The sequence below is a fragment of the Varanus komodoensis genome, unplaced genomic scaffold (genome assembly GCF_004798865.1).
Source record: "Varanus komodoensis strain SLA01 unplaced genomic scaffold, ASM479886v1 scaffold10, whole genome shotgun sequence".
NCBI lineage: Eukaryota > Metazoa > Chordata > Lepidosauria > Squamata > Varanidae > Varanus > Varanus komodoensis.
In genome coordinates, this window is record NW_025335269.1 from 30821035 (window position 1) to 30965213 (window position 144179).

General features: G+C 42.6%; 3 protein-coding genes and 1 long non-coding RNA gene across 6 annotated transcripts; 3 read left to right on the plus strand and 1 right to left on the minus strand.

Moving 5' to 3' along the window:
• Nucleotides 1-3307: 3307 nt before the first annotated feature.
• Nucleotides 3308-13231, plus strand: LOC123017067. The gene is made up of 3 exons (XR_006413532.1): nt 3308-3413; nt 5284-5358; nt 13158-13231. It is a non-coding gene; the product is annotated as an uncharacterized LOC123017067 (long non-coding RNA).
• A 111-nt stretch (nt 13232-13342) lies between these two features.
• On the plus strand, nt 13343-28115 carry PDIA6 (protein disulfide isomerase family A member 6). The gene is made up of 14 exons (XM_044419153.1): nt 13343-13349; nt 13565-13708; nt 16213-16354; nt 19390-19447; nt 20312-20438; nt 21234-21337; nt 21967-22103; nt 22780-22894; nt 23303-23443; nt 25036-25120; nt 25217-25289; nt 25624-25782; nt 26195-26291; nt 27638-28115. Exons 1-14 carry the CDS (start codon nt 13343-13345, stop codon nt 27710-27712), a joined length of 1464 nt encoding a protein of 487 aa, XP_044275088.1. The 3' UTR covers nt 27713-28115.
• Nucleotides 28116-29243: 1128 nt separating this feature from the next.
• ATP6V1C2 (ATPase H+ transporting V1 subunit C2) lies at nt 29244-46098 on the minus strand. The gene is made up of 12 exons (XM_044418208.1): nt 45970-46098; nt 44333-44400; nt 41032-41117; nt 37123-37217; nt 36070-36161; nt 34628-34726; nt 33843-33911; nt 32185-32277; nt 31481-31574; nt 30314-30411; nt 29829-29958; nt 29244-29692 (listed from the first exon to the last, which is right to left on the minus strand). The coding sequence occupies exons 1-12, from the start codon at nt 46096-46098 to the stop codon at nt 29597-29599; spliced, it is 1149 nt and encodes a 382-aa protein (XP_044274143.1). The 3' UTR covers nt 29244-29596.
• Nucleotides 44325-116182, plus strand: NOL10 (nucleolar protein 10). Of its 3 annotated transcripts, XM_044418175.1 has the most exons (22): nt 44325-44423; nt 45285-45374; nt 55911-55956; nt 57661-57759; nt 59920-59997; nt 61152-61189; nt 62632-62768; nt 63908-63973; nt 64608-64668; nt 66207-66292; nt 66482-66560; nt 68906-69055; nt 76292-76358; nt 79307-79359; nt 90087-90213; nt 94184-94263; nt 94348-94446; nt 95929-96018; nt 103358-103531; nt 105304-105551; nt 110094-110196; nt 111952-116182. In XM_044418175.1, the coding sequence occupies exons 2-22, from the start codon at nt 45294-45296 to the stop codon at nt 112069-112071; spliced, it is 2082 nt and encodes a 693-aa protein (XP_044274110.1). In that variant the 5' UTR covers nt 44325-44423; nt 45285-45293; the 3' UTR covers nt 112072-116182. The 3 variants fall into 3 exon arrangements, with proteins under 3 accessions (XP_044274110.1, XP_044274120.1, XP_044274129.1); XM_044418185.1 differs by lacking the exons at nt 44325-44423; nt 45285-45374 and adding an exon at nt 54766-54896; XM_044418194.1 differs by lacking the exons at nt 44325-44423; nt 45285-45374; nt 55911-55956; nt 57661-57759; nt 61152-61189.
• The last annotated feature ends 27997 nt before the right edge of the window (nt 116183-144179 follow it).

Here is a 144179-nt window from a genome sequence, read left to right on the forward strand (position 1 = left end):
CTCCGTGGCAGACTCCATCTTGCCTCCTCTTTCCAGCAACTCCCTGCACAAATCTCAATTCCTTTTCACTCCCTCCTTCCTTTTACTTCCATTTCTTATTTTTATTTCCTTCACACCTGTGTGCAAACTAGCTGATAGGCAATCACAGGTAGACCCCAAGTTACAGCCAAGTTCCATTTCTGAGAACATCCTTAAGTTGGATTTGAATACAAGTCGGATCAGGTGTATAAAAAGCATATAAAACACTTAAGAAATACCCTAAAACATTTTAAACACAATACAGCATTTTAATAATAACAATACAGTAATATGTATTTCAGTAATGACAGGTACTGGAGAGAGAGAGAATGTATGTATTAAGTATACAAGATATTTCAAATAAATAAATAAATAATATACAGTACAGTTCTCAAAACAGTCTTAGAAAGAGAAAAAACAGTAGAAATTATTAAAGATAAACACTTCTTGAGCTAACATTAAGCCTGACATTAACTGGATGATGATGGAGATGGGCTGGTGTTGGAGAGGATGGACCTGGTGCTGAAGAGTCACAGTTTGTGCTGCTGGGTCAGGGCGGTTACTACTGGAGTTGCCTTCTAGTTCTGATTTCACTGCTCACCGGTGCCACTTTTTCCCTCCTCCTTCCCTCACTCTCTATTTTTCCCTTCCTTCCTCCTTCCTTCCTCCTTCCTTCCTCTCCTCGCTGCCCAGTGCCCACAAATGCCCGCTTGCCGTTCAAGGATGAGATGGGACTTCCAGGTTTGCTCATTCGTAATTACAGGTTGTTCATAACCTGGGCATTCATAACCCAGGGACTACCTACATATTTTCTCATAATGGATAGCTCTAAGTGTGTACTTGTGCAAGATGGACCACCTCTGAAAAAAATGACTCAATTGCACATTTTGATTCATAAAAAATAAAAACCTGGGAACAAGTGATATCCCTCCAAGGGTCAAAGGATAGATGCCGGTCAGGTTGCAAAAAAAACAGTGGCATGGGCATTTTTGTTGCGGTTCCTGAGCAGCTCTGCAGCCAATCAGAGCAACCCATGATGAAATCAGTCTCTTGGGTTCATACAATGTGACACCCATCATGAGAAGCACAACCCTACAACAAGCTATGAATTCTCTACTTGCCTTGTTCTCGAAAAACAGGCCACTGCATAGAAGATGCTTCAGATGGAATGATATGTGAACTCACCATGGCTGGCTGGCTGGCTGCCTATGGCAGGTTGTCGTGTCATGCAGGCCCAGACAGTGTTTGAGTGAGATCACAGCCATCTAGGACATCTCCTGTCCTGTACAACTGGGATGAGCAAGGTGAAGTCCTCCACATGTTTTGGGCCACAACTCCCACCAGCCCTAGCCACCACTGTCTAGGTAAAAATATCTGGAAGGCCATATGTCACCCACACCTGCTGTACAATTAATTCCCCAATAGAATTGGAAATGGCGTAAGATGCTGATGAATAAAAGTGTCCATGACACTTTGTGCCAGCCTGCCTATGCTCTGGTTCATCCATTTGTCAGGCGCCTTCAGAATATGGTGGAGAAGTAAGCTCGGCCCTCTTCCCATTCATCATGCAGCAAATGACACTTAGGAACTGGTTGCTCCATATGAACAATTATAGAGAGGCCCAGGTAGCATAATTAGGAGCCTCAAAAAGAAGTGGGAAAAGTTGTACAAAATAGAATATAAGGTGAGGTTCTATGCATTATTTCTTTCTCTCATTTGTGTACTTAAGTATAAAGGTAACATACTATATATCAACAAATTAGACCAATCCCATCATCATGTTCATTATGCCTTAGGGCATTTACTCCTAGAGAAACATGGAAGAGTTACCTAGGGACTTTGAGTAGGCCCAGACAGTCTCTCCAGGCTTTTCAAGAGAGTTCCATTGAATGCTTCTGCTTCACTTCTGTCATTTGGCAGTGGCATCCAGACTATTGTGAAACAGACACACAGCAACTCCACATTTAACATTGTAGCAGAGAAAAGGAGTGTTCACTGTAAGACACCCGGAGGCCTATTGTGAAAAGCAAGAAAGAAATACTGTGAGGGAACAATCCAGTGCCTGGCAGACACTGGCTGGGGGTGACCTCATGTCATGGAAAACAGTCCTATGAATGTCCATGGTGTGCAGATGTTTGCCCAAATTTACCAGCCAGAGGACTGTGTGGTTCCCTGTCAATACTGCTCTGTGTGGGCCGAAGCAGTCCTTTCTTGACCGGTCTGCTGAGTTTCCAAGTTTGTTCCTCCCCCTTCCCCCTCTGGAGTGTATCTGCATCACTGTAACATTTCCTAACCACCCCAACCCTCAAAGGAATTTTTATTGAGTCAAACACTTTTGCCACAATTCCCCCCTTCTCCCTCTGTGCATTTACCTACTTTTCCCTTGCTCCCAAAAGTAAACAGAGAGATAGGCACTTCACTCAGTCAATGGGAATAAAACAGGTGATGATGCATGTGTTGCTAGGGAGCTGAGAGGAGCAGAGAATGGACAGCTGAGCAACCACTTCCGAAACTGCTTTTTCTATGAGACTCTTACCATATCTCCATACCAACAATGGTAATAAAATGGAAACCCCAGGCCCAAATGACTGTAGAAGCCACAGTGAAGCATGGAAACCTTAGAACAGATCATCAGTCTCTCAGAACACTAAAGGTACCATGCAGAAATGCCCCAACTGGGTCCTGATGACAGGACCAAGTAATAAGGGAAAGAAATCGCCATGGCTTCTCATAACATGAGCCTGGCCACTGGCTGGATGGTCATAGGAAAAGGTAGAGTGCCTGCTGTAACCTCAGAAAAGGTTGAGGCTGTGACTATGACTTCAAAGAAGTCTTCCAGCAGGGACTTTGCCTTCAGAGGGGTTCCTCTCCACCCTCTCAGCTAGCAGAGTTGTTTTCGCACCAAGTGAGGACCAAAGATGGAAGACCATTTTTGAGACAGGCACTATGGGGCCATTCTGAACAGAGGGAAGATGGGTGAGGCACCACTGGCTTCTCCCAAAGTCAGGTCATGAACTGATCCCTTCTTCCTCAGGAAGAGCAAGAAAACATTCAGATGGTTGAAACTGGCTATCCACATGTTCTTGAAGGTGAGGGGAGAATGCCTGCAATTCTCACCTCTTGTGCTCGTCCCTTGCTGGACTGGATACCCATAACCTTCTGCGTTTGGAAGGTTACAGGCAGCCACATAAGACAGGACCCTAAGTAAACAAGCCCATGTGGGCATCTTTCACTTTCCACCTGCTCCATGGCTAAATTAAGTAAATGGAGTAAAGGAATGGTGTTAACTCATCTCTCCCCAGCACCCCGTCCAGCAGCTGTTTTAACCAGGACAAGGATGCTTGGAGTTCAGACGTCTCATCACTTTCACTTTGGGCCTTACATGGGCAGGAGTGGTAAGTGCAAAAAGAAGGGATTCATCACACATTTTTACCTATCCAGGAAGGTATTGAGAGAGGTGAGGGATGGTTGTGTGAAGTAGTACAAGAATTGCAGTCAAAGAGAATAGCCAGGAGCATTGCTGTACTCGAGTTATAAACTTTATTCCAGAGGCCCAACTTAAAAGGATTGTGTAATAATCCATTTGCAGTGGGTGACACAATACCCTGAACAGGTTGGGATGAGGAAAATTCTTGCACAAAATTGTAATGTGAAGTGTGGTTCAACTCCAAAGCATTTATTTAGAGGTTCATTAAACAGTTTTTGGCCCATGGCATCCCAAGGGGAAGGCTTTAATGCCACTTGCCAAACGCGGTTGGTTTCTTCTTGGCACCTTTCATCCTGAGGGAATTTCACAGCCTATACAAACAATTTTTTTCAGGTGACTGAGGAAAGGCTAGAATCCTTTTAAAATATCATCAGAGGATGACATTTTAGTCAAGGACAGAAAGACAAACCTTTCCCTGAAAACATCAGGGGGCCTTAAAAGTTCACCACAGTGGCTCTCTTTCCCCAACAGTGCGGCTTTTAAAGAGAAATAAGAACATAAGAGCTAGCCCTGTCATGCTAAGGATCCATCTAATCCGGTGCCCTGTTCACAAGGTGGTGACTAGCTGCCCCCAGAAACCCTGTAAGCAGAGCATGAGGGCAAGAATGCATTCCCACCATGTTCCTCGCCAATTGGTGTACTTAGGCATACTGCCTCTCATACTGGAGGTGGCTATTAGGACTAGTAGCCATTGATAGGCTGATTCTCCCTGAATGTATCTACAGCTGTCCAAACTGGTGACCAAAACTACATTTTCTGAAAGCAAATTCCATAGTTTAGCTATGAGCTATGTATGGATATACTTCTTTTTACCAGTCCTGAATTGCCCACCAATCACCTTCATCGGATCACCCAGGGTTCTAGTATTATGAGAGAGGGAGAAATACCTCCATTTTCTCCATACCACATATTATTTACATCTCTGTCTTCTTTCTCCCTTACTTACTTTTTAAACTAAGCTAAGAAATCCCAGCTACTGTAACCTTTTGTCCTAGGGGAATTATTCCAGTCCCATATTCATTTTTGTTGCCTTTTCCTGCACTTTTAAAACTCTACAATATTCTTTTTAGGTGTAGTGACCGTGTATATCATAGGCATGTATAAAGGGAGTATGATACTGGAGGTTTTATTTTCAATTCCATTTCTAATTGTGCCTAACACAGAGTTTAAATTTTTAAACAGCTGCATAAGGGAATGACATTTTCATTGAGCTGTCCACTATCCAATCCTAAGATATCTCTCTTGTCAGCGACAGCAAGATCAGATCTCTATCCCAATGTACATTTGCTTAAATTTAAGTCCAAACTGGGAGAATAGGCATTTTGATGCCTATTCTTCCAGTTTGTAGAAATCCTTTTGGGTCTCCTCTTTGTTTTAATCACCCTAATAATGTTATATCATCAACAGACTTGGACAATTTGCTGCTTATTCATACATGGTAATTTGAAAAGCATTGGTCCCAATACAGTTCCCTGTGAGACCCACTGTTTTCATCCCTCCATTGGGGTAATCTACCATTTATTCTTACTCTCTGCTTTACTTTCTTTAACCTTTCATTTCCTTTTATTCCTTGACTGCTAAGTTTGCTCAGGGTTTTTGATGACAGACTTTGTCAAAAGCCTTTTGGGAATCTAAGTAAACATTGGGTACCAGATTATCCTGTCCACGGTTTTATTGATGCATTCAAAGAACTCTAAAGGCCACTGAGGCAGGACTTAACTTTGCAGAAGCATGAAAAATATTCTTTGTATGCTTTCTAATTTAATATTTTCTAATAGTTTCAGCCACTTTACTCAGCACCAGACATTGGTGTGTGAATGCATGGATGACCACTCAAAGAAGGACAGTTACAGGTAAGCAGCCTGTCTTTCTTCTTGGAACCCCTTTTAAAAAGTGGTGTTACATTGGCCATTCTCCAGCTGTATGTGCTAGAGGCTGACTAGAGGGACATATTACATGTTTTTCTTAGGAGATCAGCAATTTCATATTCAAGTTCTTTAAGAATTCTATGCTGGATATCATCTGGGTCTGGTGATCAACTTTCAGTTTGTCAATATGTTTGAGAACATCTTTTGTCACCACTATTTGTCTCAGTTCCTTAGACCCCTTTCCGAAATACATCAGTTCAGGCATAGGTATCTGTTCTACATTTTCAGCAGTAAAAACAGATGTAAATAATTCATTCTGTTTCTCTGCAATCTCCTTCCCTTCCTTTAGTACACCTTTAACTCAATTATAATTCAGTGATGCAACTCCCCCCCAGCTGGTTTCCTGCTTCAGATATATTTAAAGAATTACTTATGGTTGGTCATGATATTGTTAGCAATACGCTCCTGAAAATGTTTTCCCCACTCTTGTATTGACTGCTTGTACTCAGAAATTATTCCCATTAAGTTTCACAGGACAGGGTGTATGCCAAATATTTACAGGATTCCCTAAAAGAAATTTAATAGGATCACTTCTTTTTCACTCTCTTGGATAAATAAAGCAAGACTTTTGTTATCACTTTTGGATTTTGCATTTCTTCCTGCTGCCCCCAATCTAAAACCATATTGATTATACTCTGTACAAGAGATCCACCTTCTTGAAACTGTGTGGGCTGGAAAAGGTCATTGCTTACTTCTGCCGTATCTGATGATCCACCCTAAGTCTAGTTGATTGGGTTCAGAAATTGTTATGAATTCGAGAATGCCTCCTTTCAGTCCAGTATTGTTCTTTTAGTCTACAGATAAATTCAGTGCACAAAATGATTGTCCTGCAGTGGTTCAGACACTTTGATCTAGTCAAGTCTTGTGAAATCTCTGCCCCATACCCCCAAGGTGAGCTGGTAATACAGCTAACTCATTTTGTCCTTAACAACCATTCCTTCTTTTATTGGCAAAGGGATTATTGTCAAGACTGGCAGCCCAGCCATGCCCCTATCTGGACAGGATGCAGCATTCAGATTGATAATGAAAACCAGAAGGTCTGAACATATAACACGAATTCTGTCCCTCTTGTACTGGTTGTGTATATGTTTCTATGCACAATTCAAGGTGCTGGTTTATAAAGCCTGACATGACTCAGGATTGCAATTCCTGATGGCGTGCCTCTCCCAGCATGAACCTACCCATATACTACATTCATTATCTATGGCCCTCTTCCAGGTGCCTCTTACAAGGAAGGCTCAGAGGGTGTCAACAAGGGAAAGGGTCTCCTCTGTGGTGGCCCCCCAATTTAGAAATCTCCCCAGTGAGCCCTGTCTGGTATGAACATTGTTATCTTTTAGGCACCAAGTCAGTTGGTCTACTCTTCTCAGGAATTTGGCAGCATATGATTAGGATTTATTTTTTATTTCTTTATTTTAATCATGTCTCGAATTTTCCTGTTAACTTTTAGAGAGAGAATGAGAGAATCTTTGTAAGCCACCTAGAGGACTGCCTAAGGAGTGGTATAGAAGTGGAATGAATGAATGAAAGAATGAAGACGAAAATACATGGCTGGAAAGTTTGTGTGTCAGGTTTTGAAACACACACAGTTCTAATACTATTTTGCTCTTTTACTTTATTTATTCAACATATTGATGACCCACTTTCATATATTTTGTTATTGTATGCTGCCTTTCAATTCTATTCCCAAGGTGAACCAAAATAATAACATGATGATAAAAATGTCAGATCATAAAATATCATTGTTAAAAGGCCACACTATCAAAAAACCATATGAATCAGCTCCCTGTGCCCTTTGTTGTCAGCCAGGCACACGGCAGGCTGAATCAGAGTCCTTATTTCTGTTATTACTGTTTGACTAGCTCTTAAATCAACGCAAACACCACCACCTGCTGGTTGTTTTGGTGCCTTGCATAGATCTTCTGCAAAAGGCACACTACAATAAAACATCCCCCTCCATGTAACTTTTCTACAGAAAAACCCCTCTGTTTTCACAGCACTATTTACATCTTCAGACTTATTGGGTACAGAACCATGAGTGTGAGCATGGCCCTTCCCCACTCTTGGAGGCCCAGCCGCCTCCTCAGAGAAGCCTGCGGCACGGTTCTTTCCAGCAGGAAGAGGGAGGGTTGGAGTTTAGCCTTCAGAGTCCCTGCTTTGTGGTTGCAGGCCTCAGAGCTGAGGCTCCGTACCATCCTATACCCTCCCCCACGAGAGTGCTTGTTTTGGAACAGGGTCGGCTGATGGAGTTCCCATGGCCAACCTGCCACGTCCCAGAAATTACCGTTTCCACTCATTTCAGCCCTTGCTCTAGAGGTACTGAACGTCTGCCATACAAGAGATGGGTGCAGCCTGCACAACAGAACTGGCAGGGCTGTCCATTATCATGGTCGCCATCCTGATCACAACACTGCATATATGTTCTGCCCCACTGCCTCTTGTGAGGAACCCAAGGCAGCTTACATAGCCCTCCTCCACTCCATTCCCTCCTCATGACAACAACCCTGTGAGGTTGGGTGTAGAGTAAGCGCCTGGCCAAAAGTCACCCAGTGAGCATCATGGCCATGCGAGGACTACAACCCGGATCACCCAGGTCCCCGTACACAGAGCTTTTTTTGTCATAGAACGCACCAGAATGGAGTTCCGGCACCTTTTTTTTTTATGGATTTTCCAAGTTTTAAAAGTAACTTTTGAAAATTTGATGTTTGGTCCACGTGGATTTGAATCGCCCTGTCGAGCATAGCAGGTTGGTGGCGAATTCATTAAAAAGGTGCATGCGGGCTGCTTGTGTGTCGAGTCCGATGCATGCGTGCTTTGTCCGCGCTGGTTGTGATCGTGCTGCTCAGCTTGTGGTGATGCTCGGCTTGTGCTTGGTCATGTGGTCGCGCGCTGAGTGCTTACTGCGGGCGGCAACCGTTATGTTTCGTTACACAACTGACGTGTGTGGGTGTGTTTACAGTGACTGACTATGTGTGAAAGGTAAATTTCTTTATTTTAAAAAACCATTGGTGAGTTGAAAATCTTTTTTTAATTTCTAGTGTAAAAATGTGAGCCCAAATTTAAAAATGAAAAAAATTACTAATTACCTCTCAGCCACTGGTCCTGCTAATAAAAAGGCCAGAATATTAACAGATACGACGACAGAACACATAGATACTAACAGCAGGGAAAGGAGTCAAGATTTGTTGGATGAGAATTGGACAAAACTTTGAAATTTACTATGAACATTTGCCTTAAATACAATACCATATTTTTTGCTCTATAAGATGCACTTTTTTCCCCTCAAAAGTAAGGGGAAATGTCTGTGCGTCTTATAGAGCGAATGTGTGTGTGCCCAACGCCCGGGACACTGCTGGCCCGCCTGCACCACGTGGCACCACCTGGCCGGCACGTGCTCAGTGCGTCCTGCTCCGCCCCCCCCCCTCCAGCGCAGGTGAGAGCTATGCTGCTCAGGGGGAGGCGTGCGGAGGAGGAGGAGCCGCAGGCTTTAACCTGCCAGCCGCACAGAGAGACGGTGTGCTCACCCCCACCGCCCGGGAACTGCTCACCCCCACCGCCTGGGAAGACCTGCCGCCGCCGCACCACCCAGAAGACCGCCAGCACGCTGCTGGCCCCACGTGGCACCACATGGCCGGCATGCGCTCGGCGCACCCTGCTCTGCCCCCCTCCTCCGGCGCAGGTGAGAGCTCTTAATCACAGGTCAGTGTGTGTTTTCAAATGGCAACCCGTCTTTTAATGAAGCCCATGGGGAAGTGATGGGGAATGTGCCTGTGATTATCAGGAAGTTTTCCATGGATCCCTCCTTTAAAAACTAGGTGCGTCTTATGGTCAGGTGCGTCTTATAGAGCAAAAAATACGGTAAATTAAATTAATGTTAACTGAATATATAATTTTTTAAATAAAAGATTAACAAGATGTGAATTCCGGCACCTTTTTTCTTACAAAAAACGCACTACCCATATGCATATATGTGTGTGTATATATATGTGTGTGTAGTTTACATATATGTGGAACCATGGCGGGGTGAGCCCCATGTGCTGTCAGCAGAACGGGATACTGCCCTGAAGGTGTTTCCAGGCAGTGGCCAGCAAACATAAGGCTAGGGAGGCAGGAGAATGGGGTCAGTGCCTTGCACTGATGCCTTTCAGCATTCCAACCTCCTCTCCCCATCCACCAACCTGCCCTGTTCTAGAAATAAGCCTTCTTGGGGAGAGTGGGGGCAAGGATTACATGGCGCCCCAGCTCAAGGTCCGGTGACCTGGGGACTGAGCCTCTGAAGGCAGAGCCCCCAACCTCGCTCAGCCACCACTCCAAGGATACAACTGGGCCTTGAGGAGGGGGAAAGGGGGTCTGCTGGGGAAAGAGCTTGGCCCAGTGGCTTATGCCATTTCCTGTCGGCACTTCCATTCTCCTCCCTGGCCATCTAGATGAAACGCATGGTGTGAGGTGCTGCAGCAGTGGAGGTCACTGTGCCTTACTCCATGCGCTGGATGCGCATGAGCCCTCAGATTCTTGGACTGCGCTCTCAGCGATCTCCAGAAACAGCTTTCATAATACTACAAAGCCAAATCAACAAGTCTGGGGGTCCATTCCACTTGGTGGGTGTGGCCACTTCCTATTTGCGGCACTGTATGTTTCCAGTATGGGGTCCTCCATTAAAAGTGAAACAAATATTCATATTCAATATATGCATATTCAAATACATATTCAAGCTGTGGCTGAGGCTTGTTATGTTGTGTCGTTGGAGCCTAGCAAGGGTGGGTTGTGACTATGGATAACAAATCACCCACAACCCTAAAAGGGCCCAGGGGTTGTAGATGATTTGTTAACCATGCCAACAACCCCCCTCCTAAAGTTTACATGATACAAGAAACTTTTGTTGTGGCTTGAATATACAAAACGGTTGCTTGCAGGCACTCTAAACCCCAGGGATTAATTAACCCGCTATGGCATTTTCCAATTCATGAACTGGCCCACTAAGTCCTGTTACAAACTTCAGTGCCAACTTGGTGTATGGAATTACAGGTGGAGAAAAAAATCATTCATAGCTCTGGAAATTCCAAGCTGCTGAAGGAAAATGAGTCTCATTATACTGCATTCAGAAATGCCTCTTCATGCTCATGTGCTTTCATATTAGGAATTACAGGGACAGTACCACTCACTGGGTAAAAATAAGCCATGCTGCCGCTTGGTCCGAATACTGTCCTGATGAAGAGCTTCTCATCAGTCAGTATGATGGAACTAGTGTCAGTGTTCTCCAGATCCAGCATCCTGATATTAGTGATTTCACCAATGGCACATTATTATCTGTTTGCACTGAAACAACCTTGAGATGTATTTTCTCTGAGCTGATGATATGCCATCTGGCTTTTCTATGTTCCTTAGGAATGTTAATGTAGACTGTGCAGAAATGGCATTTGTCATTTAGTACAATGCTTTAAAGACGAGATATGTCTGATAAACACTGGAAAGGGCACATTACGACCAATCAAAATGAAATGAGTTCTGCACATTCAAACGAGTGCCAAGAAAAAAAAAAGTAGTTCAGAAGAATTGAATCAAATGCATAAAGTGCTAGGCTGGTGGCTTACCAAAGGCTTAAAATAGAATAAAAGTGTGTATGGTTCTCTCTTCCTCTCTCTCTCTCTCTCTCTCACACACACAAACACATCATGTGTGTTAATTGGCATGCCAGTTGCAGTTTCAACAACAGTTTTCTAACTGGCCATTTGTAGTAATTATTATTATAGGCAAAATTCTTTATTTCTACTTTTCATTTTTGTCTGACTCTACCACACTCCTCTCTGTGCATGTGTGTGTTCATGTATATTTATATATGCATCTCAGGATATTGTTTCATGCACTGGATGACGTGGACATTAATCCACAAACACTTACATGCAGGGGTAGGCAACTTCCAGGGATTCCCCTTGACCAACCAGGAGGCTGCACATTCCTGCTGCTGCCAAATTTTCCACAGCAGTGGCAACCCTTCCCCAGCCCTGCAATTTTGAAAGAAAAAACGGAATATGGAGAACTTGTGGCTTTTTCAGGGTGTCATGGTTGGAAAAGGGATTGGTATATTGTAGCAGAGGTAAGCAGAAGTTTTACCACTAACAAACACAATGCTGTTTTAGTGGTAAAATACCATGTGGTTTAACCTAGAACAGTGATTTAGAATTAAGAAACAACCTGTAGTATATAGTTTCTTATGTTTTACTGTTTTTGACTATGGCCTTCATTTTTCTAAAATCCTTCTAAACCATGTTGGCAGAATGCTAGAATTTGGTGACCTTTTGCAGCTCAACAGGCTAAAAACAAATAAATTGGAATTTGGCCCCACACAATGTGCAATGTATTTTAATGCTGCACTCGAGATTAAAATTAATGTTAACTACCTTTGTTAAATTCCAAAAATTATCGCTAAGTTTGGTTCCATTTTAAAACTAGGCTCAAAAATAATCTATTTATTATTTGATGTTATAGTTCTATTATGCTGCTGTTCTATGGTCCCTGGGATGTTTCAGGGGCTATTTGAGGTATCTGTATGCCCATGGACACTGTTTTTGGTGCTACCAGGCTGCCTGCCTCTCCTAGTTTTTATTTTATGTCTTAATCATTGCAATCTTGTGGCTGTTAGACAGAGTCTAGCTGGCCAGAGTATTCTTTGGAGAACAAGCTACGAGGTTGAAAAAGGGCTCTGATCTTGTAGCTGGGTCTCTGAGTGCAGAACAGCCAGTGCAGAAAGAACCACTTCAGCTGTGTCTGCAAGGTCACAAGAGAAACTTTGGAGAGGGGTTTCAGGGGGCTGCAGGAAGAGAGGAGGAGACAGGCACCTCAGGCACTTTCCCTTGCACTCTGATGGGGAAACATTGAGACAGCTGAAGTGTTTTACAAAGGGGATGGAGCGTGCAGGCTCTGCATAATCATCCAATGTCAGAGGGTTATGGGTATCTGATAAGCTTGCACACTAAACATCTTTAAATTAAAAAAAAATAAAGAAAACACCAATTTAGGCTCAAATAGCTCAGACCATACCTGTACTTTGTCTAGATTTTGAGCAAGTTGTTTTTCTTTTAGAAGCATCAGTTCACCCTCTTGGAAATGGGTGTTTTATGAACAGACATGGCCAATTTGATGAATGAGCAGCCATTTGATGAATGGGCAAGCTGACATTTTGTGACATGTTCTACAACACTTTCTCAAAGTTCCAAATGTGCCAATGCCCGAAGAGGTTGGAAACCCTGGGCTATAGGAATTTTCAGATCTGAGGGGAGAAACAGCAGTCTGCCTTTGGAGAGAGAAATGCCCCACTGGCAGCTTTCCCAGTCTTTACCTTTGCTGTTGGATACAGGGAAAAGAGGCAAGTCAGGGTAAGCTGTGTGTACACACAGACATGTGTGTACACATACATACACCTGTGTGTGCAATAGAAATTGCTCTTTCTGCACTGCTAGCAGCAGCAGAGGAACAATCTGTGTAACTTCCATGTGAATGAAGAGTACAAACAAGTGAAATTGGGAAGGAAGGAGAGATTTGGTAGTGGTGGTGGGGATGCCAAGGCAACCTTTGAGGAGAGCAATACAGGCTTCAGAGGGCCACAGGCTGTGTAACCCTGTAAACAAAGATTTATGTGGAAAAACAAGCAGAGCCAGTTTTCAGTAGCATATTAATGAGAGCACACCCCATAGCTTTGGATATAACTGTTATGCATTACTCTTTAGAAGCATTGGAGACGATGCACTTACAGAAACGCCTAAGCCATAGGGGAGCTCAAGTCACCTAACGCCTCCAACCAATAAGGTAGGCATAAAAGTACTGTAGATTTATACATGCACCATCAATATTTCCAGGCATCTAAGAAAGATTGTATGATCCTGCGCCAGACCCCGGTCCTCTTCCTATCGCTATGACTCGTCAGTCCGAGCCTGAAGCGCAGGCGTAAGCAGTCCCGGAAGCAGAATATCATTCCGCGCCGACTCCTCCCCTCACATCTAAGTGCTTCTCGCAGTCCCTTGGCCCGGATGAAAACTGACTCCTCCCTTTCGAACGCTCGCACGCCCGTTCCGGCTCTGATCCGTCCGGCTGCCATTGGTTATGCAAAGGAGAGAACGAGGAGTGCACCAATGAGCGGTGGCCACGGCTAGATTCGCCGAGGCATTTGGTTCTGTTGGCGGAGGGCAGGGTAGAACGGCGAGCGTCGGGGTGAAGGCGAGGAGTCGGAGGTCCCAAGGGTGCAACATGGGCGCGTTTGGCAGAAGAGCTGTTCTCCTTGGTACGTGGGGAGGGATGCTGTTGGTGGAGGAGAACAAGGCTCGTCTGTTACTAAATTGCAGGAGCAGAGCGGGTTGCTGAGGCGGGCATCGTTGCAGGTGATGGTGGGGCACTGAGGAGCTCAGGCCGATGGGGTCGGGTTCGCCCTATTTTCTAGACTGGGTGTACAATCCCGCGATCAAATGTTCAAATTTAGTTCTGGAACATGGCGGAGGTTGGGAAGCTTCCCCCTTTCTCCCCTTTTTGGAAGTGTTGCTGCATGTGGGATTAAGATGGGCGCATTTTAATACAGAAGTAATACCTGTTCCTCATTTCCTTTGCCGGCTGTGGCCGATGGAAATTGTGGTACTCAAATGTGGAGGGTCGCACGTTCTTCACTCAAGTTTTAAAAGAAAGAGACTATTTTAGCCTAGCTTTCCCTAACATTGTGTCCCTCTGGTGTATTGGAATACAATTTCCTGCATCTTCTCTAACTAGCTATGCTAGCTGGCACTATCGGGAGTTGTATCAGGCTGCTCTCATTTGGTGCTAACAGACCAGAGAGAAGCCTTATCAGAGGCATGAAGAGAAGGGCTCTGCTTCTAGATTTAATTTTTTTAAGTTCATTCCATCCTTCCTCCCAAAGAACTAAGCGTGATGTGCGGGGTTCTCTCCCCTTTCCGGTTGGATTTGTCCATGTGACCGTCTTTTATGACAGGCTCAGTGAAATTGAAAGCCAGGCAGTCAGCTTCATTGCTGATGGGGAATTTGAATCTGGGCCTAGAACATCATTAAGCTTTACACCCCACTGTTTCTTTCAGTCAGTGCTGCAATCCCTTCGTATTCTGGAACTGGAGGGCATCAAATGAAGTGAAATAGTGGGAGATTCAGGATAGAGAAAAGGAAGACCTTCTTCATGCGCCATGTAGTTAACCTGTGGAATTTCCTTCCACAAGATGTAGCTGTGGTCACCAACCTTTTATAAAACTAGCTATGGCTCCTGCACACACTGTTACATCCAGATCATAGGTAGTGTCTCTCTGAATACTGGTTGTTGGGGGCTACAAATGAGACGGGGCTGTTACCTTGTGTCATGCGTGTGAGCTTTTCATGGGCCTCTGGGTAGCCCCTGGGGTACAGCATGCTGACCTAGATAGGCACCTGTACATACACAACAGGGCTTATCTGCCGTTCTTACTTAGACTTTCTGGAAATAAAACCTGTTGAACTCAATGGAACTTGAAAACAAACCGAAGGTGATGAACTTTCACATTTGGTGCTAGTTGTCTTAAATCACTGGGAGTGGTTTCTTCTAGACCTACTAAATCAGCCACATCTTTTTAGAAGGGGGAAAGGGGTGGAAATACTTTTAACCCTAACCCTTTCTTTTCACACATGAATCATGCCCTTTTTAATCCAAAGTAGATATTGCAAGACCATGAAAAGGTATCTTAATTGTTTGGCAGATGAGTTGTAGATAGTTAACAACATGTTCAAACATGCATCAAATGTAAGGTCTCTAGCAGGAAAAGATAACTGTTCTTTCTAAAATGGCCCTTGCGTTGTTGGAATGTGTCATTAATGCAGCTTGCTGGTGGCCAATCCTATTAATTAGATTTTTCAGGAATTCTGTTCATGGAATCATCTAAATAGATGTGTTATAAAGGTGATCTTTCCAACAAAGTACTTTTATACAAATCACTTGGTATGGGTATAACATGCAGGGAATTTTCCAGGGAGTTTCCCAAACTTGCCTTAAAATAACTGCTGATAGTCTGGATGCTTTGGCTGCAACAGACTTCCTTGGGTTCATCCTTTGGAAAAACCAGCCTTTAGTATCCTAAAGGGGTTCAAGTGCTGACTGCTCTTGAATTTGACTTTTTCATCACTGTAGAGAGATTTATTGAAGACAGCAGTCATTTTAATTAAATAGAGCATCTGAGTCAAATCCTTTGGCTGGTTAACAGTCATTTTAAAATACTAGCAAAGTGTAGCATTAAAATACCATGCAACATGATAAAGCATACAAATTGTCACACTCAACACTGGAAACAGGTGACTTTTGCATTGGGTGTGACACTGATCAGACACACATGTATGCCAATTTTGAATTGAAAACGCATGGCTGAAGGAGTTTATTCTCTAGCAAGTGTGTTAAGGATTGCAGCTGTGGTTGGAGTGAATCCAGTCTGTGAGGTAGACTAGGATGAAAGTCTGTGATTGACCCAAAGCCACCCAGTGTTCATGGCTGAGTGGGAACTAGATTCCAGGTTCCCCAAGTCCCAGTTCAATTTTAACTGCAACACCGCACTGGCAGGTTTATGCTTTGAGTTCTGGGGAAAGATACTAATGGCCAAGATGTGTGTGTTACACATGCCCCTTTCAGCAGTTCTTGTCCTGTTTGGGTTGGTGGATGTTAATCAGTTTTTTCTCACTTTACCTCTTGATTCAGGTTTTCTTGGCCATAATGTAGCAAAAGTTGCTGATTGTCTTTTGAAATATCTTTAATTTTGCTTTGCATTCCAGGAACCATAAGTTGCACACTCTTCTTAGCTGTTAACAGCTTGTATTCTTCCAGTGATGATGTTATAGAGCTCACACCAACAAACTTCAACAGGGAGGTCATTCAGAGCGACAGCTTATGGCTTGTAGAGTTCTATGCTCCATGGTAAGCCTTAATAGACCAGTATTGTTTGGGCAATAATTACTACTACTGTACAGTCTGTTTGCCACCTTTTCTGAAGAGGTATTAGGTAGCCAACATCCTATAACACTTGCCTGTATCTTGGGACAAAATATCTACCTGCAGTGGTTGAAGTTATCATTAACAATGTGGTGAGGCAGGTGTGTGTGTCAGAGCCTGCTTCCATTTGTTTTCCAAAAATTTGATATATAGCAGTGGTGGTGAACCTATGGCACACATGCCACACCGGGCACGCAGACCCCTCTTTGTTGGCACATGAGCCAAATTTCTCCAGCTGTCAGATAACAGTGCACATAGCGGTCATGTGCACGCTCGGAAAGGAGTAACGGTGCCAGGTGATGATGTCACAAGCCACGACTCAGCTTTCGCATGGCCAATCAGTGCACTGCCAAGGAGATATGTGTGTGTGTATAGATATATATTTGCTTGGACTGGCTGAGTTTTAATACATTCATTTTTATTAACACAAGACTTTAGCTTTGAGTTTTCATATGAAAAATTGAAATTTAATATCAAAGATTTAGCAAAGAGATGTTCTAATTAAGAGACTGAGATTCTTTTTAATGTGGTACTGTCCCCCTGGCATATTTGAGCCAAGGTTTGAACAATTATCAGCGTGCATGCAACAGCAAAGACCACATTAATTGTGCAAAAGCACGCCAAATGCAAACTTTTACCTTTCAATAAAAAGCAGTTTGTGTATTGAAAACTCTGTTATTGTGTTTTTCTTTTAAGACACAAGATAATGTATGAGTTTTTTTTTTCTAAACTAAAACCACAGTATTCAGGTTTTATTGCAGTGTTGGCACTTTGTGATAAATAAGTGAGTTTTGGGTTGCAGTTTGGACACTTGGTCTCTAAAAGGTTCACATCGCATATATAGCATCAAGCCTATGGCTGCCAAGGGACATGGCATTCTCATTTGCAGGGCTCTATAAGTGGGCAAGTTTCTCTTTTCACACATCCCTATGTATTCTTTGTGCATATAGGTGGAAGTGTCTGCTAATTTTTTATTTGTTTGTTACATTTCTATCTACCTTCCTTCCAAGGGGGCCAAGGTAATGTGTATGATCCTGCTTATCTTTATCCTCACTAGAACCCTGTGGATATGACTAAGAGTCATAACTGGTCCAGAGTTATCCAGTGAGCTTCATGGCCAAGTTTCCCCAGTCATGGTCCTGAGCACTACTCCACTGTTTTGCATTCATTTATTAAATCATGCCCAAATCAGTAGAATTTAAGAACCCACTGTATTTAGGTCCTTTTAAGGTACGCTTATTTAGCTTGGTTTAGTGGTCCTTTAAAGTAATTTAAATGTTGACAAATGAGGTAGCCCGCTTCTTAAAATACATATTATTTATGGGTATGTGATAGGTACATGTTTACTTCAGTTTGCCTTTTTGTTTGCGTTTTGCAAATTCACACCCTTTCAAAGGCAAGGAGGAAATAGTTGGAGGCTAATATTACTTGGGGGCTGTATCAAAATTTGGGGTTTTTGGCATGTGCAAAAAACAATTTAAAAGGTGTGGCTTTTTTCGCAGGGTTTGACAAAAATGAAAGTAATACAAGTCTTGACTTGGTTCGCATGTAATGACAAGTAGGTTGCTGAATTGTAGGTGGTGGTTAGGTGCAGACATTGCAGTGTGTCTTAACTGTGACCTGCTTTGCACAACGTGACAGTTCACTAAGACTTAATTTACCCATGGGGATGTTGCATCATTTATAGTACTTGTGGGAGATCTCCTTGCTGTAAGTTGTCATACTGTATAAACCCAAGTAATAAGAGTTTTTTGAGAATTTTCTAACCCTCAAATAGCTATAAAACAACCCATGGGTTATTTAACCCCTCCTGCCTGGGTTCTCATGACATATGACAAGCCATGGAAAGTCAGGCATCTTTGTGCAGCAAGCAAAACTAGTGCTTGTGGGCTGCTGGCATGGCATAACAATCACCAAGGATAAATTAGGCCATGCACTAATACTAATACAGGCAACCCATACAAAGAACCCATGGTTTATTGTTTGGTTGTGAGCATTGGATTTTTCATGGTTAGCAACCCATGGTTAAATCATCGTTCAGGGATTTTCACCTAGCATTGACCTGTGATTCAACAACATGCCATAGTCAGCTTTGCTCAGAATTGTTGCTGTGTGTGAACCAGGTTTATGCCTCCGTCCATGACTTCAGAAGCATAGTGAGAGACTTTGTCTCTACTCTGAATTGCTCACAGAACATCTTTCCCCAAGTTGATTCTTCCTTAGCTTCTCCAGTCTTCTAGATGTTTTGGATCACAGCTCTTAGCATTCCTGATTACTATCTGTGTTGGCTGGGTCTGAGTGGAGTTGAAGACCAAAACATTTGGAAGGCAGTGGGTTGGGTTGGAAAGACAACCCAAAGGGGTTGGGTTAATTTCTTCTCTCCCTCTCAGGTTCTCTGTGATTTGTAAAGAATTTGTCTGAAAGGGAACCATCTATACACAAGGTCCGGGATTGGGAAAGTTTTAACAGTGGCCTGGACTGCTAACTTACACTCAGCCTAAGCCAGATGCATATTTTTAGGTGATCATGGATGATGCCATGTTTCTTCCTGACATAGAATCTGTCAGGAATACAGGGGATGCTGTACCAATATTAAAAAGCTGTGACAGAGTTGCATCAGTTTCATGTCTGTCAGTTATGCACCTTTTGCAAAGCCCAGTGCCGCTGTTGTGCGGAATTTATGGGATCAGGACGGACTTTGGCATACGGCCCTTCCATTTCCACAATTGAATGAACTTGGAAGGCTCTGCTAAAAACTTAAACAGGTATCAAACTATATGACATAATAGAGATCTAAAACAGAACCAGTGGTCAATCTTAAAATCTAATCGCATTCTATTAGCTTGTAGCCTTCTAGAGTGCAAAAAAGTCATATGCTGAGTACTCAAATGTTTCTAACTTCATAGAGAGGGATGTGCTTTGGAGTAAACCACATGCTTTCTCTTTCCTCTGCCTCTCAGGTGCGGCCACTGTCAAAGACTAACCCCTGAGTGGAAGAAAGCTGCAACAGCACTGAAAGTGAGTGATGCACTTGCCCAGCACTGTCTGCACTGACTGGCAGAAGTCCTCCAGGGTTTCAGGCTGGGGCCTTTCCCAGCCCTACCTGGAGACATTGTGGATTAGACATGGGACCCATGGCATGATGCGAAGCATTGCTCTGCTGCTAAACTGTTGCCTGTCTCTGTCTCGCTGGCTGTCGTTGGCTGCTTTGGTTGCAGATTTTTATTTGTCTTGAAGCTTGCCATTTCAAAATTTTGAAGTCCTAAGTGCAAATAGAATATCCAAGATGTCCCATTTGATACATAAGCTGTTAGTGTCTAGAATTGTGCTCTGTCTCATGCTCAGAATAGGTTGCACCATTTCATTAGATCAATTAAATTGTTTTTAAAATATTTCATTTAAAAATTGTTCCTACCAGAAAACCTGAGTATATTGTGAAAAACATGGGGAGTTAAGAAAAGTTTTACACACATGCAAATGAATACACATTTAATTGATGACTCAAATGAATGTTGATTGAGTACGATTTCTTTAATAAACCTTTATTATAGAATATTTTCAAATCTTAACCCTGTGCAAGCAACCACTTCAGATAGGTTAGGCTGAGAGTGACTTGTTGCTCTGTGGAAAGATGGGATATTAACAAGGATGGCCATCTCATACATCTTTATGAGTTGGCTGTCACAGCAAATGTGAGATTTTCTAGGGTGTGATTTAAAGAGAACGAATATCCTCATACCTTACTAATTTTCAATCTCACTAAGGCCAAGTTTAATGTGCATATGTTATCTCAACCAAACATCCTACATGGAAACCTCCTCCTTCAAGTTTGATTTGTTTTGTTCCTTATTGTAACTAAAGGGAGGTTTTCCTTTCTTGCAGGGTGTTGTAAAAGTAGGAGCAGTTGATGCAGATAAACATCAGTCCCTAGGTGGCCAGTATGGCGTCAAAGGATTTCCCACTATCAAAATATTTGGTGCCAACAAGAACAAAGCGGAAGATTATCAGGGTACGTTCTTTTCTCATATACAGTGTAATAGCCCGATTTGTTATGAAAAAGACAACAGTTGTAATCATTTTTGTGCATATTGAAATAGCCAAAGTTTGTCTTGCTAGCTGGTCTCTAGTGCAGAGAGCAAGCCCACAGTGTCACAACTATGAGACAGATTGGTTGCCTTTGTGGTAGCATTAATGAATGTGGAAGCACATGCTCTGGAGGCAGATGGGTTTCTCAAGTGCAGGGTTTCTAAATTTAGACTCAAACTCCAGTGCTACCAATTACTCCATTAATCCTTTTGGTAGATAACATTTCTCCTGCGCAGAGAAGCTGCTTGACTGTTTCTTTTGCTGCTGTTGAAGGTTCCTAGCCTACTTCAAGAAGTCTCCAACTTTTTTGAATCAGTAGGCACATTTGGATTTTTGACTGTGTCGGGTGTGCTCACCCAATGGCTGCCATGACATTTAGCTATAAATGAAGTGGCCAGTCACAAAACAGTCGTTTCCCAGAAGGGATGCTGGAGGAACTAAAAGGAAACTTGACTGAGAACTTGTGTCAAGGCAGAGGTAGATCTAAACGCTAAAATAACCAAAATAAAGATGGTGCTGTAGGGCAACATGCTGTCGTCCCAGTTAAAATAATAATTCTAGAAGTCTTAAAGAAATAAATAGCATTAAGAAGGGTAAGGAGCTCGGTGGGTGCCAGGAGAGGCACCTGGAAGCAGCTTGCTGCCCAGAGACAGCACTTGGAAGACCCCAGATGCTGACACATGGTGAGCCTTAATTCTGTCTTTCTCTTGCACCGCAGGGGCCAGGACGAGTGACGCCATTGTTGACGCAGCGTTGGGCGCTCTCCGGTCGCTAGTAAAAGATCGCCTTGGTGGCAGAGGGGGCTACAGCTCTGGCAAGCAGGTACTTCCAGCCAGTCATCGCCTACTGCTTTTTGCAGAGACCCAGTTTCATAAACATGTTTTCAGGCAGGGGTTTTGCCACAAAGATACTAGAAGTTAAATGGAGAATACTTGTGGGTGGGGCAGGGAGGAAATGGGATGTTAATGATAAGTTTAAAGAAAGTTTAACAGTTGGAAATAAAATGCAGATGAAGTGGAAAGAGTATGTTTTCTGCTTTAAAACTCTTCAACAGCACATGGGGCATACCTTTCAGATGCTGAGAAATCGTAGGTGGAATTGTCATTTGCGTGTGAGGAACTGATGGCTTTGTATTGTAGCAAAATGTCGAGGAGGGCACAGCAAGGGCAGAATAGTCTCACAGTGCTCTTCTGGTTAATTTTGCCATCATGGCTTGCAAGGCAAAATGTTTTCCAGAACTTACCTAACAATGGATTAGAAAGTAAAAACTGGGCAGTGGGTAAACGGGGCTCGACGTGCTCAGCTGTGTAGATTGATGTGCTGTGGGCACATGCACACACCTCTTACCGCTAATAATCAGGTCTCTATTTACATACGCCAAGTAACCTTTGCTGGATTGTGGTAAGAGAACTAAAACTTGGGGTGTTTTGTGTTTGTGATTTGAACTACAGAGCAGCCGTGAAAGTGGAGGTTCAGGCAAAAAGGATGTGATCGAGTTGACGGACGACACCTTTGATAGCAGTGTTTTGAATAGCGATGACATCTGGCTGGTAGAATTTTACGCCCCTTGGTGTGGACATTGCAAAAAGTACGTAAATGCCCCTGAATTGAAGGTGGAATTACTTTGTGTGCAACCAGGAAACAGACATTTGAAGTTATATTTTGGGCAAAGGAAATCAACTGTGTAGTCCTATACACATGTCTACTCAGAAGCAAGCCCTGTTCAGTTCATTGCAGCTTCTAGTGGAAGCTGATTCTAGAAGCTTGAGGCACTGCTGAGATGGTGGACTACACCAACCCTCCTTGTCAACGGGCAAGTAGGAAGGGCCACTGATGACTGTCTCAGCACTTTGGATAGGCTGGTATGGGAGAAGGTCATCCCTCTCATTGTTGATCATACACTGGTCTGAAGTAAAACCTGCTGTAAATCTAATAGCACGTAAACGATCAAGTTCTGTTTTCACAGTAGTAGTTTAAAATAAATTTAAAAAAAATCTTAGGTAGCTACACTGCCCTTATAGGCATGATTATTCAGAAGTGAATCCCATCATGGCACTGTTTATCTTCAAGTAAATGCCACAGGATTGCCGACTTGGTCATCTAAGAACCTACCAGTCTAAAATGATTTCTTCGTCATACCCACCCTTAACTTAAGCTCACTGTCATTGCTCAGTCATTTTCTGCAGTCGTGTTTTTTGTTAGTTTGTTTGATTGATTTGGATGGGCCTTTAAAGTGCATTCTAACAAAACTTTGCTTCCAACAGTTTAGAGCCAGAATGGGCATCAGCAGCAACAGAGGTGAAGGAACAAACCAAGGGCAAAGTTAAATTAGCTGCTGTAGATGCTACATCGAACCAGGTGCTAGCAAGCCGATACGGGGTGAGTAGATGCAATAAACAGTAATAGCAGCGTTGGACATGTAGTGTTTTCATTTCATCCAGAGGGTTCTTTCTAATGTCAAATAGGTTTTCTCTCGGTGAACATTTTAAGCACTGATTCGTGCATCTTAACTTACTGCATCTCGAAATTGACACACAGTGAGGACACACCCTGTTTCCATGTCCTGCATTAGGACATGTTTTCTTAACAAAGGGACATGTGTGCCACAGTGCCCATGTTTGCATGGCACTTCCACAATTTAGAAGACCTGGGGTCTGCAAAAGTTCAATTTCTTGCAATGCACTTAAGCTCTTCAGTTTAATTGTAAAGCTGCACACTGAATAGATGATGGTTCCTTCTGATCAGTCTGTCAGTCTGATTTGCTCCCATCTGAAACCTTCATTCCAGATCCGTGGATTCCCTACCATAAAGATCTTCCAGAAGGGAGAAGATCCTGTTGATTTTGATGGTGGAAGGACAAAATCAGATATAGTGGCTCGTGCTTTGGACCTATTCTCGGAGAATGCACCAGCACCTGAACTCCTAGAGGTATCCTTGTCCTGAAAAGCTAAACACATTCTTTCTGAGCTTCCTTTTTATCATTTAGCAGCAAAATGTTCCACTCAGTGTGCCACTCAGCCATGCCTTCTTTCAGAATATTCTCTCCCCTCCCCCTAGTTCCCCAACAGGTATGTAGCAGTCTTTGGACACTGAGCATGCTCAGTATTAGCTGTCTTGTGAGACTTTGCTCTCAGCTACATTTTTCCCTGTGATTTTTTTTTCTGTCTCTGTAAACCTTGGGACTTTCTTGGGCATGCTGATACCACCCTCTTCTTTTTCAGTAGTCCCGTTTTGCCTACAGAGCCATTAGAACTGAGCATCTGAACTGGCTATTTGTACATAGGGTAGTTCTTTGAAGAAAATCCTGGTGAAAAGTTAAGGGTGGCATCTCAGTGGATTTCTGTATTTGGACCTGGGATAGAAAATTGCATACTGCCTTCATATATTTCATGGCACTTGGCAATAAACCAACGGTACATGTACACTTTACTATATCCAGCATTGCCCCTGTAGCAGCAGGGCCCACTGCTGGTGGAAGAGGCAGCTTGTGCTTCCTAGAGCAGCTGCGGAAATGAGCCGGAAAGCTACTTTCTGGAATGGGACAACAAAGTTTCTTTGTGGCACAACATCAGTGGAAATGCACAGGCAGCATTGGATGCTGCCCTGCTCTTGTCATGTGGGTTGTGTTAACTAGGGATGTGTGGAGAATCTGTTTTAGGATGGGGTTCCATCAGATTCCTTGGGCTTGGCTTCCCGGACTCCAGTGCCCCCGAGTCCGAGTTCCTGGCAAGTTCTCCCAATGTTTGGGGGTCGCCTGCCAGGAATTGAGCCCCGTGTGCTGTGCAGGCGGTGCCTCCTTCCAGGCCTGGCACTTTCGCCAATCGGTCATGAGGGATGGCACCTGGTGTGCCCACTCGCAGCATCCCTGTTCTGCGTCCTGCAGCTGCTCTCTGGGCAGCTGCGCCTGACAGGGAAGGTTGATGGCTGCACAGCCGCCGGTCCATGGGGGTCCACGGACTTCCTCTTGGCTTGGCTCACTTTGCTGGACCAATCTGAGCACAAAGGGAGGTCAGCAGATGCCAGAGGGACAGATTTGAAAAGGATTCGTCCCAGCCCTACTATTCACATATTTGGTTTGTGTAGTAAGCAACAAAGCTTGCTGTTAAAAGGCTTTGTAACAAATTTTTCCTTGAGATGTCAAGGTGTTCTCCTTCTGACACATGCTTCTGTCGACATGTCAGAAGCACATCATGTGACTTAATTTTAACAGAAGTTGTGCATGGACTTTTTCAGAAATGGGTATTCTGCCAGCGCCTAGAACTGCTTTAACCCCTGGCTACTTGGCTTGAGGCTGACCTAGGCACTCATTATGTTGGAGCAGCTAGAGGCAAGTAGTAGCCAGAATTGCTCTGACAAGCATGCTTGCCAAGCTCCTCTCTGGCACTGCAGCAGATGAGCCAGTTGCACTAGGAAAGAACAGGCAAAGGCAGGGCAAGCTTTTGGGAAGAGTGAAATGGCAGCTTGCTGCTGTAATCTTTCAGTGATTAGTTCTGCAGTAATGAGGCATTTATTTCTCTCAGATTATTAGTGAAGATGTCCTGAAGCAAACTTGTGATGCTCACCAGCTCTGTATCATTTCTGTCTTGCCCCACATTCTTGACACAGGTAAGCAAGAAGACTAAATTTTCCCATTTATGGTCTGTCTCTAATGCTGGCATCACCCATGTTCCTTTCATTATGTATTCTCCATCTATCAAACAGGAGCTGCAGGTAGAAATTCCTACTTGGAAGTCATGTTGAAAATGGCAGACAAGTACAAAAAGAAGATGTGGGGGTAAGGACAGGTTATTTTATACTATAAAAAGGCAGATCTTTGCAGAAGATCACTTCTCTGATGCTTTTTTTTCCCACTTGTACTATGCAGAATAATGTGTCCCAATAAATGTAGAAATGCAAATATGGAGACAACAGTACTGCTACTATGGACCAGTATAGATTTAACACTAGCTTGACTGTTGACTAAGGGACACATTGTGTGCTTTGGAAATCCGCACTATTTTCTTTCCTCGTTGACATGAATAGACATGGGGAAATGCAGGAGCTCCCAAACTTGTTTGTACACCGATCTTCATGTGCAGTTGCTATGAGCTCTTTCTCTTTTTTCAAAGATGGCTGTGGACAGAGGCTGGAGCACAGTCTGATCTGGAATCTTCTTTGGGAATTGGAGGATTTGGGTACCCAGCCATGGCAGCAGTGAATGCACGAAAGATGAAGTTTGCACTGCTGAAAGGATCCTTCAGTGAGCAAGGAATCAATGAATTCCTGAGGTATATCCCCACATCTATGCGCTCTGCACCAAGGCAATTCTGATGGTCTGTCTGGAATTTCCCACCAGTTAGTTTCATGAGTGACCATGAGTTCCAGTATTATGAGAGAGGGAGAGCCATCTCCCCCATGCACTGAGTTTGACCGAAGTTGCCTGTTAGCAGTAGGGGCCAAAAGCACAACCAAACTGTACCTGGAGATAATTCTTGGGATTGCTTTATTTTTGTGTTTGTTAGGGCTCCTTTGCATTGAGTAAATCTTTCAAACGTGTCACATAACTTATTTTTCCATCACAAATGAAACAGGTGGACTATAAATGACTAGTTGAATAGCGAACTCAGTCCTGCTAGGTTACCATGGGCAGACAGTTTGCTGGTTATGAAGAAAATATGAATTTGAATCTTCTGTTTTTAGGGAACTTTCCGTCGGTCGTGGATCTACAGCACCAGTAGGTGGAGGGGCTTTTGCAAAGATTAACACCATAGAGCCATGGGATGGCAAAGATGGTGAGGTAAGGGGCACCGTTTTGATCTCTACATATGTGAGCATAAGTCATTTACATGCATACATTTTCATTTAGAGCTCATCGGGTGCTTAACAGATCTTGTCATCCGGAGAGGAACACTTCACATTAGCAATTCTGATTGGGGGGGGGGGTCTCTTCTCAGTCTGTTTAAATGTTGTAAAACTGTTAAATGTGTTTATTTCCATAAAGGATAGACAACTTGGTTTTTCAACCTTATTTACGATTTCTAGAATATTGACCCATCTGCTTTTTCTGTCATCTTCCTCATCTCTGAAAAACTTAGGCTCCAAGCTAAGTTGCATGTGCTGGGTTTTTGGTTCTTGTTTTAAAGCTTTGGACATGTTTCGCTTTGGTCTCTCTTGTTGCCACCTTTTTCCTCTATTCTATTGGAGCCCATCTAACTCTTTTGTGGTGCAGGCTGGTCTACATATTTTTCCTTCCTGTGTTCATGCAAGCTGCTCATCAGGCTTTTGACTCAGTCTGCTCTTTCTCCATGTACACTCCTGGCCTACTTTGCCTTCACATAGTCAGTAGTTCCTCTTTTTCTTTTCTTTTTCTCATTCGTGTTATATTGGCCAAATTGTAGTACTGTTTTTTTTTTTTTTGGGGGGGGTGGTTTGCTATTCAATGTGTAGTTTGACTACTTCCCTCTTTCTGTATGATACATCAACTAATTGTAATTCTACTAAATCTATAAAAAACTGTACAAAACATTTAAGGAAATCTCTAATCATGCTGCTAACTATAAATTGGTTCCTTTTACTTTCTGTTATTTTTATAAAGTGACCAAAAAGCCCTGCCACTATCAAAGCTTGTAGTCAAAATTTCAGTGAGTTCAGAACTAGATGGTGTATGCTTTTTAGTATGAAGTGAAAATATACTACCCAAGTTGCATAGGTAAATCCTAACTTGGGAGCAAATTCACTTAAGTAGTGGTGTTAGATGTATGCCGTTTATATTACTATGGATTCATCAAGGGTGTGAGGCTGGTAGATGGTAGAAAAATTGTCAGAAATGCACCACAGAAGAATTAGGTCTTCATTCTAGAATGAAGAGGTGACTGGTAACAGTGGCTCACTGAAATGTGGCTGGTCAATTTGTTGTCCTCCAGATATTTTAGACTTAATTCCCATCATTCCTTGTGATTGGTCATGCTGTCAAGGGCTGATGGGAATTGTGAACCTTGACTGTTCTTGTGACCGCTAACTTTTGAACCTAACATCCTAGCTGAAGTGCATTCTGAACTTGATCCGAAGAAATGTGTGGAAACATCAATTAATGCATCTGAATAAATACCTATTTAATTCATGCTCTGTTTAATTGTCTTATAGCTTCCAGCTGAAGAAGATATTGATCTCAGTGACATAGATCTTGATGACTGGGATAATGAGAAGGATGAATTGTGAGAACTTGAAGATCTTGTTTCTTGAGAGACTTTGGGTAGCAGCCTGATGGAACGTTGCTTTGCATCGCATGGACATACCAGGGCCTTTTTGCTGAGAGAGAGAAGCCAGCAGTCAGCTGCTGGAAATGCTGTAGTGTGTCTCTCAAGAAAAAAAAACCTCTAAAATTCTATGAATTTTTTTGTATTGAGTGAAACTGATTGTATCCTGTCCAACAGATACTCTGAGGATGACACTGATCTTTCATTGAAATATTCCTATTTTGGCTTTGTCCGGCTGGTATGTGGTGGTTGACAGTGACTTGAGGCTTTTACTGTAACTAGTTTTAAAATGCGACCTTTTCCCTCTCCCAAAAGCGAGTTGCTCGAGCCTTCGTTTCAATGAAAGAATAAAACCGTATTTTTGACACTGTGTCAGTGTTGTACAATGAAAAGCTCCCCACCTTTTGGCAAACCAGTGCAGTGTTTCAGGTCTCCGTTTGCAGGGGATGCTTAGTAGCATGGAGAACTTCCATGCTTAGGTCACTGAGTGTGCAGTCCTTTATTAGAGAAGATACTTCTCAACCCTTCCTTTTGGAACATGTGGACTTCACAGAAGTCCACGTTGCTCGAAGGAGTGCCCCCGGCAGCTGTACTCGTGATGTGACAGAGCCAATTTGGAATGGGAATCTTGGACTGATGGAGTCCCATGCTGCTCTGCAAAAGGGGTTGAGTCGCACACTAGCGGAACAGTGTGACTTCTGAGGATTCTCCTAGTCTGGTATTCCCGTGGTCTCTGATGATGTTCCCATGGTTCCATATTGGTTTTGGTTCAGCTGCTGTACAGAGGGACATCTCTTGTCATTTCCATGCAGCATGTGTCACGGTTTCTTTGGAGGGAAGGTGTGAAAATACCCCGTGTATCAGTATTAAATGAATACCACCTAAACAGAAATAAGATTCACTCTTTCCAGAGAGAACTACCTTGTCTAGCATTATTTTAGCCAATTCCCTACTCAATTCACTTTTTTGTAAGCTACCCTTGGAGAAAGGTTTATAAACTAGTTATAACCGAACATGTTGCTGTTTTCCATACTACTTTTTATGGTTGTTACTTATTTCAGTTGCAATCTATTTTTAAAAGCACGGGGAATCAATTTTAAGGCACACAATTACACTAAACTGCCTCAAAGATACACTTCTAGCAAACTGGCAACATGATTTCCAGTGCTGTTCATTGCTGGCTGTGTACCCACCCCAGCCATTTCTCCAGACATTTGATTGACTGGGGATATTAATAGTCTTAGCTGCATCAGTTCTCATCAATATATCTGTCTGGATTTCACTAAATTGAAATAACTTAGTGAAACGCATAATTTGAGCAGATCAGGACTAGCAGTTCAGAGCCCTGGTGCACATCTCCAGGTCTGTGGCCTACTGCTCAGTTTAGAGTGCATACCTGCTACATTGAATGAATCTGTTACAGTTAACAGATCCACCACTTAAGAGTACTTGATCATCTTGAGGACCAGATCTTTCTTGATTTTATTTAATATCCTGGTTGAGAAATTTTGTAACTTACATAAAAAATAAATACAACTGTAACACAATTGCCTTGTCAAGCATGTTTTCTAACATGATCAGAAAAGGCTTCCAGAATTTTAACACTTAAAATGGAAGAGGGCAAAATTACTGTAGAAGCATAATGGGGTGAAGCTGCTATTGACACTTGCTTAAAATACTTGCTCCTCCAACACAGAAAGGGACTCTCTTCCCATTGTGTGGTGTCTTAGTATGGTGTTTTGAAGAAATAGCTTGGAGTGGAAGTGTTGTGTGTCGGTTTCATTGTTCATGCACAATCAGATACTAGAATACTGGAGGACTAGCTTTGTGGCCAGTCAGGCATTGCTTAGCTGCAGTCAAGAAGGCTGAGGTCAATCTTGTAGTAGACGTAAGGGTAGTAGTCTTGATTGCTCAGTTGTAAGCCAGGAATGTCCACAGAAGCCTGGAAAAGGTTAGAAAAGCATGACTAAAGTAGGTATTCATTATGTTGCTTAGGACCTGGGAATCTGGAAAAGGGCAATAATTTATTGAGTACTAGTTAAAACAAGGCATTTGTCTTCCATAAACCGAACACTTACATCCATTATACTGGCTGCTGCTACTTCATCCAGATGTTTGAAGACTGTATTAAGGACGTCCCGCAACCTCTTTGCAGATTTCTTGTTGGGCTGAAGTAGCATCGCCTGGAAATTCACTGGCAGACCATACCTTTTTGAAATTTAAGGCAATGGGATAAGATGTCAGCCAATTACTGGTCCCTTCTATATTGTTCTGTACATCTGTGAAATACCTGATGATATTCTGAATGCAGTTAAATACTAATTTCCAAATAATTTCCTTTTTCTGCTCTGCAGCAAACTCCCTGTTCCAGTGCAGAAAGTTTGTAACCTGAAGAGTCTATTTTTTTCTGAAGTCATAACCAGCATCAGACATTTCCTATTTGCCCTGCTTTTAAAAATCAGGCTCCCTTCCTTATATTGATTTTTAGAGTATATAGCAGGTAAGTTAGTTATGTGATTGTATCTTTTTCTCAAGAAAATTAATCCTTTATTTACTCACTTACCGGAGGACAGATTCTGAGAAAACTCTAAGAGCCTTTATGTGAATCCAAGCCACAAATGCTTCACTAAAGTTCACCTTTAGCCAGCGTAATAGCGGGCCCTTTAATAAGAAAAAAGGTACACTGCTTTTGTTTGGAAACATAAATACTGTAACTTATATAGGAATTGCATAAAATATTTGCTACATGCTATTAATCCTGCCCCATCCCAGATCCCTAGCCCTGTTGCACAGTTAACTAGCTTGGCCTGGATAAGTGGCAGAAGGCAAAGCATCAGTCCAAAGCAGAAAATGATTATTTAGTGGGTGATGGTTATTATATAACCATGATAGCTGCCATTTGAATTTTCTGCGTAGGCCATCAACATTTTTCATGCAGCCTCAATCTCAAGGACCCAATATCCTATCTTCGTATAGATAAAACTTTATTGTTTTACTTTTCAGAATGGCAGGGGGAGTGGGGAGATAGGCATGTTCTCTCCTCCAGCTTTGCAGCGCACTGCCTTAAAGGAAAACCTCCGTCAGATAAAGGAAGTGTTGCTTTGGAGGGCAGAATAATCTTGCTGCTGCTTGAGTTTAAAAGCAGCAAGTACACTGCTTGAAAGTACACAGACTTGAAAGTAGCACCAGGGGAGCATTTAATCAGGTGTTATTTGTCATTTTTGTCGCACCTTCTGTTATGGAATTCAAGGTGGCTAGATGTTCCCAGTTATAACTCACCAGCCCCAGACCTGCCTAGCTTCAGCACGGTGCCTGCCGTGTGTGCATTAAGGCCATGCCACGTGAGAACAGTTCCAGCACAGCCAAAATAGATTTAACATGGTGGGGGAATGGGACTGTCCTCTGTGGCCAATGATACCCCAAAAACTAGCCAGCAAATATACGTGATATGTTTAAAATACTCTGCGATGCACATTCTTTCAATATAATACCAAAATTATATCATGTGTCTAATCAGTTCATGCACAATTATTTCACTAAAAGTAGGATCCTGAAATGCTTTCGGGGTATTCAGTTGGCCTGACATTTAGCCCTGCATGACACGGCCGTGTTGAACAAGACTTGAGGTGATTCACTTTCCCTCTTCAATAGTCAGTCTTCACCCTTCCTAAGCTGTAGATCTGGAATCCAGTATTCTGTTGAGAGGTATGCAGTGCTGTAGCGTACTTACATACTGCTGCTTCTTATCAGACGCTAGCTTCCTCATTTCCTCTTTTTCACATTTCAGTTCTTTCTCATCAAAATAAAATTCCCGCACCATGAACCTTAAAGCAAATGAAAAGGTGCATTTATTTTACCTGTGCATTTAGAATGATTTTGTGTGCATGCATTTACAGCTAACACAGATTCAAAGCTTTCTCGGGAGGCAAAAACTAGTACATTGGTCTGATTTATCATGGTGGGGGAATGGAACTTTAAAGCTTTCAAGGAACTCTTGCAGATATTTCTATTCATGAGCCTCAACACTGGTTATACATTACCCATTTGTGTAATGGGAATATATTTGGCTAGAATATTTGGTTTATAAAGGGTACTGTTCCTGTTTCTGTCCCTATCTATCTATCTATTTATTTATTTAAAACATTTCTATGCCGCCCCATTCGCCGAAGCCTCGGGGCGGCTCACAACATAAAATATAAAACATTCAAATATACATACAAATTAACAATATAAAATAACAATATAAAATTGTTATTATCAAGTTGCACATAAGCACAATGTGCCTGGAAATTCTTTTCAAGAGGTTTAAATGTACAGCTTTTCAGAATAGAGCGCTCTTCTTCATGCAGAATTCAGGAGCAATAATGTAATAATGCAGACAAGTTCCTAGTTTTTGCTCTGCTAAATACCACACTAATAGAAAATGAACAGTACTTGTTCTGCCTTGCTTTGGCTTTAAAATCATCCATCACTTTCCGGAATAGCGTTACAGTGAAGAGTCCTCCCTCTGCATCTTCAGCAATCATCCTGAAGGAATGAAATACATTTTTGAAAAGAATTATCTCATCTTTCTATAGCAGTTGTCCAAGGCAATTAATGATAAAACATAAAATTTACAAAGGGATAATGAGCCAAGCGGCTGGTTGCCAGATCGGATCGATTTCTCGACTGTCCCTTCAACACAGCCTGGTACAGCAGTGTTATGTGTGTTCCGTTACAGCATGCCTAGTTCAGCTTTCTTCAACCCCCAATACAACTGCACTTTTGCTTCTTAACTAACAGAAAAGCACCTTGCTTTTAAAGATATGCATACCAGAAATCAGGGTCTACTACTTCCTCCCCACCATGTTCTCTGCTCTTTGAAACAACAGAGCTGCCTCACCCAAACAATTACCTTCCAGATGTATTGGACTACAATACCTATCCCCAGCCAACCACTGGAGTCCCTGGCACATCTGGAGAGGGCACCAGGGTTGGAGAGGCAGTTGCTGTACAGAAGGGATGTGTAAACTCTTTTTTTCCGTCCAGGGGTCAAATTTCAAACTGGAAAAGATCTCTTGGGGTTGCAGTCTGTTTATGGGAAAAACCAAAGGCAGAGTAGGTGGGACTAAGATAATGATATTCTGGCCTACACTGAAGCAAGCAAGAAAGGCCTCAGGAGGTTATAGTAGGATACTTCTACTTAGAAGTAAGCAGGACAGAATAACTTAGTTTCTTCTCATGCCCTTTCTCTCTTCAGGGAAAAGCTGCTATCTCCAGCCAGCAGCTGATAAGAAATAAGAGCAGTTTGCTATTGGACAAAGGAAAACTTTTCAGAACCCAGCAGCCAACTCGTCCCCTCAGCGGAAATACTGGGAAAATTGCTGATGGGAGTCGAGCAGTTGAAAGGTAAAGGGGGGAGAGGGGAGTTTCCACTGGCAAAGCCTTCATAGGGTGGGTTAAAGAGCCCCACAGGCTAACAGTTTCTCATCCCTGCACCATTACAGTGGTCAGAGCATCAGGAATGATGGGATCCCGTCATTTTAGAAGTCAGGTCAATGGTGCAAATTCGTCAATATAGCATTAGGCCCTGAGGAAAAAATTACAATATGGGGCTGCATACAAATATGGTAAATAAATGAATAGCTCTTTCTAAGCAAGGAGAATTTTCTAACAGAGCATCAACTAAAAGACACTCTTCTTCCAATTTCCTGAAGGAACAGGAGCCCTGCCACCCAACCAAACTGAATGTCCTGTCCACAAATAAACCAGGCTTCCAGTGTTCCATGTCATTCAGATCAGGAACATACCAAGCTGAGAAATTTCATATTTCGTTAACCGAAACAAATTGGAAAATGCAGGTGCCAAATGCTTGGAGTAAGTCCTCTGTTCCATAACCTTACTCTAAATCCAGGTTCAAGTCCTACAGGTCCTAAATCTATGCTTCGCTATCAGGAAGCTTCAGTGCTCTTGAAGCTTTCATTGCCATACCTTCCACAGGGATGAGGAAGGGAAAGAGTCACTGGGCAGTTCATCCTCTATCAAGAATTATGAGAATGAGGCTTAAGTTGCAACGGATCAGAGAAAAGGGCCAGCTGAGCCATCTCACTTACTTCGTAGAGCGAGGAACTACCATGTCGGAGAGCGATTCGTATGTTTTTTGCCATTGCACGTAGCTTGACCTGAAACCAGGAAGGTGGAACACAAACATTTAGGTGTGCAGAGAAACCACAGCTAGTACAGCGCTTTGTGACCTCTGCTTCTTTTTATACAGTCCATTGGGTCTTAACAGCTTCCTGCTGAATGCCAGGCAGATACACGGGGAAAGAGCTGTCAGCCAGGACTTGATCCTGCATGAGTATGCTGACGTGGCTTGCATCAACAAAACCAAGCAGGAGCAGTGGGGAGAGCTGCTGCTTTCGCTATTGTGTCCATCAGCATCAGTCTTTAAAAGGGAAGGAAGAGGGGAGTTGGTGTACTCTAGCTTTATTTTCATAAGACTGTGCAGCTTGTATGTTGCCACTTTACACAGGTACAGCAGAATATACTTCTTGCTCGGAAAACATGCATCTTGTTTCTAATGTATGTCTGGGGTCTCTCTCATTCACAATTTGCATGCAAAATGCATGCATTAGTTACGTCAACTGGTGCAGTGGCCTACAAACCACAAGGTCCCTGCTTCAAAGCTTGTTTTTGCCATGAACGCGCCAGCTGGCCGGTAAACTACTTTCTCTCAACTTCATATCTGCAAAATGAGGGTAAGTGGGGCATCCCTGCAGGGCTGTTGGGAGGATCCCTGAAATAATGTGTGTGAAGTGCTTAAATTCCTCTAAACTGTTCTGTGAATGCTGAATGATATGATTAAGTTCATCCACAGGAAGGTCAAAGTTATTCTTACTTGGGGACAAAAACGAGTAGAGTGATGAGATACTCAGAATTCAACACAAAGTCTTCTTTGTTTACTATATCAGTTAAAGTACGTGTCAGAAGATTTCCCCTAAAAGAAAAGACAAAAAACCGCCCAGCATTAGGAGGCATAAGTATTATCACTGCTGAAAGCTTATAAAAGCTGATTAGTGGCAGTGGTTAAACTTGTAGTAATTCTAGAATTGTATGCATCTGGAGATACATTTTCAGGATATGGTTGGCCTGCCATGCCCCCACCAAAACAAACTTACAGTTGCTTGGTATATGCTTGGAACAATTTGAACCAAGACCAGTTCCCCAAGCATTTATATTTATTTCCCCTCTTCAGTGTTTCTGCAAAATAGACACTTATTTAACCTGAGTTCATATAGTTTTAAAGTATTGCATACATGTATCTCAGGGACGGGAAACCTCTGGCCCATGGGCCAAATCCAGTCCAGGGAATTTCTCCCAGTTTGCTGGGGCTCCCTAGCCCTGCTCCCTCCCCAGCCTGGATTTTCCTGGGGGGCAGTGGAGAGAGGAGCTGCTGTTTCCAGTGATCAGAGGTCACTGGAGATCCCCCTTAGCGCACCACTTGTCATCTCAGTTGGGAGGGCAAACAATATGCTGTGTGCCCTGCAGTCTCTCATGTTCCCCACTGAAGACGTGGTTCAGGCAAGGTGCCAGATGGACCATTCCTCCCTCCAGCACTTTGTTTGCAGCAGCTTTCCAGCATTTGGGCTTGCTGTGGCTGCAGAAAGCCTCACTCCAAGTCCCTGACAGAAGCACTGGCTGGAGGAGCTCCAGCTGATGCTGTAGCTGGGATGAGACAAAAGCACAGTACATGCCCCCCTTCCCTACTGTCAGCTGGTCCCCCACCAAATCAAGTTCCCCTCCCTGATTTTTACTTTCCCACCAACAGATTCACAAAGGGTTTGATCCTATGGCCTCCTAATCCCAGCAGGGGGCCAAAGGATTAGTCAAAGATCAGCTTTGAGGTTCTCCTAAGGCTAAGCCTGCACCCACTCCCCAAAAAAAAAGGAAAAAAAAGGCTAGTATAGAAAGAACCATACTGTCAGAAAAGTAGTATGCTGGAAAGTGGAGGGGCTGGGACCAACAGCTTATGCTGGTTCCTATTGGCTCCCTAGCCTCCTTTCCTCCCCTCCTTAATCTCCATGGTTGTTGTCTAGACAAATGATACAGCACAAGGCATGGGCAGCGGACTTACTTGCATCTGTAGTTAGGGGCACTGGATTGTGCTCTAAGGAACTTACCTAGTCCACATGAAACATAAATAAAACATCACTTGTCTCTAGGACTATATTTCACTGCAAATGACATGTTAGATCATAACATCAAATAAATATCACAACCCATATAAAATGTAATTCACCACTACTAATATACAGTCTTATTTTTTATATATATACATACACGTTTTTTCTTTCCAGGTTCTGGAGATTTCCTTTGATGTTGTTGTACACAGCTGCTCGGTTTTTCATGTCTGTTTCTATTTGTGTAATTTGCTAAATATTAAAAGGAGATGTGAGGGAGAGAAATCCAGCTGAGCCATGTAAATGCTGCATATGTTTATAAAGTCAGAAGTTTTATGTAACAGCACAAAAACAAAACTCTATAATAAATTTGGATTGTATTGCTATATTTACCAGATCAGAGGACCAAACTAGTTGTGAAGTTAAATGAACATTTGCATTTCATGTGTAGGTTTTTAAAAATGCAAATATTACCAGAAGGGTAAATGTGACAATTACCATGGTCACAGTAGGTGTGAAGGAGGAATTGCAGTCCTGGAAGAAACGGCTCTTTTGAAGCTGGCATTTCATGGCTGGTGCCAATGGGAAACTTCCTCTCAGCACAAATACCAGTTTCAAATGAGCTATTTTCCTCAGGGCTGCAGCAGGAGAGGAAAGTGTTAATAACCTTCACATTAAAGGTAAATGTGCATTTAAAATCCTGTGTAGCTGAGCTCAGAGTTTGATGTTCATTGTGTATGTTTGTACAACCAACCTTGAATGTCCACAGGGAGAACTATTAGAGCTTAACTGTTATAGGTTGCCTTAGAATATTTGGACCTAAAAGATCTCAAAGGAATTCATATATTAGACAAGGCAACTTGTGCTCCCCAAGATGGCCTACAACTTCCTCAAAATTGGCTATGCCAGTTGGAAGATGCAGGCCAAAACATCTGGATGCCCACAATTTGCCTGTGTTATCACATGGTAGTTTCCCTCAGATACAAAGAAAATCTATACTGGGAGGAGACTGATTACACTGCTGTGAAAAACACCCATCTCTTTAGGCCTGGGATTATTTTCTTTGACTTTAATATGAAACTCAAAATACTCAAAGTTCTTCCTGCAAAAGTAATCCACAAAACTCCCACTGCCTCTATCACACTTCATTATTATCAGTCCTGAGAACTGGTCTTTGTGAAGGTGAATTTTCATGAAAGTGAAATTATATTACCTTTGCTAATGCTTCTGAAATGTTCTTAAGTGGCTGTTTTATGGGATACTTTGCCATGTCCCATTCGAACCTTGTCAGGTAACTAATCAGGTCAACTAGAAAGATATGGGGAAATCCAGTCAACAGCATATTTAGACAGATAAACAGCTTTAATAAACACTGTTCTCTAGTCAGGGATAAATTCAGTACAATGGCATGCATCTGACCTTTGCTTTTACAATGAATACCATGCTTTTATTATTATAGGTAATCTCATAAGAGAATTATTTCAATGTTCCAATTTCTGCTCACCTGAGCATTCTTAAATTGGTCAGAGGATCTATTCAAACCAAACTTGTGCATGTATATACAGAGGGCATTCCAAAAGAGCAGTGTTTTTAAAGGAATTTTGTAAGATTTGCCTCTCAAGGCTGCTGTCTCATCATGTATGACTTTCAAAGTAGAATTTGTTGTATTATTTAGATGTACAAGGTATGTCTACTTGATGTATCTGTATATGCCCCATTTTTTACTTTGTAAGCTGTGTTGTTGGGAGATTTGCCTTGAATGGGTTCCTCCCGAGAGGAAATAAGGCAGGATCTAAATGCCATGATAATGGTGGTGATGATAATGGTGGCCTAGAAATAGTTTAAATAAAGGTGTAATCCTATGCATGTTCAGACAGGAAAAATGCCTCCAACTCCCAGCCCATACAGCCAGATTCCCTTCATCCACACACACATACACACACACAGAACCCAAAAGCTGCTCCACAGGGTTGGTGGACCCCTGGAATAGCATTGGTTGGGGTGTGTGGGCTGCAGCAGGGTGAGGACGAACGCCAAACATCAAGCATATGTCCTGTGCATGGGGTGCTATGGATTTCTTCCAAGTATGGTATGAACTGAAGGCACATAAAGCATCTACCATGTTGAAGCTAAGCAGGTCGGGGGCTGGCCAGAGCTTGAAGGGGAGACCACCTGGGAACGGCATGGATCCTCCTTGAGATCCACAACAGGAGAAAGGTGGGATATAAATTAAATAAATAAATGGTTTGAGAACAACCCCCTACTTGAGTGGAGGCGGAGTACTAGGCTAAAGAACATTCCCAGATGCTAGTACGGGTGCAAGTGACATTGTGTACTTCATTGACTCAATATTGTGCACACAGAAAAGCCCCTAAGTGAAACCCTCCTCAGGGTGGAGGGATGAGGTATGATCAAGACCAGCTATCCCATCATGTCTAGCATGTACAGTATAAAGCCAGCTGATCTTAGCAAAGAAAAATAAAGGAATGTCTAGTGTTTAAGTCTGCTTTTAGCTGTGACTCTGCTGAGAGAAATTTATCTTCCTCTGATAGCCACAGGCTGCACTTCAGCATCTTCTCTCATGACATCAGACTTGATCCTTTCAGTATCTGAATTCAGTTCTTGAGACTGGCAAGTCTCAGAAAGTCTCCCTCCACTGTCTCATATTTCACAAATGTGGAAAGTGTACCGTGCACAGAAAGAGCTGGGTGTAAAAAGCTAGGGAGCCAACAGATGCCCTCTTTACCACTCTTACATAAAGGATATAAGCAACTGCCGATATATTTACTTTAGGAGAGAAAAAATACGTACAAGAAAAACAGGAGTCCCTATGAACTTACTAATCGTGCCCATGCTCTGAAAGTCCGCACATCCACATTCCCAAGTTGAGCAAGCTGCCCTGTGCAGACACATTGGCATTTGCAAGGTCCCACTGCCAGCCCCATCCCTCCCCCTGAACATTTTTGCAATGAGGAATGAATCTGACTGGTAAATGCACAAGGGTTTTTTTTAAAAATACAAAAGGCAAGCAGAAGCATTGCAATAGTTAGAAAAACTGGGTTCACCTCATGGGAGTCAAAACTATAGCTCTTCCTGCTTATATGTGCATTCAAACTAGTGTTTGGGATAAGTCTAAATGATATTTCAGGGGTATCTTACAGCCCAGAGCATCTGATTGTCAAGAGATTCAGGATCCTTGAATTAGCCCCAGGCTGTGCAAAAGCACAATTAATCTTGTGAAGGGGGACCCCTAAAGGATGGAGATCCCTAGAAGAATCCCAAAGAGCATATTCAGTGGGGCACAGAATGCCGGGGACAGAGGACCTGACCAGTAGCACTTGACACTGCAGCATTTTGTTGCAGGCTCCAGTGGTCTTTTTTTGTTGGCTTTATTATCTTCCCAAGCTTCAATAATAAATGTGCACTTCCTTACTGAATATGAAATGTAACGTGCCAATACTCACAATTCCCTCCAACCCCAGAATTTGCGTTGGTGGTTCCATTGCACACCTGAGGCTTTATTCCTCACAAGGCCTGTCCCATTCAGTTCTACACATGCCTCTGTACTAAAATAGCTGCTGCTTATGCCAAAATTAATGGTAGATACCTAACATTGCTCTCAGTTGGAAGTCCCAAATTTACTAGTTTATTGAGTAAAAATTGCTCATAAATAGTTTTGAGAGATTAAAAACACGGATAAAGTAAGGTGAAGTACAAGACAAATGAATCATAAGAATACAGAAGTCGGTAAGGAATTTTCACACCACCCAGGAGTTCCTACATCCTCTTGTTAAACATGCAAAGTAGCTAGAAAGAAAAAGTAAAAGACTGGGGGAAAGGAGGCATGGGAAGCGGGGAGGCAAACCTGCTGTTATCTGAGTCATAGGGAGATGGTGATCATGCTACGAGGTTGACAGAGAAATCCGTCGTAACCTGATCACTGTACTCCTACAACCAGATGGAGACTCAACTCTATTAAACACACCAGCACATGCTTGCAAAAACACAACCGTCATCCATATGCAACATACTCTTGAGACATTTCATTTTATTCTTTGCTCCTGAAATAAAGTTAGTGTGATGATTAAACTTTAAAAGGTACACAACTTTAAAGCACCTTTTGGTGTGTTAAGCAAAATATATTGACAATAACTTCCACACACAGACATGAACTAGAATTGCATTAGATGCAAGGCATTTCCTGCAGTATGTCTTCCAACTCTTCTAGTGAGGGTATCATTTAACCCTCTCCCCCAATACACACTGTTTGATTTTACTCCTTCCTTGTTTGAAAATGTTGCTAACTGTCAAAGATAAAATATGCAGAATAAAGAAAATAAATCATTGGCCTGGTTTGCACATAATACTAACCCAGGGTTTATTTAATCCATGATTTATTTTCTTACCAAGGGTTTATCTGGCAGACAGTCAAACAAACCATGGTGTGTTTTCTTAATCCCTGGGCTCTTTATTTCCCCTTTCCTTTGTATGCTCCATCTCTGTATCCCAAATGTCTTTGTAGTACTGTATTACTGCCAAGAAGAACAGCTGATTCTTTTTACTGCTTGTGCCCACTGCCTGTGTGAGCAAACAGCCCACTATTCTAGATTCACCCCTGACAACCTATGGTTGAAACAATCCAGAGTTCACAACCCAGCAACAAACCATGGATTCTCTTACTGGTCTGTTCATGCTTTGTTAAGCCACAGTTTGTTAGCATGGGCACATTCACATGTCATAACACCCCAGAATTCAATAGCTCATACCATGGCTTAATATTATTTGTGAACAAATAATACACATTTGTGAATTACTCACAAACAAATGTGTGAGTAAATAATACAGAGGCTACTGTGCACTTCTCCATACCATGAGGAAAAGATAAAGAACTAAGAGAAGTCAATGAGTAATAGTCACTCTTGAGCATTTTTGAAACAGTTACAGGATTTTCATCATGCACCACCCACAAAGAGTGATGAGAATAATGTCAGTGGAAACAGAAGCCAAGTTGGAACTGGAATAATTATTTTCTAAAGCCAAAGCCACCCAACTGCTAACTGAATGAAAATGAGAACAAACCAAACCAAACACTTCAAACATATTGATATTTTCTAGGACCTACCTCCATTTGCCAGCAGATTTTCTTGTACTTTATCTTTTGAGTCTTCCAAAACTTCTCCAATATACTGGGCAAGTTTCTTGATTACACTTCATATAAAGATTGTTGTAAAGACAATTCAAATAAATGATTAAAATGATGAAATAATTTGCAGCAAAATACCCAAAGCAAAAGTTTTTTTTAGCGATCGGGTCCAGGTTTTGAGTTGTTCCTAGGAGTATAAAGAGTATAAAGAAGGGAGAACTCCATGAGGTGTTACCTGTCCAGCAGGTGCAGTACTGTGCTGGGGAAAGCACAGCTGGGATTTGAGTAGGAGCATTTTCTAAACTGCAGCCCGCAAGTGGTCAACAATGGAGATACATGCATTTTGATGCACTGCTGAAGCAGGATGAGGCCGCAGCTTCAGATGTACATGTGATTGGGTGCCAAATGCTGCTGATGCTGCAGAACCGGAAGAGCCCAACAGGTTTCCTAAGCACACTAGACATGCCCAGGATTGCACCATTAGCTCTCTTTTAAAGTCTGGATCAGCCTTCCTCAACCCGATGTCCCCCATATGGGTTGGACTGCTACACCTGCCATCCCAACCAGCAAGGTGGTGGACAGTGCTAGTTGGAGATGACGGGATATATACATATCTTATAGCCCAGCTCTCCAGTGTATCATTCACCTGGGCCATTTTAAAATAGATGTGGAAAAGAAGCATGCCATCTGACTCGGGAATGCATCAAGAAAGCATCTAATGCCACATGCTGCTTGATCATGACATGGAAAAATACTCCATCTCCCTGTGTAAATAAGTAATAAAAGTACATGGAAACAATAGACCCTGAAAACACTCGCCCTGTCTCTGCTGGCCTGGCCAGAAGCAGCACCGACAGGTTTGTGTTGCCTAGCTAAGTTTACCAGTGCTCCTCCTGCGTGTTGATCTAAAAACAGCTCCACCAACAGCTTTCAGGGAAACAGAAATGCAAATCCCGATCTCCTCTGCTTTGCTTCTGACCCAATCGTGGGCTTAGGTGTCTGTAACCTTAAGCTCTGTAGCACACTTGCTGCTCCACCAGCAGCGTTTGCCTCACCTGCTGCATCTGCTTTGCCTTGTGGGACCTGCTGCAGTGGAGCATGTGGCTAAGAAGACAGGGACCCGAGGAGAGCTTCAAGCTCAGATCTTGCCATAAGCAGTTACGGCCTGATGGGAATAAGCAACAAGAGCTTTCTCCCCTGCAAGTCTTTGCAGAACGACTCAGGAGTCGGTCTCACCAAACTCAGCGAGGCATAGTTATAAAAGGATATGGCAGCTGGAGGGATGTCCTCTGCCTGAGACCACCGATGGCCCCTGCCAAGCAGAGGAAGCAATACCAGGCAAGATAAATGAAGGTGTTCAGGCTGCCTAAGACTGTTTCCAATGATCTTCAACAGGCTACCGCTGGCTCAGCATCCAACCCGGCACCCCTTTCTCCCTGCCCTGCAATATGGAGATAATTGTGGGTTTTTGCAAGGCTCAGGGCCAGGGCCAGGAGCAGGTCCACAAAACACAATCCTCCACAGTCGCTTCTTGACCAGGAAGGTCTGTCAAGTTTTCTGTCATGGTATTTCAGCATGGTACATTTGGGTCTTAGAAGCCACCATAAGAAACAACAGTGATCTGTGGTTTTCATGCTTTGCCATGGTTTCTCTGATGGGCGAAATTCAGCATTGCAGTTTCCACAGAATGCAGGTAGCATAAAGTCCCCTGGATAGAATGGGAGCTGCTGTAGGAACTGCTCCGGCTTCCGGCACAGGACTGAATTTCAGGTGTGGTGGCTGATGGGATACATGGCAACAGCAGGAAGAGTGAGCAGGAGCGTGGGAACCACACTAGCATAGAAACCACTTGATCATCCAGGCACAATCCATGCACCATGCAAATCATGCAGGGTTGTGGTGACATGTGATCCCTGCCGATACATGCGATGTGTATAAATACATTGATATACACCCACTTCAAGTCTGGTTTAAAGAATGATCAGAAGGTCGAGCTGGCCTTGTTTGCCCTTCAACAGCACCCAAGCAGTAGATGGAGCAAGCCTGACCTTGATGCAACCGTTTCCTGCTATGCTGAGAGGTACTGCATTTTTATTTAAATCACAATTCTTTCTAAAATTGCATGCATATAAACCAACATATGTAAATTTTATGCAGATGGACACCCTATTTACTATTCTTTTTGGCAATTCACAAGCGGCCACACTAGTGATGGGCCTGAGTGCAACAGTTTTTTCTGGATATCGCACAAGCCAAAAGAAGCACGCAATGCTGTTGCCTCCCATCCTGATACTTTCCATTAGATGGGGGAAACAGGAGGAGAAGGGTGGCAAGGACACTCACTTGAAAGAGGGAGACACGGCCTTGCATGGTTGCTTTCTCCATTCTCACCTTTCAGCCAGAAGCAGGGAAAGGGCCAGGCAGAACTTCACAAACAGCTAGGTTTGACTGAGGGCTGCCAATCTCTGATAGCCTTTGCATCGGGAATAGATAAACCACTCTCACGCCATCTCCCTCTCCCACAATTCTGTGCTATGCTAGACTGAACTAACATGACTCGGCTGCACCTGACAGTGTGATTCTTGTCAATGTGGTAGGCACCAACCCACAATGCCATGGTTCTAGGTGGGCAGTGGGATCATTTCTAAGGCCATGGCGGAAAAGACAAGAGGAGGAGGCCCTTCAGATATGTAGGACCTGAGAATGCAGAGCTTTTTGGAAGGTAACGCTGCCAATGGGCATCCTTTTAAATAAAATAGGAGAGGGCAGAACCGAGACATTTATCCTAGGAATTCTTGTAGCCATTTGGAATGCTTGCACTGCTTCTTAAAATGCTATTTCCTTTTCTTAGGTCAGTCTAGATAGAGGCTTCTCAGTTTAGTGCTACGGCATAGAACAGAAAATACAGAAGGAACGGGACCACGTTTCACAAGGATTTTCCTGCTTATTCCCAGTATGAATGTAACCATCTACATTGATTCATGAGCCTGCCAATATTCTCATTGATTTGAGTAGGAAAAGCAGGATCTAGGCCTTTAGGATAACCCTTTTTGCACAGAAAAATATAAATACCTTTTATTATATATATAGACATATAAAATATGTAATATAGAGAATATAGACTATTCCTTATTCAGAATACAGCCAATCCTTCCCACTTCCTGCCTGAATTCTAGGGCTAGGCTCAAGCAAGTCAGAGTGTGGTTCACACAGGAACACTGTGTCCTATAAAAATAACATGCCTTGGCTGTTTGTGTGTAGTAAATAAGATCTGTTTTACCTTTCAGCAAAGCTATCAAGTTTCCCCAACTCATCAGAGAGGCCAACAAGAGCATCCAGTGTCCCCACCTGCACAAAGGAACGCGAATACAGTAAGCATAAACAAATCAGCTGCAAAATATATTTCACCTTTCTTTTCCAAAAGAGCAGCCAGCAAGTAAGAACTTCTAGGTTATTCAAATTAGGGTGGACAGTCATCAAAGATTTAAGGGAACCTTTTTAAAATACCTTTTAGAGAGTCTGCTCTATGGAAGGAAAGATTGTGCGTTTTGTGTCATGGTGATAGACCATTGTGAACTGCTTCCCAATCGTTTTTGTTCCTCAATAGGGAAAAAAAGATTCCTAAAAAAGATTGTGCTTTGTCACTCATGAAGGAACTACTGTAAGAAAGTCTTGGGCTACTGAAGTCAGAGTGAGTTTTACTACCCACTCTGGTGGGCAGAAAACTAATAGCACAATCTTGTATGTGCCTATTTAGGGGCAAGTCCCATTGACTTGCTTACTCTCCGTAAGTATGTATAGGACCACAGCCTAAAACTTTTATCTTTAGGATGAATTAAATTAAACTCTCCATTCTCCCACACTAAAAAAACCCATCTAAACATGATGTGGGAAGAAATCAGTAATGTAAAAATATTAAAAATGGCTATTTCTATCCTGGATGACACCACAGATGTCTCTTGCAATCAGAGAAGTTGGCTTTATGAACCAGCTCTCCTGTCATAGTCACATGCTTATGCTATCACATGCTGATGCACTGTGTCGCCTAAGCTCACAGGAGATGGACACCAATGTAAATATATATGAAAGAAGTTAGAGAACTGACAAAAAAACCCACATAAGATGATTTATACAGCAAAGTGATGTTCATTAATGAGATCAAATGACAAAACATTTTAACTACCATAAACTTGGAACTTTCCACCTATTATGCAAACTTCCTTTTCTAACAGAGTGAAGAGATGTGCAAGACACTCAGAGGTTCACATCAGACTGAGAATGATGGGAGTTGGAGTCAACATAGCTGGAGGGAGTCAAGTTGGGTAAGGCTTTTCTGGGAGGAAGCTCACTGAATCCAATGGGATATACTCCTGCGTAGCCATGCCCATCCTTTTTTACAGTCCAAGCCTGTGTACATTTGCTTAGCAGTCAATCTCACCGCCTTCCATGGGATTTTCTCCCTTGCAAGTGTCCAGGCTAGAATTCTAAATACACTGACTTGTCGAGTGAAATCAGTAATGTAAGCATACATAAGATAGGGATGTATACTGGTTAACTGGGAGCTTTCAGAGGCCAGTTTTTTTCCCCATAGGCTATTTAATTTACCCACAGATAGGTCTTCATGACTTCTCACAGAAGACAGGTTCAATGAAAAAGCTTAAATATCCAGTTTCATCTGCTGCTAATTAATTCATTAATTAGTCATACAGAATTGTTCCTACTTTCATCCCTGATGTGAAAACACCTCAGACAGAAAGAAAACAAAACTTCTTTCTCAGACAAATCATAATTTGACCCTCTCAACAGTCACATTAGACCGCCCCCCCCCCCGCCATGAAGAATGCTGAGGGGGGGGTCTACCCCCCTGTGTGTTGTTGCTTTCTAATTTCTTTCCCCTCCTTCTAGTCCCATCTTTACCTTGAGGTCAGGGATGATGAACTTGCTGTTGCTGGACAGGTTGGCCTTGGAAGTCACAGTGTTCATCCTGTCCCAGGCCAGCAGATTTGCCTTGTCCCCAGGTGCTGAAATCAACCAGAATTCCGACATGGTGTAAACGATCCCCCTCACTCTGAATCACTGCAACCAAAACAAAAAGAAAGGGGGTAGCGCAGTAATAGATCAGGTGTAAAGCAATCCTCTCTGTTACAGATTAACTTTTTCAAAAGCAGTAAGAAGATTCATACGTCAGGGGGAGAATTAACTTACCTCGCAAGCCAAATGTTGAATAAAATGTGACCTTCCTCTGAATGTCACCATAAGGCAGTTGTTCCTTTTTTCCTGTACTGGGTTGTTTCATCTAGTCCATGGGGAGGAGTTCGCAGTCACAAGGCCACCGATGCCTGGAGCAATCGACATCATTGGTGAAAGTAATAAAAACCATTACGAAAGTTTCCAAGAGTAGGCGAACAGATTAGAATACAACTATTTAAAACAAGCTACTTTTAAGAGAATGGGGGGAAGCAATCCTCAAAAACAGCACCAAACGTCAGAGAAGGTTTTAGATTTTTCTTAAGCCAGAGGTCACAGCTTCCTTTAACACTTAAAAGATCATGTGGTGCAGAAATAAAAGGGAAAAAGGATTCACTCCTAGGAAAAGGGAAACTTCTACTGTATAGCTTGTAGTCTATTATTTCTATTACTCTCAAGTAACAAAATAGGGAAAGGTGAAAGCTAAAAATGGGAAGAAAAGGTCATTTGGCAGATAATGTACTACAAACACACATCCTAGAGAAGAAAAAATGAAACATTATTTATTTCAAAACCTTTTATTCCAATCTGGGTCCTCTACAGTGGCTACCAGAGAATCGATATGGTGTAGTGGTTAGAACATTTGACTGGGACTCAGGAGGTCTAATTCAGGTCCCCACTGGGTGAATTTGGGCCAGTCACTCTGTGCTTAGCCTACCTCACAGGGTTGTTAGGAGGATAAAATGGGAAAGAGGAAGATTAGGTAAGCAGCCTTGGGTTCCTGGCAATGAAAAAGTTGGATATAAATATAAATAATGTCAATAACTTTACTAAGAATACAATAAAAACTGTATCTCTGATTTTGTCCCAAGCTGGGTGAGGGTGTTCCTGTGCACACAGATGCAGTCTTCCACACTTGTATCCTCAACTGAATTAGGAACTTTGCGGCTCAGTGTTACTGCAGATTATTTGGCCATGCTTATTGCCTGAATGAATTTAGGACAAAGCACCGGTTTCTCAAGATAATATCTCACATCACTCTTTGTACTAGGTAACCAATTCCTGGGTCTTAAATGTACATTAAGCGTATCATTTATGAATGATGCACTTGTGTAACCCTTTCTAGGTCATTTAAGGCTTCTGTATATATTTTTGTATTTAGTCCTTTCTGGGTCATTCAAGACTTCTGCATATATTGCTGTATTTAGTCCTTTCTGGGTCATTTAAAGCTTTTTGCCAGCAAAAGGCTTAAATATATGCACATGCATTATTCATAACTTATATTGTCTGAGTGTGTTTTGGACTCCAAAAGGTTGTTTCTAATATAAAGAATTAACTTCAATCACATTTGCTCATTATTTCCTCTCTTTTAATTTACTTGGCAATAAATTCAATGCAAGTCTACTCAGAAGTAAGTTGCACTCAATTCCATGACCTCTTTTCTCAGTATACATCCTAAGAGTACATAGGATTGTAACCCTAAAGGATAATGTATTTGTTGTCCAGTCTAGTGTGTTCCCTTTGTGCTAGATGAGATGGACAGACTGGCAATGATGGGGGGTGGGGGAGGGGATAACTGGACAAGCAATCCTACATACACTTACTTGAGAGTAAATCTCATTCTGCTTAATGGAAATGTCTTCTGAGTAGACATGCATACGATTGTCTACTTGAAACTATCAGCACACATCCTCAAAGATGGAAAAAATCAATACTGTCCCTGTGCTGCACTCCAGCAGCTGGCCAGCAGCTCCGTATGAGGTACAGTATGGCTCTGTGGGTGTAGGACTAAACCTAGAGACTAAGCAGATCTGGGATAAAATGTGGTCTTTGCCATGGACAAAGCAGCTTCAGCTTCCCAAACTGCAAAATGGGCATGTGAATACCCCTAGGGCTAGTATGCAATCAAACATGATATTAGGATTACATTATAAGTATAAGTATAAATACTTATAAGTATTTCTATCCCACCTTTCCAGCAGGCCTTCCCAAGATAGTTAAGAATAAAAAAGGTGCAGATAAATGCCAGGCATACAATTTGTTGCAATGTAGACATGCCGGTGCTTTATTACAAAAATTACTCCTATTTTAGAGAAATCAGACAAGTTAAACACACACAAACTATTGAGGTGCCACTTAGGAAGAGCAGGAAGGGGACAGTCCCCACTTTCCACAAGGTTTCCGGCCCCATGTGATTATTTATCAGGGTCACCTAGCTAGCCACTATTCTTATGTACAAATGAGGCTGCAATCCCACACCTCCAACCTGGGTGTAAGTCCCACCAAGCTCAGTGGAACTTCTCAGTAGCTAGTACAGTTCTTCCATAAGTGAGCTTGAGTCCTGGGCATGCATGTCAAAGTTATGAACCCCTTACGTAAAAATGAAGATGAAATTATTTTGCTAACTTTGTAATTGGGATAAAAAGTTACTGTAAGAACTATTCTTAAAATACCATGGTGTCGATTTATCCCATCATTTGTAATTTAACTTTTCTAAGAGTGCGGGATTTACATCCCATGCCTTCTATCCAAACGGTGTGCCATTCACCCTCTCCAGCACTGTACATTTTGTGCTTTAAATCTGGGTACATTTTGGATACCAGAGTTGAAAATATTAAATGGGCATTACCTTTCACTTTTACCTTTCACTTTTAGTTCTGTGAGAACCCCAAAACCTTGCAGAACCCCCCCCCCCCCCCCGGACACATATCCTACAAGCACACCCGCCAAGAAACCAAACCAAAACTGGATTGTTCCCTTTTTACTGTGCTATCTTACATTTATTGCGTTTCGCATGGTGGCCCTCCGAACAGGAAAAGGCTGGAGGGAGAACGCTCGCCCATCACGCTGCCCTGTTTTCAGCAGCCGAGCAAAGACAACCGCCAGTCCGTGCGCAAAGCCAAACGCCCGATGACCGGCGCATTCGATGCCTATTAAGCAGCCTACGCTTAAGCGAACTTCGAGACCCTCCCCTCGTTCGCCGCCGCCGCCTTCGGGGCTGGTGCGAACTTCTCCGAAGTGGAGCTGGCGATGCGCGGTCCCCCCGCGCCTGGACGGGAGACCGGCAGCACCCCGCGCCCCGCGGCTGCGAGCAAACCCTCTGTCGGAGAAGAAAGTTCGCGCTCCGACGCGCTCCTACCTGCCAACGGCCGGCCCGCTCATTCCCCGACGCGAGCGGAGCGACAAGCCTGGACGCCCCGCAGGACTCCTAGTGGGGCTGCGGGGCGCTCCGTTGCACTCCCTCGCCGCGCTGCCGGCGGCGCCCTCGCCGACTGCGCGACGTTTTGAGGAGCCTCGTCTGCCTCCAGGCGGTACGAGCCGAAGCTCCTCCTCCTGCCCTTCTCGCAGCCGCCCCTTAGGGGTTCCTATCCGTTACTTAGGGGACTCAGGGTAGGAATTTGGCGGTACTTGCAGTGGATGTGCTGCGGGCCAACCGCACCCTAGAATCAGTTTTTAAAATGTGGCCAGACACACACAGACTAGGCTGATCTCGACCTTACTCAAGGAGGCAAGAATAGATTGTTGTTGCTAGTCGTGAAATCGCGTCAGACCCATCGCAACCCCATGGACAACATTCCTCCAGGCCTTCCTGTCCTCCCACATCCCCTGGAGTCCACCTAAGCTCACGCCGTGACTCCATCTATTCACCTCATCCTCTGCTGTCCCCTTCTCCTTTTGCCGTCAATTGTTCCCAGCATTAGGCTCTTCTCCAGTGAGTCCTTCCTTCTCATTAGGTGGCCAAAGTATTTGAGCTTCATCTTCAGCATCTGGCCTAAAGAGCAGTCAGGGTGGATCTCCTCTAAGACTGACTGGTTTGATCTTGCAAACCAAGGCACTTGCAGGAATCTTCTCCAGCACCTCAATTCAAAGGCCTCAGTTCTTTGGTGCTCAGCCTTCCTTATGGTCCAGCTTTCACAGCCATACATTGCAACTGGGAAAACCATAGCCTTGACTATACGCACTTTTGTTGGCAGGGTGATGCCTCTGCTTTTTAGTATGCTGTCTAGATTTGCCATAGCTCAAGAATGGATGGGGTGGCTCAATACGCAGACTGTAAATACTATACATCTATACAGGTGAGATTAGCTGCAGTGCCTGAAGGTAGCCATCCTAGTCATGGATGGCTAGGAGAAGATTTTACTGAATGAAGTGGGATTTTGTGTAACCTCACTTTAGAAGTGTGCTTTTCATCTCTGAGAGGAAATGAAGGATTGTAGAAACATAGAAACGGGAAAAAAACCCAAGTCAGAAGGGACCTCCAGGCCATCTAGTCTGACCCCCCAGCTTCAACTGACTCCACTCATATAATCTACAACATGTGGTTGTAGGCAGTGTTTGTTCTACCTAGAATAGATCTATTGAAATTAATGGTAGTTGAGTTGTGTTAACATGGGATACACTCTTACCAGTGCACTCTTTAACGTGTTCATTCAGAAATAAAGCGCTCAAAGGGTCTTATTCCCAGGTAAGTGTGTACAAGAGTCTAGCCTAAATTTTATCCAGCTCCTCTCTGGCAATAAAAGGGGGACTAGCTATAAAGCAGAGACATTAGGAGTCTGTGTTATCAGACACAGGGCATGATGCTGTTGTAGACTGTTTAAATGTCTTAAACAAAATGTTTAAATGTGGGCTATCTTGAGAGGTGGTCATGTACATAATAAATAAATACAAATCATGCTGGCTTAGTATAAACACCTTGATTATATGCCTACTAAGAAATATACTCAGAAGTACCAGGAATTTCAACAGGCTTGCACTAGACTACAGTTTTGTCAACTAGAACTGTAATCCTAATGCAAATGAGAGTGCAATTCTGTATATAGCTATGAAGAAGTTCCATTAAGTGCAATGAGACTTAGCCTCAAGTAAATGGGTACTGCATAGTAGCCTAAGTCTGAATTAATGAGATCCCAAGTGCTTGTAAATCAGGGACTGTTAGTCACTCTGGATTTCTTAAAGTGGGCTAAGAAGATTATCTTATGTGTGTGGCACTGAACAAAAGTTTGGATGCTGCCTTCTCACTGCACGACTCAGACCCCTGTGTAGCTTGCAGCTCCTTCCTTGATAATAGTAGGGATAACAGATTATATTTTTGGTTCCAGGGAGAGAATAACTAATATAAGAGAGGCACAATTGTGTTTGATACCACCAAATTTCACAATTCCTACCACTAGAGAACCATTTCCACATTGATTTAACTTCTAGAAACTTCTACAGCCTTTAGGTGGAGTCTTGGTGGTATTCAACAATCAATACAGTAGCTTTAAAAATTTTTCTAATTCAGGGCAGGAGGTGTCTTCAGAAACTTGACAAGTGAGAATGTACAACCATGCTTAATAAGCAGTGAGGTGCAGGTTTTGGCCTTAATGGTTTGACCCCAACTTGGAACCAGTTCCTGTGGGAGATGTGCCTGGCACCGACCCTTTATACATTTTGGTGCAAGGTTAAACACTTTTAATTTTCCCATTATTTTAATTGCTGAATATAAGGTTGTGATTTTATACTGGTCTTTATTCATACAATGATTGGCTTGCTGTGAATCAGTTGTTACTATGTTGTGTATTATTACTTGCCTGATTACTTGTTGTTTATTTATTTTATTTTTTATTATCATGGATATGCTTATGGTTCCATGTCTTATGCTGTTTTAAATGTACACTGTTCTGAGAGTGTCTGCTAAGGAACGGTGTATACAAACTTTAAATAGATGGGAAAACTTGGGTGCAATTTTCAGGAAAAAAGAGTGCAAGAGAGTTGCTTGATTCTTTTTAAGTGTACATCTTAAGTCAGGGTAAGCAAAATGATGCCCTCTAGAAGCTTTACACTACAATTCCCACAGTCCCTGACAATTGGCCATGCTGACATCAGCATCATGCTGACATTGGCATCAGCTGACTGGGGCTGATGGAATTGTAAGCCAAATCTTCTGGAGTGAACCACATTGCCTACCCCAGCTGTCAGTGAAAGCAACACTGGGCTACTTTTAGTCTGAAATCCTATGCCCACTTGCCTTGAAGTAAAGCCTATTAAATGCAATGGTACTTACTAACATCTGAGTAGAGATGAATAGCAGTTTGAATCCTAGACCCATCAAAACCTATCATAGGTAATTGGGTATAAAATTAAGGAATTAGAACGATTCCCAGTAAATCTGAGTAGTAATTTGAAGGAAATACTGAAGAGTAAACATGTAATTAGGTTGAAAGATTGGTTAGAGAAAGTGAAGAGTAAAGAAATGATACAAGCTACACTGGGACAGGGTAAAATAAATTGGTGCAATATACTTCAAATAGATTATTGGACTAAGAAAATTGGTAAATGCAGAGAATATACTAAATTTGAAGATATAATTTTACAAAAAGAAAAACAAGACAATATGTGGATGAAAGGAATGACAAGTAAAATTTAAAATATATTACTAGAAGAGGAGGATTGCTATGATCCTCTTAAAGAGTCTTGGGAAATAGATTTAAAAAGAAATTAGAGCTGAAGAATGGAGTAATATGTGGAATAAGAGAATGTTAAAATGTATGTCAATAAGAATTAAAGAGAATTTTTATAAACTGGTTTGGAAAAGGTACTTAACTCCAGTTAAATTGAATTACATGGATGATGAATATTTCAATGTGTGTTGCAGATGCAACCAAGAATTGGGTACATATTTCCATATGTGGTGGAAGTGTAAATATATAAATGAGTTTTGGGAAAGGATCTTTAAAGAAATAGGTAAAATATTGAATTTAAATATTGAGGTTGATCCTGGATTAGCATTATTGCCATTATTTAGAGAACAGATGGGAGAAAATGCTAAAGAATTGAGGTTAAATTTATTAACAGCAGTAAGTTTAGTAAGGAATTGGAAAACAAAATGTCATATAGTTGACTAATATAAAGAAATCTGGAATATAGCTACTCATGATAAGTTAACTTGCAATATTAAATGGAAAAAAGGTTTGACAAATGAAAATAAGTTTGAAAATATTTGGAGATCTTTTATTGAATGTATTTTAATAAAAGGAAAGGGGTGTGAACCACAAGAATCAATGCAGTTCTGGATGGGAAGTGGGGCAACCTGAATGAATAAATGATCTTAACTAAGTAATTAGTGTACTTTGTATTTTCCCAGTATTTTAACATTTAATTGATTTTATCTTTATCATTGATGGTTAAATGCAGTGTGTTGTTTGTTGGCATGTTGTTGTTGTGTTTTTGTTTTTTGTAAGCTGCCCAGAGACTCTAGTATTGGATGGCATATAAAAACTTTAGATAAATAAATAAATGAAGATGGTCCTGTTCGAGGTAGCATTGATATTAATATATTAATTGGGTAAATCAGTAATGTTTAGTTACAATAGTTACAATTATTGTTATTATATTAATTGTAATAAATAAATAAATGACGGGGGGGAAACTATCATAGAGTTTCATTCCACATCTGTTCAGAATAGCTTGGCTGGGTCGCCTGGTTCCATCCATCACGGTGTCCATTCAGCTCTCTGCTCCTGGGTATGAGGTATCAGATTATCATTTTTCCCTGGGACATTTCTTTTTCCACCGAGCCAATAGAAAAAGAAAAGAGTCAGCATTACACTCTCAGAGGTGCTTTGAATATATCATAGTTGCTTCATGACTATCACTTCTAAAAGCGCCACTACAGAAGAGGGAAAGAAGGTGGTTGCTGTTGTTGTTAGTCATGAAGTTGTGTCCAACCATCACGACCCCACGGACAACATTCCTCCAGGCCTTCCTGTCCTCCACCATCTCCCGGAGTCCACTCAAGCTCACACCAACTGCCCCAGTGACACCATCCAGCCACCTCATCCTCTGCCGTCCCCTTCTTCTTTTGCCATCTGTTGTTCCCAGCATCAGGCTCTTCTCCAGTGAGTCCTTCCTTCTCATTAGGTGGCTAAAGTATTTGAGCTTCATCTTCAGTGTCTGGCCTTCTAAAGAGCAGTCAGGGTTGATCTCGTCTAGGACTGACCGGTTTGATCGCCTTGCAGTCCAAGGGACTCACAGGAGTCTCTTCCAGCACTACAATTCAAAGGCATCAATTCTTCGGCATTCAGCCTTCCTTATGGTCCAACTTTCACAGCCATACATTGCAACTATACGCACTTTTGTTGGCAGGGTGATGTTTCTGCCTTTTAGTATGCTGTCTAGATTTGCCATAGCTTTCCTCCCCAGGAGCAAGCGTCTTTTAATTTCTTGGCTGCCGTCTGCGGTGATCTTGGAGGGAAAGAAGGGGACTGCCCGAAAATGGGCACAGCGTGCGGCTGCACTCCTCCCTTATCTCTATGATCCTCTTCCCCGCCCGCGACAGCGGTGAAAATCTTTAACAAAATCCTAGAGGTAGAAAGAAGTCTCTCCCCGTTTATGTGGCAAACACATCTAGTCAAAGTTTATACCGAATGCGTCGTACTGAAACTTTTAAATGATCAGCTACACGGCTTGAATGGGACCCCTATTTCTATACACAAACCGCCCCTAGAAAATCACTACCGTTCCGCAGTGATATTCAACTCTATGGCCGGAAGTGCTTCCCCTTTGACCCCGGAGGAGAATCGCTCGCTTTGTAAAGTGGGGAAAGGACCATGCAGGTTTCCAGCCTCAACGAGGTGAAGATCTACAGTCTAAGCGCCGGCCGGAGCCTGCCCGAGGTGAGACAGCGCCAGCCCCGCCAGCGCCCACCCCCCGCGGCGCGCGCCCCGGAACGTCCTTTCCCCGCCCCTTTCGCGGCCCGGGGAAGCCGGGCGCTCCGGCTCGCCGACGGCCGGCAGCGGTGCACGCGCTCGCCTCTCGTGGCGCTAAACGCGGAATAGCAGCCACCGCCTGTGACTAGCGTGCCGTGGAGCCTTGACTGCACCTTGACCGGAGGGCACCGTGTTGGCGAGAGCATGATGCGGCTTTTATACACATTCATATTGATTAAGAAATATGTTTAATTAGAGTTAAGTTTCACAGAATTTGATAGGGTTTATTCCCGTGTATGTATTCGTGAACATTAAGCCCCTGACCTACAAGGTAGGCAGGCGGTGTGACCTGGTGCACAACCATGGTGGAAGGCGCCATCCGTGCTGGGTCTGTGGCTGTATTCATGATTGAATAAGCTAATGGAGGAGATGTATTAGAAATGAATTACATCTTCCTTGCTGTTCGCCTCCTGTACTTCAGCACCAATTCTTTGCCCATCTTTCTTTGTATAAAGGGTGGGGGAATACGTTCTCTTGCAGAGAAGCGTTTTTCTGGTACCCGGTTTGCTGGATATTGATTCCAGAAGTTCCGTTTTGCGACCTGTCTAGTCTGATACAGTTAGCCTATGCTTAACTTTGTGGAAAATCTCCCACAGTGTTGGTGATGAGTTCTGTCCAAGTCTCTTGTCCATCAGTGTCAAGTCAGTTGGTTGCATATTCATTGAGTTCTTAGCAACCTATTAGTTTGAAAAGTGGATGTGTACCTGGCTGGCTCATTGTTCAGTACATAGAAATGATCAGTTACAGGACTGAATGCCCAGAATGAGATGTCTTCTCTTGGATTGCACTACAGTTGGAGATGTTTAAAGAATGAACTTTCCCTGATTGAGATCTGTTATTTACAGCACCACTAGTTCACAGCTGTTCACTGTTTTTTCCCATTGAATGGTAACCCTCACATTTATTTTTGTTGTGTTACAGTGGCTTTCTGATAGGAAGAAGAGAGCACTACAAAAGAAAGATGTTGGTGAGTTACATTGAACAGTGGAAAGACCCTGACAGCTTCAGAATCAAGTGTCATTTCTACTATCAAAAAGTAGTCTGGTTGTGCAGCGTTAAAAACATGAAAGCCAAAATTCTGTTGATTATAGCCTGTAGACCATGGCTTATAGTCAACTATAGGATGTTTTTTTTTTTTTTTTTTTTTTTGCTACAATGCTTTCTTTGTTTCTATACTTTTAAATGATCAGTTACATTGCTTGGTTGGACCCATATTTCTATACACAAACTGAAGCCTCCTTCTCTGTGTTTAGGGAATAATAGTTGTGATGAAAGATTTCATTTCTGTATTGCTCCAGAGCCAAAGCTCTCCAGGTGTTTTTAAGAAAGCATCTTATTTAAGGCTTACTTGTTTTTTTATTTATGGGTTTTATAAACCATTTGATTAGCAAAAGATCATGCAAAATCTTAAAGACTAATTCATTTATTTTGGCATGAGCATTTGTGGTCACCGTCAAGTGCTATGGTGAAACCTTCCACCCATGGCTCTAACTTTGTTTTGCTAGAGGACAGGCCATACTGCCCCTGATGGGAGTTTTATGGAATACACTGGAGCACAGTGTGACAAATGTTAGGAACTTTTGCCTGGGAGGTCAAGTGCCCTTGTAAAAAAGCCTAGAGGGAATAACAGACAAAAGGGGTCCCCCCTTTCTAGCAAAGGGGGTTTTATTGATAAAGTAGAATAAACGGACATTGTAAAATAAAGTGCTGAGCAGATGTCCAGAGGGAAAGGGAAGGGGAAGAGGAAGTGGCAGCAAACCAACAGCATCTGCTTAGTGATGTTTTCGGCTTTTAAGGACTGGGAGCACGGGAAGCTATGAAGCTGACAAAGGAGAAAGAAGGGAAGAGAGAGGCTGTCTTTCCTTTTATGATTTGTTGGAGCACATTGGAGGAAAGAGGAGTGGGGATTACAATGTCAAGATAAATCCCAAGTGGAAATGAAAAATGGCATTCAGAGACCCACAGCAAGACTGTGTCAGGTCAGATTGTGGGAGGTGAGACTGCAAACAGGCACAAGATAATGCCTGAATAAAAGAAGAGGATCATTTGCTTTTGGAATAATAGACATTTAATGGGTAAACTAGCATAACAGGGCTCTCAGTTAATAAAAGGTAAGATGTAATCTTGATTGCATTAGTAAATGGGAGGGTAGGAGTTTTGTATATCCAGGAGGCCTTTAGCCAAAACAGGATGCTCTCTAGCCATATCAGAGAGAGGGGTCTGCTATGTGAATACACTCTGTCTTTGATAGCCAGCTGATAATCCCAGACAGGATGGCAACCTGAGAGACAAGTTAGTTGTGGGAAGATGGAGGAGGCAAGCTCATGCTTGAATGTGATAACTGAATATAGGAAGTCAAACTGGCCAGTTTTAAAACCCCCACCTTTAAACGCCTGTCTCTAAAAAGTCCCTTTCTGAGGTTGCAGGAATTTCCTGAGTGACAGCCTATAAGGCATGCAGGACTTTCATCTAAGGGAATTTGGCTGTCCCCAGCACCACCATGTACAAGCAGAAACAATTTCCACATGCAGTACCTGGGATTTGCAATATGGCTCTCATCCTAAGATTGGAAAGCTTGCTATTAAAAGAATTTTTAAGTGACATTTGTATCAATACTTTCTCTCTTTAAGACTCTTCTTATTGTGGCAAATTGTCCTTATTTTTCTTAAAGATATTCATAGGAGAATTGAACTTCTCCAAGATTTTGACATGCCTGCTGTTAGCACCAAGATCAAGGTGTCACGAGATGGGCAGTACGTGATGGCAGCTGGTGAGTATCTTTTTCAGATTTCCACCCGTTTTAATGATCGGTTTGTAAATGTGTCTGCTCTGAATTGTAAAGTGCTAGTAAGTCTTGCACCAGAGATATCATGGTTGGGGAAGAATGTGCTGTGAAAATTACACCAGACTGGCATGCAGTATCTCCTGGAGAGTAAATTAACATGCTAGCAAAGAATAGGATGACAGACATGTACATATTTGAGGATACTGCAACTGCAAATTTTATTAATTCATCAGTCTGTAGCAGTGTATGTTTCAGTTTGCTTTACAGCATCAAAGTGAAAATTTGATTCATTTTTGGAGCTGCAGATATAGTGTCCGAAATCTTAATTGATGTAAGTTTCAAGCAATGTGTATGGACTTGATTTCCCTGACAGTGCTTTTTCGGTGGTGTCAATCATGTGGTTTCCTTAGTGCTGAACTTTCACCTATAATGTCATTAAGATTTGGTATAAGATCATTGGGTTTCCAAGCTCTGAGCCTGGAAATGGTGCTTAGAATTCGGAATCAGAGGTCTTCTGCTCCTCACCCACTCCCTAACAGTCAGTATGGAAAGATCAGCAGTGGCTGCTGTGCCAGGTCAAGAAAGTAACCTTGGTGAGTGGGGAAAAGAGTCAGTCCTGCCTTGGAAGGGCAGTAGAGTGAAATGCATGGCCAGGACGCAAAGTATCCTGAAGCTGGGCCAGCTTCCTGCTTTCTTTCCCTAAAATGTCACCAGTAGATGATTGAAAATGGCCACCTAGCTGAAATGCAGAGCTGGGAGGAAACCTGCCTGCTCCTCCTCCTCTGACTTGGATGCCTGTAAGCTTCTGACTGTATGGGATTCCAGATCTCCCTCCAGGACTGTGTCTTCCTTCTTAACTGGAAAATGCATCTTAAAGAGAACATACTCTTCCAGGGCTTATTCTGATGTGTGTGTGTGTTTGGCCCTCACAGCTAAGCTGCAGTCAGACTGATTCCCTGTTTTGAGAGAATTGGAATGGGGGACGCTAAATAAAGCTCCTCCTCTCTTAATTAGTCCCAAACATCTGGAGACATCATGTTGGGGAAGGCCAGGCTATGGAATCATACCTGAAGCAGCCATTTGTGTACAGTTTTCCATCCAGATCAGAATATGCATGTAGTGATTTGCCTTGGGGTGTTTGTTTCTTGCCTTGTTTGGGATCGGATTTCAGCCTGTTATTGCTTTAAAAATACGTACTTAACCCATTCAGAAATTAGAACTTAGTGCCTTTCATTCCAATATTACACTGCAGTGTTTGATGTGGGGGGGGGGGCAAGGGGTAGTGTTGTTTATCAGCCTTCAGGCTGTGTATATTTGAGTTTTATTCTGTGTATGATACATATACGTACAGTCTGAAAAAATGTACATAAGGCTTTTGTTTGCATGTTTACAGCTTGTGGTTTAATAGGGTAGCTGTGTGCTCTTTCACAGTCAGTTGGTTGTACGACTGTTGTCCTCGTTTTGTTTTGCCCCAATGAGCAGATTAGTTTAGTTGAGTTTCCGTGTTCTTGAAGTGATATAAGGGGGCTTTTTAACTGTACAATCTTCTGAACTCATTTAGAATTAAGGAATTAGTATCAAGTAGGACTTTGGCAAGTGGTAGTATTAGACTGCTGTTCCTGTGCTGCTTTGTCCATTTACATGAATCTTGCGTTTCGTTATACATTAGCGAAGTGGAAATTGGGTAAGCTCACTTGGTAGGGACTTTGTGGTGTAGCAGTTAAGAGTGCAGAACTGGGACTCAGGCAGTCTGGGTTATAGTTCCTGCTTGGCCAAGGAGGCAACTGGGCCAGTCACAGACTCTCAGCCCAACCTACCTCACAGGGTTGTTGTGAAGATGTTGGAGAGGAGGAGAATTATGTATGTTGTTGCCTTGAGTTCCTTGAAAGGAAAAATGGTGGGCTATAAATATAATAAATAAATAGCTATGAAGCATTTTAATGAATGCTAATCTAAAATGTTCAACTCACAGGGATACGGGTTTGTAAACTTTTTTTGAACATTTATAGATGATTTCTAGGTCAGGAACTCTAGATTTCTAGATCAGGAACTATTAAAACATTGAGCTTATTTGAGCTTATTTCCTGCTAAGCTAAATGGATTGACAAATATTAAAGCTAATTTATTTCTTTTTTTTTTAAACAGGCACATATAAACCAAGAATTCGATGTTTTGATACATATCAGCTCTCTATGAAATTTGAAAGATGCTTAGATGCTGAAGGTTAGTAAAGTTAAGTGGAATGGTAACTACGATGAACTATGTATTAGTGAAGTACCCAAAAGTAACTCTTAGTTTGTTCTGTGGGGTTAACTCCCCAGTAAGTGTGTACAAGATTGCAGCCCACTGCCTGAACCCATGTTGGTCTCTATGACACTGTTGTGCTTTCCACCCAGATCAGTTTTTCAGCTAATGAGGTGTGCTCTTCTTTAGAAAGTACACTAACATGGAAAATAGCCATTTTTAGAAACCCAGCAGCACCTAATGTTTTAATATGTGCTGCTTTTGAAGCATTCCTGATTTTAGTTGGTGGTGGGAGTAGGGAGGGCCTTGATAGCCAACATGCTTATGCATAGCACTCCCAGTGAAATTCTTTGGATGGTGCCTGTGATGTTTGTAAACCAGTAGTGTGCACATGAACTGTAAACTTTTCACAATTATATGCAAACGCTAAGCATAGGCATGTATTTGAGAGTATCATCATGTCTTGAATGATGTTCCCGTAAAGCATTGATACAGATCAGTCCATGGCAGCTTAGTATACCAGCACATAGACTTGTAGGTAGTTGTTTGCCTGGGACAGGTAACACTTGCCTGTGGTCAGGAAGTTAAGCTGGCCAAGCAGCCAGTGGAGCTGGCTGAGTGAGTGATACTGGAGGCTCCAGGCTGTTGCAAGCAGGAGCCAGCAGCCAGGGACATACGGGCACATTTTAGGTTGTGCTCATATCCTTGCTTCCTTCCTGACCCATGTTACTAAGACAGAAAGACATCTGAGAGCTGTGAGGGTCACTTGACGAGACATCACATGGGCCCAAAGGCAGTGGTGGCAGGAGACTTTCGGTTGATTTCTTCCTGTGGCAAGAGGTAGAGGCTGAGGATGGACCCCTGTCACCTTGAGTGGCCACTCCTCTCCAGACATGACAGTAGCACTGATCGAGAGCAACACAAGGGTGGCCGCTGTCACAGCAGGATAAACACAGGGATGTGCTCACGGGCTTGCCTGTCACAGCACCCTTCCTGTCTTTGGCTGTAAGAGCGATGCGGGACCCTGTGGGAGGCTCACAGAATTAAACCTGAAGTGGGTGAGATGCATGTGTTGTGTGTAAAAGAGACTGCTTTAGTGACACTTGTTCCTTGTCTGCTTTTCAACTCCTCAGTGGTTACATTTGATATTTTATCAGATGATTACTCAAAGGTATGTCTCCTTTTAATTTTTAAATTAAATTCCAGAATAATAGCAAGTGTTGCATTTTAGAATTGTGAAAAGCATCTCTTTGCTTTAGTGTGTATAATTTCCCTTTCCCCTTTTAAGAAAGGAACTGGCAAGAAAACTGGTGTTTACTGCCATGTTTATGTCTTGCTTCTTTCTTGAGATACTGGTCTGTGTCTTTAAACAAACATTCTCCACCACAGTGCAGGAGTGAAAGTTGGGAGAGGATCATTTGTCTGCACAATGCATTTGTTCCTGAGCTGGGATCTGAACCTCCCCAAGCTCATGGCTTCAAGGTCCAAGCTACCTTTTTTTAATGTATTTTATTTCTATCTTGTGTTTCTGCCAAAAATTTGGTGCACAAGGTGGCGATTGTTAAAATCTGTGTTAAAAACAAAACCTTAATTAAAACATAGCATAAACTCAAGTCAATTAAAACCACAAAACCAGTAGATTGCATGCTTTTATAACTTTGGGGGAATCTAAATATTACATTGCTAATATCAACTTGGTGCCCTGAAGATGTGCTAGGCTCCAAGCTAGCACATCCAAAGCTCCAATTTGAAGAAGGTTGTGCTCAATCAATCTTGGACAAATTCTTAGCATCACAGATTAAAGCTGTATCCAATTTGAAATTTAGTATTGTTGTTTTGCAATATCTAGACCAGGACACAGAGCCAGTTGTGGGTGGATATCTGGATGATTGCTTCAATCAAGGTAATGGTAGAGTTGTCATCCAGGAAATGGGATTTTGTAACTATGAGAAGTTGGTTTAACCTGGCAGGAGTTAACTGCACCAACCAGCCTGCATGGGCCGTGTGATGTCTGGTAGGCATGGCCCCAGCTGCCTGGCATCATTGGCTCCCTTGTTGCTCTTCTGCCCAGTGCGTGAGCCAGGGACCCGATTTCTGTGCGCATGGGCTCTTCTGGTTAGGAGAGCCCGCACACAGCCAAGCCAGCCTAGTCCCCTACCCTGTATAAGCTCTGTCTTCACCCACCTGCCTCCTTCCCACAGTGCAAGAAAGGTTGGATGAAGTGGGGGATCATCAGATCACTTCTTTACCTTCTCCTAGAGTACAACCAAAATGCCTGTACTTAGTAAATCACCTTTTAAAAATTGGTAACTAAGTTAAAACAACCTTGCTGACATATGCCAAGTCTCTCCTGAAGTGTCTTTTATCATTAGTGCAACATATTGCAAGCCGTCCTGAGACATTTGTAAGGGACAGGATGGAAAAGCTTTTAATAAATAAATACTTCACATAGCAGCTAACTTTTTCCTGAATGAGAAATCTACCAATACATTCATTTAAACTGTTAAATCTATTTCAGTATGCCTCTGCAAATAATGGTACCTCATCTAGAGATTACTTAAGGGAGATAATTATTGCTTTCCAAATTGCAATTCTGTACCTTATATTTTTCAGATTGTTTTCTTGCAATGTGATAGATATGTTGAATTTCATTCACAACATGGCCGTTACTACAGGACAAGAATACCAAAGTTTGGTAGAGATTTCTCATACCATTATCCATCATGTGACCTGTACTTTGTAGGAGCAAGGTATTTTAGGCACTGAATCCTCATTTAATTGTGGTCTTTAATTTGCTACTTCCTGAACGTTCATACTATATTTTAAATGCTCTGTGAATAAATAGGTACAGCTTATGCTGTAGAAAAATCCAAGGATGTGAAGCCATTTCACTGGGACGCTTTTTAAAAATTCAGTGTGGTTTCTGAAACAGATGTGGGACATTCTAGTTTTGTTGTGATTTATTGAGGTTTAAAATTCATTTCAGTATTGATAAAAGCCATTTTAAAGTATATAAAATCTTCACTAGGAAATTTCTGGGAAAATAAAGGAAGGAAAAGATAGCATTCATTGTACACTCAGCTTTGAGTCACAATGCAAACATATCCATGCAACCTTAACAGAGGAGTTGGGGCTTTTGTTGACCTGCTGGAGAAAGCAAGGGACTTTGCCTTTCTCATACTTCACGCCAACCTTCTCCAGCATGGTGCCCTCCCATTATTTTGGATTCTAAACCGCAGCTCCTCTAACCAGCATGGCCAATGGTGAGAGGTGATTGTAGCATTAGTTTAAAGCATCTAGAAGGCCTGCCTTATATTTTCAAGTATCCCTTTCCAAGTTGCAGAGGATCCTGGAAATGTTCAGGTCAGGAACAACAGAATGCAAGGGTGCTGGCTACCTCTTGCCCATGGTAACAACAATGAAAAGATTCTCCCCCTTACCCATGTTAGCTTGCTGAAAAAGAATGCTAAAAGAAAAATCAGGATTTGTGTGTCAGAAGACTTGTGAGCTTTGTTCTGGGGCTGATCACAAATTCCTTGGCTCGGCATGTGCACAGAGACATGTGACTCCTTAATTGTCCCTCTGTGTCCATCCATTTGAGCAACTGTGTTGGTGGACCTTAGGGTTCCCCTTAAAAAAAATCTGACAGTACCTTGAATACAAGGCTCTTCCTATCCCCTTTTAGAGCACACATCCTCTTCACCATCTCCTTGTGTGACAGGAGAACTGGCTCTGGAAAACACATCCAACATTTTCCAGATAGTATTGGAACAATGCACTGCTATTCTTCGTTCAGACATCATGCAGCTTTTATACTTAACTTCAGTAGTTCAGTAACCAACAGTGAAATGACCCAGCATTGACCATATTGTTGTTGCTCTTGTTGTAGCTCTGAAATATACAGGCTCAATTTGGAGCAAGGAAGGTTCCTGAATTCCTTACAGACAGATGCTTTGTAAGTATGCACAGCTGATTACAAGCATGCCCTCTTCTTCCAGCAGGTGGAGCCAAATTACTGAGGTTTTTATTGTCCTAAGATCTAAATTGTAAGCTACACAAATTCACTAAAAACTGCACTTATAAATTGATGTGGTTGGTCTGATTTCTGTTTTAAAGTTTATTTTGACAACAAATCTAATGTGTTTGCTCATTGGCAGCATGTGTACGTCATGCTAAGCCAAAAATCCTGAACTGCTAAGACAGGATATGCAGGAGAGGCATGTGCCCCTTTCTTGCCCCCTTGCTCTTCTCTCTTTGCATGAGTGGTGGAGTAGTCCAGGATGTAGACCTTAAATACAGCTTGCCATCACATCTGAAATAGGAATTATAGTTAAGTACTGAATCCAGACTTACTGTGTCAGGGAAGAAGCAAAGCTGGGTGTGCACTGCTTGTGCCTATCCTGGCTGAAGTCAGAGTCTTTTGTTAGCTTGATCAAACAATAATCATCAAGAAACATATGTCAAATTACATTCACTCGTCCTGGCTATGTCTTTTGGAGTTTCTTTAATTGTTTTTCACCAGTTATGCAAGCCTGGTTATTTTAATATGTCACTCCCTTTTCAGTCATTACATTTGTTCTATTTTCTAGGGAGAATCATGTATGTGACATAAACTCTGCTCATGGTTTATTTGCTACTGGGACGCTTGAGGTAAAAACTGTTGGTGGGATATAAATATAATAAATAAACACATAAAAAAATAAGGGCGAAAATCCAAATATCTCAACAAGTACTGAGCTCTTAATTCTGCAACTTTTTTTTTCAAGTCCCTGTGTGTGTGGGGGGGGGAGGGGAGCAGGGGATATACTTTTGCTCTGTATAAACAAAACAGCAAAATACATTTTCCTTAAATTTACACTGAGTTCAGAGCAATCTTCTCAGAAGGATAATTGCTTCTGAGAGAATATTTGTAGAGGTGTAATTTAAGTTCAGGAAAAGTAATTCTGCAAAATGTTTGCAAGCCTATAGCTCCTTAATTATTTTGTCGGGACAAAGTATGCTTGGTTGGGTAATCCGTTGGTGGGCACGTCACTAAGGAAAAACCAAAACAGCTTGTGAGAGGTGAAAAAAGCATGTTGATATTTGCAAACTGAAGTTCTGTTAGAGTGCCATGAGTGCTGGAGTGGGGCACTTGTTTGGATGGTGAAGACAAAGAAGAAGATGGCTTCCTGCCAAGTTGCGATGCAGCTGTGATACACCACTGGCATTGCTTCTGTCCTCGCAGACCTGCCTTGGGGGAAGGGACTGCAGCCACAATGTGTGGTCCAATTATAGCCTCAGTTACAGGGCAGGACTGCAGCTTGCTGCCAGACGAGTTCCCTGGTTGATAACTTTTAAGTGTTTAACCTCTTTTCCCTGGGGCCAGCGATTCCTCTCTTAGTGCACTTATTCACACCAGGGAAGAGGGTATGAAATAACCTTTTCTCTATCTCTTTGCTTCTGCAGAAGAATGTGGCAAAGATGCAGAAAGAAGGCATATGTCGGGGAATTGGGTCTGCGCTGGGGACCATGTTTTGTCCCTTACTGCTGGTTTTCTGATCTTAGTTTAGATCAGGAGTGTTGAACCGCAGGCCTGGGTGCCCCATTGGACCATGTGGGGATCCCAGCCAAGGCTTCTGGGGCTCCTCGGATGGTCGCACCCTGTTCTTCTGAGCACTGATTGTCTGGTTGTTTTGCAGCTTTTGCACACACCCCCGCCCCACACACGAAAATGTCAAAATGCTTCTCTGAAAGTTAGCTCTAAGCAAAAAATATGGGGGTGCTATTGGAATTCTGGCCTTCACCACGTTCCCCCATTGGAATGAGTCCCCTGAGATTTTCTCCACAATGGATTTCTGCCCCCTGGCTGAAATCAGTTTGAAACCCCTGGTCTAAATAGAATTTGGTTGTAAGTACTGTCAGCTTTGGTATGGGACTGAATTGATTTGCCCACTGTAGTGAGAAGGGCTCTGCCTACTGAAATAGGTGGTGAACTCCTGCTTCTTGTTGTTAGGAACTGCTCAGTGCAAGTATCTGGATCAAATAACCTTTTAAGTGCAGAAGAAGATTGATAGTATTGGAATACAAAGGGAGTTGGAACATCCCTTTGAGCATTAGGCCAGCAGACAAGGGAAAAGCAAATCACTCAATGGCCCAAATGTGCTGAATAATTTGAGAATCCTTGGTGATACTTTATTTCTTTTCCTTAGGGGAAGGTGGAATGCTGGGATCCTAGAACAAGAAATCGAGTTGGGATGTTGAATTGTGCCTTAAGCTGTGTGACGGCTGATCATGAGTATGGAAGATAGCTATTTCATTCTAACTTTTTATTAACTTTTATAAACTTCCCAAGTGTAACATTTTTCATAAATTACTTTAAATCATTTTCCTTCAGCTGCAGATTATAGCTGAAGATTAATAAGCATTGAAATGAACTGTGTTTAAACATATCTAACTGAAATGAAATATATGTCGCTTCTTTCAGGGTAGATCGGCTGCCTTCTGTTTCAGCCCTGAAGTTTGATGGACCTTTGCATATGGCTGTTGGAACATCCACAGGGCAGGTGACTATGCTGTTGGGTCATTTTCTGTGTACCTTGAGTAATGTTCTTGCCTTGCATAGCAGCCAGGGTCACATTAAGTAAATCGTTTAACCCTGAAGTAAGAAACTCACATATAAAATGTGGACCATGAATTTTTGGATTGTGATGAATTGATTTTGAACCAGATCTGCAGGTTAGCACATTAGCTGACACTGACCTGGTTTGCATGAAGCAACAGGTCCTGCGCGGGTTATGGAGCTTGGCACTGCTGGGTTGTTGAAAGGCTATACAGACCAGAAGTGAACACAATAACTATCCATGCTTTAATGTATAGGCTGTTTTTTTCTTTAAGGGTCCAGGTTTGCTTGTCACAGTCCACAGCTGATCATTGGTTGTGCAGTAAAAATGGAAGAAGTGGATGTGTTGCAGGCAGCATGCCTGCTCTCTCCTGCTGGTGCGTGACAAAGCATGGGTGCTTGTACGGGTGGGTTGCCCTAGCACAGTGGTGGCAAACCTATGGCACGTGTGCCACAGTGGGCATGTAGAACTCTCTCTGCCGGCACGCGAGCCAAGTCACCCCAGCATCGCCCCAGCAGCCGAGCATTGGATAACAGTGCACACAGGAGCCATGCGCATGCTCGGAAAGGAGTAGCGGCACCCGGCAATGATGTCACGACCCGTGACTCATTAGCTGCCACTCGTCTGAGCTTTCGCTTGGCCGGTCAGTGCGCTGCCAAGGGGGGAGAGAGAGAGAGAGACAGAGAGAGATTTGCATGGACTGGCTTTGAGTTTTTTCTAAACTAAAACCTCAGCATTCAGGTTTTATTGCAGTGTTGGCACTTTGCGATAAATAAGTGGGTTTTGGGTTGCAGTTTGGGCACTCAGTCTCTAAAAGGTTCGCCATCACTGCCCTAGCATGATGCAGAAGCTTCCAATCTCCCGCTTCTGTTTTGCAAAGGTGACACCATGTCAGAGCATAATACACACTATTCACTCTATAATGCTCTCTTTCTCTTTGGGTGGGTGTTGATGCACTGCATAACTGCTTTAGCTGGTGATTATTCCCTCTTGTTGCAGTTTCATAAAGAGAACTGATTGGGACATCATCTAGGAGCGTGTTAGGCACATGGAGTCTTACTGCTTTGTTTCCTATGTTTTTAAAGGGTGAACAATGGCATGTAGTAAATGGTACAAGGCTGGCCTGCCAGATTCATGGCTAGTTGATCTGGTATAGCAGATTGCAATCTGATACAAACAAATGTCTGATCTTGAAACTCTTATACCAGGGCAGTCCAACTTTCCATATTCAAGGGCAGCATGAGGACTGCAACACAGAACCCGGGGGCTGCATCCTGCTCTTCTGGGGTGGCCCATCCCTTTCTTCCCTGTTTTTCCTGCCCAGAAACCCTCCAATGTGCCCCCCAGCCCGCCCGTCCTTCCTTCCTTCCTTCCTTCCTTCCTTCCTTCCTTCCTTCCTTCCTTCCTTCCTTGGAATTGGCACTCTGAGCCTTTTATACCTGAGCTGACAAACTCCCCAGCATGCCCTGTCCATTCCTGTTGATGAACCCATGTGCACCTTTGCGCTCGTCAGCTGGAGTGGTGCAGGGCATGCTGGGGCCAGCTCTAGCCAGACCACTAGCCTGACCTGCTCTCTTCCTGAGCCTCAGGGGAGCGGCCTCAAGAGAGCATTCTACAGTCATGCTCAGGCCATCACTGGGATCCGGACTTGGGGGACAGGGACTCCAAGCATCAAGAGGGCCACAGTACAAGGCTTTAGGGGCTGCATATGGTCCACAGGCTGTATGTTGAATCAGCCCAGCCTAGACACACAAACTAGGGGCTAATTCAGCATTTGAATGCAAAAGAGAGGGCTTTCTTAGTGGTGGCCTCGCACCTCTGGAGTTGGCTTCCATTGGGAGTTTGTTGGGCACCTTCTCTTGCACATCTTCAGGAAACCTCTGAAGACCCACCTTTTTGCTGGCCTTTCTGCACCTTTTTGTACTGCTCTTTTTAATCTGTATGTTGCCTTGAGAGGGTTGAAAGTAATTAAATAAGCAAACATAAAATACATGATAGGTTGAGGATTTGTCAGGACTGCAAATTCAGCAGCTTTTGTGCTTGCTTGTATTAAAGGAAAATGTCCAAAGGAAAGTTATGCACTGCTTAGTGCTTTGTGTTGTTTAAAAGCACCTGCACCACTGACTTTCACACAATCCATGCATAAAATCAAATTTAAAATACTGTATATGTTATTTTTACTTGTACATTTTCAGTCTACTAGGAATCTAAAGTGATTTAGCTTTGCAAGTATATTAAATCTCAATGAAAGCTGAACAAAATATTTAGTTACTTTCTCTTGTTACCAGGTCTTGTTATATGATCTCCGATCAAATAACCCATTAATAGTGAAGGATCACCAATATGGCCTGCCTATTAAATCAGTCCAGTTCCACAGTTCATTAGATTTAATTATTTCTGCTGATTCACGCATCATGAAATTATGGAACAAAGACACGGTAAGCCTTCCTTTGCTTTTGTCTTTTTGTTGAACAGCATAAGTTTCATTACTTTTAATATACCTGACAGATTTACTATTACATTCTGGTTAATGTGTAATGACAACTCAGAGTACACGTTGACTATGGGTTCTTATGGAACTGTGGCTTGTTGCTGAATTGGGTTATCATTACATGTGAACTTTATACTATGTTTTAACTATTGGCTGTCAACCATGAACAATCTGGAGTTCACAACTTAACAACAATGGGTTCTCTTCCCGGGTTGTTTGTGGTTGACGGCCAATAGTTAAAAGTACAGTGCAGGGTTTGCATGTAAAGACAGCCTAAAATTCAGTAATACTGCATAATCAGGTATACTCTGGCTTGTGTCTTGTGTTTTGTTCTGAGCAAGTATAGTTTGATTAGTATTGTTGTTCTGTGTGCCAGCCTGCTTTTCTTCTTTAGTAAATCATGGGTGAAAGTGCATAGATGCTTTTCTTCCTTTCTTTTTTAAAAGAAGTTAAGAAACTCTTCAAGAATTTGGATGCATTTAATTATGTTAGAGCTGAAGGTAGAAAGCCCTCGTTTGATACCATTTCAGTCCTAACATGGTCACTTGCTTAACCAAGCTATTTTGCATGTCATCAGTCAAGGCTTGTGAAGGCAGCAAGAAAGTTAGTCTGCAGGTCACAGCTCTGTGATCACATGTGGTCGCCTCCTCCTCTTCCTCCTCCTCCTCTCTGTGTCTTTGCCCCCTGCGAGGTACCAGATTACATGGCTTCCCACCGTAGCTCACAGTGGCATTTCCTTGTGGAAATGTGCCACATTCAAAGAATTATGGCTGGGTGTCAGCAGCTGAAGGAAGGAATATGCCCTCTCTTCCATGTCCTATTGATAGTTAAAACTTTGCCATTTTCTAATTGTTTTGCTGTTTGCTTTTTCCTTTAAAAAAGAAAAAAACCTCTGCACTCATGTTTGCTTCCCTGGTCTCATTTCCTTCCCTTCTTTCACTTGGATGTCTCCTTCAACAGCTGACATTTCGATTGTAAGCTTCTTGCTGATTGTAAGCTTCTTTTTTCTCAAGTTAGTCTATAAAGTGTCACAAACATGATGCAAAAGGACAAATGAGCATCTCCTTTCACACATCTTACTCCTGTGTATGAAAAACAGTGGTTTTGGCTTCAAAGTTAATGTGATTAATGACACATTCATAACAGCACTGCTTCACACTGGCTCTTTCTGCAGTGTTTAGGGTGATGGAATTCTTCATAGTTCTACTCAGTGGCTGGGTCCTGTGTCCTCCAGCTTTCCAGAATATTTGTACTATGTTGTCAGGGTCATCTGTATGGCCAATTTTCCACTGCTTTATCCACTATTTTCCAATGCTTTAAATGTAAGAAAATGTTCTTCTCAAACTTTTTCTGGAATGGCTAGCTCTGTCCAGATTTAGTACTGGTTATTGAGTACTGCTTTTCAACTATTTCCCTGTTATCCATTTTGCCCAACTTTGCATGTTCTTTGAAGCACAGTTAAATGTGCATTCCAAGTGACACAATCCAGCAAGTAGCTGAATGTGCTTGTGCCCAAGACTGAGAGTCTACTTACCTCTGAAACATGGAAGTTGGCTTCTATAGGTCCAAGCATTGATCCATCTAGTCTAGTATTGCCTGCACTGACTGGGAGCAGCTCACCAACCTTCTCTGCATGAGTTTGCCAGTCCTGCCTATATATGCCAGAGATAGAACCTGGGACCTTCAGCATGCAAACATGATGCTCCCACCATTGAGCTGTGGCCTGGATTTTGGCTATTGCACAATTTTGAAGGCAATGACGGGGTGACTGTGGTTGTTTTCCAGTTGATTTAGAAATTGCACCTGTAGTAGAAGTTCAAAGTGACTTATGGAGAGGCAGATGAAGAGATTTCTTGCTGCAAGGCAGATCCATTTTTTTCTTTGCCTTTGAAAGTTTTGTGTTCTCATTGGCCTTCCCCTCTCTGATGATGATTCCTAACTATCTCTGGCTGGAAATCAATGGAAAAAAGAGGAAGGCATTGAGGCAGAGAGCAGCATTAGTACTCCAGATTTTGCCTGTGGGGTGGGGAGCATCCAGTTCTGTTTTCAAAGCGTTAAGGTGGGGGAAAACCCTCCTGTCTGCTAATTATCTGCAGGAGGCAGCAGAGGCAGGTGGGGCAGCAACATGAAATGAGGAAAAGGAGGAAGTACCCAGAAGGGAGGTGAAGCTGTTAGAAAAGTAAATGAAAAGGGAGTCATCCAAAGGGAAACAGTGCCTCATTTTTCTCTTTGGGAATGAGGCATGTGGTCACAGTATCCAGCTGCTCACATCCTTTTATCTGCTTAATTAGCTGATTCATTCTGGATACATTGTGAAACTGGCTTAGATTTCTTCATTTTGCAGCAGTGACCAGGCTGTAGATGTAGGCTGCCTGTGTGCCTTTCCGTCTCTAGATCTTGGTGTGGTTTTCCCTCTGCTCTAGTGAGCCAGACCACGGGCTTGTTTCTGTGCTGGAGACAAGTACATGGTCCTCTGGCTGCTTCCCAGGCTTGCCACAAATGTGTCACATGCATGGTTTACCACAGCCTTCCCCAACCTAGTGGTCTTCAAAGGCATGTGGACTTCAGCTCCCAGAATTCCCATCCAGCAGGGCCATTGACTGGAAATTCTGGGTATTGTGGGCTAAACATGTCTGGAAGGCACAAGATTGCTTTCACTTTTTGCATACATGCAGGAAAGCACTCTTGGGACAGAGATCTAGAAGGGGAGAGAGACTACACCAAGCAGCTGGCAACACCCCTGATCAAGTCCATGATCTGGATACTACCTGCCTTGAATCCCTGCACTTGCTACCCACCTATTTCAGCTGGCAGAACTCTCTTTGCAATGGAGGTTGTCCTGGTGACATCTGTACCATGTTAGAGAACCTGTGTGGTATAGTGGTTCAGCATGTGGGTCTGGGACTTGGGATCTGGGTTCTAGTTCCCGCTCGGCATGGAGCCATTTAGGTGACTTTGCGTCAGTCACAGACTTTCAGCCCAGCGTACCTCATAGGGTTGTTGCTATGGGGGCAAGATTGAGTACAGCAGGAGGAGAAAGTCGCAAGCTGCTTTGAGTTCTTTAAAAGAAAAAAAGTGGGATATAAATATACTAAATAAATCAGGACAAGTTCAGTTGAGGCTATGTACTTCTTAAAGCAGGAAAGAACTGTTCAGAAGAAGAGGCAATTGAGAGACATATTTTGATAGGTGCAATTTAGAAGCTGTATATGTGTGCTTGTGTTGGAGCAGAGGGACCATTGCAGGCACCTTGCATGACACCAGCACACCACACAGGGATTGTATCATGGCTCCATTATGGGTTACGTTTCAACAGGACAAGCTGAGTACATTTTAGGAAGTTCATCTCTGAGTGTTTTCCCCTACCTGCTTGTGCTTCACAAGGCTGGTGGTGTCATAGACAAGAGGTTCTGGGCACCAAGATGGAAGAAAGATGCAAAAAAGAAAGGGTCCAGAGGAAGACAACAAAAATGATCCGGGGTTTGGAAAAAATGCCTTATGAGGAGAGACTGAGAGAACTGGGCATGTTCAGCCTTGAGAAGAGAAGACTTTGGGGGCGGGGTCATGATATCCCTCTATAAGTACCTCAAAGGCTGTCACAAAGAGGAAGGTGAAGATCTCTTCTTGCTGATGCCAGAGTGTATGACATAGAATAATCAGCTCAAATTGTGACAATGTAGATTCAGGCTACACATCAGGAAAAGCTTCCTCACTGTCACAGCAATATGATAGAGGAACCAGCTGCCTAGAGAGGTCGTGGGCTCTCCCACACTAAAAGGTAAAGGTTTCCCCTTGACATTAAATCCAGTCATGCCTGACTCTAGGGGGCGGTGCTCATCTCCGTTTCCTGGCCGAGGGAGCCAGCGTTTGTCAGCAGACAGTCTCCGTGGTCACGTGGCCGGCATGACTAAACACCGAAGTGCACGGAATGCTGTTACCTGCCCACCGCAGTGGTACCTTTTTATCTACTTGCATTTGCGTGCTTTCGAACTGCAAGGTTGGCAGGAGCTGGGATGGAGCAACAGGAACTCATCCTGTTGTGCAGATTCGAACCGGCGACCGTTCGATCAATCAGCACAGCAGTTTAAACCACTGCGCCACCTGCAGTCCCTTCTCCCACACTAGGGACATTCAAAAAGAAACTGGACAGCCATCTGAGTGGAATCATGTAAATTTGTGACCTGCAACAGCAGGGGGTTGGACCCAGTAGCCTTCATGGCCCCCTCCAACTCTACTATTCTATGATTCTATGTCAACACAGAAATAAATCCCATTGGTTTAAGAGGAGCTTACTCTTAAGTATAGGATTACAGCCTAAATCATAGCCTGTTTCACTTTGCCATATTTGATTTTGTTGGGCAATACAGTACCTATCTCAGTCAGTGCTAAATAATCCAAAGCAATGTTTGGCTTTCTTAGGGTGGTCTTAAAGAATATAAAGGGAAATCTCTGATTCGATAAGCAGTTGATGTCGATTTGATGCTACTGGGTAATGTCTCTAAAAGCAACAGCAGGTTCTGATTTGGAGAACAAGTGCTGACCATGATTTGCCTACTAGGATGTCAGCTATGGCTAGCATTAAACAAAGAAGAAAGAGGAAAGCTACATGGAAAAGGAGAGGAAGGAAGGGATCCTCTGTGAACTGACTCAGCCTTTTCTACATAACTGTGTCCTTGTGAAATCATAACAATTTGCTTCCAGTTCTCCATTCGGAATTAGTTGCAACTGGAAGGTTTTTATTGGATCTCTTAAAGTACAGTATACTACAGGTCATAAAAAGTATAAAATGTCTCATTTTACGTCTGAATGAAGCATTTGGTGGAAGCATCTTCTATGCTCAGCCCATCTTGGTGTTCTTTTATTATATGAGGCTGCAAAGAACTTGCATATGCAGCCCAACTGGCTACTTTGGCAAGTTGCAAGAAGCAATTTGTTTGGCCTCTCCTGACTTGAGGAAAAGAAAAAGACTACAGACATCTGCCTAATAAATATAGCATGTCAAGCTAAAGGAATGCATGTCCTCATGTGCAGTGTTTATCTTCTAAACTGGAAAGGTCATGGGCCACTTCTCAGAAGGAAAGGACCACTTTATGTAGTATTTGGGGGAAGGGCTAGATAGCAAATAAGGCCACATATGGCCCACCTAATGCTTCAGTCTCTCACACTTCAGTCTCTCTGCTTTGTTCAGAAGAAGTTTGATATGCTTAATTCTCCCACTGAAATCAGTGGGACATAAAATTCTTTAATACAGACTGCCTCATGCCTTATGATGAAACACAACGTTCTCTTTTGGTTTTATGTTTCTGCTATGCATTTTATATTACAACAATATGAAGTCTTGCTTCAGAACATTTTTACGAATGTCTGACCCTCACAGATGAGAACATTGTTGAATGTACAAGTTGAACAGTATTATACTTTGTCCTTCCTTGTACAAGTTGAACAATATTATACTTTGACCTTCCTTTTTAGCAAGGATATCATTTGCAGACCACAGTAACAAATACTCAACCAAGTTATTCAGTAGGCTAGAAATTGCTGCTAATATAAAAGAAAGGCCCACCAGTTCTGTTCTGCTCCATTTTTTCCCAGCTTCCTCAGCACTATGTATACATGCATGTATAGACACCATTTTCATCTTGTCTCTTCTGCCCTCAGGTTTCCTCCTGTTCCACTTCTTTTTCTCCAGATAGCTCTCGCAAAGGCCTTACATCTAAAAAGTTCAAACTGGGTGGAGTAGCTTCTGCTCTGCAGTTCAGTCTTCATCATAATGAACTATGCAGGAAGTAAAACTTAAAAGTGCGCTGACTGTTTCCACAAGTATTGAATTTTAGTAGACAAATTACCCAAACCTTAGGTGACAGTTGTTTTCATAAATCCTGACTAAAATGGAGACACACAAGCTATTTATAGTTGCTTTGATAATGCTTTATAGAAGGTTTCTTGAATGTTGCCCTTAAATTTTTTTGTGTCGTTTTTAATTTGATGTATGGCACTTTCAGAATCTGTTGTACAGGTTGAAAGGCAAGCTGTTAAATGGATTAAGATAACAAGTTTTGTTTTGATCAAGCAGTAAATTAAAAAGAATAATGCAAGTATTTATAAAAATGGCAAGTACTGTGCTAGAGGGAGCACTCCATTTTGTGTGGCAGAAAAGGAGATGCTTGGTGTAACATGTTGGAATCAGCTAAAACAAAAAGAACTATTCATTTTTTGGTCATGGTATTGGAAAAAATCATTGATTGGTGTACTGAAATTCCTGTGATTGGCTAGGATTTCTTTAATCAGGCAGTAGCACTAGCAGTTAGTTTTCTGACAGAGAATTGCTCCCCAGCTCAGCTTTTGCAAGCCCAGAGGTCCCCAGATGATGTTGAATGTTGAGCTCCCATAAACGCCAAACATTTCCCTTCCAGTCTGTGGATGGTGGAATTGTAGTCCAGCAGTACATTGGTTTGGGAGAGACTACTAGCTGAACCATAGGTTTGCACAAGTTTCCTTGGGCAAAAATGCATTTGTTCAATCTTGGGGTAGGCATCCTAGTGCCCTAAGACATTTTGGACTCTAACCGAAGCAGCAGTTGCTAGAAACAGCAGCAAGAAGGAGCTGCTGTGCCCCCTCAGGTAGCCTTCAGGTGTGGTGGATGATGCTCTTTCATTGTTGGCATGGAAGAAAGAGTAAATGGCCAGTTTGGCCAGCTTTTGTACACGGAATGGGAAGGGACACCATCTTTGCCTTAGGCATTAAAATGTCTTGGGCCAGTCCTGAGCCACTGGTAGTCTTCCATGTTTACATCAACAGGATTGCTGATTATTGGAGAAAATTCACATTCAGGTTAAATGCCTAAAAACTATGGTGGTGGCCTTTAACATCAGTGGATTCAGGCCACACCTAGCTCTCTGGGATGTGGCAGTGGCATTGCTGTGGCCACAGAGCCACTTACTTGTTGCTTTTAATTGCATGCATGTTCATCCCCCCCACCCAGTAATTATATTAAAATAGTAGTAGCAGCAAAGCAAAGTATATAGCATGGGTGGGAGGGCATTTGGAGAATCCTGGTGTATAATACAGAAGTTTCTATGTTGTGTTTGTTCTTCTGTGGATGAGATTATATTAGCTACCCATGTTGCCCTGTGTGCATTTTCCTTACAAGAGCTATGTTCCATTGCATATCCTTCTATTTCAGGGGAAAATCTTTACGTCAGTGGAGCCTGAACATGATATTAATGATGTTTGTCTCTATCCTAATTCAGGTATGTATAAAATACTTCACCAAGTGAATATCATGGCAGTCTTAATTGGATTTGACTAGTAATGCCACCTGTGTTCCTTTGTTCTTATAGTGTAGCATCTTTTGGCTACTTCAGGATTTCCAGCTGTTTAGCTAAAACTGGAATGTCAGTAGAGTATACCCCCGTGAAATCGTGGTTCAGCGTTTGCGGCTTACTCGCAAGGAGATTGTTTCCTCCCAGTTTGGACTCGCTTGGAGAAAACGATCTCTGTGCATGGTAATCCTTGCCCCTGCCTTGGCACACACACACACCCATGGCCCGGCCCGGCTCGCGCCTCCTGCCTGCGCTGCCTTGGCGGCCGGCGCCCATCGCCAGCACCAAATTCACGATTTTTCACAATTCATGGGTGCTTTAGGAACGTAACCCCCTCAAATTTCTGAGGACTACTGTATATCCTGTTTGGGGAATAATGTATAAAGAGAACATATTTTGCTTCTGAAAAAGGGCTGCTCATTTCAGAAGAAAGGTGTCCTGTTTAAGAAACAGCAAGCAGTTGTTCATGTATCTAGCTAGCATTTATCTGAGCAGAGGTTTTTTAAGTATGTTAGTTCATTCCTAAATTCCAAGTCCCTCCCTTCCCATAAAATGTTGTCATGTCAGAACTGGATATTTCATTCTTCCATACTCAGGTTTCATAGTGAATCACTTGTAATGTCTGATTTCCTAATATTGTCACCTTCTATTCTGTTCTGTTAATGGGGAGATTATTCAGGCCAGTCTGAAATACTTTCATGTAATCGGATTAGTCTGCGCCCTAGTCCACGGGTGTGCCTCTCTCCCTGTTGACCAGGATTAGCACCTCTGAATGGCAGAGAGAGATTTGGAGGTCTCTTCACCACAATCCAGTCAGGATGCCTGGAAACCTCCACACTTTGGGAGTCCAGGCATCCTGTGCCAAGTGGAGGAAGCAGTTATGGCCCTCCGCAGCTCCCACGCTGCAGGTATTGGCTGTCTGGCTGCAGCACGTCAGGTGTGCAGGGAGGCAGCCCCTGCCTCCTCCATGCCCCACTTCCCAGACCTCCCATTTTTCCATCTCTGAGGTGGCTTTTCTGACCTGGGGAAGCAGTCGGTGTGGGCCTCCTTCCCATAACTTCTGCACGGAGGGGGAGAGTGCTGCATGTGAATTTCTTGCTCTGAGCTGGAGCAATGCTTCTGACCTTGGGGTTCACAATCTGCCTAGGGAGGCACTGCTTTTCCGAGTTTCTTTGTTATTTGCATCTAGCCGCTGCTCCGGGATGGGCACCCCTTCACTCTGACCGAATCTCACTTTTAGGAGGAAGCGTTTGCTCCTCACTGCTCGACTTGAAATTTAATTGACTGTTTTCCCTCTTAACTTGCTGCTGAATTACGTTAGTTTTGTTCCTTGCAAGTAAAAAAGTGGGGGAATGGTTTGGGTCTGATGTAGCCTTTAAAATGAGCAGTTTGTAACATACTGGAAGATCATTGAGTGTGAAAAGGAGCCCCAGATCTGTCAGCATTTCTGCATTCTTGAATTATAGGAGTCCTTGTAGCCTAGAAGAGTTCATTTGCTCCTGCAGCCTGTATTTTTCTTATTCGTGATGTTTCTCATACTGCAGTACAACCCCCAGTGTATTTAAGACATTGCACTGGCAGATGTCTTCCACTAAGCTTCCACAGTTGCTCACAGAAGAACACAAATACGCATGCTCCTCCTGCACCCTTTTTTAAAAAAGCCAAGCCAATATTAATATATGATTGACTTCTTCCCTAAGTCACAATACTCCTGAAACTTTAAAAAATGTGTACTTGCAGTGGAAGCAGCTGAACAAGCCACAGACCTACCATCTGTGGTTTGGTTAGTGTTATATGCAAACCAAAAACTCTGTCTTGCTTCTCTCCCAGCAGGGTAGAGAAATAACACGTAGTTTGTTCTTGGGTTATTTTTGGGGCTTGCCAGGGAATGACAGGCTACAGTTCCTGGTTTGGATATAACACAAACCAAACCATAGACAGAAGGTCCATGGTTTGTTTCACCAGTCACTCCCACTCATTCATATTCTCCCATAATTTTATAAAGTTCTGGTTATTGTGTCATATGAATCAGGCCATTGTTTCATGTGTTCTTTCCTTTGAAGGTATTACAAGCTTCAAGCTTTGAAGAGACCTTTTAAAACTTTCATTTCCTTATGAAAGAGCCTGTGGCTGTCCTGTTCGGCTGCAGATGGCTATCTCCTTAAGATTAGAAAACACCTTCCTAATATGTACCCATTAATTTTTGAAATAGGGAAATGAGTGTCTTACTTGCCTTAATTGTGTACATCTTGTGTACAACTTGCTATGAAAGTTACATTAACCCCCTCTGGCTATAAAATGATTAACCACATATTACTAATGGACTAGATTAGATAGTATCTGTTAGAACACACACTCAGGCTGATCATTTTTCCACTATAAGTTTCTTCTGATTAGTAATGTTAGAGGTCAGTGCCATGTAAAAAATGCAGAGCTGAGACACTAAAATTCGGCTTGCATTTCCTGTTAGTGGGTGTTGGCTATTAGCATACTGCTGAGCATGTGTTGACTAGGCTTACTAACAAGTAAATTTCAGCAGAAAGTTTTAACAATTTGGATGCCTACACCATTAAAATCAATAGCAAGTTTTCTATTGAATTCAGTAGAAACTTTGACATACGTTGCATGTGTATGGTTGTAGGAGGGTTTATGTGGTAGGTAACAGGACAGAGAAAGGAATTACCCAAAGCACCATGGAATAAAGGATTTTTTTTACTGACCAGTGCTTCTATATCTACTGAACAATTCAGTGTCTGTTTTGTATTGGCTTTTGCATTGATAAAATATCAGCAGTATTTGTACAAAGATCCTTGTTCAATTCAAACTTCCAAGAGTTAAAAAGGACTGAACAACCTTACTTTTCCTAACATTTGTAGGAATGCTGTTCACAGCCAATGAAGCCCCCAAAATGAATATCTACTACATACCAGTAAGTACAGCAAAATTCTTTACTGTCCTCTATTCTGTTGCCTTTGAACACTAAATGATAGGCCTGTGCTATTTCTTTCTTAAAGTTGGTATGGTGTTCTGATGTTTGTATGCATGTTTTCCTTCATGGCTTAAATTTGCTAATGAAAAGTATACAAGAAAAAGTTGTCATGGATGCATTTCTCTCCCGCTCCATTGAAATAATACAAATTCACCAATTTTAATAGAACAGGATTACGCAGAGTATTTTAAAGAATTATGTGTCTTATATCTGTAGCAGTCCTAAAGCTTTTCTTTGACTCTTAGCGGTTGAGTTTTGAATTGTCATACTGAGAAATTTGTAGAAAGAACGAAAAAATATTTTTTCTGTTTAAAATGATATAGACTTAAAATGTGCATACATGCTAGATCTGGGATCTGAAAATTGCTTTCTATTTTTACTGAAATATGTCAGCTTGCAATATTAAAAAATGTAGTACATACAGCAATAAACAACTCAGCAAAAATAAGTTGATTAGCCCAAGTATTTACTTTAAAAGCTTACTTAAAGTATTCCTGTTTGACAGGATGGCTGTGTTCACTTGTCTCAATAAACCATATTTTTTTCACAATCTTCCCCCAACCTGACACCTTTCAAATGTTATGGGCTATGGATTCCCTAATGCATGGGTCCTCAAACTACGGTCCGCGGGCTAGGTCCCGCTATAGCTTGGCATGCATGCACACAGCGAGGTGCCGGCTTGGACTCACTCAGAGAAAAGGATCTCCTTGTGAGCAAGCCAGCGCCTTGCCGGGAGAGCCTTTTCTCCAAGCAAGGAGCGAGGAGACAATTGTTTTGGACTTGCTTGGAGAAAAGGATCTCCTTGCAAGTGAGTCCATAACGATCTCCTTGTGAGCAAGTTGGCCCCGAGGTGCTGGCTTGCTCACAGGGAGATCGTTTTGGACTCGTTGGGAGAAAATTATCTCTGTGCACGCATGTCCCTGCCTTTCTGCGCATGCACATGTGCGTCCCCCCAGCCCACGCCCCCTGGCCACACCTCCTTGGTGGCCCGCACCCATCACTGGCACCTTTCAACTGGCCCTCTATTCAACAAGTTTGAGGACCCCTGCCATAATGGTTAGCAATGCTTGCTGGGGTGATGGAAGCTATAGTTCAGAAACATCTGGGGACCATGAGGGTGGGAAAGGCCAATGTATTGCAATGGGAACAAACCACTGTAAATTCTATGTACTTGTGCCTCCTTTCTCTTCTCCAGAACAGCAATACAGAGTATGGATGCTTTTGGTTCCATTTTTTATTATCTAGAACTTCTTGTTTTATCTGAACCCAACAAGTTGGGGTTAATCTTAATTATGGCTTGTTTGCAAAAAGTCATCTTCAAACCATGGGTTGTGAAGTTGGCTTATTTCAACAAACCACAGCTAATATTAATCACAATTGTAACTTCAGAAATAAACTGTGGTTAATAAAAAAAGTGGGTGTTTCCATTCTCCTCATGTTGCACTGGGGGACCATGCAAGACCAAGACTTGTTGTTTGTTGCCATCATGATAAACCATGGTTATCAGGACATCAGAATGCAGCCATCATGAGCAGGAAGTTGGACAAATGGACCACTCTGTGAATGGAGTTGCAAAAGTAAGAGACCATCTTTGAAAAACTCTGTCTCACATTCCATCTGCTGCATTTCAGATGGCATATAGGAAGCAGTCATTGAAGCACAGGTCCTGGACCATGTAGGGCCTCAGAGCTAAAATCAGCTTTTTATTTTGGTCCAGAAATAAACTGGCAGTCAGATAAGCTGAAAATAATGCTGAACAAATGTGGTCTGAATGTCATGTCACAAGAAATGATCTGGCTGTTGCGTTGTGCACCATGTAAAACCTCTGAGCACTTCTGAAAGCCAGAGCCAAGTAGAGCATGTTAGAATAATCTAGCTGTCTTTAGGCATGCCTGCATGGGATTCTTGCCTTCTTCCTTTTGAGCAGCAGATTCCCATTCCACATGAAAAACCACAATTTAAAATCCCCTTAGTTTCAAAAAGAACTTGTGATGTGCCATGATTGCATGAGGCAGGGGGTTGTTTTGAGAAGCATGTGCAAATCTTAGTTTTGCATGCAGAATTAATTCACGGTCATGTAATGTTTTGCAGAAAGATTCTTCTCAGCGAGTGTGTGTAGGGGGGAAAGAAATAAAGTAAACAGCGCATTCAGTCTTGGCTTCACAGAGCAAGGGCGTATCGGCATGTGTAGAAAGTGAAGGTGGTTTTTTTTGCCAAATTATATTGATGTGCTTGGATTTCAGAAGCTGTATGGCTTGGTTTTTTCCTTCACTGAGCTTTGATAGAACTTAAACATATCCATCAGGATTGTAGTGCTGTCAGTTACATGCCTCTGTGATGATTACAAGGAAGAGCACTGTTCTGAATTCCGCCAAATGGCTGCAACCAGATTATTAAAAATCAATTTGCATTTACTCTCCCTGCTCTGCCAAACACTTACAGTGCTTGACTTTTCTAGTTTGTAGTTTGGGATGTTGATTCAAAAAAGTCAAGAAACTAAATTCCCTATTTCCTAAAATAGATATGGAAGGACCTTGGATGTGCTTCCTCCATGTAGAATGTGCAAACACATAGACTTCTTTAAGAAAGTGTGCAAGGTAGTCCATTAGAGTGGGAAAAACAATAGAGATTGGGAAATAACCTCATAATTGCTGCTTTAATTTGCATAACTTAAATCTACAATCAGGGAGATAAAATTTGTGCTTAAATATCACATGCTTTATAAGTACTTTAGGAAGAACTTCAGTTGCAGAGTTACCTGTACCAGGTGCTTGTGTGTGTGTGTGTTCCTGTTTAACTCTGTAGAGGAATGTGCCCTTATGTGTCTTGTAATGTAACAGCAAAAGAGCAGAAGTGCATGCAAGATTTCTCCCAAATTTCTGCTATTTGGATGTACTCAAAGTGATGTTTGATTTTGATTTCTCCTGCTCATCTTGTTACCTAAGTGACAGCATTCGCCCATCTTCTCATAGCTTTGCTTAGTCACTGCTTTGCCTCTGCATGGGAGGAAGAACAAGAATGGGGTTTTCTCCTGGCTAGGAAGATCTTGCATTTCAAATAAGTGGACAAACACCCTAGCATGCCAGTTAACTTCTATGGTGGGAGCAGGAAAGTGTGCAGAGGAGAACTCTCCTGTTAACCTAAAAACAAAATCTTAATGTGGGCAGTTCAATTCTATGAAACACTTGTTTTTTCTGAGTGACTGTTCTACTGACCTGGTTTTTCTGGCAGTATTCAAGATATCCGTTGTAAGTGGTAACTCATACGATCCCTGTGTTTTCCATGGTGATCTCTGAATTTGTCGTATAGCACCTTTCTGTGGGTGGCCTTTACTCACTGGAACCTGAATAGGCATATAATGAAGGAAGGATTCTTTTTAACCTCTCATCAGGTTTGGAATGTGAAATGTCTACGGAACCACCCCCTTTCAGAAAGTGATGCAAGACTTTTTTATTCAGTTATGGTCTTTGGGTTGACCATTGTTCTTTCAGTCCATTAACTGTGACTGTTAATCTTTGTCCATTAGTCAAGGCAATTTTTAAATTGATTGAAGGGGTTTCAGTCTATTTAAACTGATTGACTAGGTAACCAGTTTTGGTATTCAAATAGTTTTTAGTACCATTATTTTAAAAAAATGGGTATCAGGTACCATCTTGAAATATGGTAACATGCTGTCTGCTATGATACATTCATGGAGCATCTAAGAACAAAGTAGACTTTTTCCTCACAATGTTTATTAATATATAGAAATTTATGCAGATTAATGGATTAAAAAGAATACTAGTTTCAGCAACAGTGCTATTAGTACATGCTTTATTAACTTTGCTTCTAAAGGTTATTGAGACATCCAAAATGATGTTTAAAAATATCAGAATTCTAGGATATAATGATAGAATTAGAAGTTCAAGGATGATTTTTGTGGGGATGATCGTTGTGTTGGCCATGGGCAGTTGAATTGTTTTTATAAACAGAATGAGACTAGAATTTTGGATACTGGAAGGTGGTTGAAATCAGAATCGAAATACTGGAAGAGTGTTGACCTATTAAAGATGACTTGAGCCATATAGACATTTATGTGAAAGACAGAATAAGGTGATGACGGGGGTGTGAAAAGGAATGTTGTATCTGCTTTTTGGCTTTCCAGATTGTGCCGCTTTTATCTTGTGTTTTTAAATTGTATATAAGTTTAGCAGGACTGTGCTTAGAATTTGCAAATAGTATTTATTTGCAAAAGTTGTCCTCTTGTTTTCCAATGCTATGAGGAAAACTTGGTAATGGGAAATAGTTCAGTATCAGTTTTGCTATTTTGATGAAGAGCAAAGTAGGCATTGTTCAAACTGCTTCTTAACAACATGTCTGTTTCCTTTTTTCTGTCTCTCCACATTTGAAATAATGTTCATATAAAACTACTAGAACAGAGAGAAATGTGGGATATTTAGACTGTACTTCACTCGTACGACTACTATTCATGCTAAATACTGTCTTTGTTCTTTCCATGGAGTTTTAGTCTGTCTATAGTAGGATGGATTTCAGGTGAAAGGCAGCAGTTTGCCCACTGGTATTTTTAAGTATAACTTACTGAATGATTATTGTTCCTTCACAAAACAGGAAATGTGGGTTTCCTATCTGTTTTCAGATAAGTACTTTCAATCTAAAAAGTAGCATGTTGGGCTTATTCACAACAAAGGAAATCCTCTACTTCCCATCATAACATGTTGCCTCAAAGGAAATGCGCGTGTGTTGGCATAGGTGCGGAAATCATCCAATGTGTGACACTCAGGAAGTAATTTTGCAGCCATCCTGTAGGATCTTTAACACATTTGGATGTCCTGTTGAGGGTCCTGTCCTATGTGTGCTTGGTAAACAGTATATCAGTAATCAGCAGGTGGGGATACACAGGTTAGATGCAGCCCATGTATAGATAAACTAGAATTGCTTTGATGGGGGCACCTTAGGAGTGCAAGAATTGGAGCAAACACTTGCAGAGAGGTACAAAGACTCTGTGTTGCTGTATTTCCAGGGGATGCTATTAGGAAGAGAAACAATTCCCTCCCAATTACCTCTGAAGCTGGCTAATTGACAGCAGACCATGCTTTGCTCAGTTGGCTCACTCAACCAGCCCATCAACATGTCCTAAATTTAAAAAAGCCTTGTGCGGCACTACAAAGTGTATGGAGTCTTGTACCCAAGTGGGATTATATAGGGGAAAAATTCTTATGAGAGATCCCTGTGGTGTGCATCTTTTGAATGATAGTCTCAGAAATCTAAAATAAAGGAGAGGTTATCACTTTCTTAAAAGCTTTCTAGAATAGGCTGCTGTAACCTCTTAATATCTTAATTATGTTTGCTGTTGATTGTACACTTACTTGAGAGTCAGTACTATTGAATGTAGTGTGGGGCTTGTCTCTTTGTAAACATGCATAAATCTGTACTATTTGAAAATGACCTGGCTCAAATTTAACAATGTTTTGTTTAACCCGTTAATTGTTGTGATATTTAAACCCAGGCTTGCTAACAAACTATGGATTGTTAAGTATGAAAAACCCCTAAAGATAGTCTATGGTTTGTTGTTGGATTGTAAACTCTTGGGTTATTTTAACCCATGCCTTTTTATTACATGTGAACTCAACTCTAGGCTGTTCATGTTCATTGTTACATCTGGCTGTGAAGATGGCAGGCAAGAGTGGTAAAACATAAATAGCTGCTCTATATGCCAGTGCTGCAGTGGCATTTGGGATACAGAGAGGAAACCAGTGAAGGTGGAAGGGCACAAACAACCCAGGGACTGAGAAAACAACCCGCAGTTGAACTTCCAAACAAACCCTGGGTAGGGCAAAGAATCATAGGTCAGAAAAAACATGGGTTAGCATTCTGTGCAAACTCAGTCAGTGAATGTTTTAGACCCAAATATGCTATTTAGGATGCCTGTCAGATATTGGAGAGAACTTGTAAGTCTGTTTTGTCAAAAGATTTGCCCTGAATGTATGGAAGGGGTGAAAAAAAATCTGCTTTTGATTTTGCCAGAATTCTTGCCATTTTCACAAGAGTCATTAGCAACTCTCATCACCAGCCAGCACTGCCCTACAATGCTGTTCTGCAGCGGCTGACCTACAGGCTAGAGGAAGAGTTTTTGTGGTCAGTAGTAGGACTGAAAGGCCTTGACAGGTTGAGTGTGTACCATAACTTTGCTCTTGCAGCCTGTGTGAGTAGAAGTCTATAAAGTATCTGACTCTGCAAAAAGGCAAGTTTGGACCAAGGTAGGGGGAAACTGAGGACACTCATAAAGTCCTATAAAGAAAGTAATTAGACAGACTGTAGAGCAGGAGAATGAAAGATGCCCAATAAGTATGAAATTAGCAATAACGACACTTTTTGTGTTCTTTAGTATTCAAAGGAGCAACCTCTACTGCGTTTTGACAAATTGTGACTTCGTCCTTTTTCTTGGGGCAGCTTACTCAGAGGATGAGCAGCACATCTGGAATCTTAATCAAAGAGCCACAGGGTGGCCCCTTGCCTCTTATTTTGTCTTATTATTTAATAAGACAAAATAAAACTCTGGCAGATCACTGAAAAGTAGAAAGCCAAATTCACCAAAATTATTATTTTAAACTTGTTTGATTGTCAGGTAATACTATTTTAAATAAATACAAATTTAAAAGTGCACACTATTTCAGGTGCTTATTCACAGCAGGATGTTTTGTGTATGTTTAATGTCAAAGATGTTATCTCTGAAGACTTGGGTTTTGATATGCAGTTAATTAAGAACATTAAAAACAAAACTCTACCAGAGAGCAAAACTTGCTAGGAGGTCCCCTATTTCCGTTTATCAATGCTGAGAATTTTCTGTAGTGCTGATGGAATTGCCTGTTGTGCCCACTTTTAAGGATTCTGAAATTGCAGTCTTTGTAAAAATAGCACACATTTTGGGGCTGTTGAAAAACTAAATCTGAGTTTTGCCATTGACAAAGCTGAGCAGCTATTAATAAATGCCCAATCCATGTTGAAGATGGAACACAGAGTTATAGAGAGCCAGTGAAAGCAGAAGGGATTGTTGTTTCCATTCTTCCTATCCTCTGCTTAGGATGCAAAGGTTTAAAGGAAACCTTAAGAGTAATCCCTAAATTGAGTTGCAATCAGGGGATAAAAAGTGTCTATTCTCAGGGTGAAGGGGAATAATGGTTCTTATGGGTAAAAGAAAAAGTAGATGAATGGGGTGTTCCACTCCTGTGCTTGGTTTTATAAATACAGTAATACAGAGTTGCTATAGATTTCATCATTCATCTTATTTTAGCTAAACTTGAGCTGTTTTAGTGGCACACAAGTAGATTTCCCCCCTTTTACTGGGTACTGCAGTAGAAAACACTGATGAGATTTTCTCTAAAGCAGAGGTAAGCGACTTGTGTTCAATATTCAAATCTAATATTCACTGCAGATGGGCATTAGATTCAGGCAAAGTCCAAACAGAACTGAGTGGCTTCGGTCTAGTTCCATCACTTCCTGAGGTGGATTGGGCATCCCTCCAAACTGACCAAAAAACCAAGCCAGAGGTGAACAAGGCTTTATGACCAACCTGTTTTTTGGAGCTTCTGGAGAACCTAAGAATTTGTCTCCTGAATATAGTGTATGCTAGTTTTGTTCTATTAAATGGCTGAGTCTGGAGCGGGGAGGTGCAGGTAAGTCACTGGCAGGGACTCCTTCTAATCTTAGGGTCCATTTACTAAATCATCCATTTGGTGGACAGATTCTTTTGCTTCAGTGAAATTCTTGTTTCTTCCTTTTCTCACAGTTGTATAATAGCTTGCAGCAGCTTGCGAGTGGGAAGTAAAATGATAAATTCTCCAATTCTCCTTTGTGTTTAAGTAGGGTATCTTGTCTTCAGGTTTTATTTGTTCATGATTTCATTCTATTTTCCTTAACTATATCTTCTCTTAGGCCTGTTCTGCAAAATCATTGGGTTTGAAACAATTGTAGCTGTTTTTCTATTTCCCATGATTGTCAATGGGAAGCATGAAGCCACAGCTTTTCAAAACTCAGTTCTGATTCAAAACCCAACCTTCATCAATTTTTAGTGTACTTCTTGTCCAAGGTATATAAGTTTGAAACAGTTTTAAGGGTGCTAAGGATATTTCTTAGTAGCTTGTACCTGGAAAATAAATCCACAAAAAATTAATGATATGCAATATTCAGAAACTTTTTGGGTTTCTTTAAAACAAAAACCAAAAAAATGCTTACCTTTAGAACACTGCTTTGCTTCAGTATGTTATAGATTCCCTATTTCTGCAGAATAGCTGTACTTTTGTGGCCTTTACAAGTGTTGTACTCACCCTGGTATATGTTAAGTATTTTCCTCACTCAAGGTATGAAGGGTATGTTCAAGCGGTGATTATTTATTTAATTATTGATGTACGGCATAGCTAAAATACATTTCTCTCTCAGTAATCAAGCAACAAAAACAACATAGCAGTCAGTGTCCTTTGAAATTTCTTGTTTGTTTCCACTGAAATTATAATCACTGATATAATCAAAGGAAGCAGGCCATCTAAAGTTCCATTTTGTGGGTGCTTTGGGTTGGAATACTTGCTACAATTCCTGTTTCCTTCCCCCTGGCTTTTGATGTTGGTAGGGATGCACTGTCTACAGTACAGCGATTCAGTTAATCTAGGTTCAGTGGGTGTGACTGTGCTTATGATAGTGAGAGAGGGGCTGATATCATTAGTGGAAAAGAGTTTAGCAGGTCAACATCTTGCAGGAAATGGAAACCTGCATTTGGAGACACATTCATAATACTGTATCTGGGTTGATAATTGACACCCAAAGGGAGATAGTAATCTACAAAACTTTTTCCACTTAACATGTGCCATTTCATATTCCCATGAATTCTTGTGTAATGAAAGGGTTGATCAGGCTGTTCCACCCTGCCCCCTTCCCAGTGTTTCAGCCTGAATGCCAAATTCAGTTTCGGAGACACCCTCGGAGGCCACATTCAAATGGTGAATGGAGCTGAAGGCAAAATGGGTGGGAGCAATTTAAAAAAAAAAAATCCCAGCTTGCTTTGGCTGAAAGCTCTTATTGCCAGGAACTAAGCTTTGGAAGAGGCATTTCAGAGTTTTAGAATGAGAGGAAGGTATGTAAAAAGACAGGAAATGTGCCAATCAGTAAGCAATTGAAGAGGGGGCAGAGCATTCTGGGGGAACCCAGACTTGGCCCCCGGGCTTGTGGTTCCCCAGCCCCTGCTATAAGGACACATCTCAATTGAAGAGAGTGGGCCTAAAATAAATCATTTCCATGGCACTGAGGACTGATAGTAACCACAGCATATTGAAAATACACATTTAGCACCATGATATACCAGTTAAGCAGTGTAAACTACTGAGTATCTCTTTAATTCTTTCCTTCAGAAAATACTGAGTGTAGGAAAAAGTATATGAAGTGAATTCTCCTAAGAACTAATATTTGAGGTAATTGCAGATTCAAGATAGCATTTCTTTACAGCTGTACAGGGATACTGCAAAACCATATCTAATCTTTATTTCTTAATTGGACAAGAAATTAACGAATAAAGTAATTGTACAAGAAAGTGTACTATGGTGTTGTTGCCTGGGATTCAAAGAGGCTTGTGTCTGGAAGTTAGACACTTGTTTTCAGATGACAAGTGTTGGAGCCTTTTCCAGAGCACCCCCTTTCCTTAGAAACAGGAAAATGAACATGACACTTACTCCATTGCTCCCCAAATACACATTTGAGGCAGTTTGGATCTTGGCAGCTATCCTATTCTTCGGCATCTCTCATTCATTGCCCTCAGTGTTAGTGTGAACAAGAGTATTTCATACACATGAAGCGTTCAGTTTGGTAAAACTTTCACAACCAGGGATTATTTAGAAGATGGTAAAATAGTATCTGATTTGAATTGGAAAACTTAAAATCTTTCCCAACTTACTCCAAACTAATCTTGCTTTGTAATTTAATTAGGATAGTTGGAAAGCAGTCAATATGAAAAAATATTTGTATTACGTTAAAATACCCACATGCGTACCTGCAATGGAGTATCATGCCAGGACTGTCACTTCTCCATCAAAGATGTTGTTTCTCATGAGTTTTCACACAGCTTAATCATGGTTGCTAGTTACTGGGCAACCAATTATTTTAGAGTGGCATATAGGCCACAGTTATATTATGACCTTGTTCAGGCATAATGACAACCCAGAGTACAGTTGAGCATGGCCTGTCGTTTGTTACGTGTGAATCAAAACCTCACAACACAATAGCAAGCTGAGTTCATTTCCTGGGTTGTTTATGGTTCACAACTGTAGTGCAGAATACTAACATAACTCATATATCAGCAACAACCCATAATCAACCTAAATTCTGGATTGTCATTATATGCAAACCAGGGCTTTCTTTAAAAAAATTCTATGTTTTTTTGCATTCAAGCTGCATTTCCCCAAATAATACTGTAGTTTAATGGTTAATAATCTGTACTATACCTGTATAGTTTAGGCATGCATCTTACCAGGACTTGCACCAGTAAGACATCTGGCTTGATCATGTCATTGTCTTGTACCAACTTAAAAGTAAAAGATTCTGGTCAGAGTAATGATGTGTAATAATGGCTATTTGACTTTCATAGAAATAATAATTTTTTATGTCTAACCTTAATGCATCTACAGGTTTTAGGCCCTGCTCCAAAATGGTGTTCATTCCTTGATAATTTGACAGAAGAGCTAGAAGAGAACCCAGAGACCACAGTGTATGACGACTATAAGTTCGTAACGAAAAAAGATCTTGAAAGTTTAGGTAAATTGATACTGGTCTGAATAATGCAAGAGGTTTGTTTGTTTGTTTGTTTGTTGCCATGTCCTTTTCCTTTTTGCTTTCTTCTCAGTGACCACTTCTTTTACATACTGCTTCAGTGGATATAGCACACCTTACAAAGCAGCAGAGCAATGGAGCTGCTCGAATTTTGTCCCAGTCCATTGAGTCAGTTGTCACTGCATGATAAGCTTTTCTACAAATAAGCTGCATTGGGTTTGTTGTTGGCTCAGTAACCCACATCACTTCTGACAGAAGAACAGTTACTTTGGGACTAGCCATGGTTTCTCTGCCAGCCTTCCATGTATTCCATGGAACTTTGTGACAGAACATGTCTCGTTCCCTTGTCCCTACAGAAGGAAACCTTTCCAGCTTCCTGCCCCACTCTGGTTAACAACCCCTTTTCTGGGCATTTTTCCATTCACAACTTTAAAAAAAAAAAGGTGATTCAGAAGTTCGCAAATAGGTTCCTCTGTCAAAAATAAAGAGACTGTTAGTCACAAATGCACGATTATGTACATTTGCCTATCCATTATTAACTTGCTTCAGTGGTACAAATAATTATCACCTCTGTATGTGTTGAAATCCCACTTCCCTGTTTCATTCTGTTACTGTACTAGTTTATCATTTATATCTTGCCTTGTATTAAATGTATATCCCACCTTTTTCCCTTCAAAGCATCTCGTTGGTTTGCATGGTTCACCTCCTCCTCCTCTTAAGATAAGATTAGATAAGATTAAGGTAAAATAAGATTAAGATAGTCCTCACAACAATCCTGTGAGGTAGTTTGGGCTGAGAGTCTGTGACTGGCAGTCACAGAGCTCTCGCCCCAAGAGCTCTAGCACTTCCCTTTGACCTGACCTGAAAAACTGACCAGTGTTAATCCAAAGTGTAATGGGAGAGGATGCAGTTGGCAAGTGTCCCCCCCCCCACTCCCCATTACAACTGCTCTTTGAAGAAATTACTTTATTTACAAGCACTTTCCCCCTTTTTGACTGTTTCTCAAGTGCACACAATTAATATTTTTATTAATATCCCACCACACACTATTAGTTTGTTGTGCAAACTCAGTCAACAACAAGCTGTGGGTTTGCAGGGTGGCATTTGCATGGATAACAAACCATGCTGAGGAAAATGTCCTGAGTTTGGGCATCAAGGCAAGCCCCCTGAAACAACCAAGGCTGAGAGAGCACCACACATCACAAGTGGCCGTGTGATGTAAGCCAAGCCATGATACAAACTTCCAATTATGAATCCACCTTTTGGAAATCCATATATGGAACTTCATCATCCTAACTTGTTCCACTTTCCAGGAATGTTTGTATTAGTTGATTCACCCTCCAAATATACATAAGTAGAGATTCTCCTTGGCATTTTTGTAGGGCCAGCTTTGTGAGAGCTGCTCTATTCAGTGTAAATGTTGCTTATTTCTATGGTCATATAGCAATTTGGGAATAATTAAATTTTGCTTCTTCATTGATTAACCCTTAAAAACACTTCATTAAAACATTATCTTTAGACAGATAATTCTCCCAGAAGAGTGCCTTTTGGCATACAGAATTCACCTTATTATGTAATGATGATTAAACTAATTCTTTATAGTCCATTTGCTTCTTGCATTTTAACACTTACAAGTAATTCACAAAAATACAAAAAGTCACGATAATATTCTGAAGGTAGAATAACATTCTTATTTATCACACAGATGGACAACTGACCCATAAACGGTCTTCCTGTCTTTATAGGAAGTCTGTAATAGAAGCCAGAATAGATCCTAAATTCAAAGGCCATGCTTATATAGGTCCGGAAAGGCCTGACTTTTTTTGTGCTTGGAAAGTTATTTCTTCAGACCACCCTATTCATTTTATTGCTCGAATCATTATATACTCTGCTAGCAGTATGATGGGCAGAGGGGAACCACGACGAAAGCCCCTCCAATAAAGAAATAAAATGTGGAAAGATCCATTGGAAAGCTACAGCATGGCTCCATCTGCGTTTTGTTTGAAGGCATTCTCATGCTTGCCTCTCTTCTTGTCCCTGTCATTGGAGAGCAGGCTGCCCAGCTGGTGCACCTTGCTGGGTTTGCCATCACCACCCAGGAAGGACTTCTGATTTTCCCCTCCACACCCCCACACACAGACACAGACACAGAGGAGTGAATAGTTCCATTTCTCTGCATCCTTGAAGAAGACACCACTTTTTGCCTCTGCCACCGTCTCCACTTAAAAGCCATCAATGCGATTTTCAACACTTTCAAACAATAAAGCCTTACCATAATAAAGTAAGAACATTAAACCAATAAAATATTGAGACTGCAAGTTTTAAAAGGCTAAATTAAAATGATGTATCTTCCTGTCTTGTGTGAAAGCCGGGGAGAGGGGTGTAATCATAACTGCATGTTTGGGCAGGGTTTTGTACCAAGCTTACTTTTTGCTGTATTACCGAATTGGCCCTTAGCTGGGATGGTAGAAAGTTGCAGGCCATACTGGCCTTAGTTACAGGCCTTATTTCATGGATTGGTTTCTCCTTTTGTCTCCACTGCAAGGGGGAGAGGCCTTGCCTCCCACCTTTCCTTCCCTCCACTCTCAGGACTTCCCTCACCTCCCTGCCTGCTGTAGAGGAACCTCTCAGACAGAGCTGCCACTGAGGGAATGGAGCTGAGGTGGCGAAACCTAGCTCAGAACAATCCTGGGCTGCTTCTGCTTTTAGCCATAAAAACAGGCAAACCATTTACAGCTGCCTCCTACTGAAAGAGAGAGAGGCTGGTGCAGCTTTTCATAGCTTCTAGTAGGCCTGGAGAATTTGCTGCCCTTGCCCATTTCTTGGACATGACAGCATAGTGTGGGCAAAACACACAGGACTTCTTTATTTTCTGTTTACAGATCTGTATTAAATAGCTAACAAGGAATTGTATATGACACTGTTTAATTGCTCACATGCAGGGACATTTAATGAGTATGCCCATTTTCTCTGTGCTCATGCTGGGAAACTGTCAAGTGAAATTGGACCCATACTGACTATAGCAGACTTTCCTGGCCTGGATTTAGGGAAGATGGGTGTGCTGTGTATACTCTAAAATGTAAATTAATTAGAAAATGTTTGTTGTGCACATGTGTAAAGCTTGCAAAATACATATTTCATTTCATTTCAATACTGCACAATAGCTGAAGTTCCCTGGCCAGTTTCCAACACATAATATACAATAGAAAGACTGCATTAAAATACAATAAAAAGATTACCATACAAAATTTAAAACAAATGTTAAAAAGCTAGAATAGCTAATACAAATTAAATAATACGTTCTATTATGGGAGATAGCACAGCCCCAGTAGAATAATAAACTAATGAAATGTCCCTTGGTAGAGGACAATCTTAACCTGGTGCTGAAAAGATATTAAAGTTGGCATCGGGGGGTCTCAGTAAGGAGCTTGTTCCACAGCTGGGGAACCACCACAGAAACAACCCTTGTTGCCACCAACCAAGTCTCCTTCGGAGGTAGCAATCAGAGGCAGGCCCTTGAATGTGATTGTGATGTCTTGGTAGATTGCGGTTGTGAGAATTGTTGCATCAAGTATTGTGGTCCCAAAGCATGTAGGCCTCCATAGGTTAAAACCAGCACTTGACTTGGGCTCAGAAGCATATGAGCAGCCAATGCAAGTAGGTCAGAATTGCTGTTAAATGGTCAGACTGTATGGTTCCTGTTATTAATCTGGCTGCTGCATTTTGCACAAGATGCAGCTTTTGAACAGTCTTCAAGGGCAGCCCCATATCAAGGGTACTTGCACAGGATTTGCACATGATAGTGTGTAAAAGGTACACTAGCTCCTTGCCTCCACATGTGTAGAAGAAATGTTTTCCATTAAGTAGCTGTACATTTATTTCCTGTTTCTTACAAAACACTGCCCTGGTTTATTAACATGCTGGCCTGTTTTGTTTCTCTTTTTCCCCACACCAGGGCTGGCTCATCTTATTGGATCACCACTTCTCCGAGCATATATGCATGGCTTTTTCATGGACATAAGATTGTATCACAAGGTAAACTAGACTAAATGAGAATGGTTAATTATATGGCATCTTGTGAGATCTTTCTATTTAGCAACTTCTGGTTTGTGTTCACAGGTCAAAATGATGGTGAATCCTTTTGCCTATGAGGAATATAGGAGAGAGAAAATTCGGCAGAAGATAGAAGAAACACGTGCACAAAGAGTGCAATTGAAGGTAAAGGTTCAGCTTTTCAGGAAAGTATCCATGAAGGTTTGGTTGCACCATGACAGATTGGTTAAAAAAAGAGAAAGAACTTCTATTAAACCTGTACATTTGTGGTGCTTTGAAGCCAAGAGCCGGTGTGGTGTAATGGTTAGCACTGAGGACTTTGGATATCTGGGTTCTAGTCTCCACTCAGCCATGAAGCTCACTGGGTGACCTTGGGCAGTTACTGACTCTCATCTCAACCTTCCTCACGGTCACAAGTTTGGTTTGAGGATAAAATGGCAAGGAGGGTTATTTAATTTTCCTTGAGTTATTTTCCAAAAACAGATGGGATATAATTCATGCATAATATTAGGCTTTGTGACTAGGACTTGCAGGAAACAGCCCAAGTCTTACTTAATTGCTTCTTGGCTAAGTATATGTAAGTTTCTAATGTAGTAAATAAAACAGCCACAATATGACTTGAATTATTCTGTGCAATATGGGCAACCTGAAGCATAGACCTCATGTAGTGGTATGGGAGCCATTGCATTGCTGTCCCTCTGCCACGCCACTGGCATAACATGAGAAGAATTCAGCTACATGGGAGGAGTCCATGCTGCAGCTCCTTGCCACAGAAAACCTTGGCATGAGGCCAGGAAAGGCCTGAGGGCATTTCCAGTTATTGGGCTGATATGATAAACCTGGATTTTTACTTGCTGAAAGTTGGAGAACTTTCTGAAACGTCCAAAATTGCATCAGTATAATTACTGGGCTAGATCCAATACTGTCCAGGCAGGAGCAGTTTCCCTGACCCCTTCCTCCTCATGGAAGATGCTTCAGTCCCCTGAAGTGATGGCACAGAAGGAATGGTGGTGCTAGAGGACCCCCCCCCCCACACACACACACACACACTCAGACACACAAAATAAAAATAAAGAACAGGAAGAGACACCTACTTTGAACATAGTGCTTCCACCCATGGAAGGCAGATTCTAGATCCAATCCAGTATTTAGGTCATGACCCATCCCCTTCATTAGGAAATTTACAGGCATATTCCCTGAGTTACAAATATCCAAGTTACAAACAACTCATACTAACAAACTCCTCTAAAGCGTATTATTTTTTAAAAAAATTACTGTGGAAAATCAGCATCATCATAGGAAGCAAGAGGGGAGAGAGGGAAGCTTCCAAAGCAGGCCTTCCTGCCCCACCCATCTGGAGAAGGAAATCTTTCTGGCATTTCCTTGCTGCATTGAGGAGGCACTGGTGCCGTTGGGGGCAAGGCAGGGTAGAGATAGTCACAGTTTTTCCACTTTCACAGGGGTCCTGTACCCCTAACCCCTGTGGATGTGGAGAGCCAAATATGCATGATCCTGCTTATGTACAAATTCAACTTAAAAGCAATTTCCATTTTATCAGGAATGAAACTCATTCATAAACCAGGGATTGTTGTATTGAACATGCAGCATATAAGATAAAAGAAACCCATGCTTCTTTTCATTTACTAGAAACTTCCCAAGGTTAATAAAGAGCTTGCACTGAAGTTGATTGAGGAGGGAGAAGAAGACTCACTAAATGCAAGAAAAAAGAAACAAAAGGTAAAATATCTTACTCTGTTTCTTCCATTAATTTTGTACAAGAATAAAAGTGTGGGTGGCATCAGGTGTTAGATATGCAAAGGGAATCAATGCTGCTGTTTTGGTGGGGAAGCATGTCTGCCTTGCAGAAAGTTCACGATTCAACCCCTGGACCTCCAGTTCCAGAATTTCTGCTGGTAGGTACTGCAGAGCCAGCGTGCATAGACAAGGCTGAAACAGATGGACAAATAGTTTGACCCAGTAGGAAGGAGCTCACCTGACTTCTGTAAGCCTTTTTGAAATCTATCAGCTCTTGGATAGCATTAGTTTAATATAATATTGCACAGGGGCCTGTATATGTGCTATAATTCTAACTGGAGGCTCTCTGTGTTACTAGGGGTGCATCCCTCTGCATGTCTAGACAGAAAAATGTCCAAATTCCAGCATTCCCTAGGCAGCATAGCTAGCTGTGGCATGCTGGGCCTTGTAGCACTTCTTTCTGTCTAAATATTTAGAGGGTTGTTCTTTAAGTTGAAAGATCACTTGATTTCTTGTAGTTGGGGAAATGAATGAGAGAGAGAGCGAGAGCGAGAGAGAGAGAGAGAGAGCACGCGCGCGCGCGCATGCACATCCTATTATTGAGAAGTTACATTAGAAGTCATAGTGGTTAAGGCTGGCTCAAACTGCTGCGTGTGATGCCTAGAAAAAGTTAAAAACTTGACTAAGATACATAGGTGGTGATACAGATTATCATATGGATATTCAGTCCTCAGCTCTTCTGGCATTTTAAACTTGGCCTTACATTTATCTCAGTTTAACCGTAAAATACATTATGACAACAACTTCTGACTTCTTCCCTAATGGGCCATAAAGCAGCCGGTGTTGGTAATGTTCTTGTTCATTATTCTTTCTGCATATTTTTAGACCTCCCATTACGGCTCAAAGAATTTTCCTTTCTGGGCAGCTGTACAAACAAGTTGTTGGACCAGATTGATTCCCAGGTGTTAGTACTTTTCCAGTGGCTGCAGCTAATGACCTTCTCACTAGTAAAAAGTGAATGTTCACTACATGGCTTGCTGAAGTAGCATAACCTTTAGTAAACTTGTAACTTACTTTATGAAGATAAAACTGTTTAATTCAGTGGTAGCTAGGACTAAATAATTCTGTTCCAACATTCCTAGCATTGTCCATGTAATAGCTCACATACATGCATTACCATGGACCAAGTGGATGTCTGTTTGCTTCAGCAAACATTCAAGCAACCATTCCCAAGGGAACTTATATTAAGATCATGCTTTATTCAAGTAAATATTCAAGTAAGAATATTGTTGACCTTAACTCAGCAGCACTGAAGCCAGTTGAGAGCAGCATATTGCAAGGAGCCCTAACACAGCATGTAGACCCACACAGGGGTCTCCAATGTGGCGCCCATAGCGTGCTTTAGGAAGCACCAGCTGCCTGTGACACTAGCACTGGGTCTCATTGGCTCCGCAGAAACAGTCGGGGTGCAACCGCAGGAATTGATGCTATACAGTGTGTTATTTGAAATCTGTTTAAAATGAGGCAAGCATACATGTATATATAAGCAGCATACATACATACATACATACATATATATATATATATATATATATATATAAGCAGCTGTCTATATATATAAGTAGAATGAACAAATATTTTTCTCGTTTTTGACATGATCTAGAAGAGGTCAGTTCTAATGCTTCACATTTTATGTATGTATGTATGTATGTATGTATGTATTTATTTATTTATGGCATTTGTATGCCGTCCTATTGCATAGGCTCGGGACAACTTACATAAATAAAATAAAACATAATACAGATAAAATCCAGATTCACCCTGGCTGCATATTAAAACCTATAAACTGATATTAAAAGTTATTAAAATATTGTTGGAATAAAAAGGTCTTTGCCTGCCGCCAGAAAACAAATAACGACGGCACCAGGCAGACCTCTCTAGGGAGTGCATTCCATAGGCGGGGTGCCACCGCAGAGAAAGCCCTCCTCCAGGTACTTTGCCTGCTAATGTCTTTCACGGAGGGTTCCCCGGAGGAGGGCCTCTGCTGCCGATCTCAGGGGGCAGGAGGGTAAATATGGAAGAAGGCGTTCCTTTAGGTATCCAGGTCCCAAGCCGTTAAGGGCTTTATAAGTAATAACTAGCACCTTGAATTGAGCCCGGACTTCGATGGGAAGCCAGTGAAGCTGGTAGAGGACTGGGGTTATATGAGAGTAACGCCCAGTCCCCGTCAGCAAACTGGCTGCTTTATTTTGCACCATCTGAAGTATCCAGACTGTCTTCAAGGGCAGCCCCACGTAGAGCACGTTACAGAAATCCAGCTGGGAAGTAACCAATGCATGTGTCACTGTTGCTAGGCAATCGTCCTCCAGGTAGGGACGCAGCTGATGGATTAACCGAAGCTGAAGGAAAGCGCTCCTCACCACTGCTGTCACCTGAGCTTCCAGGGACAGCTCTGGGTCAAGGAGCACTCCCAAGCTGCGGACCCTGTCCTTCAGAGGGAGTGCAACCCCATCCAGGGCAAGGTCCAAGTCACCTACCCAGGAGCTTGAACCACCCACCAACAGGACCTCCATCTTGTCTGGCTTGAGCTTCAGTTTATTGGTCCTCATCCAGCCCATTAGCTCGGCCAGGCACCGGTTCACCTGGATTGGTTGAAAAAGAGAGGTAGAGCTGGGTATCATCAGCGTACTGATGATTCTGCAGCCCACTCCTCCTGATGACCTCTCCCAGTGGTTTCATGTAGATGTTGAATAGCAAGGGGGACAAAATGAACCCCTGCGGTACTCCATGGCATAACTGCCATGGCGCAGAGCCAAAGTCCCTCAAGCACCACCTTTTGGAATTGGCCTTCGAGGTAGGAACGGAACCGCTGCCAAGCAGTGCCTCCTACTCCCAGTCCTGCTAACCTATCCAGAAGGATAACATGGTTGATGGTATCGAAAGCCCCTGAGAGGTCCAGGAGGACCAACAGGGACACACTCCCCCTGTCTCTCTCCCTGCACAGGACATCATACAGGGCGACCAAGGCAGATTCGGTACCATACCCGGGTCTGAAGCCAGACTGAAATGGGTCCAGATAATGAGTTTCATCCAAGAGTGCTTGGAGTTGTCCCGCCACCACCCGTTCTAAGACCTTGCCCAAAAACGGGATGTTGGCCACCGGTCTATAGTTGGCGGCCATCTCTGGATCCAGGGACGCCTTCTTTAGGACCAGTCTGACTACCACCTCCTTTAGAGGTGCAGGCACCCGGCCGTCCCTCAGGTGTTAATGACCTCTAGGATCCAGGCACCAATCCTGTGTTTGGCCTTGGTCAGTAGCCAAGACGGGCAAGGGTCAAGTAAGCAGGTGGTGGGACGTACTTGCCCAAGCACCTTGTCCACATCATCAGGCCGCAATAACTGAAATTCATCCAATAATATCTGACCAGACGAAGTCATCCGCACCTCCCCTAGAGGATCTGAATCACTAGTAGAGTCCAGCTCATGATGAATCTGAGTGATTTTCTCCTTGAAGTGCTGGGCAAAGTCGTCAGAGTGGGCCATCGAGGGTGGTACAGGATCTTTCTTAGGACCTGGATGAACCAGCCCTTGTACCACCCGAAAGAGCTCCTCTGGATGGCATTGTGAGGAGGCAATGGAAGCGGAGAAGAATTTCCTTTTCGCTGCCCTCACCACCACAGCATAGGCTCAATAATGAGCTCATAAGCGTATTCGGTCAGATTCATCCCGTGATTTCCTCCACCTATGCTCTAGATGTCTCCCAACCCGCTTCATCACCCGTAGTTCAGGTGTATACCATGGGGATGAATGGGCTCTGCCAGGCGGGAGAGGATGCTTAGGAGCAATCGTGTCAATAGCTCTGGCCATTTCCCCATTCCACAGTTCAACCAGAGCATTAACAGGAGCGCCAGCTTTATCAACCGGAAACTCCCCCAGAGCTTTCAGGAATCCATCCAGCTCCAAGGGCAGTCCAACACAATAGGGTCCGCACCCTTACCGAGGGAAAGGCCAACATCGAGCTCAAACCTCATGAGAAAGTGGTCTGACCGTGACAGGGGAGTCAAACATAAATTGCTCACCCTCAGATCACCCTCTTCCTGCCCTGTCGAGAAAACCAGGTCCAGCGTGTGTCCACGTTCATGGGTTGGGCCTATGACATATTGAGGCAGCCCCATGGCCATCATAGAGGCCATGAAGTCCTGAGCCGCCCTGGTCAGAACAGTCTCAGCATGGAGATTGAAGTCCCCCAGGACCAACAGCCTGGGGGTCTTCAACACCAGGTCCAAGATGATCTCTGTCAGCTCAGGCAGGGAGTCTGATGGACAGAAGGGTGCACCGTACACCAGCAGAATCCCCAGTCTGTCTTGGTTGCCCAATGCAAAGTAAAGGCACTTGGTCTCGAGAGAACAGGAAGCCCCGCAAGAGAAATTGAAACTCGATAGATTAAAGCAACTCCCCTCCCCTCCGGGCGTGGCTGGTGCTGGACCAGATGCCCAGGCGGGCACAGTTGAGAGAGGGACACATCCCCCCCTCTTCTGCCCAGGTCTCTGTAATGCAAGCCAGATCGACCCCCTCATCTACAATTAAGTTGTGGATGAGGGATGTTTTGTTACGGACCGACCTGGCATTAAGCAACAGCACCGTCAGGCCTGAGGGGCGGTTGATAAGCATACCCGGAACCTTCCGGTTGGGGGAATAACCAGAAGGGGGAACAGGTGTCAACCATCTGTCCCTCTTTCTTCTATGCCGACACATTAAACCCCCAACGCCATATCGACCATTGCCCAAAACCACCCCAATGGTGGCACCCACGTGCTCCCCAGGCAACCCCATAGCACATCTGAGCTAATAAAGCTCACTCTGAACAATGTTACATAGAAATAGAGGCAAATACAAAATTGGGGAAGCTTAAAGACTCCATGCAGTGTTTTCCTCTGCATCGGAAGTTTCTGATGCCACCAGAAACCTGCTAAGTGCTTTTTAACAATGGCTTCTTGTTCTAAAGCAGTCTGACATGAGATGGGCTGCTTTAGGTTTAAAAATGGAATGCGTGAACTTGAGGCATCTTCTTGCCTGTTGGCTCAAGAATTTAAAAAGCAGCATTGAATTTTACTGCTGGACTATTGGCAAGTAGGGAGGTCTTGTTGTTAGGAAAAGCACTCAACAGTGGTTCCTCTCTGGATCAGGTCTACTTGGGAAGTAATTTGTAGTGTTGTGTAACCACAACTCTATAAAGTGGGGTGTGCTGACAGTTTTGCTGTGTTACTGCATGTTTGTGTTTTGTGTTAGCCGCTTTGAATAACACAAAACAGATGGTATGGGGCAGATCCATTTTGCCTGCCATGTGTCAGTTGCCATTCTGTTGAATAGCTTACAGTCAAATCTTAGGTAAGTCTGGAAAAAAGATGTCACATTCCTACTCACAAGCTACAAATCAGACATCCAGAATCTTTCCAGCCCTTCCCAGAGCTTGAATCTCTGGTAGCTAAAAATGGTTTAGGTTAATGCTGTTGGTAAGTTATGCTGGTTCTCAGTTTGTGTCCATCTAGCAATTTGAAGCATGGGGTGGGGTCACTTTAACTTGAGCAATTGCAATTAATATGTTGTATATAATCTGACATATTGCTGCACTGGTACAATATTCTGTTACTATGTTTGGGCATCATGGTAAACCATAACCTATAGTTTAGCATGATTAGAAGAAGCTTCAGCATGCCTTAGGCTCACGCACTCTCCTCTGCCAACCTTTTCCCCAGTGCAGTTACAAGTATATTCAGTATTTGTTTCAGTTTGCCATTAATCCCATTTTAGCATAATGTCAACACTCCAAATTGGTTAAAATTCCCAGATGGGCCAGTTTCATAACAGCTGTTTGAAGTTTGTGTGTTCCAAACAATCCATAGTTAAGAGTAACCACAGTGTTTCTAGTTTGGATGCCATAGCTACCTGTGGTTGATCTAATATTGTGGGAAAATTTCTAAATTCTTCCACATGACAGTGCCAGAGAAGGAGGATTGATTGTTGCAGCCTGAGTCTCAATGCAGCTTGTTCATGCCACGCTAGTTCAGGTGGTTTTAGCTTGCTTGCTTGCTTGCTTGCTTGCTTGCTTGCTTGCTTGCTTGCTTGCTTGCTTGCTTGCTTATTTATTTATTTATTTATTTATTTATTTATTTATTTATTTATTTATAGCATTTTTAAGCCGCCCCCATCGCAGAAAGCCTCAGGGCGGCTTACAAAGAAAATAAACAACATAAGATAGAATAAGATTAAAAATCTGGAGCATCTCGGCAATATTTTAAAACCAATAAATAAAAACAACAATTAATTAAAATATCGTTTAAATAAAAAGGTCTTGGCCTGGTGCCGAAAAACAAATAACGATGGCGCCAGGCGGACCTCTCTGGGGAGCATATTCCATAGGTGGGGCGCCACCACAGAGAAGGCCCTCCTCCAGGTACTCACCCTCCTAATATCCTTCACGGAGGGTTCCCGGAGAAGGGCCTCCTCCGCCGATCTCGAGGCGGGAGGGCATATATGGATGCAAGCACTCCTTTAGATAACCAGGTCCCTAGCTGTTGAGGGCTTTATAGGTGATTACCAACACCTTGAATTGGGCCCGGACTTCAATGGGGAGCCAGTGAAGCTAACGGAGAACTGGGGTTATATGAGAACAATGCCCAGTCCCCGTCAGCAACCTAGCAGCTCTATTTTGCACCAATTGAAGTATTTCAACCATCTTCAAGGGCAGCCCCACGTAGAGCATGTTACAGAAGTCTAAGCGGGAAGTTACCAATGCATGTGTCACAGTCGCCAGGCAGTCGTTCTCCAGGTAGAGACGCAGCTGATGGATCAGCTGAAGCAAGGTACTCCTCGCCACTGCTGTTACTTGAGCTTCTAATGACAGCTCTGGGTCAAGGAGCTCTCCCAAGCTGCGAACCCTGTCCCTAAGAGGGAGTGCAACGCCATTCAGGACAAGGTCCAGGTCCCCCATCCCGAAGCCCGACCCACCTTACCAACAGGACCTCCATCTTGTCTGGATTGAGCCTCAGTTTATTTGCTTGATGTGCAAATTCTTCCTGTGGGATTAAATCCGAACACTTACTTGTACTTAAATGAGACAGATGTTGATTTTTACTAACATGGTGAAACATGCTGAATAAATGGGGGAATGAGTGATGAAACTGGTGAATTGATGAAGAAAATATCTTTACTTCCCAAAATGCCCACTTTCTTTGAAGACTGTATTCACTTATCAGGTGCATTTTAAATGTTTCATTTAAGCTTTGCATCCTACTCTCAACTTTGTGTCTTTTTCTCCTAGAAAATGCCAAGCATTCTTAGCGATGATCGCTTCAAAGTCATGTTTGAGAACCCGGATTTCCAGGTGGATGAGAAGAGTGAAGAGTTCAGGCTGCTTAATCCACTCATTTCTAAGATAAGCGAGAAAAGAAAGAAGAAGCTGAAAATGTTAGAGCTTCAAGAAACCCTGGAAAAGGTGAATTTCTGAGATTGCCTTTTATTGCCTGTCCCCCGCTTACAAGAGCATGGGTGTGATCTGCTTGCTTTGGGGGTGTGGCCCTTGTTCACTCAGGATTCCCAGTAGGAGCTGGTAGAACCCCCATTGTCTTAGTCTTTGCTGTGCACACATACATCTTACTAGTACTTAAGCACATGCGCTGGCAGCCCATTGGGGAGGGAGGGTCTCTGCATGCCCCCCACAAACTGGCACGGGCAGCTGTGGGAATTCTAGGGGCATTTTTACACACACCCCAACACAACCCCCTTGTGGGCTGCACTGAGAGCTGGGTTTTTTTTTTAAAGTTGCTTAAATTGGGCCACAAACTGCTACCTAGCTTAGAAGTGCAAAGAGAGCCAAATTTGATGCTTTAAGTACGTCATAGCTTGTTTTATCATTTAAAAAAAAACTTGAGGTAGTTATGTTTATGGTCCCCTTGCTGCCATACTGGAAATCTGAAAAGAACTTACATGTGTACTTGGGAAAAAAAAGGAAAGGGAAAGGTATGTTCAGGCAACATTAAATATGATGGTTAGTGCTTTAGAGTCACTGTCAGGATGGACAGGTTTGTGACTTCTACATTCTAGCAGAATGACAAAGGTAGGTTGTAGAGGGAAAAACAACAAACATGTGACATCTTTGGAGTACCTCCAAGTTAGTGGTAAAGGGTGAAACTTGCACAAGCTCCTGGGTTCCCTCTCTGGCATCTCGAGTGGGCAACAGGGCACGTGGAAGAGCTGGAAGGCCTTGGAAGAGCTGCTGCCAAAGTTCAGCAGTGCTGGGTTCTCAACAAGCCAGGCATCTGACTTGGTATAAGGCAGCCTTCTTTGGGGAGACAAGCAGCTATTTGTAGTTCTGTTCTTAAATGTTCATGCTGTGGCATTGATTGGGTTTGCATGATTGGGGAAGGAAATTAAGCTGCTGTATCTTATCTTCCCACCCCGTGCATGCCCGTCACACACTGCCAAATTTTCATAATTATCTTTACCAGGCCTAGCTTGTCACCGGGTGCATCAACTGGTGAGTTTACAGGCCACCTCAGACCCCATGTCTTGCTCTAGGGTGGTGGGGTGGCTTGTAAACTACATCTTCACTTGCAAAGTCCAGAAGACACAAAAAGCGTGTCCAGTAACGCTAATGTAGCCCTACACAACAGCACACACGAGGTGGGCAATTGCACCATGACAGCTTATGCTCCTTTCCCAATCATATGAACCTGGCCAGAGTTCAAAGTGCTTCAAGTAACTCAGTGATGACTGCCCGTATAAGATATTTGAATGAGACAAAACTAAATCACATGTCCAGGTGGTTGGGAATGGAATGATAACAGAAAGGGCTTTCTTTCCCACACATTTGGGGTTTTCCCAAAACCTCATCTGCTATACAAAATGTTAAATCTAACTGACTGAATATATTTTCTCTCTTGCCTGTATGAGGAAGTTTTGTCTTAATATATCCCTCCCAGAGCTGCAGATGCAGTATAAACTGTTGTAAACAGCCCAGAGGACCTTAGCTATTGGGCAGTACAGAAATAAAATACATGAAATGATTGTGATACTTCAGCAAGTATATTCTGAGCCCCTGTATTCTTCGCTACCTCTCTATCCCTGATTGTCTGTTAAAATCATAGCCATCACCAAAATAGTACATATGTAGAGTGTCACGTACTCCTAACTGGGTAAGTGGCTCTTCTAAGAAACATGTACGAGTTGTTGTTGTTTTTTAAAAAAAGTAACTATTTTTATCTACAGGAAGAGGAGGAAGAACCAGAAGGAAAACCAAGTGATGCAGAAAGTTCTGAGACTTCAGATGATGAAAAAGGCTGGGTTGAAGAGGTCAGGAAACAGCGCAGACTTCTTCGCCAAGAGGAAAAAGTAAAACGACAGGAAAGGTTCAAGGAGGATCAGCAAACAGTCCTGGAACCAAGATTTTTTGAGATTAAAGCTGGGGAAGAATTTAGAAGCTTCAAGGACACCGCCAAAAGGCAAAAGTTAATGAAGTAAGACTGGCATCTCTTATTTCATTCACTAGATTTGTGCTTAATTCTCCCGCACCCTTTAATGTAATTGATGTGTTGGTGGTTCCAGATTTTTCAGTGGACAGTTTGTTTTTATGGCCAGATGTGGTGATATAGCGAGCATATATATCTATGCATGACTATGATGGCCCTGATTGAAGATGGTACAAAACCTCAGGCCAGCAGACCAAACTTGGCTTTCCTTGGGTCATAATACTGACTACCTTTCTCCTGACCATTTTTTTTTTATGATTTCCTGACTTTTGTGCAGTTTCTCTCCATTGAAATGCCTCTCGTAAGACTTAGCCCCTGGTAGTAAATGCTTTGCTGGTATGTTTGGTGTTGCAGCTCCATGCCTTTTGTCTTTTGTCCTGCCAACCACTGGAATGCAGTCCCCAAAACCTTCTCCAAACTGGAATTTGACCCTCAGGTTGAAAGGGGTTCAGCTCCTATGTTCAAACAACTGCACCCCAGTCTGCCTTCTGAAAGCCAGCCTAGGGCTGTGCACAGAGAGGTGCAAGCCATGCATGAGGCCCATTGAGCCCTGATGTGCAGCCATGGATAAAAGTTGTAGGACCTATATCTGGCAAACCTGCAGTTTATCTTGTTGTTGTTAGTCGCGAAGTCGTGTTCGACCCTTCGTGACCCCACGGACAACATTCCTCCAGGCCTTCCTGTCCTCCACCATCCCCCGGAGTCCACCTAAGCTCATGCAGACTGCTTCAGTGACTCCATCCAGCCACCTCATCCTCTGCCTTCCCCTTCTCCTTTTGCCCTTGATTGTTCCCAGCATTAGGCTCTTCTCCAGGGAGTCCTTCTTTCTCATTAGGTGGCCAAAGTATTTGAGTTTCATCTTCAGTATCTGGCCTTCTAAAGAGCAGTCAGGGTGTTATGCATCCCTCCTTTTTGCACTTGTGAGTTATCGAGTTTTTATTTGGAAGTTCTGTTTATACTCCACACATCTTTATAGTCAATTAGCCTTTAGCCTGAAATGTGTGTTTTGCATACTTTCTATGATAAATTTGTGTAAAATTACACAAAAATAAAGGCCCACAAGTTCATGGAATCTGCATGACTCCTGGAATCTGCTGGTCAGATTTTTAGAAAGTCAAATAATTTGAGTGCATGGCAAATCTGCCCTTCAGACCTGGATGGCAAAGCCAATGGAGTGAGATGATGGGAATTGTAATCTAGCATCATCTGGAAAGGCAGATGATTTAAAAGAAAAGGATTACACTAGTTTTATTTTAGAATACCACTTCTAAATATTTCATGTTATATTTATTGGATAAATAGATGCAGATACAGTTACACACACACCAACTTTTTCCTTCAAGGAACCCAAGGTAGCTTATCCATCTCTCCTCCTCCTCCCCTCCAGTTTATCCTCACAACAACCCTGTAAGGTGGGTTAGACTGAGAATCAGTAACTGGTCCAAAGTTGCTAGCTTCATGGCAGACTAGAACCTGAATCTTCCAGCTCCCAGTAACCACTAGACTGCCTGGCTCTCTGTGACCATAGATAAAATGATTGCTGAAAGGCCCATCTAGGTAGGGGAATGTTCATCATCGGCAGGATGACAACACATCCCCTTCCTCGTGGCAGGGTCCGCAGCCTCCTGCCCCAGCTCCCAAATACACTGCAGTGGCAAAAAAATGTGGTGACCTTGCAGTGGAACAAGCTGCATGCTCCACCGAGTGCAAATATCCTTGTCATTAAGACATGCATCCTTTGCAGCCTTTTAGAATCATTACACTTTTAGCTAGCATCATCAGCAGTTTTGATGGTGATAGGAGTAGGAAACCCCAAGTGGGTTGCTGGCATAGGGTCGCATGCTCCCTGCAACTCTCTGAAGGACTTATACATGCAAAACTTTGGTCAAACACTGCCAAAGCTGATTGCCTGGTGTGCGCTAAACCTTAACTTCTGTGCCTTTTCCCATTATAAAAAGGGCAGGAGCATAGGAAGCTGCCAGCAGTCAGACCATTAGTCCTGCTATTCCAGTATTGTCGACACTGACTGGCAGTGGCTCCACAGTGTTTGAGGCAGGAGTTTTTCCAGCCCTCCCTGAAGACTCCAGGAATTGAACTTGGAACTTTCTGCATAAGCAGATTGTTTTAACACTGAGCCACAGCCCATTTCACAAAAAGACTTGCATCACAGTCCATTGCTTCAAGAGAGAGGACAGTCCTATGAATACATAATGCTGGGATAGAGAGAAACCATCCCGCATGCACAAAATACTGCTATATGCATATATGTGGGAGGCTGGCAAACTTTTCCACAAGAAGAAGAGGTCTGAAAAGCTTCTATGCACATAGTATGCCATGTCTGAGACTGTGGTTCATATATAATAATATGAGCAGAATGCAGAACAATTACCTCCATGGAAAAGTTAAAGTTAGGAATTATTGAAAAGTCGATTTGATTTTAATGGAGGAATTCCGCTTGCTGGTGCTCACTTAATAAAATCAAGAATACTTAACTTTGACTGTCACATTCTGACTTTGTAATGAAACAGACTTCTGAAGAGAGAGAGAAGGCAAACAATTTGGCACAAAATCTAGTACAATCTCATCATTTTCTGCTTAAATATTTTCTCTCTTTCTATTTGGCCTATTGTAGCATCTGCAAGACAACCAAATTTATTATGGCAGAAGCTTTTGTTTCTGATAAATGGGACTCTAGTCCACAAAAGCTATTACTTATCTTAGTTGATTTTTATTGTACTCTATAGGACTCCTTTTTTTCCTGAGTGTTAACTGTCTTAGTGTCTCCTGCATCCACTTAATGGCTAGACATTTTTATGGTAGCATTTGTGAAGAGGTTTATGGCTTAAAAAAAAATATAAAACTGGGTGTTCCTTTATCGTGTTCCTGACTCAGTGTTGCTTGAAGCTTAATTTTTAAAGCAGTGATGTCTTCAGCTTTTAACTCCTCAGACTTTGCTCTATTCTAGCCAATGCATATTAGCAATCTTTAAATTGACATCCAGGTGCTTTCCCTTTCCATTTCTGCATTTTGTGCTTTAAAAATAAATATTGCTATTGCCCTGAGGCTTACCTAATCAGTCAAACAAATGAATCAACTGGGCGTTTTTCAGTTGGATTTGCGTGTGTGTGTGTGAGGGGATTTTTCTTAAGTTTGGGGCTCAGTTGCTTTTTGGTATGGTTCTGCTAAAGACCTAAAGTTGCTACCCTTTGGCAGCACCAATAATAATATGAAGTAATATCAAATTTAAAAGAAAATACCAATCATATCACCTTAAAGGTTTATACTCTTTAAATGAAGAGCTGCATGCTAAATGCTGCAGAAAGAAGTGCTTACTCATTTCACTCAAACATTTTTGAAAGTTTGATTTCAACTAAAGAGTTGGAAAATTATGGAGGGTAATAGTTCCACTGAGAGAAGCTACGGTGACGTATGACGCTATGGGGGATCCCTTTCTCCTTTAATAAAGTGTTGTCACATTTCATGTTCTCTTTCACAACATGCTCAGTTTCCCCATCCTCCACTCCACTCCACTCCACTCCACTCCACTCCACTCCACTCCACTCCACTCCACTCCACTGGTTGCTGTTTGTAAGATGGAAAAGCTTGGCGTATAATGTTACCTCAGACAATGCCTTTTAAGAAAGCAAACAGGAGAGATTGCTGAGGCTGCTGTTCTATCAGCAATTATGCATATCCTGTGACAGGTTCCGCCCAGGCAGGACATGAAAAATGAAGGCAGGAGCAGGCACCGTGTGGCCCTCAGGCACCTTTCTTGGCACTTGCCAAGGTACCCACCCCTCCTTTTTTATTGACACATTTTCTTGCTGGCAGCTGAAGTTGCTGTGAAACAGGCATCTGCTGCTGTAGCAACTAAAGCAATTGTTTAGTGTTCAAACTCACTTCTGCCTCGTTCTTCATTTTTGGGTGTGTTACTTGTCCTTTGTCACACTTTGCATGGGAGCCATTTTGTGGTGGTGCCCTGGACACTTTCTTAAATTGTCAAATGTCCTCACAGCCCAGAAGGGTTGCTTAAAGGAGCAGCAAGTATTTGAATTATTACAGATACTGGGATTGGGGTAAAAACTAAGCTTGAAGATTTGAAGTAGCTTCACTTACTATTTTTTTACCTGAGAATTGTTTTCTGTTTTGGCCACACGAAAGCAACCTTAGTGAAAGGTACCTAGCTTGTATTACCCATAAGAGATTAGAAAACCAGCACAATAACAAAATACTTTTTTGTGTTTTCTGATCGCTAGAGCACCTATACCTTGTGTGGAAATAGATACTGACTCTAAAATGTGTATAAGAGAGATACAACAACAGCTGTTAGTGTGTATCAGTGCAATATATGGGAGAAGAACATTTAAATTGAAACTTTCAGAAAAGGCCATGATTATATTCATCAAGGCAGCAGATTGGCTTGTTCTTTGCACATTCACAGATGGTTTGTTGGGTTTGTGTGCACATGCCTACAATATGCTGACCAGAAAACTATAAGAAATTGACCCTTCTCTCTCCTGACATCTGCAGGAAAACACTTGGCGATCGCTTGCAACTTGAAGAAAGAGTTGGCGCACTCAGTGTACATGATACTGCTATTGGAAGTAAACAAGTCAGCTTTAAATTAAAAAAGGTAAGTTGAAACTTTAGGCACGTGAATGTTATGATGATAGCATTCAAAAGTACCAAATTAGTCTCCTGGTGGCCCCATTTTCCTCCACTGCATGTACCGCACTAGGATGGTTTCCAGAGCTGGGCTGCCTGTCTTGGCATTTTTCCCAGATGTGCACCTCTGGGTTGTTGTATGAAGTCTCTCTTTCTGCTTTTAGCCATAGGGAGGAGGAATGTAAAGTGCTGACTCTCTCTGAACCATTATCCTGGTCACCCATCTGGGCTTTCCCTGCATATATATTAGCTTAGGCTCTGCAGAGCTCTTCTGCTTGCAGAAGCAAGTGTGTTTGTGTGTGTGCATGTGCGGTGGCAGAAGGAGGGAGAATCTCTTGTGTCTTTCAGTTCTCCACTTTCCTTCAGCGACCTCTTGCCATGCTACATCAAATACGGTTCCAGCACATTCCCAACCCACAAAGAGTGGCTTTTTGGGGTCATGCAGAGGGCTTTAGAAGGAAGGGAGAGGAGGAGAACCCCTGATTTTTACAAGCAGACTCAGCTCAGCAAGCCTTAGTCTACCTTTCTAGCCTGACTTCATACTATGGATGTTGGAGAAATCCACAACATATTCAGATCAAATAGCATTTTTATAAATTCAGTGTGATGACCGATTTCTTTAGTGTCAATCCACATTAGCCCAAGTGTGCACTATAGCACTAATGAGCACTTGCACAAATGCACTCATGCAAATTAGCACAGATAGAATGAATTTCTAGCTAAACAGTATGATTTGGTGAATGAGTATATGATGGAACACAGGGTCTGCAAAACAAAGTCAGAAGAGATAACAACAAAAGCTGTACAGCCCTACTCACCCATAACAGCTAGCATTTGAAAAATAAAAGCCATTGTAATATCCTTAGTAAGCTGAATTCTGGACCCAATGCCACACTTTACCTTTGACAAAATAATGTGTTGCAGTAATGAACTAATGAGCTGGCTACATCCTGTGAAGGCTTCTGGTGGCTGGCTTAGGGCTTTCTGTGTTATTTTATTTTTGCAAAATGAACAGCAGTTGCAAATGCAAACTGAGGAGAGACGAGCAGTTAGCTGATGTTCAGAGAATCTTGGCAAGCTCAAACATTGCTTGTTTGTCCATCTCAAAATCGTATACATGTTTGCTCAGAAGTATGTCCTGTTGAACGCAATGAGATTGGCTTCTAGTTAAGCAGATATATAATTGTATTCTTAAGTTTACTTTCTAGGAATAGCATTTTGGATAGAAGCACAATTACTAGCATATGTATATGCTTAAGGGAGCACTCTTATCACCCCTAGAAAGTGTTGTGGGGCATAGGAAATTTCATATTCTAAGGTCAGAGGCAGCCTTGCAGGTATGAATCAGAGCTCAAATTCCTCACCCTTCTTTCTCACCAGTGACATGGAAAAAAGTGTCAGTTGCTCTCTGAATTTGGGAAAGTGATGTTGGAGAGGGGCAAATGGGGCATTCTGGGTGGGCAGGGAGGAGAAGAAAGTGGGAATGCCAGGATGGAAGTTATCCTGAGGCCTTCTTGGCTGCCTCCTCTCCTTTTTTGAAATCCTGTAATTAGATGGCCAAAAAAGCTCATCCAGTGAAAATGCAGGGCAGGAGGACAAGTTGGCAAACTTAAACTTTTTAAAATTTGGCGAGAATAAGGTAGAATTCTTTCATCTCTCCAATTACATAAGTACTGATTTAGAAATGCACATCTCATTTGGTTATTTCTTGTAACTTTTACAGTCAGAGCAACAGAGAAAACAGCAAGAGGCAGAGAAGCACCACCATCAAGAAAGGAAAAAACTCAGGCGTTCAGCTGGCCACCTCAAAAGTAAACGGGGAAGAGGACGACCCTTCCATTGACAGTCCTTTTTTTTCACTTGGGGGACTTTGAGATGTGTTCCCTTTTGTAGAAATCATCAGCATAAGCCAAGCCCTCTTCAAGTCCTGTTTGACAGAGAAGAACTGTCTATAGCCATAGATGTGGAAAAAACATGGAGAATCCCATGTTTGGACCAGAGATATTTATGTTTCTAAAGGAGCAGCTGGTTATCATGTAAACTTGTGATTTACATATAAACTGTGCTATGAACTGGATGCCACCTTTAAAAAAAATTAACCATAATGCATTCTTTGAAGAGACACTGGTTTTCAAGTCTTCAAACACTTTCCTGAGTCACATCCTAAAATAAAATTGTGAAAGCATGGTTGTCATGCCCAATAATGCATACTCATGTGTAAGGCATTAGAAAATTAGGGTACTGCCAATGAACATTTGCCCCAGGAATACCACTCAGACCCAGAACTGCTGTCTAAAGGAGCCTGTTAGCATTCCTCATCCACTGCTGTCAATAAGCTTGTTCATACCCTGAAATAAACCTGAGGGGAATGAAAGAATGTGCGTGCACACACAGGTGCCAGTATTCCTATCAAGACCTCTCAACAAGTGAGTGAGTGCCAGTAGTTTGCAGCATTATACTAATGCTAGCTCTGTTTCTGCAGACATCCCACCTAATAAGCTGCTCCTTTCCATTTCCATGACTAGCAAACATGGAGGACTTACCCAAGCAAGCATTAACTGTATCTTTATGTGACTCCCACTCCAGCATAGTCTTTGACTGACTGCAGGTGTGTGGATGCTGTCAGCACACAATTTTTGTGATCAACTGCCTGAGTCGGAGAACGGAGTTCTGCAGCTTCTAATGTTAAACGTACACCCTCTCCAGATAAGCCAGGGTGAGTCGTCTCCTCATCCACTCTTTGGCTTCTTTGGGATTCTCCTACTATGTAATGTTGGTATCTTACCAATAGATGTTAATGTAGTGGAGTATGGGGATATGCAGTTTGATGCCAACAGACCTTTCTGGTCCTGTTTCTGTTAATGTGGAAAACTGTGCCATCCAAAGGAGTTGTTTGTTGTGCTGGGGCTCACATGCCTTGTAGAGTCTTCTCGGCAAGCAGCTTCCATGGAGCCTGAAGTGCCTGATCCTGCCTAATCTGGAAGCTAAGCAGGGTCAGAAGTGCAATGGGTGACTTGACTGTATGTGTCTATGATTATTGCTGCAAACTGCCCTGAGAGCTTTGGTTGTGGGCAGGATGATGATGATGGCAGCCATTCTGTGATGCCCACAGCACAAAGAAGTTGCCTACCCACGCTTAGTATCTTGCATTACTTGCAATTATTTTCCCTAGAGAAGCAAATTGACACCCAATTCAATGTGCAAATAGTTGTACCTCCCATCATTTGCTGTGGTGAGAGTAAAATGTGCTTTATATGAACAAGCCGCTGTTGTGGAGAAGTCAGAAAAGGAAAATTGCCCAAGGAGCCTTCTGGAAACTCTCCCAAACTGCAGTCATAAAAATTGTACCTTGATTTCTCTACAAAAAAGACCTATAAGGAAATGCATAGGTTTTTAATCCTGTCAGGTTGTTCTGACATACCTGGTTTTGATTAAATTAACCGAAGGCCATTTACAGAAAGTGAGTTTTTAAAAACCCTTTGCTTTAAGATTACTATCTTGTCCTTAAAAAAAACCTGGCTCTGCCCTTCCCTTATATGCTTCCTGGAATTAAAGATCTTCCAGAAAGATCTGCAAGTTGTCACTCATATTGTACAGCAGCCTTGGCTAACTTTTGTCCTCCAGGTATGTTGGACTACAGCTGCCAGCATCTGCCGACTTGGGGCTGATGTACAGTCTGCTCTACCCTCTTGGAAATTGGCTGCTCCCTTCTCGGGGTGCGCTTTTCTTGATTTCAGTACCTGAAGTTTGAAGAAGAGCGGCTAGTAAAAGTTGGGAAAACCTTTGAAATGGTATTATTTCCATCCAGTTTCTGAAAAGTGGGGCACTAGGGCCACACTTTATGATATGTCAATTACTTGAATATTCTCACTTGCTGAGATAGGAGGGCACTGTAGGATTAGTAATTGGTGCCTCCAGTCATGACCATTTTACTCACATGGGGCTCTGAAATTCTGAACCTGCTCATTCAATGACCTTGGCTACCTCATGTAAACATGGCCCTGCTCTTCTTAAGTCAACACCTAAGTTGGAGGGAAGAGGATATTTTAATGAGAAACTCCAAATTCTATCAGAACTCACATTCTGCAGCTAAAAATGAATTGGGCACTTGATGCTAGCTGCGTTCTAGCTGTGGCTTCTGATGCCTGCAGAATTTAGACACCCAAAGGGTTACCACATAGAAACTGGAGTAGACTTGTTTCCAGCAGCTGCATGCAGGCTTGTCCAAGCTGTTTTTCTGCCTGAGGTGAAGGCCAGGATGGCTCCACACCACAGGCACATTCCACGTGCAGAAGCTGACTGGACAGGCCACTGAATCTTTTCTCCCCAGTCATATCAAGGGTACAGCTTCCTTTCTTCACCTGAGGAGAGCAGCTGTAGATGCTGCAAATTGGTTCTTCAACACTTCCCCAACTGCCACCTGAAGCTGCTGCCCCTCATTGCTCAAGAGTAGGTCCATCCCTGGCTCCAGAGGGAGGGCCAGTGGCTGGAAAGGGCAAGGAGACTTTCAGAGAAGTTTCCTAACAGTAAGTGCTGTTGAGAGTGCAGTAAGTGCTGTTCAATCATTAAAACTTATCACTAAAGTACATCTTGTCTACCAGGTGTCATTACAGCATTTTGAATGCCAATCAACCCATTAGAAGAAAGCAATCATAAACACACAACAGCCCCTTCTCTTTCATGATATGTTTCTGCACCAGTCTTTGGTGAACAAGTTCCCTGACCACCCCCACCCTTCAGGTATGAAGCTGCCTATGACATCTTGAGCCAAGACATGTTCAGTATGTAAAGCACTGAGGATTATGAAAGAGCTCCCTTATATGTTGCACAGATGTGGAGTACTACTGATGAAGCAGTGTATAACTTCCTTCCATTCCAGTTATTTGTGCTGTGGAGCTGCCACATTTATGAGAATTATTTACTGGTATTTATTAGAGCCACTCAATTCTAGAGTGCTCCTGGAAGACAACTCTTGCCCCCAGAGTGAGCTTGTGGATGCAAAGCTTGAACACAAAACATGTCACTTTGCAAGTAGTTCATTAGGCAAATCATTGCAGTTAAACATTTGGTAAAAATTTTAAATTAGCCTATTGGCTACTTGATCTATCTTGTTTTTAGTAGCAATCCCCCAAAGCCTTGGCTAGTTGGTTGTTGCTTTTCTGCAAGAGTGTCTTCATATAACCTGCCTGTACTGCTCAGGTGTTTAGAACTACAAATAGTACTTTATACACACACAGCCTGCCTATATTCCTTCCCCAAGTACTTCCCCTTAATATTGGCTAGATTGCTAAGAGATGGAGCAGGTGTTTTGCATGTTGTATTACTAGAGAATAGTAACAAAACAGTGGGGGGATTGTCAGGGCAAAATGAGTTAAAGCTTCACCATAATATGGCTGCTGAAACCCTGACATTGTAAGGATGATGATGTTGTTGTTGTGTCACAAAGTCATGCCCGATCCATCACAACCCCATGGTCAGCATTCCTCCAGGCTTGTAAGGATGGCTTTAGACTTAAGGTGGGATTCCTGGTCTGATCAGGAGACCGTGTTGCAACTCTCAGTGTCCCCCCTCCCCCCAAGTACACTTCAGATATGCCAGTGTTTGCCTGTCTCACCTTAGATATGCTAAGGCAGGGGTGACAAGACCGAGGCTCAGGGGCTGCATGTGACCCTTTGAGTTTATTTTGTGGCTCACCACTTGCAGCTGGGGTTGCCAAAGGGGGCCTGCTTGTTGCGCATCGCCCATAGGTGCCTGCTTGATGCCCATTGCTGTTGCCCATGGGCACCCGCTTACAGCTCTGACATTTACTGATTGTGGCTTTTCCACTGAGAAAGTATCGCCACCCCTGTGCCCATTCTCAAGTGTGTTCCTTTTGTGGTGTTATTTATAATCCATCCAACTCTGTTGTTATGTACGTAACTGACAGGTTATAAAAGAATCTTGTACATACTCGATATTTGTAGTCTTTTGTTGGTGGTACCTACATGCTGCATGCATTTCCAGTATGTCCGAGCAAATGTTCTTTTGATTGTACATTGCCACCCCCCAAAAGTCTATTGAACAATCCATTGGGTATTAACAGTATGTAAAATTGCTGACATTTCTAAAGGGGCTGACACTTCCTGTACGTTCAAACACATTTGCTTTAGACAAGGGGTAGGCAGTATATGTCACATGTTCTTCGTCGTGGCCTCTGTGCATCACGAAAGGCACAGAACAGACAAATGTGGCCACTGCTTGGCCTTTACAAAGCAGGCCCAGGAAAACCGCCTGCAGAAGTTACTGTGGGACCAGGCCCTTATGCAATCAGACCAGTTGGTTACAAAACCTGGTTCTGCCTCGGCTGCGCCTGTACAGCGTTCGGCCTCTGCCTTGGCCACACCCTTACAGTGCCCTGCTTCTGCCTCAGTCACGCCTCCACCGTGTCCAACTGCAGGCCACATCGCGACGTTATGAGGCCATGTACCGGGTTCAGGAGCAGGATATCCCATTCCTCCTGCACCCTCTGAAGCCAAACTTGGTAGTGGTCGAGTTGTTGCAGGGCAGAGAATCAAGGGACCATACAGCTCCGCGTGATAAAGAGGGCAGATAGATCGACTTGCTGGCACGCCGAGTCTGTGCGATCTCTGGACTCGGCTTGCATATCTCGAATTACGAGGCGACACTTGCAAGATACCAGTACTTTATCATGCAAAAGCTCAAGAACATCGCCTCTTCTCTGTCCGACCATCAGAGAGACCTGGCTAAGGTCTTCGTTAAGGAAGCTATGCAGGTTGCCATCCAGCAGCTTTCAACAGCAAGGCATCACGTCAACACCCAATTCCAGGGCTCTGGTCAGTGCCATCTCCCTCTGGCGACACGCTTGGCTAAGAAGCCGCAATTTCCAGGAGGAGATGAAGCGATGTATTGAGGAGATGCCATTTGATGGATCGGGACTCTTTCACGCCAGGATGGACCATAAGCTGAAATCCATACACGAGTCACGGATGACAGCCCGATGTATGGAGATTCAGCCTCAACAGAGATGTAAGTGGTCCTGGTCTCGGCCATCATACCGCCAACAGTTTCAACCCAGGCAGCAATACCAGCAACGCCAGTAGCACCGAAAACAGCCACAGCAGCGCTTCTAGCTGGGCTGTTGCCACTTCGACGCCGACGAGCCTGGCGAATCTTTCCTCCTCTCCAATTCCCACCTTTCCCCCTCTCATTTGGGGATCGACTGCAAAGTCGACTCCCCATTTGGGAGTCCATCACATCTGATCGGTGGGTTTTATCCATCATCCAGCTCAGATACAGAATAGAATTCAACATCATTCCTCCATCGAGCCCAATTCGATTTACACCATGCTCGCCAGTGTTACTAGACGAAGTTTGCCAACTGGTTTGTAAAGGAGCGATTCGTCACCTCTCCCATTCTGAGGGACTTCACGGATTCTATTTGAGATATTTTACAGTCCCTAAACAGGATGGTGGTCTCCGTCCTATCCTGGACTTGCGAGGTATTAATAGGTTTATCAGGCCTAAAAAATTTTGGATGACCATCCTTCAAAAAATCCTTCCGCTGCTGAGGAGAGAGGATTGGTTTGCCTCCCTGGACTTGAGGGATGCCTATTTTCACATTTCAATTCATCCTTGTCATAGGCATCTCCTACGCTTCACTGTTGGCTCCGATATATTTAATGTACTCCCATTTGGACTAGCCACCATTTCATGAGTCTTCACAAAATTTATGGCCAAAAAATGTATGGCCAAAATGTATGCATGCATCTTTGGCTCCAGGGTGTCCAGGTATATCCTTACCTAGACAACTGGCTAATAGTTTCCCAGACCAGGGATAATCTTCTGTAAGCCATCCATACAACTTGTGCTCTGCTGGATGATTTGGGACTTTGTATCAATCACGAAAAATTGTCCCTTGTTCCCGCGCAGGTGATCAACTTCATTGGAGCCCGTGTCGATTCTACCCTAGCGAGGGCATTTCTTCCTCCAGATCGTCAAGACAGCCTCTGCTCATGGATTCATCGGATTCGACGAGACAGGACTGTACCGGCCCTTTCCATTCAAAAACTTCTGGGCCATATGGCTGCTTCGGTTGCCATTGTTCCACATACCAGGCTTTGACTTCAACCTCTTCAACTACACTTCAGCAAAATGTTTCATCCACAGCGGGATTCTCCCACCAAACTAATCCAGCTCCCACTGCCGGTCCTACATTCCTTGACATGGTGGACAACTCCAGTCAATCTGAATGTGGGTGTCCCATTTCGACCTCCCCAACCAACCGTGACTCTTTATACCAATGCATCGTTGATTGGTTGAGGTGCAGTATGTGCAGGTCTTCGCACTCAAGGCACTTGGTACCGACAAGAATCAGCCAGATACATCAACTTCCTCGAACTGCTAGTGATCTTCAAGGCTCTTCAATCCTTTGAGGATATTCTTCAGCGACAAGTAGTTCAGATCACATCCGACAACATAGCCACTGTGTTCTATGTGAGCAAACAGGGAGGAACGAAATCAACCGTCCTGGCTCGGCTGTTGATACGGATTTGGGACTGGTGTATCCCAAGGGATATAACTCTTCTGGCAGTTCACCTAGTTGGTACCGACAACGAAGAAGCCGACCTGTTGAGCGAACAAATGTCGACAACCCACAAATGGGAGTTGGATTGACAGGTCTGTAATCAGCTTTTCCATCGCTGCGGACACCCAGACATGGACTTGTTCACTACCCATGCAAACACGGTATGCGAGATGTTTTGCTCGAGGGTGGACATTGGACCGGGATCAGCAGGGGATGCCCTTATGATCCCATGGGACAATGTCAATTTTTATGCTTTTCCTCCGATCCCACTCTTAACGAAAGTAGTATCAAAGATTGCTCACGACAAGGCCACGGGAATCTTGATAACTCTGTGGTGGCCCCATCAGCCGTGGTTTTCCACTCTTCTACAGATGTCAGACAACACCTTTCTTCGTCTTCCATCGGTTCCGCATCTAATAACGCAACAAGACGGGACCGTTCGTCATCCGGATCTAGCTTCTCTGAACCTCACAGCTTGGCGAACCCACTGAACATCGATACCGACTCGATACCGACAACATCTCGACTATCTGAAACTCACACTTACGGAACTGAGACGCTGCTTACTTCCTCAGATCCGATAGACTTTGCCTCGGGATCGGGAATTCTCGATTCAGATATTCAGAGAATTCTCGAATCTGCTCTACAACTATCAACGCAAAAATCTTATGCAGCAAAGTGGCGCCGATTCTCATCTTTCGCTGAACCTCATTCGTTTACTCCAGAATTGGCCTCGATAGAGGATATACTGAAGTTTCTCCTATAGCTTCATCATTCGGGACTCAAGCCATCATCTATAAAAGTTTACACGGCTGCGATTTCTTATTACCGTGGTGCGGTGCAGGGTTCATTGGTTTTCTCACAACCACTGATTAGAAGATTCATCAAAGGCCTTCAGAATCTTCATCCTTCAATTTGACCTGTTATGCCTACTTGGAGTCTTTCAATAGTACTTCAAGTGCTTACCAGAGCCCCATTTGAACCTCTGGCAACTATAGACTTACGTCTTGTATCCTGGAAGATGGCTTTTCTCGTAGCTGTCACATCGGCTCGAAGAGCTAGTGAACTTTGTGCTCTCCAGGTGGATCCGCCTTACTTGAATTTCCATAAAGAGAAGGTGGTTCTTCGAATGGATTCGACATTTCTACCTAAAGTAGCCACTCCATTCCATATGAATCAGGAAATAGTCTTACCTGCTTTCTTCCCATCACCATTGAACCCGATTGAAAGAACTTTACATACCCTTGATGTGCGCTGTTGCTTGGCTTTCTACAGATCACTTACAGAGTCTTTTCGGTGTTTGAACCGACTCTTTGTGAAATATTCTGAACAGGACAAAGGCTCTCCTATCACATCGCAAAGACTTTCTAAATGGATCGTTCAAACTATTGTATTGGCGTATCAACTTGCCAAGATAGACTTACCTGTCATCCCGAGGGGTCACTCCACAAGAGCAGTAGCAGCTTCTTCTGCCTTTGCTGTGGGAATTCCGATTCAAGACATCTGTAAAGCTGCAACTTGGGCTGTTCCTTGCCAGGCATTATCACCTTGATGTGTGTGCCAGGCAGGATTGCTCCTTCGGTAGAGCAGTCCTCTCCGCTGTCCTTCAGTAACGACACCGCCCTCCTCTGAGTCTGGTAAGTTTGCTAGTCACCCATATGTGTGATGCACAGAGGCCACGATGACGAAAAGCAGGTTGCTTACCTGTAATTGATGTTCTTCGAGTGGCCATCTGTGCATTCACACAACCCACCCACTGGCCCCACTTGGTGTCAGTGAGTGGACTCTTCTATTGGTACCATGCCTTAATAGTCATGGTATAGAATGAACTTATTGTAATATTTCTCTCTCCCGAAAGGGGGCGAATGATCGGTCTTTCAAAGACTGGGGAAAATGGCAGACACTCCGCTCTATATATAGTACTGAGGGGGAGGGGAGCGGAGTTTTCCCACCAAAGACCGTTAGCTTTCTAATCTTTCCAGCCTTAGGCACTGCGCAGGCGCAGCACCCATATGTGTGAATGCACAGATGGCCGCTCGAAGAACATCAGTTACAGGTAAGCAACCTGCTTTTGCCCAACTAAATTTGGGCTTTGGCAGAGAAAATTTGTGATTTTAGCACTTGGGCCCATCACAGACTCTCAGCCTAACCTACAACACAGGGTTGTTGTGAGGATAAAATGGGGAAGAAGAGATCCTTGTTAGCTGCCTTGGGTTCCTTGTAAGAGGAGGAAAGGTGGGGTATAAATTTAATGTAATAATAATAGTTCTCAAGTGGAATTTGACCCTTTCAATAGCACAAATTTGCCACTGAATGTGTGTGGTCTGCATAGCTGGAGGCAGGGGAGAAGTTCTCCTGGAAGTTACCCATCCTTGCTTTAGATGTTTGCTGAAGTCTCAAGGCTTCAGGATTCCCCTCCAGGCACCAACCTGCTTTGTGGGCAGCAGCATGAGAGAGGAAGGAAGATGCCCAAACTAGGGTATGACTTGCGTCCAGACTTCTGAAACAGATTTTGGTCTTAGCCCACGGGGCCCTGCATGAGCAGCAAAATGTGTTGGGCAGGCACAACTGAGCCCCATCAGACATCTCTTCTTCACCTGGGTGAGAGCCGCTGTACAAGTGTAGTACTGGGATTTCCAGTCCAAGCATCTGCGTCATTGGCCAGGGTGGGCAAGAGCTGCTGGACTCCTGACCATGTGCCATTGACTTTGCCTGGTAGAGCTAATGGGAGTTGCAGTCCAACCGTATTTGGAGGACCACAAGTGGCCCAGCCCTGCTCAGCAAAACATCCCACCTCCACAGCAGAACCCCTATTGCAACAGCATTGGGTTTATTCTAAAAGAAGCGGCATCACTGGGTACATTTATTTACAGATGGATGGATTTTGGTCCATTATACACTGGAACGAGAAAAAGCAGGAGAACACTCACTTGCCCGTTTTGCTTTTGCTCCTTTAAGGATGTTTGTAGCTTTCTTAGCCATAGGCTTCCTTCTTAACAAATTCTTAGCCACTCATGTCCAAGCCTCCTTAGAATTTTAAAATTCAGCATTTTATGGGTTGGTGGATAGCAGTGGAAGAATGCTTCAACCTTGGAGGACATCCTGTTGCTTTCCCTGAAGGTGGCCATTGTCAAACAAAGGGACTGAAAAATCCATGTGAAATCATGGCATTACAATTTGTCAAGAAGGCGGTTCACTTCAAGTTTGGTGGGGGGGGGGCTTGCTTTTTGTTTTGCTTCATTCGCAACCAGACCTGCTTAAAAAGATCAATGTCTACGAATTAAACGAGGGAGGGAGAGGAGAAAGGCATTTGTTAAAGTCACAGTACTTTCAAATCCCACGGGGCTAAAAGTCATTCAGGAATGGCTGCCACTTGGTGCTGATTGAGGGGGCAACCAAGAGCAGCTGTCCCCCAGCAGCAACCCATGGAGTAGCCCTGTGGCTCTCCCTCAGCTCTGCAGTCTGATGCAAATGTTGATTATGTATGGATTTATTTCATTTCTATACCATCCAACAGCCAAAGCTCTCTGAGCCATTTCCAAAGCACATTAAAAAATACACTGTATCTTTGATCATGGCTTCATGGCAAATATTAGGTTTCTCCCACTATCTGTGGCACATAAAGCATTTTTACTAGGATGAGTTGTGCAGAGGGAGAGAAGGGAACATTGGGGTGGTGGAGGGGGGAAGAACCTGCTTTTCCCTGTGTTGCAGCAAGGTATGCTGCAGATATATTGGGGTGAGGATCTCCAGCCTTTAAAATCATACCACATGGTTCTCAACAAATATGGATTATTATGGGAATAAAGGATCCCCAAGATGCATCTATTCTAACCTTCTGTCTGAGGGTTGGAATTCTACTCCTGTCACCACAGACCCACCAATGTACCATCTGTGGCCTTCCTGCGGCATCGCCCGGAGAGCAAAAACTCCAGCACTGCACATCTGTGAGCCACACCCATGCAGAGAGAAGTTAACCTTACTAGCCTGTCTGACCCCGGAGCTAAGGAAATTCTTTCCCAAATGCAATTATGTCACGAAACAAAGAGCTATCCGCTCGATTACCTCTGAGAGCACTTTGCACAGCTCTCTAGCTCTGCCAGCTAAGAAGAGTTGTGCCAGGACGCCTTCCATGCAGAGAAGGGAGGGTTGGCCCTGCAAGGCCGCGTTGCAGAAGGCAGGCAGGGGGAGCAATTGGGGTTTTTATGTGCAGACTTTCACAGGGCAGCCTGAACTCTGGTGAGGGACGGGGATGTCTAGGGTTGAAGGCCCTCTCTCTGGAGAATCTGCTCCATGACAAAAGCTTCAAAGAGAATTTCAAACGGGTTCTTTGGCAGGAGAGGTCTACAAAATATCACTCCTCCGGGCTTCCTGTCTTGTTTCCACTTGTCTTGGATGATTAAAAAGTAAATCCTGCTGCTTTTAATGTGATTCACCTTCAGGTTATTACGTTTAGCATTGTGGATATTCATCTTAATCAAGTATTTCACCAGTTGTTGCAGACTTGCAGACCATTTTCTCACCTATAGATTATTTTATGGCTAAATATCTAAATGTACTCCATGGTAGTGGGCATTTCATGTTCTGTTCAAGCTCAGGCAAAGGTTCTGTTGCAATGGAAGCTATGTTAGTCACATGTCAGTTCACTTTCTCACTGGGATTTAATTCTGGAAAAAAGGTACATGTAATCACAGCTTTAATGTGTAGCACAATGACATACTGAAATAATGAACACAAGATAAAGTGTAGTTTATCTCTTTTCCATAATAGTATCAAGTTGAATGTTCTGCTTTAGCCCTTGTTACATTTGTAGAGAAGGACAATGCTTATATCTTCACAAAAAAAGCTTATTTCTTCACATACAGGGTTTGGCAGACTTTAGGTTTGCAGGATCTGTTTTAGTTTTGACTAGAGCCCTAAAGAACAGAATTAAGTGGAACTCGCAGTACTAAATGCCACTCTTGGTCTCACCCACATTTTTATTTCAGCATTGCAATTAAGGTAGTTAGAAAAAAGTTTGTTCCTACTATATCTATCAATTCCATATCTGTACTGCTCAATACCCAACACTCTCTGGGTGGTTAACAACCATTCATAGAACACAATATAAAGTACAATTACAGCATAACATTTCAATACAAGATTTAAACCAGTATTTCAAATAAGTTGAACAACTAAAACAAGTTCAGTACAACTACACGTTACAAGGGGAGAGCTGACATAAGTTCCCCCAAAGTACTGATTGAAATTAAAGTCCTCTGCATGAAGGGTCATCTTAATCTGGTACTGAAAGGATATCAGAGTTGGCACCAGGTGAGCTTCAGTGGGGAAGTTATTCCATAGTCAGGGGATGGTCACTAAGAAGGCCCTCTTCCTTGCTGTGACCTTCTGAGCCTCTCCTAGAGCTGACACTTGGAGGAGGGCCTGAAATGTTGAGCATAACCTCTCAATAGATTTAGGGCACGAGAGGCGTTACAACAGTCCTGCAGTCCTGAGTCTTACAAGGCATGCATGTTGACCAAAGCCAAAACCAGTCCTGAACCCTGACAGAAATGGATCAGTCTCATCCAAGAGTGCCTGGAAAAGTTCCTTCAGGGGTGACCTAACTATTGCATATTTCAGGCAGTACAAAACCAGGGCAATAGAGTGTTGCCTTGGAGAAATCAATGTGTAATTCAGCTTGTGCCAAAAATGGCAGTAGGAGGATTTAAGCATATAATTCCGCTGACATTTATTCATTATACAGATTCAGATCTTAGGTTCCAACAAGTGACACTGTGCTCAGGATGTTTCTGCTGGTAAAAACTGGGCAGGAGATGCAACTGGGCCTCAGAGAGGGCAAAGAGTGGCATTCCATGGGGTGGTTTGGGGAAGAGGCTGGGGCCACGGAGTTACACTGATTCCAGTCAGTGCCCTAGCCCCCTTCCTCTTCCCCTTCCAAGCACCACCCATGGAAGTAAACACTGGCCAAGATGTGGTGCTGGAAGCCATGTCCGCACATGTCATCTTGTATCATGTGCTTGTTAACCTCCAAGATCAGAGACTTACCACCATTTTTCAAGGGGGTGATAGGCTCGCGCCTTAACTCACCTTCATGTCTTTTCTAATGTTCTGCCTTAACTTTTAACCCAAAGAATAGAATTCTCAGGATGAAATATGTAGAGGAAATTCTAATCTCTTATAAATCACCACAGCTCCATTAAATTCTCTGATAGGAAGGATTTGTTTCAGCAAAATAGATCTTCCCTAGTGTTTTGTTTTGTTTTTTAATTCTAGGGTTCTCCCAAGACCAGAAACCAAACCAAACCAAAACAAAATGCTGCAATGATTTGGAGAAAAATGTTGGACTTCAGGGCTGTCGTGTTTTGATTGGGCACATGTTGAACAGTACAGCCCTTCACAATGCCCTGTACCCCCAGAAGTGTATTTGTTTTGTTTCATAAATTTGAATGGGGTTCCATTCCACCATGAATATCCATGAAAGGGGTGCAGTTTTCCTTCAAAGACAGTGGATTGGACTCTCTGACTTTTCTTTATACCATCTGGCTTATTTGTTGACTTACACTAGATTTTGGTCTCTCTCACTGAGATTTGATTCCTTTCCCTGGTCAGCTTTGGAATCTTCATTTCTGGATCTTCTTCTGACGTTGATTGCTCTTATCATAGCAACACAGTGATGTGCACCCTCTAAGTTATGGCAACTAGAGAGCTGTGGCATGTACTTTTATGTCAATTGCACTTTGAGGTATTTTCATATGCAACATTAACTTTATGGGGACATCCAGATTTTAAAAATGGCAATAAAACACCCCCTATCCTTACCCAGAGCTGCCTGGCCCAAATGACAAGCCTTTCTTCAGCTCTGTAGGCTTTGGGGCTTCACCTGGGCTTGTTTTGTCCATGGAAAGCCCAGGTGGGGGCTACAAACCATGGCTTCACACACACAAAGAAGCTGCTTGGTAGGAGTGCTGCCTTCAGACAACACGCTAAGCGACCATCATGACTTAGTGTCTTGAATATTCTCTTGACATTAACTGAATGCAGCAGTGTAGCTCATCTTTTCAGAACACTTGTGCATTTTTCATGAAAATACCAAATTTACTCCATCTAGATGAATAGACAGTAATCACTTTCAAATACTGAAACTTGAAATATCACACACGAGTTCACGCACAGCTGAGTATTTTTGAGGGTGTGTGACAATTAGTGACTCATAGAACAATTGAGCACTTTGTAATAAAATCAATGTTACACTGTACGTGAACTATTGTACAGTGACTACCTTGAGATGCTGGGACATGTCTTGCACATACGAGTCCCACATACAGAAGATTGAGCATGTTATTCATGGGATAGCCAGGATCTCTGACTATCCCTTCTCAGGATAAAACAACTGTGACTTTAATTTATGGTTCTGTGGGACTGGATTCAACTTTCTGAATAAGGCTGCTTGTATGTTGTACCTCTCACAGACCTCCAGCCACGAAGGCTATCAGTTACCTCCAGTGCTGGACACAGTATGCCCCCAAATACCAGTTTCTGGGGAATATAAGCAGGAAGGTTCTCTTGCTCTCATCCCCTGCTTGCAGGCTTCCCAAAGGCAGCTAGCTGGCCGCAGTGTCTGACCTCTGGCCCGATCCAGTACAGCTCTTCCTGCATTCTTATGTTGTTCCTCATGTATTAATCCAGCTGCAACAACAGCTGGTTCTGCTTTTTTCAAGGCTTCATTGAGGCCTTTTGAACATGTGATTTCAAACCTAGAGAACATAAGCTGATTCAAGCTTATTCTAATGCAAGGATGGTCAGTTGTTGGCCTCCAAAGGTTTTGGCCTGCAATTCCGATCATCCCTCACCATTAGCTATGCTGGCTAGGACTCATGGAAATTATAGACCAAACTTCAGAAGAACTGCATGTTGCCCATTCTTGCCCTAGGAGATGGGTTTCCTAATATTTAAAACCTTTTAATTTCCACGGATGTTTCTATCAAAGAAATAACTCTCAGACTTTGATGGTGTTCTTTTAAAAACAGCTTTCTTTCCAGAGCATGAACTTTTACTGAACAGCGGGCTCATCACACCATGATCATAATGCAGCTTTGTGGTTCCTGATCTTGTGCATATTGCGGAATACTTAGAGATTTCCCCCCCGCCCCCAACCCTAAAGCTATGTGCCTTCAGATCTACATGCAGGGAAGAGGAAATGTACCATTTCTCTTTCCTAACATTTGCTAGCTGCTCTATAGCTGCCTCTATTCCTTTTCTAATCGGTTCCTTAGCATGGATTATCACCCGTTATCTGCTCTGATCCAGGTCATGATTAATTGGTCACAGGGATTCTGTAACCCAGAAAAGCACAGGGCTGTGTGACTGAGCGATGCTCTAACTACCACGTGAGGAGGCTGTCCGGTGGAGCACCCAGTACTGGCTTGCCCCACTTACGCTGGCCACCTTATACCTTGGTCTCTCCTTGGTATGGGGACTCATTTAAGCAGCTTAGGGTAGAACACCAGGAAGGGACTGTGCTCTTTAGGAGAGAGAGAGAGAAAGCGGGAGGGAAACATCATTTGTGAACCCTTCGTAAGAGGAATGCTATGCTAGTAGAACTGTTCATTTACCTTTTTCATGCTTTAAGATTTTTCAGCCAGCACATTTCTTGGTTGTAAAATAGGTTTTGATTTCTTGAACATTAAATATTCAGTGGTGGTAGATCCCCAAAGTGCTCAAGGTAAGCTTTTAAGTGTGCACAGGTCTCTCTGGGCAGTATCCAAGGCTGCCCATCTGCAAGCAGAGACCATCACTGCTTCTGTTACCCGTGAGTGACAGCCCTGCCAACTCCATTCCATAGGTGGCACCCTTTGCTTATGGAACAGAGAGGTAATGCTTCTGTGGGCAAGCCCCCAAATAAGCCCCCAAATAAGCACTCCCCTGTGCCAGCCTATCCCATTTCAGAAAAGAGCATTTCTGTCATTTGGGTTGCCCCTGAAAGGGCTAAATCTCTGTTCTGCAAAGGCTGGGTGCTGCTCATAGAAGGGATTAGTGAGTGTGGGCACATGCCTTGTGTGATGCTTTCAACTGTTGCACAAGGATGCAGTAGTGAGAGTGGCACTGAGTGTATTGGAAATGCCCACATCAGACTGTGGATTTGGTCTCTAACGTCCTGCAATGGCCTTTGCTTATTGATATCAGAGGTACAGTAAATGTATACAATAGTTGGTATCCTAGGACCTCACAAGCTTGCTTCAGGTGTATAAACAGTCTAATATTTGCTGACTGAATGGAGCAACTACTTACAGAATGGCAACATTAAATAGCAAACAAAATCAGATTGATGTTGTTGCTGTGTTGGAGGATACTGGGGACCAGGATCCACACCAAACTGCATCCATGCATCTCTGAAAAATGTCCTCAGTTGCTTGCATGTTTTCATGTGATATTCTTGTTGACATGGTCCTTGGCTTCTGCAATAGACATGTGATGACTAATGATGACTACCATGCCTAGAGGAAACCGGGCAGAGTCCTACCTATCTGTCTCTACTCAAGGGGCAGTCCCACTCATGCACTCATCTCACAGTTGCTGTTCAGCCTGTCCACCATCCTCAGTGTGTGGCAGGCTTTTCAGAGAATCATGGAACAGTATAGTGGGAAGGGGCCAAGAAGGCCATTGGGTCCAACCCCCCGCTGGTGCAGGGTACCAGTTGAGACCATCTCGCTCAGATGGCTGTACATACCCAGTGCCCTGCACTGAACTCCGCCTCTGTCCTGAGTTGATCTACCAGCTTTTAGACAAGTTCCTGCATGTGTAAGAGGGCCATTTTCTTTTTGAGCCTGTTTGGGCTTGTCCTTTCCCTCCATATGGCATCTTTGCAAACAGAAGACAGGAGCAGGAAGATTACTAGTATGCCTAAGACTACCTTCTCCCTCACTGTTTGCAAACTATTAAGGACCTAGCTGTATATTATTTATGTTGGGGCTTTAAAAAAATTAAAACCAACTGCAAGGGGGTGGGATCTGGATTGAGACCACGGCACATGAATTGGGGAAGTTTATTCATGATCATAGCAAAATTCATGTAACCCACCTATCATGCAACAAATTGCAATTGTCTTTAAACACATACCCATGGCTTAGAAGTTCATTGATACTATTGATAATATGTTCATTATTAATACCAATATTAATATTGGAATTAGCTGGGCAGGGGATCTATTTTCCAGAACCATGTCTGGTTTTAACTGGGAGGACAGGGGGAACACCTCAGATGTCACTTACTTTGGGCAGCAGATCTGACCAGCAAATATTCCTGACTGCTCTCCTATTCTGAGTAGGTCACTCGCTGTTTCTCAAGAGCTCGAGGTGCTGCTAAGTTCTCATTTAAAAAGTTACTCAAGCTTGTTAAACTTAGCAAATAAATTAAACATCACTGCTCTTTCTGCTTGTTAGTTCTGAGTGTATTTTGAGCTTTACAATTCAAGCAGCCCTGAGGCTTGTCTGCTTCCTTCCTTGTGCTATGCTATCATATTGGCTATCATATCGGCTTGAGCCAGAATCTGGGAAACCAACCCAGGGTGGGTGGGGAAGGCAACAATTTTTGCTATTTGATGGGCGATGTTCTAAATATTTTGCAGTGTGACAAATGAGCCTTATCCTGCCAAAGATTCCCAGTGCCCATTGCTACTCTGGTCTCCCAAAACTGTAATTTTAATTTTTGAAAAGTGATGGTCCAGATGATGAGCTCAGAACTGAGAATGTGACCATTGCACTGTGTCCCTCCATTTGTGTTGAGAATTATTTATTTATCCCATTTCTATCCCACCTTTTTTCCTTTCAAGGAACTCAAGGGAGTTTACAAAATTCTCCTGTTCCTCACATGCTTAACCACAGAACAACAACCCTGCAACGTGGATTAGGGTAAAAGTCTGTGATTGGCCCAAAGTCAGCCAGTTGGCTTCCTGGCTAAGCAGGGACTAGAACCCAGATCGCCTGAGTTGCAGGCCCACACTCTTAACCATGACACCACACTGACTAAAAAAACTGTGTGGAAAGAGTAACTAACACTGAGACATGATCAGATGCTGCAATTGACCAAAAGTTAGCTGCTTTCAAAGCTTTTATCCATTCAGAAAAAACTATAAAAGTCTTGGTGCAGACCTCATATCTGGCTGAATAACCATAAAGTCATTTTCCATGAGGTGGATTATTCACCAGGAGTCAACTAAATAATCTTCTAATAACTGGTATGAGAGACTGCACTCTGATAAATTTGGCATGAATTCCTTGGTGGAATATATATCCATCTTCCAGTGAATACTCAAGTTTAAATCTTCTAGGATTACTTTGCCTTCTTTAAAACTAACTAGTTTCTAAATTCCTTCATGTAAGATGATCCTTATTTAGTCCTTACAAGAGCTTATTGTAAGTTTTTCTCTATTGCTGCTTTAATGAAAACAAACTTATCACAAGGGTTTGATAGTGAAACTAGGTGTCAGCAACTAGGAAATTGAACATTTTCTCCAATGCTATTGCCATTGTCATTAATTTGAATTTACTCTTTCCTTGAAATTGGTCCCTAGAACTGGGAAAGAAAATTAAGATGTTTGTATTTGGGTTCTCTTTTTCAATCCTCCTTCCATTAATGGCTATCTCCAGACCTTGTACCTTAAGAGGAATCCTTTTTAGTTCTGTCATATATATTTTTATTCCTTTTTCCTAGTAGAGACTGTTGCTATGTTTCTCTGTCTAGTTAACATTGCCACAGCTGGAGTCATTTCAAACCTTGCTTGGTCTCCCAAAAGGCAAGTCCTAGAGCAGACCTTAGAATTAACAGAACTAACCTTATGCTAGGATGAATGCCTGTCTCCAGAGATGCAATCCTAGATGGGGATAAAACTAAACCAAGAGCAAAGGAAGGCAAAACAAGTTCTTGTTCCCCACCCACAATGCAAGGATTCCTGCAGTTAAGCTAACATGTAACACATATACCAACTGGTAAGTAATTGCGAGTGCAAAGCACTTAGTGCAAACCACACAGAAAAAAATTAATTTCACTCTTGCTAGAAAGTAGGCACTTGGTTAGGATTAGAGATACTAATTCTCCCACAAGTGCAGGAGGCCTGCTAGGCCTCATCTCTGGGGTTGGAAGGCCGACTTGACTTCCCAGAAGTCTCCAGTGGTTCATCCTGCTTTATGGTGCAAGAGAAGAGAATTTGAGAGGGGGAAGACCCTGCATCAGTCTGCTCCCGCCCCCTCCCTGGCCTGACCATTTATTATTCAATAAGGAATGAATATTTGCAGTGCCCAATGGCTGGATCTTGCAACACATAAAGATTCAATATGAACATGCAAACAACACTGAAAATATCACAAAAATATTATCACACAAGATTCAAAACCAAATTAACACACACAAAAAGTTACTATGGCTATATCAGTGATGGCAAAGCTTTTAGAGACAAAATGCCTGAACTGTAACCCAAAACCCACTTATTTATCACAAAGTGCCAACACTACAATAAAACCTGAAAACTGAGGTTATACTTTAGAAAAAACAACTCACATCCATTCCAAGCAAATATATATAAATATCCAGGGCTTTTTTTGTCATAGAACGCACCGGAACAGCGTGCTGGCACCCTTTTTTGATGGATTTTTCCAAGCGGTTTTTCCAAGTGATTGTGAATTGCCCTGATGGGCGTAGCAGGTCGGCGGCAAAAATCATTAAAATAGTGTATGCGGGCTGCTTGTGTGTCTGCGCTGATTGTGAGGGCACTGCTGAGCTTGGGACGCTGCTTGGCTTGGAATTGGTTGTGTGGTTGCGCGCTGAGTGCTTACTGCCGGCAGCGACCAGTATGTTTATGTGTGCATAGAGTGACTGGCTACGTGCAAAAGGTAAATAAGTTCTTTATTTCAAAAAAAGTTGGTGAATTGAAAATCTTTTTTAGTGTAAAAGTGTGACCCCAAGACATGAGTTCCAGCACCGTTTTTCTTTTTTTTTACAAAAAAAAAAAGCAGTGTATATATCCATGGCAGTGCACTGACAGGCCATGTGAAAGCTCGGACAAGTAACGGCTAATGAGTCCTGGCTTGTGATGTCATTCTCTGGCACCAGTACTCCTTTACAGGACACCTCGTTGTTCTAACCCCAACCCTAATATAGGGCTAAAGATCCATTCAAAAGAGGGAAATTTTGGAAAAGCCTTCCTTGAGTAGTTTTTCTGAACAGCTCAAAAGTTCTGCCCATTCTAAACACATTCTAAATCATACCAGGGCAAATTGCTTTTCTAACTCTAACCCTGCCCTGGTGAACACCCCTAACCCTAATATAGGAGTTAAATACCATTGAAAATAAAGCGATTTTGAAAGAGCATTCCTTGAGTAGATATTTCTGCAGCATTTCTGCCCATTCTAAACACATTCCTGACACCACAATCATGCCAGGACACCTCAGTTTTCTAACCCTAACCCTACCCTAGTGCATACCCGTAACACTAATATAGGAGAAAAATACAATTGAAAATAATATGATTTTTAAAAGCCTTCCTTGAGTAGCTTTTTCTGCACAGCTCAACATTTCTGCCCATTCTAAAAACATTCCAACCACCAAAATCATGCCAGGACACCTCATCCTTCAAAATCTAACTGTACTGTGGTGCACAACCCTAACCGTAATAAAGGGGCAAAATACCATTGAAAATAATGTGATTTTGAAAAATCCTTCTTTGATTGGCTTTTTCTGCACAGCTCAATATTTCTGCCCATTCTAAACACACTCCTACCACCAGAATCATGCCAGGACACCTTATTTTTCTAACCCTAACCCTACCCTGGTGCACAGCCCTAATGCTAATATAGGGGAGAAATACTATTGAAAATAATGCGATTTTGAGGCATGATCTGCAGATGGGATGGCATGCTTACATGTGGTATGAGAAGTGTAAGACACATGCTTGTTTTTTAAATCATTATATTAGAAAGTCATTAATGTCGGTTTGGGAAAAACTAAAGACAAAACTCTATACTAAGTTGCTGAGATGGCTTTCACCTGTGGAAGCACTTGTATATCCAAACGCATTGAATTTTGGTATGATTGTGAGATACAATGATATTTTGGATAATGATGGGAAATTGAAACCGAATTTAGAACTACAAGAGCAGGGTATTGATATCTCTTGGTGGCATAAGGTGCAAATACAATCGAAATATGTTAAAAATAACAGAATGCATGTTTTCTTTAAGGAATTAACAATATTTGATCAAATGATTTTAAAATCAGATGTAAACATGATCAAAAGACTGTATAATTTTCTCTTGGATATGAGAATGGAGGACGAACAATTTTAGGAAACCATGATATTATGGGCACAAAATTTTGGAAACAATATTGAGTTACAGAAATGGCAGAAACTGTGGGAAAGAAATATTAAGGTAACTTTAGCAACTTCATATAAAGAAAACCGTTATAAAATATTTTATTGATGGGATTTATCGCTGAATACCTTAGCAAAAATGTTGCCAAATATATGAAATGTATATTGGAAATGCAAACATAAACCTGGTACCTTTTATCATATGTGATGGACTTGTGATAAGGCAAAAAAATACTGGGTTAGAATACATAAATGGCTTGAAAAAATGTTACAAAAACCTTTAATATTTAAACGTGAAGTTTTTCTATTTGGCATTATATCTGATGATCTTGATAAACACGCAATAAAAATGATTTTACATGTAATTACTGTGGCAAGGTTCGTATTTGCTCAACATTGGAGGAGTGAAGAGCCACCTACTGATGAACTGATCTTAAAAAATATATTGGACTGCACAGAAATGGACAGTCAGACTTTATCTCTGAAGGAGAAAGAAGATACCTATTTCGAACAAACTTGCTTTGTAAGCTGCCCCGAGACTTGTTGCAAAGGGGGAGGCATAAAAAATGCTTTAAATGAATAAATAAAAAAAACTCTTTTTATTACTGGCTAGAGAAACGGGATTTTGCATACATTTGAATATGACTACAGAATGTAAGAAAAAAAGAGTACGGGGATGACCCAGTACATTTTTCCCCATTGTAAACACATTCCAGCCATGAAAATCATGCCAGGACACCTCGTTTTTCTAACCCGATCCCTACCCTGGTGCACACCCTTAACCCTAATACAGGGGCAAAATACCATTGAAAATAATGTGATTTTTAAAAAGCCTTCCTTGAGTAGATTTTTCCTCACAGCTCAACATTTCTGCCCATTCTACACACATTCCTACCACCGAAATCATGCCAGGACACCTTGTTTTTCTAACCATAACCCTACCCTGCTGTATACCTCTAACCCTATGCAGCTGCAAAATGCAGTTGAAAATAAAATGATTTTTACAAAGCCATCCTTGAGTAGTTTTTCCTGCACAGCTCAACATTTCTGCCTATTCAAAACACATTCCAACCACTAAAATCATGCCAGGACATCTCGTTTTTCTAACCATAACCCTACCCTGGTGCACACCCCTAACCCTAATACAGGGGCAAAATAACATTGAAAATTCTTTTATTTTTTAAAAGCCTTCCTTGAGTAGCATTTTCTGCACAGCTCAACATTTCTGCCCATTCTAAGCACATTCCAACCATCAAAATCATGCCTGGACACCTCGTTTTTCTAACTCTAACACAAGGCTGGTGCATTCCCCTAACCCTAATACAACTTAAAGTACTATAGAAAATAACGTGATTTTGAATAAGCCTTTTTTTGAGTACCTTTTTCTGCCCAGCTCAACATTTCTGCCCATTATAAACACATTCCAACCATCAAAATCATGCCAGGACTCCTCGTTTTTCTAACCCTAACCCTACCCTGCTGCACAGCCTTACCACTTATACAGGGGTAGAATAGTATTGAAAATAATGTGATTTTGAAAAATTCTTTGATTGGCTTTTTTCTGCACAGCTCAACATTTCTGCCCATTCTAAACTCATTCCAACCATGAAAACCATCCACCTCATTTTTTTCACCAAACCCAGTGATGGTGAACCTTTTAGAGACCAAGTCCCCAAACTACAACCCAAAACCCACTTTTGCATTTGGAGGCATTTAAGGTTAGGGTTAGCTAGTCCCAGTTTCATGGATGCCTTGGTTACCATGGCATTTTGTCCAGGAAGAGATTCAATTTGTACATTGGCCATAACAGGGCAAAAGGACTTGTGCCAGAGTCAGTCCTGGAAAATATAGGGGAAAGGCCAGGTGAAAAAACACTTCCAAAGTGTGCTGTTGATTCCAAGGGGATTGTCATTCCTGCAAAACTGCGCCCCTACCTGGAGTATGACTGCCTGGCGACAGTGACACACGCATTGGTGACTTCCCACCTTGACTTCTGTAACGCGCTCTACGTGGGGCTACCCTTGAAGACGGTCCGGATACTTCAATTGGTTCAAAATAGAGCTGCCAGGCTGCTGACGGGGACTGGGCGTTATGTTCACATGACTCCAGTCCTCCGTCAGCTTCACTGGCTTCCCACTGAAGTCCGGGCCCAATTCAAGGTGTTGGTGATGACCTATAAAGCCCTAAACGGCTTAGGTCCTGGCTACCTGAAGGGGCGCTTACATCCATATACGCCCGCCCGCCCCCTGAGATCTGCGGGAGAGGCCCTTCTCCGGGAACCCTCCATGAAAGAAATTAGGAGGGTAGGTACTCGGAGGAGGGCTTTCTCAGCGGTGGCGCCCAATCTATGGAATGCACTCCCCAGAGAGGTCCGCCTGGCACCGTTGTTATTTGTTTTTCGGTGCCAGGCGAAGACCTTTTTATTCAAACATCATTTTAATTGCTAATATTATTTGCTTATTTTATTCTTTGGTCAGGGCGACTTATTTTATATTGTTAATTTGTTTTATATTTTTAGTGTATTATATTTTAATTGATGTTTTGTGAGCCGCCCTGAGGCTTCGGCGAATGGGGCGGCATAGAAATTTTCTAAATAAATAAATAAATAAAACAGGTTGAACTGCAGTCACTGGGCTGGTAACTAGTGTGGATAATTTTCAATTTGGAGAATGTAGAAATAGACATCCCTGACACCTTCAGAAGGAGGAGCGGGCTGTTGCCCATCTGTCCTCCTGATTGTGTGGATGACAAGGGTTATGGTGGGAGGTGGGACTGTCCCACTCCCCTACCCACACAATGAATGGATGTGTGAGAGGGTGGGGAGGTACCCTTGGTGAACCACAGCTACTTCAATACAGGTTCTCTGTGCTCCAACCAGCCTGGGATGGAAAGTAGATAGAGAGCTGCATCTTATTAGTCTACTGAGGACATTGCATTCAACATCCTGAGATAATAGGTGCTTTCAGATGAGGCTTTCATTGCCCCCATCCACAAAATTATTCAAGATGACAATATGTTCCATTCATAAGTCTCCCATACTTTCCCACTGCTATGTCCATCCTTCTTCTCACCATTGAAAATGTGTTAAGAAAAAGATGAGATAGCTTCACAAGGCCTTCTGACTAGAAGCCCTCTCTCTAGAAGTATCTTAGCAGGAGATGTTAAACAGTGTGAGAGACAAGAAGGAACCCCGTGGACCTCGAAGGCCAAAGGGTGGGTGAGAGTCCCCAGTTCCAAAACCTGAAGTCTACCCTCCAAAAAGGATGGGGAAAGCCATAAAATGGTGTACCCTAGTCCTGTCTTAGCAAGTAGTCCAGAAGGATAATGTTGAAGAGGATGGTGTCTCCTCCATTCTTAGAAATACAAGATTAAAGAGACAACTTGTATGGCTGTAGCTGTAGGCGAGCTGCTCCTAATCAGGAAGGAACCAGGCCAAGGATGAGTGAGCTGCATCTTGAAAGGGTCGTCCTTAGATAAGGTATGAATGGAGGGAGGACAATCCCCAGCCTCGGTAATGGAGCGAGCCTATGAGAAAGTTGTCACAGAATGAGGTAAACTATCAAACTTTGCTCTAATTGTGTGTTGCACAGTTTCAAGGCCTTCTGCTTTACACATGGAATAATATGTCGACAGCTTTGTGTGCTGTATTCTTAATAAATATCGCTGGTTTGCCTTTCTTCAATCTAATGTGGCCTATTTCATGGAAGATCTAACAATATCATGGTTGATGGTATCATCAGATGGTGCCGTGCTGTCCCCGCAGAACCAGTTCTCCCCACTTTATTCCCAGCATTGATCATCCGCCAGTCTAAGCCAGAAGCCAAACTAGAATTTAACTGCATAACTTAGAAACCATTTTCCCACATGCAAAGTTCTGTCCAGTCTCTCCCTCTGTTGCAATTTAAGATTTTTGGCAAAACAGTGGTCTTAAACCTTGCATGTGAGACATTAAATCAACATAATTGCTGTATATCATTACCCTTTGGAAGCAAGAAATCCAGCCTCTTGACAAGGAAGGAAGTGAAACCACGAGCATCAAAACCATGTATAAACTTTAGAGGCTTGAGAGTTCCCACAGTAATTGACTGGTTGGTATTCTATTGAAGTCCTACTTCAAAGTGTGGTTGTTCAGTCATACTGTAGTAGGTTGTAGTTGTATGCTAGTTTTCAGATAAAGCAATTAACTAATAGAGAGAGCCAGTGGGGTGTTGTGGTTAAGAGCATGGCCTGGGACTCAGGCGATCTGGGTTCGAGTCCCCGCTCAGCCATGGAGCCAACTGGGTGACTTTGGGCCAGTCACAGACTCTCAGCCCAACCTACCTCACAGGGTTGTTGTTGTGGGGATAAGATGGAAGATGGAGGAGGAGATGTAAGCTGCCTTGAACCCTTTGTAGGAAAAAGGCAGGATATAAATCAATCAATCAATCAATAATAGACTTCTGCTTTCCTTCCTTCTCTTCCACTGTAATAATATAGTCATCACCTGTATTTATTTTTTTAGGATACTTGCCATGAAGTACAGTCATGGTAGGTATATTATTTACTTTGTGTTGTTTTCAAAACTTTCCTAAAAGAGTAGTATTTGAAGCAGTGAATATGTGAATCAGTAATCTCCTGATCAGCTCCCAGCAGGAAAATAGGAAGATTGGCCACCAGCTAGAATTTCACCTGTCTGTCCAGAATTTCATTATGAAGATTTTTTAAAAGAGATGAATTGTAGCTAGGAATTATTTGGAAAGAAAATCGGGTAAGAAATGTTTTTCATTTTTTTTTTTTACAGGATGTCAATTTTACTCTACAACCCCCGTGCACAAGAGCAAAAGGAAAAGAATTTTTTTGAAATTGTATGACATACTTTTTGGGGCTCTTTTCATGAAACCAGCCCTGTCAGATAATAGCTTGGGCCAAAAATTGTCTGTGGAGACAGACAATGTGGGCAGTTAGGAGAAGACCAGGTTTGCTCAGTAGAGGGTTGTCAGTTCTCCTGAGGCTCAAACTAGAAATGTCATCAGGAGTTCTCTGGATTTATTTTTAAAATAACTGCAAATCAGGGTCACTGCAGACAGCACCTCCCTGGGAAGGAACATCAGAGGGGCAACTTTTGGTGCAAAGTAGGTGCAGATTGGAAATACATTCTGGAGCCCTGTGGCTGCTTTTCCTTCTGAACTCTTATTATCTGACAATAATTGGCCACTTTCAGCATGTAGTTTATAAAGCGGGAGAGGAATCATGAAACATGCAAGTTGACCTTCAGTTGTTCTTCCTCTCTTTAGATATACTTTCCTTAATGCACTCTCCATACCCACTTTTGGCTAGATATTTGGCATCTGACATTATCTTTAAAATTGCTCTTTAATTGAGACCTTCATTTCTGAAGCTTAGTGTCTGTGAACTGATCTAACACCACTAATAGTGTCAGTGGAGTTATATCTATTAGGTGCCAGATTATAATAGAACTTCACATTATTTAAATTACAGTAGCTAAAAAGGGATGATTTTCCTGCAAAATTCAATTGATCTCTGATTTTCAGAGACCTCTCAGGGTCTAGAAACACCTTGCAACCCCAAAACTGTGTATTTTAGACTCTGGACCTCTAAAAAGCGTAGCTGGACAGTTAGCTTTTCAGTTCCATTTATTTCATTTGTCATTTCTTCATTTTATCCACATGACATACAACATTCCGGTGTGTCTCCTCTGACTATCTGCTATGCCCCAGTTCCCACTGAGGAGGTAACCCTTTCAGGCTGTACCACTTCATACCCCAGGGGGCTCACATAACTGACTGCTCCTCCACACAACAATGACACCTCCCCCTGAATACAGTCAATGAGATATCATGGAGAAGAGATTTGGGCTGTAGTTTTTTGGGTTGAAGCAAGCTTTTTTAAAAAATGAACAACACACTTTCTAAAAAACATGTGTTTTGATTTGGTATGGCAGTGCATTGGAGCCCCGCACTGAATTTTAAAGGGGCACAGCCTGTGATGGGCACTTCTCCCTGCAGAACTTTGCAGCTGGGGTGACTGAATTTGCCCTCCCTGCGGCAGGATTGGGGGACCCTCTGGAACAAAGGTTCTGTGGAGTCACTTGCACAGCATTCGATTCAGCACTGTGTCAGCGATCACTGATGTAATAAAGGCTTGCTTTTGTGTTCAGGTAAATGTTTGTCATTTCCTTTAAAATAACGCCAAAGGCTTATTAATTGGAAGGGAATTTCAAGGAGACACATCTGCAGGATGTGCAAATCAGGGAAGAGCCTTATGCTTTGGCAATCCTATCGGAAAGGATGATGGTGCTGGCGTGCACGTGGGTCTGTTTTTTAATTAGGCGAGGAGAGGGCTATTTCTCAGTTCTTCTGGGATTGTGCTTCCTTTCTCAAGATGTTTCCACATACCAAGTGTGCAAGGAAGATAAGTGCATTCCATGATCCGATAGTGGTGCTTTACAGCAGGAGGTCAGAGACAAGAAGCATTTACTAAAACCGCTGCTAGCCTTTATTGAACGGAAACTGAATTAGCACACCTGTTGCACACACAAGAGCAACAGGAATCCACGTAGCATCTGTACTTTGTGATGAGCACACGACTTCCATATCCGGACAACCTTCTGTAGCCTGGATGCTAAACTAGGGTATCACCTGTCACCATCGGAAACACCATAGATAACACCCTTTATGTTGCACCTTGGCCTCACCATTTCCTGCTTTAATTGACTAATTAGATTCTGTACTGCCCAAAAGCTGGAGTTCTTGGGGTTATAACATATAACATAATATAATATATTGTACTAATACAAACATTAAAAAACTTGTAAAATATTATCAGGTAAAATTTTAAACATACACAGAAATTACAATGGCCTATATTGTTGCAGATCAAACCACCTGTTTAAGTGGTTAAGTCCCCAAATGGCTCATTAAGTGCCCTACGATAGAGGGCAGGCTTAACCTGGTGCCGAAAGGATACTAAGGTTGGCACCAGGCAGGCCTCAATGCAGATGCCATTGTGAAGTGGGCTCTTGTCTATGGACCCTTCCCCACAATGCAAATGCCCACCTCTAAGGTGTGGTAGCACTCCCCCGCCTTTTCACCAGTTCTTTGTGGCTCCTCTTTCCAGATATCTGGTTCATGCATCATGGCGTATCATCTTCTAGAGCTAGAAGAGGAGTGTTGAAACTTTTTCATTATGGGAACCAAATTCCATTTAGCAGAAGCCCTTGGGGACTGCACTGCAATGTGTGTGTGTGGGGGGGGGGGGGGGAGAGAACAACCCAGAATGGGAGGAGCCACAGGCAACAGGGCAGTGCTAAATTCCAGCATGATTTTGGACTCCAGGGGGACTGGATTTCTGCAGCTCTGTAATGGGTTTATCTTGCTTGAGCAGGTTCATCATGCAGGAAGAAGTACTCTGCCAAATCATGTTGTAGCCTTCCTTGAACGGGACATGCTTTTGCATTCCAGTGTCACTTTTGAAGAGGAGGGATTCACTCTAACAAAGATAGCCTTTAGTGTATCTCTGGCTCAGATTAGACATCATGTCTTCCAGTTGCATGTCAGAGTATGATCTTGCCCCTCTTCTTCCTTCCTTATAGCAGAACAGTGCAAATACGCAAGTAAAAAGCATTTTTCCCTCTTTCATAATTGAATATCGCCTTTCTTTGCAATAAAAACCCCAGAGTGTGGATTAGACACAGGAGCAAAATTGGAGGCTCACAAAGTCATCTAAAGAACACAGGAAGAACTGTGAGCAGGGAATGAATTTCTCATGGAGAAAAGTCCTGAATCTGTGCCTGCATGTAGGTGAGGCCATGGGGAGTATCTTGAGATGTTGTAGCCTTTGTTTAACTTTCTCCTGAAATCTCCTTTCTCCTTGTCTTTTATTCATCACCCTCACAAAAAAGCTAAGCGGGGCTGTTGTGGATAGGACATCTTGGAAGGCTTTAATCCATGAAGTCCCCATAAGCCAGAGGCGACTTGACGGCACATGATAACAGCAAAAACCACCCTCTACATGAGATAAATCTTGCTGTAGCTGAAATGGGATGGTGATGGCAAACCCTAACAATACAAAGCGTGGAGTGTAAATCAGTGCAAAACTGTATGCCCCTAAATACACAATACCAATAAGCTGCAATAATCTTGAATACAGTGGGATGTATATTTGAGTAGAAATGGGTAGAATTACACTGGCAATTTAATGTTAAAATGTAATACAGTTCAATTGGTTATATAGTTTTAAAATAGCTTATCGTGCTTGTCAATTATTATTGGCCAGGACACTGGATGACAGAAGCTGGCTTATGTCTTACAGGCCAGCTGGGTTAGAATACTGCCTTCATTATTTTCCCTATATCACTATACTGTACATATAGTGGTTAGAGATTGTTGTCATTTGTTTGGAAGGAAAGCTGAACATTTCAACAAGAGGCTTGAAATTGCTAAATGCCTGTCTGAAAATGGTCAGCCATCCTCAAAGTATGCATTGGTTAACATTCTATATTAAATCTTTAAAATATATGGTCAATGAAGACAAAAAGACGAAGATGAATATTTAGGAAGAGAAAAAGGAAATGAATTAGTTTTATAGTATCACTTGCAAAGGAAGAGTGAGAGATGAATATATTCAGGAAGAGTATGGCAGGAATACAAGAAGTAAAAGAACCATGCAAAGAAATTTAGCAGAAGGAAAAATTATCTTGGGCTTACCAAAAAAAAAAAAAAAAAGAGCAAAAGGAATAGTCCACACTAGAACCGAGCAAAACATCAGACGAGGGACTAGAAAGGTCCTAGAGTAACTTTAGTTCACACTTTAATAAACTAAAGTTTATTAAACTTATATAATCCTTATATGCCCAGCCGCCCCCTGAGATCGGCGGGAGAGGCCCTTCTCCGGGAGCCCTCCATGGAAGAAGTTAGGAGGGTGGTTACTCGGAGGAGGGCTTTCTCAGCGGTGGCGCCTAAGTTATGGAATGCGCTCCCCAGAGAGGTCCGCCTGGCGCCGTCGTTATTTGTTTTTCGGCGCCAGGCAAAGACCTTTTTATTTAAGCAGTATTTTAAATGTTAATATTATTGAATTTTATTTGGCCAGGGCGGCTTGTTTTATAGTGTATATTTGTATTTTATTGTATATATTTTAAAATGTTATTTTAAATTTTTTGTTGTAAGCCGCCCCGAGGCTTCGGCGAATGGGGCGGCATAAAAATGTTTTAATAAAATAAAAAAAAATAAATAAAATAAAGTAATACACTGAATACAAAACACCTTTGGATGCTGGAAACAAATAATAACAGAGCAAAATAAACAGCAGAGCAGCAGAACTGACAGCAAATCATAGGGGTGTGTGTGTGTGTGTGTGCGCGCGCACACACACACACACACACACACAGGAACTGTCCAGAGATTCACTTTCTGTCAGGTACACTGTGATCCTGGCAAAAGTTTCACCCTGTTGTGCACTAATCAGGAGTCCGCCCATCAGGCCCAGCCAGTAATGTCATGGAGTGATATAACCACATGTGCATGTGTTAACTTAGACCTGCTTCAGTCCACAAGGCCAGCGTAAGGCTCATTAATTAGACTGAGTGATCTCAGCTGCTTTCCTGTGAGAAAATGCCCCACTTCTTGGGATTTGGGCACAATGCTAGAACTGTTCTGAGACTGGAGTCAAAGGAATTTCCCCGAGTTCCCAGATTTTGGAAGATAACAGAGGGAGACTGAGAGCTGCCCAGTTCTCTCCACCTACTTATGCCAATTCGTTTCAGGCTGGTGAGTTCTTGGCTTTGGGATGGGGTCTGTCCTGTTGGGTGACCCTTACTTCAGTAATGTATAGGATGGGCCCACACACTGCTTTGCTGTTTCACCAGGGTGTATTATTTCAAAGGTTCTCTGTTGTTCTCTGCATAGATTTGTCTCCCTTCCCTCTTTTCCCATATTATTGAATATAATCCGAGCCTCCCAGGACCAGAGACACTTCTCTGCCCACCTAGGTGTGGAAAGGAATCTCCCATCAACAGCAGAGACTGGTGAAAGGAGACCAACCCTCCTCGAATCATTGATATTTAGCATTACACCCTTATTCCTGCTCTGTGCTCTTACTCTTGTAGTATTCCTGCTGGAAAAGTTTGGAGTTTACCAGTATGAAAAACTAAAAATAACTCTGATAAGCATCAATCTGATGAGGAAAAGTGGGGAGCGAATCAGAATAATACCGAGTATTGTCAGCAGAAAGAGTAAAGAAAAATAGAGTTTATATTCAACGTTTATATTATTTAGATGTGAGGTTTGCATTTTGCCCTATAACGGAAAGTTCTCATGGTGGCTCACAGAAAAGAAACATAGTTTTGGAAGGAGAAAAATCAGTTTTTGTTGCATCCATGTTTAGATCATGTTGACCTATAAAAGTGGAAAGGACAAAAGAGTGATCAGAACTACAGAACCAAACCAAGGAACAGACAGAAAAGAATGTTCTGTGTGGAAATGATAAAACCCAAAAGAACTAGGACTCCTCTAAACAGGGCTCCGAAGCTCCTGTTCATCAACCATTGCTCGTGTCCTGCAGCTGTTCTGTGTCATTCTCTCTCATCCCCCCCCCCCTGCTCCCCACCCAATTTTCTCCCATATTTTTCCATACCAGGGAAAATCCATTAATTGTTTTCTGGTGCACCATGATCCCACCACCTGGTGCCCCACAAAAATAAAAAATGTGTGGCTGGCTGGTTTGGGAAATGGTTAGCATTTTGTGGATGTGTCGCGTTGTGATGTGGAAGAGGAGAAGGTGTCTCCATGGCCTTAAGCTGCCCCTATGGCCACATTTCATCCTTAATCAGACACCGCCTCACTGCAGTGATTTGGGACTACTGCATTCCACAAGGAGAGAGTTAAAACCTTCTCCCCACCACCAGTTTTCCTTGGGAAATTCTATCGTCAACCACAGGAGGGTTTAAAAAAATAAAAAAATGAAAATGCCCCTCTTGTTTGTATTAAAAAAAAAAAAAAACGGGAAA

What these genes read in the sequence shown, in the direction of transcription:
- ATP6V1C2 (XM_044418208.1), bottom strand. Translation starts at nt 46,098, where the DNA reads ATGTCGGAATTCTGGTTGATTTCAGCACCTGGGGACAAGGCAAATCTG. An exon ending in CTTGATAGCTTTGCTGAAAG is followed by an intron (nt 41,118 to 44,332) that starts GTAAAACAGATC and finishes CTTTATATGAAG; the next exon opens with TGTAATCAAGAAACTTGCCC. An exon ending in CAGCAGCCAGTATAATGGAT is followed by an intron (nt 29,693 to 29,828) that starts GTAAGTGTTCGG and finishes AACCTTTTCCAG; the next exon opens with GCTTCTGTGGACATTCCTGG.
- NOL10 (XM_044418175.1), top strand. Translation starts at nt 45,294, where the DNA reads ATGTGCAAGACACTCAGAGGTTCACATCAGACTGAGAATGATGGGAGT. An exon ending in TCCTTACAGACAGATGCTTT is followed by an intron (nt 63,974 to 64,607) that starts GTAAGTATGCAC and finishes TCTATTTTCTAG; the next exon opens with GGAGAATCATGTATGTGACA. An exon ending in CACAAAGAGTGCAATTGAAG is followed by an intron (nt 94,447 to 95,928) that starts GTAAAGGTTCAG and finishes TTCATTTACTAG; the next exon opens with AAACTTCCCAAGGTTAATAA.
- PDIA6 (XM_044419153.1), top strand. An exon ending in CAGCACCTGAACTCCTAGAG is followed by an intron (nt 23,444 to 25,035) that starts GTATCCTTGTCC and finishes TATTTCTCTCAG; the next exon opens with ATTATTAGTGAAGATGTCCT. An exon ending in GGGATGGCAAAGATGGTGAG is followed by an intron (nt 26,292 to 27,637) that starts GTAAGGGGCACC and finishes ATTGTCTTATAG; the next exon opens with CTTCCAGCTGAAGAAGATAT.